Source organism: Gymnoscopelus braueri, assembly GCF_963280865.1.
Source record: "Gymnoscopelus braueri genome assembly, chromosome: 22".
NCBI lineage: Eukaryota > Metazoa > Chordata > Actinopteri > Myctophiformes > Myctophidae > Gymnoscopelus > Gymnoscopelus braueri.
In genome coordinates, this window is record NC_137624.1 from 12,024,784 (window position 1) to 12,168,962 (window position 144,179).

The following is a 144,179-nucleotide window of genomic DNA, read 5'->3' on the forward strand; positions in this document are numbered from 1 at the left end:
ACAAGTAAAATAACAACATGGGTACTGTAAATGGAACCTGTTAATACTCAGGATTTTACTGTGTAGTCCAGATTATTTTTCTCTTGGAGCATAGCCTACAAGAGCAATCCGTCACTTTGCTGTCACTAGCATGGATTCTGACATGCTGTGCCAAGCACAACAAGCAAAGCCAAATTGTATGACTATGGAAGGCTGTGTATTTTCCACTCATGTTACCATACAGCGGCTAGAAGCAAAAAGGTTATGGATCTCACTGCAGGGACTTTGAGGATTTAAACGATTCCCCTCAGAGAAGAATCTGTCTAATATGACAGTTTAATCCTCTCAGAGAGCCATTCACCATGATCAAAGAGAAGACTTAGAGCATTCAAAGTTTCCTCATGTTCCTTTAACGGTCTAATACCCTAATTCTTAGCGGAAAGCAAACCCCTGCAAGCTGATTATAGAGGCTTCTTCCCCGTTTACTCTGGAAAATTGCATTAATGCTATTGTTTAGATACACATATAAATATCCACTTGTATCCTGCTTAAATCCACTACATGGTTCCCTCACAAAGACCTGTTTGAGACCATAGATAAAAAAAATTAAAGGAAAAACACACACACACACACACACACACACACACACACACACACACACACACACACACACACACACACACACACACACACACACACACACACACACACACACACACACACACACACACACACACACACACACACACACACACACACACACACACACACACACACACACACAGGGTTCGAAAGATCTTCACCAATTAAGCCGTATATCACTCCATCTAGTACCAAAAACGACACAGCTTGTTCTGCATACTGGTGGATTTATTAAGCACTCTTATGGCTCAAACATCCAACGTCAAACTGTATAAATAAAGCATAAACAAAACACGCACATAAATAATGAAGCATAAAACAAACATTGTAACATAAACGTAATAAAGAAAATACAAAACACACCCAACCCCGCTGGCTGCATGTAAACTCAAGGGAATGAGCAAAAGCAGAGGTATGGATTTCCCCCTCCATACCCCCCAGCAAATCAAACCCTGCACACATCCTACGTACATTCTACAATAAAATGAGGAAACCTCTGTCAGTCTGTTTTCTGTCCTCATCCATTTTTCTCCTCAGTGGCTTGACCAATCGACCTGAACTTGAGCACAGGCATTGACCATTGGCATATGTAGAGAGTGACGAAGCCATATTTTTCACTTTTCCCAAATTTAAGCTGTTTATTAGCATTTTTGTCACAGGCTATGGGCTCTGTTGTCACGGTTGCGGTCCCGCAGGCTACAGGATATGTAGCCGCAGTCGTGGTCCCATAACCCAGCTGGATGGTGGGTGGACCTAGCTTCGGGACAAGAGTATACACAACGGCGAGAGAATGGCAGCAGGGAGAGCTGCATGGCTCAGTGCTACAGTTATAAAGGACTTTGATTTATACGCATGGCATGTAGCACACCCAGCAAGGCTGTTGCTGTAGTGTATATTACGTGTGTGTACAAAATAATGAGCAGAAGTGGTTGCAGTCCCATTACCTGGCTTTGGGGCTACAGTCTCCACACACAACGGCAGAGAGCTGGCTCAGCGGTGCAAAGTTGTAGGTGCGGTTGTGGTCCCAAAGTCTGCATATAGTTTGGGTGCGCACATCCCCGGATATGGACTAGTAGTGCAACATAAAGCAGAGATGATACTGTATGTGCTCTGGGCTTTTGGCTTGAACTTCTGGGGCACATAATGTCTGTAAAGCTTTCCTTTTAAAGGCCTTTGATTCCAAAGCACATGCAGTGTGTACTCAAAGTAAAGCCTTTTAACTGAAGCTCCACGGGCTGGTAGTAAAGAGGAGGCACCATGTTGTATTCTTGAATCATGGCTATAAGGATAATGTTTGATCGTCACTACAGGATAGGTGAAAATGTGATTTCTACTTTGTTGCCAACAATGAAAATAGATGAAAATAGTCTACAAGCTTGCAACACGGTGTGAGCTTGTAGAAACAAAGTATAAATCAGGCGTTACTCACACTGTGATCCTGTACCAAGAGAGAATGTGCCATCTTTGCCAAGAAGACTCTGACTGGAGGCTTATCAATACCATTGGGGAAATCATTGTTTCTCTCTCCCTTGCCACCATTATTATTCTTTTATTTGAGTTCGTAGACAAGTCAGTCCTGTACTGGTTGTGAGAGGCAAGAATAATTAGTTTATTCTTCAAAATGGTACGCAGTACGCACCTTGCATGGATGAGCTGTGGGCTGAAGGTGTGTGTGTGCGTGTGCGTGTGCGTGTGCGTGCGTGCGTGCGTGTCATCCTCCCTTCCACTGCTTCCTCCTACATGTCCTATTTCTAAGTGACTTGCTAACCTTCATCAAGATGTTCTGGCATCTCTTGTTTTTATGTAATTAAGGAATTTCTGGAGCTGGCATGACAATAATAATAATGCACTTTACATTCTTGCGAATCTCAAAATGCTACAGGGTTAAAAAGCAAGTCATAAAAACAGCATAGGCAACCAAACAATTACATGCATGCGACCCAACTAGGCTAGACTAAAGGGTCAAATTAAAACTAGGTAAAAAACAGGGCAAAGACAAAAAAGCAAAGGCCCAGGAAAAAAATAAGAAAACGCTTTGTTAAAAAGGTAGGTTTTTAGTCCATTTTTTAAAGCGTCAGTGGACTGTGGCTCTCAGGTGTTCAGGGAGGGCATAATATTCCACATGGGCTGTATAGCAGAAGGCTCAGTCTCCCATGGTGCGGAGCTGGAGCTGGCATGAACTAGAGTTGAACAGGGATGGCAATAGTACTGTACAAACCAGGAACATACTGTACCTATGTTCCCTCAGCCCTATGTTCCCTCAAGACTGACAATATCCTCAACCCTAACCCTACTAGCCCTAACTTAACAGGGCTGAGTGAGGGAACATAGAGCTTAGGGAATATAGGCATGACCCCATACTGTATAAAGCCAGAGTGTTAAGAGTGTAGAAATGTACACTTACACATTAGAATCCTGGGATTCTAATGTGTAGTACATTTCGGTGAGGTGTCCTCATGTCATCATGAGGACACCTCACCGAAATGTACTACCGCTCATGTTCCGTGTTTCATCATGTCAAAGGTGTTTTTTATTTCTCTTTTATTTTTCTTATGGTAGTCCATGATCTACTCTACACAGAACAATCCTCAGTGTTAATCTAGTGCACAAATGGAACCATATGGACCCGTGACTCACCCTGCCCTCCTAATACGCGAGGGGGCCGTGTTTTTCGATAACTTTTTTCATTTATTTTTAATATTTTCTTTGGAAAATGAAAAAAATGTAATACAATAAATAAAAAAAATAAAAAAATGAAAAATGTAATCGAAAAAACACGGCCCCCTCACGTATTAGTAGGGCAGGGTGAGTCAGCAGAACCAAGGACCGGTGTTTTTGATGAATCTAACAGGTTAAAAAAGGAGTTTGAAGTTATAATGGGTTTGTATAGGAAGGGGGCGTGTCTGATAAAATGATTATCAAATATCTAAATACTAAATCAAGCAACTTAAAAACGGTCTGGAAATATCCCTTTAAGTCGGGGGCTTGATCAACCCCGGCTGGGTCACCTGGGCGAGGGTGTATGTTGCGAGACCCGAAACACCTATCAACCCCAGGCTACAACACTGATGATACGTCCCAGGTGCATCCATGTGATGTTTTTCTTTATAGTCACAATATTTAAAATATAAATAACATAATTCAGAGCCAACTCAGGTCCAGTTTACTAAAAGGTTATATATTTATTAAAGTATATATTTATATTGTATGTATTTATGTATGCATTTACAGCATGACTCTGTATGTATGTATGTATGTATGTATGTATGTATGTATGTATGTATGTATGTATGTATGTATGTATGTATGTATGTATGTATGTATGTATGTACAGTATGTATGTAGATACAGTAGATCTACAGTTATATCTCTCTTATACCTCACTCTGCTTTCAGAGTCAGACTCATGAAACAAGATCTCCCTCTCCACATTGTATCTGCAGGGTTCTAGTTACAATTGACAAAGGTCATATTTTGTGTTTTCAATCAATCACTGCCACTCTAACATTCAGCAATGAACCTAATGAGTATAATGAGGTAAAAGCAAGACAAGATTAATACAAAGAAACCAATTATTCTTCTAAGGGATTCATTCATCAATCATCAGCCTGTGATTGTGTTTGTGGCAAGAATAATATGCCTGTTATGTACTGTAACACAAACTTTCCTCACTTATTACTTTCGGGGAGAAAGCAATTTAATGAATTTTGTAAATGTGTAAGTGTTTGTTGTCCTGAAGGCTTTTATTGACCTGTATGATCGTATATACCCCCTGCACACCACAAGCCTTTCTTTTTACAAAGTGATTTATTTGGACATACTTTTGCAACATGATTTTTACCTTTAAAATACTTATTTTCCAACCAATAATTGGAACTCACAATTTGGTGGAAAACAGGTAGGTGAAGTTTTGGTAGTTCAGACTGATTTTACGTAGCCTGGTGATTGTCAAGCACAGATAGAGGGAGCTCTTGACACAGGGTTATCAGGGTTACTTTTGCATTTCCTCATTGCAATAGAAGGATAGGGTTCATGTAAAAAATATTGTCAAAGTTCCTCTCCAATCCTGCTGTTAATGGCCTGTCTCCATACCAGTGATATTCATAACCCGAGCTCAAATGGTTCACACCATGACCACAGAGTGGTTCCAAAAATAATTAAAAGTGAATGCGCAGCTGATGAATTATCATCCATGTAGCTTTCAATGGCAAAATACAGACAATGATTAAGTACCATGACAATGATTAACTAAAGCAACCCATGCATAACGTCAGCCAGCCCCACTCCTTGTATCCACCACACTCATGCAAACACACCATGAACTTGGAACACCTAAAAAGCAGACTCTCAACTTGTCAGGTTTTGTCAGTGCATCCCTTGATATTTTTTTGCAGTCCTCCCCATTCATCCGTCTATCTGACGGGTGTCTCCTTTAAGTGTTTTCGTCACATCCCCTGTGATCTCTCTATCATATTAACCTATTCTTACTTCCTATCTCTCCTTCCGTCTACTTCCTGTCTATTTATAGGGTTGATACATTGATATCTTTCCTGATCTTTCCTCTGAGCCGCTGGCCCGTGTCTGTCGGCTGTAGTCTTCTCAGACCTCCTGTCAAAGCAATGATATTATATGCAGCTCCCTGTGACTTCTGCTTTGTATGACTGCATAGAATGTCAAGTTTAATGAGGTACCAGGTAGGAGTGTCTGTTATTGAATAGCTATTCCCAGTCTTGACTGTAGATGGGGATTTCCCATCCTGATACACTCATCTATCTTACTTAATTTGTTTCAAGTAGCAACAAACTACTTGAAGAAAGGCTTTTTGGTACTCAGAGAGGCACGTCTACATTTCTATGGTACCCCCCCCCCCCCCAAAGTGCTTTGAAATGTGTGATACATTCTCTCATTCACTCACTCATGTGTGCACACACCGATGGTGGAGGCCCCAAGGCACCAACCTGCTTATCGGAAGCAGGGGTTCAGTGTATTGCTCAAGGACACTTTGAAACAAAGCCAAGAAGAGCCAGGGATTGAACTGGGGACCTTCCGGCTCATATGGCCGGTCTGCAGTACCTCCTGAGCACTGAATCCTCACCCGTAAAACACTTTTGATTTTGTTGTAAAAATAAATTGTGCTGAAAGGGTCAAAACTCCTTATTGAAAAAAACTAAACAATCATTAATTGTTCTGCCTTCAATAGTTCTAATAACACTAAACAAAAATATTGACCAAATATTGGACCAATCTAGGGGACTAGGGGATTAAGAAATAAAATAACTAAATATCTATATATATCTATATATCTATATATCTATATATATATATATATATATATATATATATATATATATATATATATATATGTATATATATATACAACATGTTTCAGATTTTTGGAAAATAGCAGATCTACAGTGAGCTTGTAGATCGGCTATTTCCAAATAGCTGTGTGTGCGCTCATAATTATGGTCGCTTCTTTTGGGCTTCTTTTCATAGACCTGACCGCTTAGTTTCTCTTGCTAAATCTGGCAACACTTTAGCCGTGTAACCTCACTCCTCCTGCAGGTTTCAGAACAGCACATTCGACAGAATCTCAAAAAAACTTCTGTGGACAGAAAGCTGCCTTCTATACCATCAAATGAAAAAGAAGAAGATAAACGTATAGTGATTAAACACACCATATTTTTGATTGGAGAAAAAAAAACCTGTAGACAAATCATATAGTAATCACATAGATGATATGGCCTAAAAACTGCCTATTCAAAATCAACATCACACTTACTCGCTCGCATTTCCAACATGGCCGCCGGCATTCGCTAGGCATTTTTGGGGTTTGAGAAGGAATATCGCGGATTTCTGACCCTTCCTGGATGTCTAACTTGTCGTAGAGAGGTCGTCTCTGGAGGAAATATCTCCCTTTTCCGTCGGTACTTATTTTGTCACGCGAGTTTACTGTTGTCCCCCCCTAAAACACGTCGGGATGTATCGCCGTGGAGCGGGAAAGAGGGACCACAACAACAAACCGAAGGCGAAGAAGGACGTGAGCGACAGTGACAAATACGCCGACCTCTTGGTGTTCGGCTACGCCTGCAAGGTGTTCAGGGACAACGAAAAGGCTCTGTTCCACGAACACGGCAAACATCTCATCCCATGGATGGGGGACAAGAACATCATGATTGATAGGTCGGTTGAACCAAACTTAAAAAGGAATCGTTATCTTAACCCCATTAAGAGCCCCCTGACGAGGATTCTACAAATGTCTTCTGAATCCTAACAGTTTTCTGCAAAAAAAAACCTGTGTTTCTATGTCAGTTGGTTCTCAAACTTTTTCATGTCAAGGACGAACCCCCCCAAATTGATACATATCAGCTCACGGACCCACATTTGAAAAGATATGCCAGGGACCCCCAAAAGAGACACTCTTTAATGCTATTGCTGTGATTTCGAACCATTTTCATTTCAAGGAACCCAATTTGATATGTATTAGGCCATGGACCCCCATTTGATGGCATTTTGTATCTCTGGGACCCCAATATACACTGCAAAATCAATGTTAATGTAACTCTGAGAGTATACAAATGGAACCAAATGGACCCGTAAGGGTCCATTTGGTTCCATTTGTACTTCCTCGGAGTTACAGACCCATAAGAGTCCATTTCACTATCAATCATTTGACTGGGGACCCAATGGATCCCCCTCAAAGACCCCTGGGGGTCCCCGGACCCCACTTTGAGAATCACTGATCTAACCAAGTGTTGCCTTTTTGAAGGCATTGCAAATTCCATGCCGAGTTATAGTTTTGCAGAAGGAGAAACAATAGGCCTTGGAAATCATAGCCTATACGACGAATATCTGTACCATAGCCAACTAACATGTCCTTGGATGTCATGATGAACATGAATTACAAACAAAGCGTAGCTGATCTACTCTCAGACCATCATGCTAAGATGCACATTCCTGATAACTCCAGCCATGCTGGCTATGATGTAATGATCTGTGTCATTTCAGACTAGAAATGGGCAAATTAATTAGTTTTCCTTTTCTTCTGTTCCTTAATATCCTTAATATGCTGTCAATGTATTAGCCTTGAAAGGGGACTTGCATCTTGGCATGGCGTCTTGGAAGAATTTCCTCTGGAATCTTTAACCCTAACATTACAGCAGTGTGATGTACAGTTGGGAATGAGCTTGTTGATACAAAAGCAACGCCAATAAGACCAGAGCAAATTCTCTCTAAACCTTAAAGTCTCACTATGTAACTTATTTATTTAATGAATAAAATGTAAGTTTGTGGTGGTTGTATTTTGTCTCCCTTCTCTTCTATTGAGACATTTTTGATCGTGTCAAAGGTCATGTCACACCTAGACACAGGATCTAACACAAATTCCGACCTGATGGTTGAGATTCAATTCATCCCCTGAATAAGCAGGTCTGCTCTATTAGCTTATTGGTAAAAAAAAAACTCAGCACTTGTGCCGGAAACCGGGTTCAAATCCGGGGTAGAAGAGGAAAGTTACATAGTGCTGCTTTTAAGTCTTAATGCAGATAAGGTGGCTCAGTGTGAGAGTTGAATTGAAAGCATCTGCTATTAGCTCCCTGTAGGTACTGGGGCAGTGCCCTGTTGCCACATGAGCAATAGGAAAAAGCTGACTACTTGTTGGAAAAACACAATTCCTAATTCACTCTACTGGAGGGATTGGCTCCTTCAAAGCCAGTTTGCTGAGCCATCTGCATCTGCATTGACCTGACTCCTGTTTTGTTTGTGCAGCTTATGTATCTGTGACTGTCTCTATCACATAACCCAGTTCTTTCCCCAGCAAAGGTAGGCTAAGGGGTCCTGACAGACCCCGAATGCCAAACCCAGCACCCCAATTCTTTCTCTCCATGAAGAAAGTGGGACGGAAACGTGGCGTAGAGGAACGAACGCAGGAAAATGTCGTCCGTTTGGGTTCTTACGGATAGGTATTTATGTGCTCGGGTTTGTGTGAATGTAACTCTTTTTGCAGATGTAGAAGTAATGATGGGTGTTATGGGGGGCAATTGAACCCTGTAAGGTAAGAGGCGAGTTGCTTTCTTTTTTTGCTTTTTGTCGATATAGGGTTCTCAATTTGTTAGGAACTCGTGAGAAAAAGAATGAAACAGCACCAGTAAACAATCTAGGCAACTTAATCGCAGTATTTTTTATTAGGCCTGTTCAGGAAGTTGTTATGCTGCCAGTGTCTTTTTACTTGATGTCTACTTTCCCTCATGGCAGAAACATGACTGAGGTAGAAAGTTTTTTGATGTTTAAAAACATTTGGTTTTAGGTTTCTCCCTCAATGTGGTAAGTAGGTCCTTGTTGTGTAGAACACTCCGTCAGCTTCTAGTGTCTAATCCCTCTGTTCATCCAACAGATACGATGGCCGTGGTCACTTACATGACCTCTCAGATTATGACAGTGGGTCATGGAACACATCATACCAGCTGTCAGAAGAGGAGGCCAGGATTGAGGCACTTTGTGATGAGGAGAGATACCTGGCCATGCACGCTGACCTTCTGGATGAAGAGGCCAGACAAGGTTGGCAGGCTTTTATTCAGACACACTGAGTAGATCCTTAGTTAACCCATTAAGACCTGAAGCAGATTCTACAAATGTCTTCTAAATCCAGTAAAAAACATAAGTTTTTCTGAAAAACGTATGTTTCTATATCAGTGGTGCTCAAACTTTTTCATGTCAAGGACCCCCAAAATTATATTTATTTGGCCGTGGACCCCCATCTTGAAATATTTTGTTCCAGGGAACCCCAGAAGCAAAGATTTTAGTTAAAAATGTTATATAAAAATATAAAAATATATATATATTCAAAGATTTGCCCACATTTTCATGATTTTTCAAAAATAGCAGATCTACAAGCTTGTAGCGCAGCACTCGGTGCCGTGCTATGAGCTTGTATATCTGCTATTTTTTAATAGCCAAAGTGTAAAATAATGCTTTTTATCTCAAATAAAAAAAATGACACAGATTGGAATTTACTAAATGCCATTTGTATAACTTGATCTGTTTTTCTGAGTAGATTTTTCCATACAAAACTTCTGTCTCCAAGTATTAACATAACATCCATGCTTAGCTATTACATTTTTGAGGCAGCTAGTTGCTACTAAATTTACAAAAGTTATGCTAAATTGCTATAGTCACTTTGATCACATTCTGGGAATTGTATTGGCATTCAAATCAGAGAGTCTTGGTTACAGTGAAAAAGGTAATGATGATGGCGAGTATGGGTTACGTACTCACCAACTCCCACTGCCTTTGTTGCCTTCAAACCCGATGGGAAGCAGCCGCAAATCACAAAGAAGGAGCATACGCCCTCTAAAAGGCCTTAAGCTGCTTGTTTTTGGCAGAGTCAAGAGCATCCAAAAGTTGAGAAAAGTTGATTTTTTTTTGGATTAGACGTTTTTGTTCCTTTTCTCCCCAATTTAGTCACTATGCCAATTCCACCCATGTGTATAGTAGTCCCTGTCACTCACTGCCACCCCACTATTATTAGTCTGAGGAGGGTGTAGACAACCACAGTCTCCTCTGATACACTTGACATATGACAGTGAGGAAACTCCACGGTGGTGGGTCATTGTTGGAGAAATGAAATGTGCATCGTGGTAACTGCTTTTTGAACCTATCCACCACTCACTGCACCTGCAACATTTTGTTTGTGTGTGTAGTACATACTCTAAAGGCAGATAATCATATCTGCATGTACAGTGGCTGCAGAGCATGCCTCTATTTCATCTCTGAGCTGTTAGCATTTTTCATAGAACTGCACAGTAGAAATATACTGGTTATTTTCTCTCTACACAAGTCAAATCCTTAGTGTTTTCTGCATTGTTTAGAAGCGCTGCATTGGGTCCGTATTGTTTAGAGGCCCCATAATGTGTGATTACAATTTGGGGCTGATCAAATCAGGTCATGATTTGTAGCATTATTTTGCAAAACGGGCCCGGAGGAAACTTTGGATGTCAGTCATAGACAATTGGAATGGAATCAGAAAAATAGGACAGATCCATCTTGATCACATGACTGCAGAGATAATGTGTACCGATTTGCATGAGTTTTGGACAAAATCTTCCTATATTCAATGTTATACATGACATTATTTGCCTTGTTTATATTGCACAGAAGGTAATATACCGTTAATCCCGTAGCAGTGGAGCTGGTGGTGCAGGAATATTGGTGCATTGTATGTGGGAGTTTGTTTTCATCTCTTTGTGGGTTGGGTGGATGTAGTTGTGGTTGAGTCAAGTGAGGGGCTGTGAGTGGATTTATTTGTGAGCCATAATTCTATTGATGCCATATCTCCATGGGAGATATGTCTGAAATATAGATACAAATCTAAATATTGTGAAATCAATGTACACAACAGAAATCTGTCCACCACACTACAGAACATGCTCCGCCAGCACATTCTTACGCATCCTGAGAATTTTGTAATTGGCATTCATATCAGACATGGTTACAGTGAGAATTATGGTTCTGAGACTAAGTTGGAGCAAAAAAGGTAATAATGATGGAGAGTACGAGGTATGTACTCACACATAGCATTTCTTCCCAACCACCGCTGCCTTTGTTACCTTCAAACCCGATGGGAAGCAGCCGCAAATCACAAAGAAGGCATATACGCCCTCTGAAAAGCCTTGAGCTGCTTTTTCTTTTGGCAGAGTGGAACGCTTCCAAGAGTTGAGAAAAGTTAAACTTTACTTTTTATTTTTTACAGTTTTTGTTGTTCATTTTTTTCTCCCCACTTTAGTGGCAATGCCAATTCCCCCCCGTGTGTATAGTCCCTGTCACTGCCAACACCCACTGTTGGTCCGGGGAGGGTGTAGAAATGCACATTGTGCAAAACCACTTTTTGAACCTATCCACTCACTGCACCCGCAAAACCGTGTGTAGTTAGTAGTATATACCCTAAAGACCGTTAATCATATGTTGGTATGCATACTGGGTGCCGAGAAGATGAGGGTTCAGAGCTGATGCTTTGTTTCTGCCTCTATTTTATCTGTGAGCAATCTTTTCGTTGCTGCACAGTAGAAATACACTGGTTATTTTCTCTCTTTCACGTACCATGTTGATGCTGAGGGAATGATCAGAACAGATTCTCACCCTATCGGTATGCAATAGGAATGGCGCTGAGTCAGTAGAAGCAGGCAATTCGCATTGCCAATCACTCAGCTTCTGCCTGCTTGGGTGCGCCTCACAGGGCTTAAACCCACTTCTGACAGCACGACTGCCTTGTCAATGTTTTAACGGAAGTTACAAATGTAAATATGGTTCTGTGAATTCGTGGATGACTGTCAGAATCCGGGCTATAAATAGCCAGGCCCGGGACACATAGGTGGCCTACAGGTCACATGACTTATATTAAAACTCGACCTGCCTATTGTTTACTACTGCTTACTGGCAGAACAGAACTTGTTTTTAATGGCTTTTTCAATTATTTCATCATCATGCATGCGTTTCATCAACTATGTGAACTGATGTTGAACATGCAGACGCGTGAAGTTGGAACTCGCACTCTCATTTTGGTCACATTCTAAAGCCCTGCTCAGGCATTGATGTTCAGCCAAAGCAGACAAACGGCAACCCGTCAACTGACAGGAGAAATCGATAAAGAAAGGGGAAAAGTTTATGAAAGTACTCATTTGGTACTTGCCCGACCAGGCATAGTAGACACATCTAATTTGCCCATACTTCCTTTTACATGCCTAGGCCATCGGGCAGTCCTTATTGTGGGCCATATAAAGTGGCACAGTGGGAAATGAAGGTTCCCAGTTTGATGCCGAATGCCGCTAGGTGACTGCCCATTGCTCTTAATAATTAGGTTGGGTCAATTGCAGAGAACTAAAAGGCAATCCCGGATTGGGCCTTTAAGTACAATTGATGAGTGAGACCGTGTCTTGTGATTTGTATTGTGTAGTATCTCTCTCTCTCTCACACATACACACACACACACACACACACACACACACACACACACACACACACACACACACACTACATTCATCCTCCAACCTCACCTGGTTTGCCCTTGAATTTGGTAGCTTGACCCCATTCACTCAGGCTATTACCCATCTGTCCATTGGAGGGGACAGCAGGGAAACATTAGAAATATTAATGGAGCTTGGCAGAATTTTGCCCTTGCTTGAAAGAGTTTGTCATGAATTTCAATTGAAAAGGGGTTGTGTCTGAAGAAAAGTAGCCATTATGTTTTCTGTTCTCATATTTAGTGTCTGTCCAAAATATAGAATAGATCCAGAGTCATATGCAAAGAATGTATTGTATCATCTATATGATTATCATTCTAATTAATGTTAACTAACATTAATGAATGTCGTTATAGGTGAGAAGATGTTCAGGCTAGCTGTATTATTTGAATGATACTGAACTAAAGGTCTGTTGAATGAAATGATGAATAATGTTGAGGTTAATCATTTTTCTTTCAGAGGAGGAGTACAAGCGTCTGAGTGAAGCTCTAGCTGATGAAGGCACCTATAACGCAGTGGCCTTCAAATACAGTGCTGAATATTATGACCCAACCCAGCCCACTGAGGATGAGGACAGGGGGGATGGTGAGAGAACACACACACACACACACACACACACACACACACACACACACACACACACACACACACACACACACACACACACACACACACACACACACCCCCCATTGGTGAGAGAACACTCACTCACTCACTACAGAGTCATGTACCTGGCGAAGGCTGTATCAGGTCAAAACGTTGTGCAATAATACATTGACTTGTTTGGGAGCATTCAAAAGAGTGTGATGTGGGAATATATTTATTTATTTTCTTAAAAGTGTAGATTGTGACACCCTTGCTGACTTTTACAGCTCACAAAGCCAGGTCATAATAAAAAAGTGAAAAGAGAAGTCAAAGACATTAATAAAGCGTAAAACCAAGCAAAACATAATCTCTCGCCATGCCTTTCGGCCTGGCGGAGACATCTATAACCTAACACTGAGGGTTGGATTACAAAAGAACGAATGCCCTCCCTCCCTCCATGTTTCTGTCTGGGGCATGTGATGTGATGACAAGGGCAATGGGTAGGAAAGTGATATAATAAAGGACTGTCATTACCATCATTACGGTGCATCCAGTTTGACAGGCTGAATGGAGACAAATCTTTGGACCTGACTTTTGGAGAATCCTAGCCCACCCATTACTGATGTTGTGAGTGCTATTTTGTCAATAAGTGCAACATTTTCTTAGTGTTAAAATGTTGAGAATAATGGAGTATCATGACTGACAAACTTCTTTACTGAATAAATGTTCAGACAAATACAGGGTATTAGGATAAATTTGGTTTTGTTTTTGGTTTGTTTCTTATAATTATTTCAAAATCTGGAGTCGTAACTGCTCACGATTTGTATGTCAAATAATGGCCGATAGGGCTATACTTAGGATAGTGAACACATTGAAAAGAAGTCTGGCTGTCAAGAAGTGTACCCCTGTAGATCCCACACATAACTGAAACTTTCAATGTTCTGTGTAATTTGTTAAATGTGATTGTTAATTCCTTGTGTCAGTATGTTTTTATTACCAGTGATGTCAGGTTTTCACTGCCCCTCATTTGCCCTACGAATACTCCTCAAGGGTATTTTACCATGGTTGACAAGCAGTTGTGCGTTGACCTAACCACCATTGAACTCTGAATTTGGTCCATGGATTTCCTGTTTATACACACATACTAGGGGTGTGCCGATACACTAATTTCACGATATGATACACGATATTGGGCTCACGATATCGATACGATACGATATATGGCACTTTCTTATTATGAAAATATATGGGGAAAAAGCTTATGAAAAATATGGGGGGGAAAATAAGCAAATGCAAACAATGTCTGTTTTTGCATTATTATTGTTGCGCCCAAAAAACGCCATAACGGTACATCTCATCATGAAAACGTATCACGATATATCGCGGGACGATATATCGGCACACCCCTAACACATACACAGTATACTTGACTTTGTGTAGAATTTTGGAGTAACCTTGTTAACTGGCTGGGCACTGCCAAACTGGCATCAATATTCAATTAAGGAGGATGGTTGTGTTTAATGATGAGCCAGTGTAATGCTGGTGGCTGTTAAATAAGGAACGAAAAACATAATTGGTATAAATATTGGCTTATCAGCCTGAAAGAATACACCACCAAGCCAAGGCTTTACTACTCCAGCTGGCACCGGTAGAAAGCAGGGAACAATTCTGAATTCATATTAGAGAAAGTATGCTATATCACTAGTCTACTTTCACAATTATTGGTAGGCTATAGTCCTATGCAACAGAGTGTGCCTTAAAGGGGCATGAGCCCCAAAACCACTTTGTTTTTAGATGTTAACAGATATACATTTCTTTCTTGTGATGGGAAACAATACAAGACAATGTCTTTATAGATTTGTGCATCGCTAGTTATTTTGGGTTTATCTGTGGTTTTGCTGTTCCTGGGTGTGTTCGTGTGTTCGTGTGTGTGATGCCTGACGAAGGTCCAAGTGGCCGAAACGTTGCAATAAAAACCTCTTTATAAGTGAAGACAGTGTGCGGGAATCTCTCTTCCATATTCAGCTGGTCCTGGGTTTGAAAATAAATATTTGACGCAGCTCATTGTATATTTGCTCTCGTTTCATTTGCTCCGTCGTGATGTTGGCAGTTTTTATTCATATTAATGTTTTGTTTTTGCCCTTTGGGCACCGGCCGGACCACGCAAGTCGGGAACGATGCAAGTCGGTTATGCAATACCCGTTGTAACCATTGTCAGAGTACCCGTTGTACGTGTCTGTCTGTCCGTCTGTCTGTCTTTCCAGGGACATTTTAATATACGTAGGATTTGCCCAAAATAGGGACGCCAGTGTTAATATAACCCTACCAGCAATGACAATAAATGACCAGATGGGGGATATTAAAAGCAGAGAGATGGATTACACCCCCCATCCCCCCCAGCAAATCTAACCCTAGACGTGCGACGCGACTAGGAGTTGCACTGAAAAGACGAGCAGCCCTGGACCTGTCTCCTGGAGGGAGTCTGTCTGTTTCAGTTCAGATATTATACGGTTCATCAGATTTTATGATCTAAACACCATGTTAGGACAGCCTCATGCTGTCATGAATTATTCATTGACACTTGTCCTTATTCTTTTGGGACTTTGAGGAGTCTGTGGAGCTTTCAGACATCTGCTATCTCGCTATAAGTGAAGCATATGTACTGAATGGTGACCGTTTAGTCTTTCTTGATGGTAACATGTATTGATGGGCGTAACACTTGGACCGCTGGTCGTATGTAAATCACGGTAGGTCTTGCCCGGCATCTCCATCTCTTGCTCTGTAGGGTTTTCATTGCTCTAAATTATCCTATAATTTATCACAGACACCCGGGGTGCTGACAAAGCCACAGGACCAGGCCCATATATCAGAGTAGTCACTGCAACTGCCAAGACTGCATGTCCGTGTCCCATGTCCCCCCTTCTCCCAGACTAGCCAAGCCATTCTTCGCTCAGCCGGCCAGCATCGCGACTAGCCAGCATGTGCACACATTGTCAGCTGGAGAATTAACTGTGTATCTGCAGCTTTAAATTATACATGAGAATACTCATTGGCGGCAATGCTTTGTCACAGCCAGCGCTCGGGTAGCTACGGTATGCAGTCTAGGTGTCCCTGGGATAGATGATAAGTTTAGGTCTAATAGTGAGAAGTTCAATTCACCATGAGTACGTTCACTCACCTGACTGAGCTTCAGTATGGTTCAGCTGTAAAGAATACAAATGCAGAATCTATTTAGTCACTAGATGGATACTGTACATTTTTGTGATTGCAAGATCCTAGTGTTTCTAGTGTACACTAGATTTTAGTGTATACACATACGTATGTAGACCGTTTGAGTACATATTTTCAAAAATAGACAAACCACAAATAAACCACATCACAGAACCCCCCAAAAAGACCAAAATCTAAGAAAAAGTGAAATATCCTTTGATAGAAAATTCATAGGAAAAAATTCACTGTCAATCACTCCCAATATCAATAGATCAACAGTACAATATAGCAAGATAATTATAATAAAAAAATAAATAACACTGGAAAAATGAAATGCATCGAAAATAATTTTTTTATGTTTATTTAGACAGGACAGAGCATATTAATGAACAGTACATAATAATGTAATGTAAATACCGAAAATTTCGGACTATAAGCCGCGACTTTTTCCCCATTTTTCGACCCTGCGGCTTATATAACGGTGCGGCTTATCTATGGATTTTTACAGCCAACGGCCACTAGGGGACCTCCTAAATCTATGGATTTTACACCCGCGGCTTATAGTCCAGCGCGGCTTATATATGTACAAATCATTCAATTTAGCTGCTGCGGCTTATATTCAGGTGCGGCTTATAGTGTGAAAATTACGGTAGACCCGATTTAGCAGGGATGCAAATTTTCATCTGCAGTCCTCGCAAATAAAGTTTACAGTAAGTACAGGTAAATGGCAGGTACAGTACGATCAACCTCTTAAGACAGGTATGATATATTTAGCAACAGTGTCATAATGTTCAAGAAGCACAAATGTCTGTTTCACTTGTCTTTGTACATTGTGTGCAAGTAACGGTTTGATAAGTTGCTCCGGATTCTTACAGTTGTTTTGTTTTTGTTCTTTCTTTTTTTGAACATGTCCTCATTCAGGGCTCTGACATTTGTAGGGAAAACAAAACAATTTGTCAGTAGTTTCCTCTTCTGGTCTAAATGGAAAGCCTCGATGAAACGGGTCGTTTTCTTTTTCTCACTAGGAGCCTTATTCGATTGATGGATCTACAGAATGACCTGGGCACATGTCAGGCACCAGATTAAAGTAGCGTAATAAAACTGCATCCATTAAGCATAATGAGGTCGCAAAGGAAATGGCAGCTTTGCTCCATAGCTGGCATATTGTATGTACGATAAATGGGTGTACGTCTGTGTTCGTTTGCAGACTCCACCACAGTGATGCACTGAAATAAATGTTTCTCTTGTTCCGGTTGACCTTTCACATATACAGATGTTGGATGAAGGAAAGAAAGTGTACTGCATATATACAGTATATTATGTTGTGTGAACAACTAGGCTATGTTACAGGGTCTGACTCCTTTTGGAAAACTAAAAGTGAAACTTTTTGAATGCTGCTGGCTGTTTGGCCAGAGTAGCTTGTTTGTTTGTTTTTGTTATGAACAACTGCGGGGTGAATTTCACACTTTTGTTCTCTCCATTCCTTCCCTCCGCTATCACCAAATGCACACCAGATGAAGACGGAGCAGAGCAGGGGGACGGCGAGGAACCCTATGTGGCACCGCCAGGACTGGCCATCCCTCCTGACGTTGAACTGGTGAGTGTTAACATCCTATTGGTGTCTGGTTTTTATATATCTGCGTTTTCCACTTATGCTGCTGTGGAGGCCGAACTGGTTGCAAGACTCATGGTTAAAGTGCGCAACATAAAGCAGGGCTTCAGTGGGTGCTTCCAACAAATTAGGACAATCTCATAGAATTTGTTTATATAATTATGCTGGTATTTTCAATAATGAACAATTACCGGTGTATTTTTCCTTTGCCAATTCATAGAAAAAATCAAATACAAAGTACATAACGACAGTATGCAGGCTGAACATTAGGGATAGGCCATAGATACCACAGATTGTCTTTACTATCCTATACCAGGTAATACCACGGCTGTGGTCCACCACATCCATCCTCCAGAATAAGATTGCGACTACCTACCTACAGAATAAAAAATGAATACTTGAAATACATACAACTGTTTGTATTGTCTGTGTAATGTGTAGCTTTACCATTTAAAAACACTGAATGAGGTGATATACTGAAGGGTAATCTAAATGGCATTTAGAGGAATCTAGTGGTGTTACTACTACTGGTGCTGTTTCACCATTCATGTACTGTATGAGCCGACAGCTTCTAGATTTGATCTAAATGAAACGTGTGCTAACATAGAGATTGCATCTCTAGTAGTATCATCCATTTTTTTTACTGAAAGCATTTTAGCTGTCTAATCCAGTTTGATACATCTAGTTGTGTTTTTTTCTCTCAACGGAATCTAGTTGTATTTGCACAACACTTATTTTGTGGTAAATCTATATACGGATGCCCTCTGTGTAATGCAAAAATGACAAGATTGGAAAATGTGAATGTAATTGCTCCTGCAATATGTTTCTTTACTACAAAAAAATGGAAACTGCACCATGGTTAGAAATGAGAATATTAATTATTCATCAACAGCAGATGGCATATGCAAAGTAACAAGTATGTGATAAATATATATACATTTTCTGTAGGTTTTCTTGTCGCCCTGCAATTCTGCTTCCTAGATTTAAAAGTAATTGAAAATGTATCAAACCTGTCACAGGTTATTAAGGCCAGCAGTTTCAGCGAGCAGTCAGTTTGTGTGCAGTGGAGCCACAGGCCTTGTATCAGACAATCGTCCCTCTACTGTAGATGGAGATGATACCCCATGTCTTCCACTTTCATCTTCCTACTGTATGCATGAGAAGAAGCCATACTCATATACTATGCTGACTTTGAAAATACGGTATATATTACAGTTTTGTTGTAGGTTATCCCATCTCCATTCCATACCATATGAAATATTTATTATCTTTGTTATTTAATATGAAATACTCTCATAAATATGCATGCTACTCACCTTTGTTGTATAATGTCAGAATAATAATATTATCAATTTTAGTCTTGGAGCATTTTCTTTCAGCGATCACTCAGCCTAAATTAACATTGGTGCAATTAGCCAAATCTAGTTGGCTTGAATTGATGCCTCACACAGCTGCACTCTCTATGCAGGTAAATGAAGGAGGTGTAATAAATCACACACAAAGTATGACAATTATGCACCTATAATGTGATTTAGTGGATGTCTTACAATTACGGTTTTTATTTGGGATGTACATACAATGTTATATATATATATATATATACAGTACATATAAATATATATATATATATATATATATATATATATATATATATATATATATATATATATATATATATAGGAATAAATATTATTTATATTTATATATTCTATATATAAATAATATATATCATCTCTAAATTAGGCTTAAAGCCTGTCCTACAGTGCTTAAGATTTAAAAGGATTTGTAGGTTATGTTCATGCATTATATTATCTCTCCAGAATTCCCTTAAAAACATGCACATGGGTCTGTCTAGGGCTGGGTGTTACTGACACATTTGATCAATACCTTGATATCTACGATTCGACAATAATTTGGGCATGACTATCGGTGCTTTCAGAAGATATTTTTGTCTAGTGTCTCTGTTTTTCATCATTTTGTGACAAGCAGCAATAGTCATCCCCACAATATAGTCACAATATCAATATCGACTCTGTATTTGGTAAGATATAATTATATTAGATTTTGTCTACTGCGGATCACGAAGGTACTACTGTTGACTGGCAGCCATCATTAGGGCCCTGCCACAAGCAACAACACTACAAATAGAACTAAGCCAAGGTCAGTCTGAACAGACAAATCTAGAGCTGATTTTAAATGTATCAATAGTGTTCACAGATCTTAAGTCCAATGGGAAGAGATTCTATTTCAACCTGCCACCTAGCGTTGTGAGCACGGAGGAAGTCATTAAAACCCCATTCCCATCGGATAAAACTCCCATTAACATCAGTTTTTTGTCACGTAGTGGGAAAGGTTGCAATTGGCATTCATTCCTGGGACAAATGATTTTGCAGTCACAGGTATTTATTGCCACCCTATTAGACAACCTAATGTTCACCCCTTTTACGACACGAGAGAGCTTCTCCTGATAAAGGGGAAGAGGAAATAAGGAGGCCAAGGAATCTACACTTTCTACAGTGCATGTACAGTATTTCACTCGTATTTGCCCCAAAAATAGATATGTGTCAACTGGAAAAACTATTTACAAGCACGGTGTGCGAGATTATAGCGTGCTGTAATATTTATTTTCTAACCAAAGTAAAAGAGAATTTGTTGGAAGTAATTAAAATGTTTTTGTAATCAGAATCCTTTATTGTAAATCCCCCCAGCCCCATGCCTTTTCATCATAATTGCAAGCAATCCCAAAACAATTATTGCCATCAGTTTGGATAGTTGTAATATTGCTTCTGGATGTGGGGAGAGAGCGAGGAAGGAAGAAAGAGAGAGAGCGCTACTTTTAGGCACTCGAATGTGCTTGTTTTTTTTACTGTCTATGGAATGCACTAATTTCTGATGAATGAACCTCACGATTGATAAGATGCAGACATCCTTTTAGTTGTAATGGTAGATACAGTTCCTGTAGTGAGTTTTGTCCCCATATGATCTGCTGCATTCGTGCTGTTGAGCGTGACACACCAGGAAAAAAAAACAAAGTTTGGCATACTCTTCTACTGGCAATGGGAAAACAGTCAATCAGCTATTTTTAGAGGAATTTCCCATGAAAAAAAAACCTGCATACTTTATTCCTCGTCTTAACATAAATGATTGATTAGAAAATGTAAAACAGTTGTTAAAGCAAATATGGACCTAAGAAAGTATGTATTTGCCCTAGGCGTCCTATGTAAAGTAATAGGGGCTCAGCATGAAACACGTCCAAATGAAATCAACCATCTCCACCATAGAATAGAGTAGGACAGAATACTCCATGTGCCGAGAGGCATGAGAGAGAGAGAGCACACAGTTAAAACGCCCCAATTAACAATCACTCTGACAAGACACTCAGTGTAGACCAGGTCAGAAAAACAATACAGGTGACACTCTTTCAAATCAAACATCAAAATATGAGTAGGAAGTATTGCTCTCTTGCACCTGCAAATTATAACCAGTCCAAAACCAGCATCCATAAAGGTTATTATCTATTATTCATGATTTTTCATCTGGGTGAGAAATGTGTTATTTTGTCTAGTGTTGCTCCTCCCTCTCTAGGTACTTAATGTCAATGATTCATTGAAGGCACACAGCGGGAGCAATAATGAATAATGGATCATTTCTGGTTCTGCTGATTTCCATCCCAATCCCATGTGTTTTTTTTAAGTGATTTCAACACAGTGAACATTAGTCACCCACATGAGAGTGCTTTTCACACACAAGGAAATTACTTATGCCCTTATTGTGAGGTAGCTGTTCTTAAACGTATGTCCTTTGTATGAAGAAGCTATTCCTGAGCATCATTTTCCCATTGACACTCAGCAGCATACTGGCCTAGTCGGTGTGCTAATATAATAATCATAATAATATTTTCAGTGTTTTGTTGAACCACTGCAAAGCCATTGTAATTGATCTCTCTGTTTGTCTGTCTGTGTATGCAGTACAGTATGCATGTCACTCTTGTGTGCAAATGTGTTCACCTGAGGGTGCTGAAAAAGCCACAACAATGTGTAGCTGAACACAGACCGCCTTTGTTCAACTATGCACATCTGTAGGTAGCCTCCATTATAACTGGTACAGAGACGATCTTCTACAGACCTGTTTCCCTTATGTGGTTACATGTTGGTCCACTAGGAATAAATATTTTATCATAGGAAGCCAAGGTCAGAATACAGCTACATTTTATGAATATTAAAATGTGATATTAAACTGAGAAACCTTCATCTTTAGTCTACAATCTCAATCTTTAATCAGTGTGTATATCAGAGTGCATAGTGTTAATTAATACATGTGCATGTATCCTCCCTCCTTAAAACGTTTGCATTCTTGATAAACCCCAGAGGCATAGTAATATCAGGAGTATTAATTAAATTAATCCAGGCAGCTCAAACAAAGCTTTCCACATAGGTCCAGTCCTACACCAAGCTTACACAACTGACAAAATAGTCCTGTTGAGGTGCAATGTCCAGATGCTTTAAGATTATGCGTTGCCATGGTTCTATTTCCCCCTAAAACATGATCATTGGGTATTATTATATAAGGAGGGATATTTTTTTTTTAAGTGTACAGTAAGTGTTAAAATGTTATACCTGGTTGGCAGTGCACCTTAGCACCACCCACCTAACCCAGTCCCTCCGCCTCCTACTACATGCCCATGGCTCTGCCCAGTTGTTGACAAAAATGGTCTAGAACTGTGGTTGTCAAAGTAGGGTCCAGGGACCCCCAGGGGTCCTTGAGGAGGGTTCCCCAGCTCTGTTTCTCTGTGTGTGTAAGGATAATTCCTTTTAACAGGACGTTCATGAAAGTCCTTGCGGGCTTGTTTCCAATGAGGGCCTGTGAGCAATTAGGGGTTAAGAGTCTTGCTCAGGGACAAATTTCATTTCATCGACACATATGCTGGCGTGGCCTGGAATCGTACCTGGGGCTCACTAACCACTCAGCTATGGCCGCCCCTGATAAGCTAAATAAGTTTATAGCATAAATATCAGTGCAACCAGTTTAAACCTATATACTCTACATCTTTTATTTGAAAATAGCAGATCTTCAAGCTCAGAACGACATGTTGTATGGGGGTCCCTGGTACAAAATATTTTCAGGTGGGGGTCTGCGGACAAATACATATTAATTTGGGGTTCGTTCCTTGACATGAAAACGCTCTGACAGCTGGGTACCCACAGTCTTTACAGACCGTTTGATATGTCACTGGACACCTACAACCGCAATGAAGCATTTTACAACCTTTATGTATTAAATGAATGCAGTTTTGCTGACCTTTCCTATTCCCTTTCTCCTGATGTTATCCAAGCCAGGCTTCTACATAGGTTGTAACCCTTTTTCGCTCAAATGAGGTATATTACAGATTCAGTGTATTAATTATATTTTTAAAACCATTTTCTGCTTTCTATTTTTGTCTTTTCTCCAGCCTGCAACCACTAAGACCCATGCGATCATTGAGAGGACAGCCAATTTTGTGTCTCAGCAGGGGGCTCAGTTTGAGATAGTGTTAAAAGCCAAGCAGTCTGGCAACTCCCAGTTTGACTTCTTGAGCTTTGAACATTACCTAAATCCTTACTACAAGCACATCTTGAAGGCCATGAAGGAAGGTCGATACAACCCCGTCCCTGACAAGAAAGTGCAATCACAGGGTGAGTAGTATTACAAAACAGTCCCTGAATCAACATACAACATTTGATTGTAAATGTTTTGGCTCGTGTCTTTTAATTATTCTCTCCGCCAGGCCGAAAGGCATGGCGAAAGAGTATGTTTTGCCCCCTGTCCGTCCGTCCGTCCGTCCGTCCGTCCGTCCGTCCTTCCGTGTGTCCGTCCGTCCTTCTGTCTGCGAGCAGCTAATCTCCGCCACCGTTGGCCCGGTCGCTGTGAAACTGGGCACACACACTCCCTGGATGCCACAGCAAAACCTCTGGCCCACATTTTTCAGATCAGCCTGTCATAGCGCCACCATGAGGCTGACTTTTGCAAAACACATTTTTTGATATTACTCCTACGGATTTTCTCCAAAAAACACGCGAATCGGTACACAGTATCTCTATAGCCATGAGATCAACACGGATCTGTCCGATTTTCCATATTCCATCCTGATTGGCTAAGATTGGCTTCCAAAGTTTGCAGGATTGGTTCATTTTGAACAAAATGCCTCAAATCATGAACGCAGCATGCGCTTTCCGTGCAATTTTCCACGTACATTCCCACTTGGCCCAGGAAGAAATGTCACTTGAAAACTTTCAAATCAGCCTCATGGTGGCGCTATAACAGGCCGATTCACGTTTTTAGCTATAACTGCACCGATCTGCGTGCAACTTTGCATGCACACTCCTTAGAGGCCAAGGAAAAACCTTTGCCTTGCATTTTTCACATATGCCTTTTAGTGCGCCACCAGGAGGCTGAGTTTTGTAAAACAAATTTTTTGCTCTTAACACATCCACCGCCAGAGGTTAATCTCATAATGTACTCACCAGTGCCAAGGTGTTTTTTTTTTTGTTTTTTTTTTTCATGTCGCCATAGATCTTGTTAAAATCCTTAAGATTGAGCCGTGAACGGTCTGTTTACATCCGCGAGATCTCCCTGTATCTCCCAGTGAAGATCGCGTGTCAAACGGGGCATCCATGTTTGAGTTAGAGCGGATTACGTTAAACAGTGAAATGCGAGGAGAAAAAACTACAGGAAGAGAATTGAGTTTCAGTTTCGTCTGTAGAATGGGAGCGGGCGTGATCGTCAAAACCGGATCCCAAATAATTCTATTTCCTGTCATCAAACCGGAAACGGAAGTGGATCAAAAAATTTCCGAAAGTGCACCCGGACCGCGCATGCGCGAAAAGACCGCAGCCCGTAGGGCTACGGTCTCGGCGCTTAAAGGACGACTTCACCTCTTTTCAACCTATCTTCATATAATTGGTCCTCACTAATACTCATGATAAAATGGTTTTAAAAAAAACTACTTGGTCTGTGTCGCATAGGAGGGCTGTGGACAGTCCAGGAACCCGTCTACCAGTGACATCATCGTTAGGCATGATTTTTTTTTCCAACAAGATTTCACATTTTTTATTTAGATTTTTATTAACACGAGAACAATGGCTTCTTTTATTGCATTGCAACTTTCCAGGAATAGAAAGCCTGCAGTTTCTATTAGCTTGGATTCCCCATTGATGATGTCACTGGTAGACGGGACTCTGAACTGTCCACAGCCCTCCTCTGAGACACAGACCGAGTAGATTTTTTTTTTACCATTTATCATGAGTATTAGCGAGGACCTATTATATGAAGATAGGTTGAAAAGCGGTGAAGTCGTCCTTTAACAGTTGGATTTAACGGACCGTAGGACTACGTTCTTGGCGGTTAATGTGTTAAGGTCCTTACACACCGGGGCGATTTTTTTCATGCGAATAATACGTTTTTTAAAAAAAACTTATAAAGTCAATGCAAGCTTCCACACCAGTTTCGCGGAGCGAAAAAAGCGTCTTTTAATTATTCGGAACGAGTCCGAATTTTGCGTATATTCGCATATTCGCCGGTGTGTAACCGCCTTTACTCCTTCAGATTCTGTTCAAAAATCACGCAAATCGGTACACAGTATCTCTATAGTCATGTGATCAAGATGGATGTGTCCGATATTTCATATTCTATCCTACTTGGCTAACATTGGCTTCTAAAGTTTGCAGGATAGGTCCGTTTTGAACAAAATTCCTCAAATCATGAACGCAGTGTGCGATTTCCGTGAAATTTTGCACATACATTCCCACTAGGCCGAGGAAGAAATGCCACCCTTTTCACATTGGCCTGTTATAGCGCCACCAGCTGGTCTAATTTAGCAAACCACATTTTTGGAATAAAATGCCTCAAATCATGAATGCAGTGTCCGATTGCCGTGCAAGGCCTAAGAAGAAATGGCACCCTTTTCACATTGGCCTATTATAGCGCCACCAGGAGGCCATAATAACCTACCTGACCTGGCGGAGACTTGAGCACTTTTTCTAGTTTTCTTTTTCTAGTTTTCTATTAGTCTGTTTTAACTTTCTTTTCTAACTCACAAACAATGACATAAAGAACAAGCTGTGTATACAAGTCCCACTTGCCTCTAGAGTCCATGCTGCTACACCAAACTGGATCGTGGCACTAGAGGAAAGGCCACCAAAATAGTCAATCCTATCTGCTTAATAAATGACAAGATGGTATCTTGCGTGAAAAGTTTATACTTTGGCCTGAGTGTGGTGCTAAAGGAAAGATCATGGGATCGCTCAAATAGTTTGGTTCCTCTTCCAGGGTGCATTAATCCGCTCAATGAGTTTCATTTGATTTTGAGATATCATGCAAATTTTGGCCTGAATGTGTTGCTGTATGAAATGCCATGGGGACATCGAAATCAGTAGGGGTCAATCTCTGGGAAGCATGAAGGTGCACAACAAATCTATGGCAATCCAGCAAGTACTGTAATTTTCAAGATGACTTGTTTGGAAGCGAAGTGGTGAATGACAGACAGACCAACCAACCAACCAAACGACATAGCCATCCCACCCCTAGTGGCTAAAATGTTTATTTGTTAATGTTAGTGTTTTCTAATCACTGTTGAATGAACAGTCCTACAGAACAAAACCATATACTAAATCAGGGGTCTTCAACCTTTTCAGGCCAGGGACCCCCAAACTGATGGAGAGATGGAGCAGGGACCCCCTACCTCGTAGGGTAGGGGGGGCTACCACAATTATATTGTGTATAAAATTGAAGCTGTGATTGGCCAGTAGTCACTTTGATTGGCAGCTGTGCCTTGTTACTGTTTGTGTGAGACCTCTGCCACCATCTCGGCCAGTCAGGTGCGCAGAGAGAGAGAGAGCTTGTGTCACTGAAGGTGTGCATTTCTGGATGAAGGATAACAACTTCTGCCTCCATGTATCTGTTCGCTAAAATTTGGTGGATTCATGTTATGTTTAAAGACAAATTGACATTACAAAAAAAAGTGTTTTAAAACAAAAATATTGTTTAATCAAACAACAATTTCGCGGACCCCCTGGGACCCCCTGTTGAAAGACCTCTGTACTAAATTATGTCGTGGATCATTAACTTGACTGCTGATTGTTCACGGCTCCTTTCTTTCCTTCTTTACTGTCTCCCTGTAGAATCACAGTCTGACTCGGATGATGATGGTGACGGCAACTACCTTCATCCCAGCCTGTTTGCTCCGAAAAAGTGCTCTCGTCTGGAGGAGCTGATGAAGGTAAAGCAGCAGGATATGAACTTCTCTCAGAGGACATTTAATGTTATTACTTTCAGTAAGCCTGCTCTTCTACTGAGCACAGCCTGAAAATCCCTGACTTATATCCTGTCGACTGTGGTGAGAGCATTGTTATGAAATGGAGGCAGTGCAGTCTCCATCCTATTACTACAGTCTATTATTACTACATTCCATTTCTGCTTCCACCTGCCCTGTCAGAAAAGCCATTTATCTTTGCCAGAGCAGGAAGAAAAGAATCCTGGAGTCTTTGTAGAGAAATGTAATGCTGTACAACAACTATCTGCCATCTGTAGAGACTATTCATCCTGACCACACTAATTTTCTATTAAGAATTCATATTGCATCTTTTATTGGGTTTAAGCACTCTCTAAATGTATCTATGGATCTCTCTTCCATAATGTTTAAAGTAATTGCTTGCAGATCTGTGCTAAATGTTTGCATTTATGTGCATACAGTGATGCAGACTGATTTGACGTGTTTCTAATATTTTTCTTGATTTAACTACCCTGCTAATTGTGGTTAAATCACTTTTGGTACTGAGTGAGGTGGTAGGACTAAAACATGCCAGCTATGTAAAATTCTGTGTAATGAACCGATTTATTATGACTGTTAAATAAAAGCCAGGTATTTTTCAAATCTAAATATCAAGGGACCAACAACTTTCCCATAGCACTTTAAAGACATTACATTTCAACTTGTTTCATGCAATTCATTTTAGCCCAACTATTCTATTTGCACAAGTCAAAAGTCACTTTCAAAGCTAAATTGACCAGATTTTACTGTGTAGCAAAATGCGCTACAGTCCATATTTGGGTCAAACATTTGTACATTTATGTTATATAATGAAGGAAGAAAGGAGTAGTATACTGTATGCACATCCCCACAGTTTCTTTAAACATAAAAAAAAAAAAATCTAATAAAGGAAAAGGAAATGTCACGATGCACATGATAGGTTGCTCTCCTGTCTTTTCTTTATTATTTGAACCAAACAACGTTTCGCCCATGCAGGGCTTCATCAAGTCATTAAATAATGAAGGAAGAATGTCAAACTGTAAGTTCTTACCAAGTACCAACTACCATTTTTGTTTGTTGTAGCCTCTTCAAGTTATGGACCCAGACCATCCACTGGCTGCGCTTGTACGTAAAGCACAACAGGAAAGAAATGGTTCTCCTGTCATGGTACCCACGCCGGTGGAAGTGGCAGAGCCAATTGTAACACTATCCAGTGAGCCAGTACTATACACTGCTGACCGTGAGTACAGTTTTTCATTTTGAAAGCAGTCAGAGCAGCTGGGTAGTCTCAATACCTTAGGGATATTTATATAATGGCGTTGAAGTGGCCTTATTCATCTCTGTTTAGTTCTGGTCCGCTTCATTTTGTTCCTTCGTATTCCCTTTCAGATGAGATTGGCTAACTGGTGGTTGTTGCTACCAACCAAAGAACAACTTTGTTCTAGAAATAAAAGGTGACATCCTGTGTTCACCAACAGGCCTCAGGTTTATTTGTTTGGGCCATTTTATTCTGTAAGAATAATAACCTGCTTTGGTTCATTGTCCTTTTTGATGTTGATCAGTACATCCATCTGTTCACCAATTTGGTCTCAAACAACACATCTGAAAACCTACTGACTGGATTGGACCCCATGCCCTTTCCTCTAGTGTTACCAGTTATCTCAAAACTGCCATGAAACGTTTTTAAACCTAAAAACGAGTTAGCTTGTTGTCTAGAAATATATTTTGTTCTTATTGGAGAAGTATTCCATGGCTTCACCATTGAACACCTTTGAGATTTGTGAGGCTTTGTTCACACATCTGCACACACAGTAATTTACTATTGATTGCTAGATATTGGACAGGGAGCCACACCGCTATTAGACTTCATCATGTGAAATTATGGTAATTTATTCGATTTAATGTAAAAGCTTTTGCCGTTGTTTACAATGTGTTCATTCTTCAGTGATTATACAACATATGCTCCCCCCACACATACCTTTTTTTTTATCCCCTCAAAAATTCTAGCGTTCTAAGAATGGCAATGTCTGTCAGTTCAAACCACTTAGGTCTGGTTTAGTGTAGCTAGCAGGGCTTTTCGACATTAGTCTTGTTTTCCAAATAGCAACATTTTTGGGGGCTATCATCCTATCAATCCACCCATCTTTGTCCGCTTATCCGGAGTCGGGTCCTGATAGTCTTCCCTTTTCCTGGCCACATTTGCCAGCTCCATCTGGGGGATCCCAAGGCGTTCCCAGGACAGCATGGAGAGATAATCCCCCCCCCCACCCAAATCCTTGGTCTGCCCTGTGGTCTCTTCCCAGTGGTGCGTGCCTGGAAATCTATGCAGCGGCTCTACCACTGAGTCTCTCTGTATCAAGTTACTATATTTTCCTATACATCGCATCTTGCAAGAAAGAACAACTGACACTGAATCGAAATGCAATTCCTGGTTCAAGTTCAATGACATTGATACCAATTACAATGTGAAGTCTTGGAGGATGAAGTTGTTTGCTGTGATATGGAGGGCTGGGCATCTGGATGTCCTTTATTGATATTTTGAACAATTTGGGGCATATTTCTAAAAGGTCAACCTTGTCCTTTCTCTATTGTCTCCACTCTAAAATGAGAAAATGAGCATTGGTGAGAGCCTGAGCTGAGTTTGCTATTTTGCCTTAATTGGCAAAACCTGAAGAAGTCTTTCTTTTTACTTTGTTAGATGAAAGGGGGCGCTATATGCTGTTAAAATGGCCAGTGCTTGTCATTGTCAACAGCAGACACAGACATGGATTTTAGTGCAGTAGATTATACCAACAAGGTAATCGCTTTGCTCCTGAAGATCAGACTTTGATTGTTTTTTTTGGCAAAAGTTCCCTGTAAAACCCTGATTTATATGGATCAAAGACTCCCTAGGCAGACGGCTCAGTGGGATTACACAATATAAAAGTGTGCTTCTCTTCTTTTGAATAGGAATTACCAAGCATCAAGATGTTTCAATGTGACATGTAATGTAGTTCGTATTAGCTTTACAGGTCTTTATCAAGAAGACTTTCCCAAGGTCATGACAGTCATCTAAACGGGCCTAATCCCATTCCCTTACATCGTATTAATCTGTCTGCTCATAGTTTTCAGAAGCTGTGGCTACCCAATTAGAGTGCTTTCTCAATAACAGATGTATTTCTTTTGTAAGGAGATGGATGTTGTTTGACAAAGGTTCATGGCGCTTACTCCAGCCTTGCACTCCAAGTCGCTCTTTACTAAATAGTAAATTGGATAGTTGTATGTATTTTCTCTCTTCACTTACCTCATAATTGATATTGTTCTCAAGGTTGCTAGAACTGGCTCTGGTGATAACTGAATTACCATTCTAGCAGTATTTCAAGGCTTACGATGAGACTGGGGGGGTTCAATATAAATGGTAATACTGTTTTCTTTTGTGTGTGTGGCTTTCGTTGCAAGTTTACCTTGGCCCAATGCTACCAAGTAATATAAATCAACAGTGGTTGTTTAATTTTTTATTACCAAGTAGTAAACATTAGACAGTATGACACACTGCAAAGCTGATTTACTGCTCCAGAGTGCTGGCCAGTCTTTTGACTTATCCAATATGATAGATTTTATTTTAATGAGCAACATGGAGAGAGGAAGAAAAAGAGATTTGAAAAATATTCAACAATTTAAGAGAACACAATGCATACTCATTTCTCATACACATCTTTCTTCTATCTGTACAGAGCTCAAATTTCACACTGACATGAACGTACGGTACTTGATACTTGATAAATCAATTAAACATGTTGGTGTGGTTCTATGTACACTACAGTATATATTTCAAGGAAACAGGACCATCAAGATCAGGGGTGCAACTTTTAATCGAAGTAATCGATTTATTCGATTACAAAAAATAATTGATCAGTAATTTTATAAAATAATCTACTGTATATCACCGTGCATAACAGTTCCACTTGAGATACTGTAGTTGTAAACGTTGGATTGTGTCCAGTTGCAAAACTGGACATGAATCTCTATTGGTGAGTTGTGGCCGAAGATTACATTTTGACTTTGAACCAAACCTCAGTGGCGAACCATCCAATTAAGATGACGCAATACACATCATGTTTCAGACCAAATGCAATGTGCAATGACATTGCAACTTAATTTAATCTCTATTTGATAAATCTTGACTATTATATCAAGTATCAGCACTTTAGCAGCCTAAAAACAATAGACCCTCCAAAGCATTTATTTTAAAAAATCAAGGCAGGTTGATTTGATACACTGTCTTCAAATGCTTTTGCCTGAGGGAACCTCTCAAAAGAAGAGCGTCTTCCAGGAATTTGAAACATAGTTTTCATCCTCTGCTATAACTGTATTCTTCAAGGATACATTGCATGGGGTCTTTTGAGGACCTGAAGTTGGCTACCCTGCCGTCACGTCCTGTAAAAGATTCAATCACTAAATGGCTTTCTTTACCTTAATTGAATCTTCAGTAAAATAATTGACTCCATGATGGCTTTTTTTTTAAAGTAAAAAAAACAATAGTGGCTCAATTGAATTCAAGAGTACCTGGCTAGCATCTTCCTCTATAAGTTATTTATTCACTATGAGTCAAATCCACCCCCACTCAGTTTCTCAATGCTCTTCTGCGAAAGTAATGTGTCCATTTGTTTGATCTACCTCTGTTGAAACAATTGCACAAATTAACCCACCGTCATTCACCCCCTGTTGACCTGTGAGTGCTTATGTCTCCATTGCTGTGATTTATTTAAACCAGAGACATTTACAGAGGCTGTCCTCTGACCTCTGCTGGGCTGTCAAAGGGAAAGTGTTGCTACCATTACAATCTCCTGGAGAGTAGAGAGTAGAGAGTTATGTATGCAAAAAGTCAGCTGTTAATTTACCTGCTTTTCCCCACATGAGAAAAGCATCATCTTTTAAACTTTAACACTTTAATCTCCTTTTTGTTAACAGAAGAACATTGATGGGGTTACTTGGAAGTAGTTATATTACCTGCTCTTAGTTTAATTACTTCTGTGGGTTTACTGACCTCCCCTAGCATTAACAGATACTATAGGGACTGAGAGGGCCATAAGCCATATCATCCCTAGAGCTGATACAGCAGTAGCTGAGTCCAAGTTAAAGTTCTGAACTGAACTATGGATTGAACTCGGTTGCCACCATAGTTGTTGCATTGATCAAATACAGTTTTCTCATTGTTTTTGTGACTAAATAAGGCTACACAAACAAATGTGATAAAACATTTATCACCTCGTAACTGACCTTGGGCAACGCCAAATGCCCTGCTTATAATCTACGTATATATACACACGTTACTACTGTTCTACATACAGTACAGTAGTAACGTGTACATACTGCTGATTACCATCTACAGTGGTGGATAGAAAAGAGTGATAGTCTCACGAGACAGACTTTGGCTTACACAATTGGCTTACACATTTCTCAAATGCTTCCGCCTAACAGTCGCAGAAGCATTGAAAATTTGTAGAAAATAGGGGATTTCCTGACCCCCCTATTTTATTCGCCTGTGCAGTAACACGTAACTACTGCTGGAAACCAATTTAGTCAAGGCATATCTAACTAGCTGTTTAGCAGAATTGGAAATTAGAAGATGTTTTAGAGATATTTTAAAATGTATTTTCGTGAACTCTAATGACAAACGAATGACAGCTTACTGTCACAACTTTTGCGAGGCAGAGTTACAGACTCCCTGCAGCATTTGAAGATTGTAGACAGGTTGTTTGGCTTGAGAGAGAATATTGATAGCTGTTACAATATCTGTTTTTAGCTGATATGGTTCTTTCTGGCTTTCGAGAAACACAGCTTTCTGTGAAACACATTTATTGTTTTTGGCTGAGCCGCACAATGTGCTTTTTGATGTAAGAAGGAAAAGGTTGAGGTTAAACTGGATTCAGCTTTCACTGCAACAGCTCCTGCTTAATCCCTCTCCAAGAACACTCGACTCGACTCAACTGCAACAGCACATTAACCCATTAAGACCTGAGGCCGATTCTACAAATTCCTTCTAAGCCAGTAGTACTCAAACTTCTTCGTAATTCTAAATTATTCAACATTGTTCAGTCACTTTCAAGATTTTTCAAAAATGTAAAAAATAGAAGATGTACAAGTTTGCAGCGCGGTACGAAGTGACGCGCTGTGAGCTTGTGTATCTGCTATTTTTTTATAGCCAACGCTAAAATCTAAAATGACACGGATGCTTTTCCGGTTTTAATGGGTTAAGACGCAACAACAACCTCCTGTGTTAACTTTTCTTCGTTCCTCTCTGCCCTGCTATTCTCATTTTCTCCACTCTTCTATTTTTGGGTTATCATCTGGGCTTCATCTCAACTGTGGGCACTCACACAGTTGGGGAGGTTTTTGCCCAAATGCAGTAAAGTCATTGAAGGGAGCTACAGTGTATGAACTTTTCTTTTTCTTTGAACAGTGGAAAAGATTAACATCTGTCACTGAACCCTAATCTCTGTCTTGGCGCACAGAGGAGCAGAACGGGGAGCAAATGCATGTCAAGTTTGGAAATGACGGGTCTTTCTGCAGGCTCCCCACTTCAGTGGGTAGAGGAGATAGGAGGTGTCATTGCAGTCAACATGTGTTAATATGATATCCCACAGCCACAGTGACCTCAGTCTTAACCACTTAAACCCTATACGTCATTGACTGGAGTCCCCCTGGAGTCTGTGCTAGGAGGTCCTCTCCTTTTTCCCCTCTAGTCTACACCAAATATCTTTGCCGCAAATAGCCAATCTACAGTACATTAAGGTTCATGTGACTAATGCTAAAGTATTTGTATTTTGTGTAAAGTGGCCATTTAAATCATTGCAATCGCTGTAGAATAAAAGTGACCTAGACTTTCCTAGGAGTATTTGATCTTTAATGGAGACTCGCATTTAGTTTTTCTTACTTTGCTTTGAAAATGCAATGCATTTAGTGATCCACACTTGGTTAGTGTCCAAAAGGGTGTTCTATTTAAACATGAATACAAGTTATTCTTTACATGCTCAGAAGAAAGAGCGATAGAAACAGTATTTTCTTCCTTCCCTTTGTCTTGAATTCCAGTTGAATTCGTTTAGACAAGGGATAATTGACGGAGAGCCGGTCGTTGTTGAGAAATAAACCCCAACAGGATTATTAGATCCCGACGCGAAGCTGAGGGGTCTAATCATCCTGCTTATTACACGGCTACTTGATGAAGAAATTAATTGACCCAAAAGTAACAAAAGAAAGGATTTCATTGCTTACGTTAATGAAAGTAGTCCATTATTTTATGCCAGGTCACGGTGCGTCCAGTCAGTGCAACGTATCGCCTCGGAAAACAACAGGAAGTGTTGATCAAATAGAATAAATTTTCGGTTACTGCATTGTCTATTTATCTTTTTCTTTTCTTTTTTTCCCTCCTTATTACTAAATTACAATGTAGAATAACACACTGTCCTGAGAAAGTAAAGGAAACAATTACATTACATTTCATCGAATACATCTGTGTCTAGATATTCCCTGTAATGATTTCCTCTCTCATCGGTCAACAGCGAATGTGGCGGCGATGTACTACGGTTACTACATGCTTCCCGATGGGACGTACTGCTTAGCTCCGCCTCCCCCAGGGATCGACGCCAACTCCTACTACAACTCCATACCCGCTGGAGTGATGCCTCCTCCTACTTCATCTGTAGCCATGCCTCCTGCTGGCACCACCCCTCCACCTCATCCAGACCCTGTTGCTATGGCGGCAGCAGCAACATCCTCCTCCTCCTCCTCACAGGTCACTGTCTCAGCCTCCACTGCCATCGTACCAGAAACCAGGTAAATAATGGACGTCCTCATTAATGGAAATGGGTTCTTTTTTTCGTTTTTTTTTGTCTGGATAAGCCCTTTGTTTCTCTGTTTAGAAGTTATTTATAGAGGGCATCATTGTTATCATTATTTGCAGTAGTATTTACACATATATAAATCTATCGAATATCTAAGTCCATCATAAATTATGAATAATTGCAGTTTGTGTACTTGGTGCATTGGCTTTAATATGAGTGGTTTCCCTGTGCCAGGCAAGGGCAATCAACCTCCGACATGTGAATCCATTTTATTTCCTAATCTTTTCTGTGTGGGAATAGAGCCCGCCCTTTCCATTTGAAAGACGCGTCTCAGTATTAAGCGTTGATCTGTCTCCCCTGTAATCCTCCTAACTTTCTCTCAAAACAGTTCCAGGCCCCCAGGTCCTGTTGCTGTGCCAACAGCGGCAGCCATCATACCCCCACCGCCAGACATTCAGCCGGTCATAGATAAGCTGGCTGGATATGTGGCCAGAAATGGTGTCAAGTTTGAAACCAGCGTCCGTGCCAAGAATGACCCACGGTGCGTAGTGTGAACAATGAACATCAACAAACAGTTGGTTCAGATCTCCTTCTTATTGAGGAGCAGTGGTGGACAGTAACTAAGTAGCATTAAGTACTGTACTTTCTTGCAAGCTCATGACTTAAACTCAGAAATATTGTACTTTTCCCGCCACTACATTTCTAGGAAGGGACTCTTGGGACCCAAACTTACAAAAAATGTATGATGAATTAACAACTTGACTCATTGAGTGCCTGAATTATTTCTGGCTATTTCTGGCCAGTGCGATTATTATTATTTTTTTTCAAAGTAAAAAAAAAGTGCTTAGGAAGCGAGATACAGCCGTTCATTTATAAGTTAAACAAGGAGTGGATGGAGCTGCAAATCTTCAGATAATGATATCTTGGGTTCTGAAAAAAAACATAGCGGTAAAACACGCGAAACACGTGAATGGCACTCAATGAGTTAAGCACTATTTCAAATATAGTCAAAATAGCTGATCTACAAGTTCACAACGCTTTGCAATGCGGCATGTTGTCATGGAGATTGTTTTTGTCGCATTCCCAAGCCAATAATTTGATGACCGGCAGAGACTCGGAGTCAAAGAGTTTCATACCGAGTCTCCTATTGATGATGACCCGGTCATCAAAACATGGGTGATTTTTTTTGGGGGTGAACTACTCCTTTAAAGATTTCAAAATTGTGTTCAAATTGTTGTCAAATTTCAAAACAGCAATGCATTGATATTAAAAAGAAAATGTACTTTGTAATTTGTACTTTTGGATACTTGGATATTTATTTACTTGAGTATATACTTTATCCACCACTGTTGAGGAGTTACAGTAGACCAGAGTTCCTTTGCCATTTTCTGGCTAAACCTTCCTGTATGCCTTCGTTTTTCACTGCAGGTTTGACTTCCTGCAGTCCTGGAACCAGTACAACACCTATTATGAGTTTAAGAAGAACTACTTCATGCAGAAAGAAGGAATAAGCTTACCAGAGGTAGTGTGTGGGTGTGGGTGTGGGTGTGTGTGTGTGTGTGTGTGTGTGAGAGAGAGACGGGAGAGAGACAGCAAGAATGAGTACACAGTAACATTCTTCTCAGTGTCAATTTATCCATCTTGTAACTCAGATAGTGTACAAAATGTAAGGGTTCATTTGGTTACATTTGTACACTCTGAGTTAAACGAACACTCAGGATTTTACTGCGGAGAGAAACCCACTCCTTCCTTATCCAAAGCCTTTTCCTGTCCATTGGGTAGTTGGATGGCTCAGGCTAAGACCTTTTACAGATAAGAAGAAAAATATAACAGAAAATACATCACAGGATTAGAGTTGACACAATGGTGGCACTGGTGAATTCTTTACTCTGTCCGTGTGTCCATTAATCCTTCTGTTCCTCGCATCCGTCTGTTCCTTGCAGCTCCAGTAGTTCTGATGCTATATAAATAGTGTTTTTTTCTTGAGTGTTTTTTGCAAAGTGATCTGGTTATACAAGGTTCTACCATGTTCCTGTGTTGATATACTGTAATCGACCTGATATGGGCCTTACGTTAAAAATCTGATATTGACAAGGCATATAGAGAGATGTGCACACAGTACATGTATATATACCTTTAGCTCATTGATTCGTTCAATTATTATATTACATATAAAGTTCATGTCGTGGCAGGCAGGAGGGCGGTGTCTGTGGTCTCTGGCGGGCCTGAAAATATGGAAATATTCATAAGTCAATTGATTAAATTTATCCTGACTGATTAATATTCATGACACACACACACTAGGCTATAATTATTACAAGCTGACTGCAGAAAAAAATAGAAATATATGAAGACTGCATTTCCATAGTGGTGCTAATGGTGCCATGGTGCTAATTCATCTTGAGGGTGTTTTGAACATATCTTTGCGTTTCAATTATTGGTGTCTATCACCTGTTTCATTGGATTTATGTAATTAGGCAAGGTTGGTATCTAAAATGTATTTAACTTGAGAACTAACCTTAATAAATTGGAAACTTGATCTCTATTATAAAAGTGCCAAAGCATGGAATATGCTTTGGCACTTTGGTTAATTGGAAGTTAATAATTAGAAACTTGGTTTGAATGAAAGTTCTATTTTGTGTACTGTACAATATGCTGTATGCCTCAGCTTGAACCTACACTATTCCCTGTATAGATTTTGAATTGTGAGTGCTGCAGCTAACTAGTTTAGTAACTGAGTAATCTGTTTATTACTTGTTATTATTCAAAAAAAAAAATAGGTCATGGTCAATGTGACTTCATACTGGCCAGACCAATTGTGCACACACACACACACACACACACACACACCCCTACCTGTTCTCATGTGTCTCAGTCTCTGCTATAGATGACCAATATGTATATGTAAAAAAAATGTTTTCAAGAAGATTACATAGCAACCTCTCTCCTCTTGCTCTCTCTCTCGCACTCTCGCCCTGTGTCCGTCTTCTTTTTTCCCCTGTGCGAGACGCAAGTGGCAACAACGGATTTAAAACTCCATACATCTTTTGTGTAGGAATTTTGTTAAATAGATGCGTAGGCTATTGTAAATGCATGGTCTACTGACACTCTCATCTCATTGTGTGCTAAGCTAATAGAGAGAGAAGGAGATGGAGACGAACTGTAAGGAGGTGGTGTGTGTGTGTGTGAGTGTGGGTGTGTGTGCTTGTGCTTGTGTGTTGCAAGGAAAAAGAGGTGCAGTGAACTAGAGAAAGGGAATGGAATTATGTTATGAAGAGAGTTTTGCTAAATTTAGAAATCTTTATGACAACAAAAATTACACAGCTTAATTAGCATGTTCTTATTTGGAAAACAGCCTATGTTGCTCGCTCTGTAAAGGAAAATTACACAATTCCGATTTCAGCCGTGATAGTTTGTCCTTTGGCCTACTGTACCATACTGTAACTATTGTTGTAAATATTCCTTTGAATGACATGAACAGTCTGTAAAGAGTGAAGAGGGGAAATTAACTGGGTCGCTCTGGGATAGTTGGACAGGAGTCATGAACAGCAGAGTAGTTAATTAGCGTCAATCACCCTCTACTGTTTTCTTAAGTAGCCTACACAACAAGCTGCTGGTGCAGCAGCAGTACAAAGAGAGCGACTCGGAGACGACGGCTGTCGTACAGTGGATACAGAATTAATGGTTTTGGATTTTTGGAAACTTTTGTTCTCCAAATCATCCCGTGGGCCATATTGGATCCCTTTTCGCATCTGGCCCGCAGGTCCACACCTCTTAAATTCTGTTATACTTAGTTGACCGGGGTCCTCCAGGGCTCTATCCTTGGCCCCCTCCTTTATTCTTCATACACCATCTCTTTGAAAAACAATAGCCTATCTACAACGTTTTGTGTCTTTTGACCTTGTAGATCTGCTATTTTTGCGGAATGTTTGCCCCAGAGTACCGATGCTAGGGTTGGTATCAGTAGACTGAGATATCTGATCGTCTGGCTACACAATATTGTGTAGTGAGTCGCCTACTGCAGTGGTTCCCAAACTGGGGGTCGGGTGATTAACTTAATGTCCAAAATTGTGTTTTCACTCAACAGTAAACAAACCAACTTACAGACACACAGGGTATCTAGTTTTAAGACCTTTTTAATACCAAATTGGCCAAATTGACAAATGTTACGTAAGAAAGAGGGAAACATTGTGAAAATAGCCGATCTACAAGCTTTGTAGATCTACACGCCTCTACAGGCCTTGCAGTGCGAGGTGCTGTGAGCTTGTAGTTTGGCTATTTTCACAATATTTATCCGTGTAACCGAGTCAAACAAAATGTAATGCCTATAATGTTTGATGATTTATTTTTGAAAAGGATGTTTGTACCAACTGTTTGTGCCGAGACCTCTTCCACCATTGCCATTCCTCCGGTCCTCTTCCGACATCTTGGTCTACCCATGTCATGTGGGTGAAGTGTTTAGAAAACACAAAACTGTCAATTGCTCATCATTTTATTTACTTGTGGCTTTTTTCCAAATTGACTGGTTGCAAGTGGTGCAGCCAGTGGTTATGCAAGATGATGCTTGGCTACGCTCCATGTTTGATTTATAACTATTTCATTAGTTGCTGCCGGTGTACTAACTAATCTATTGAGACATGCCACTATAAAGCACAGCAACAGCATAGGAGAAACTACTTTACATGACACTAGGTAAGGATATGCAACATCTTTGAATTGAAGCAAGGTAATCGTCTTTTCGTCAGAGAGGGTGTGTCCACTTCGTCGCTGGAGAACCTTCGTCTAGAGAACCTTTTTTCTTATCAGCAACATTTCAGGTGGCTGACTTTTAATACCTCGTACAGTACCTCTCCCATCCTCGCTGTCCCCCATCATCAACCCCACTTGGCCAATTCTAAAGTTCGGGTGGGAATAGAGTGACCAGTGTCCTCGTAATCAACCTTAATATTAGTAGCTTTTTGTGCTTTGTCTATATATATATATATATTATTTTCTTTACTCTGAAAATATTTTCTTTAAGTACTTTACACTATGTCCCATGTTGAAAGTAGCCGAACACAGATCCCAAAGGCTGAAATGTAGAACTGCAAGAGAGAGAGAGAATGAGGGAAAATAAAGTAATAGGGTTGGGAGAGTTAAATTAGGATAAATGCACCTTTCTAAGCATGAAACGGAGCAATACTGGCCTATTAGCCATGTCTGTCTGTATGTTGTGCCAGGGGAGTGATTTCTCTATCAGGGGAGTGTGTCTATGGCTCCTTCTACCAGCCAGACGTTGTTCATCACCTGTCCTCTCTCTTACTCTCTATAGTCAAATCAGAACAATTTGCTAATCCAATCAGGGTTTATCAAACCCTTAATGAGGCTTCCAGCTTAGTGCACTGTTGCCTTCCGGGTCCCATTGGTTAAGATCAGTGTGATCTGTGTTGCTGGTGTTTCACAGCATCACATTGCCGGCGAATAGTGAATTATCCAGTATTTTTTTAATATTATAATTAATACATAAATACTGTATGCTAGTCAGAACCTCACGGCAGCTAATCTCTCAGCTCATTAACATAGCTAAAATGGTGGTTATAGAGACTTTTCCCAAAAGGAACTATATGTCCATTGGTATGAATTTCAAACACCACAGCCTGTTGCTGCATCCATCATGCAAAGGCTTTGCTCAGACTACAGGCAAATCCGATTCTCAAACAGTGCCGTCAGAAATGGACTTGAGCCCTATGAAGCACCCCCCTGCGAGACGCTGAGCCAGTGGCCGTGTTGAGCGGTGCGATGTCCGCTTCTGCTGGCTCAGCACCGTTTGAGTTGCATACCGAATCATAAATCATCACGTCCCTGTCAGCATGCGACAGGACGCTATTATTCTTTCTGTAGGAGGCGAGACGTAAGGGAGTGCTTGTTTTCGCCGGAGGCAACGGAGGTGCGCAGTCTGAAGCAGATTTGAGCCACGAGAGGCACCGCCGAGCCAGCTTAGGCGAGCGAGTCGCCGTGCCGAACGTTGAGAAGTCTGCTTCAGACAACTCAGTGGCGTCCGAGTTATGTCCCGATAGAGACAGAATTGTAACCCCCCCCCCCCCCCCTAGTTTTGGTTCCTCCGACATGTCTACACCACCTCGCTCGCAGTCCAAGTGAACACAGCCGAGCGCTCCCTACCTCCGTTTCAGCCAATCACAAGCCGTGTCTTGCATCTTGCATCCTACGAAAACAATACTCGCCGACAAACGGGTGATGCATGGTCAGATTTGGGCCCAACTCGTCACCTGTTTGAACCAACAGGTGTGATAATGCGTTGAGCGATCTCATATATATATATATCTATATCTATATCTATATCTATATATATATATATATATATATATATATATATAAAATATCTTGGCTGTCGGGCAGAAACCTTGTATCTTCATATTTCAACTTTGTATGTTTTTTTTGTTAATTAATGCCCTACTTCGTCATACTAGAGTGTCACACAAAAGTACTGAAAATAGCAGATCTATAAGCTCACAATGTTTTGATCGACTAGTTTCACCATTTTAATTAAAAAGAAATGATAATAAAATAGGAATGATTGATTTCCACTGAACACCGACGATATGTAAGAATACAATTCCTACTTACAGATAGTGTGAAACAGCAACTGAATTCTACCAGGACAAAGTGACGTCCCAGCACCAGTCACATACTGTATTTAGTAAAATTGCAGTGATCCCTGCTTCAGATCCCCATTCAATTCCACCACAGATATTTCACACATTTGCATGCTTATGGCCTTATCTTTTTTGAAGCACAGTTCGTTTTCGTACCAAGGCGCCTTCAGAATATGATCTGGTCATACCATTTAACGCAAATGGACCAGAGGTATTATAGGCAATTCACCTCGGGTACAGTATCTGATGGGTTCTTTGAATAGGCATTTTGAAATGCAGTGTGGGTTCAGGGAGAGGACAGAGGACAATTGTGGGATTGACTGTTGTTCTTGGGTAATGCCCAAATCCACCTTGGTGTGAGCATCATTAACATTATAGCTAATGTCCTCACATCTTGAGAACAGATTTAGGAAATGTAATACTGGTACTGAAACAAGAAGCGTCAACTCAACTTTTGCCCTTTAGAATTTCACTGCCATTTCTCCTAAGAGCACTGCAAGATATTTGCCCTGATTATGCTGTCGCCCGACGCCCACCTTTTTTGGCGTTCGCTGACAAATCCCCGATCTGACGCAAGATCGGGCTTCGCTCGCCGAGGTTCTGCGTGAAAAGTACTGCGAGAGGATCCGAGGGTGAGCCGATCGTTCGGCGATGCCTCCCGAGCGTTTCTAGATATCTAGCAGGTTTGATATTTGTGCCGTCCTGTCGCAGACTGGACATGACATACAGTATGAACGGCTCACAGACAGAAAGTATGTCTGTCTGGATCGATAGATGGATATCAATATATAGACCTTTATTCTGTGGGTAAATTCAGGTGTCATACATATTGGTAGATACATTAATATTGCTGTTAAATATAGTCTATATTAAAAACCAACACATCTCACTTGAATATGTTGATAAAACCGCGGTCGGAATCAGCAGCCATGCTGCGCAGCAGCGCAACTGGTGTTATTATGATTTATTTTTTTACACGTTTGTGTCTGTGTGGAGAGAGACGCAGAGAGACGCGTCCTGTCTCGCTCTCGCGTACATATCACGGGAACCTTGCACGCTTTCGTGAACAGACACGTTGGTGATGCGATAATGTAATTAGATTGGAATAAAAGCAATGTATAGGGTCTGGATCGCATCCTGGTCGTGTGAAATGCATAACGATCTGATGACTCCTGACGACTTAAAAATTCCCATATATTATTCTCAGCCCAGTCTGGGGACGTGAGTAAGACTCTTTTGGGATTGGGACACATGTCAAAAACAATTTTTACAAGTGCTGCTAGTGTCCATGCACAATACTGTTTGAGTGCTGTTAAACTGCTGCTGAATTTATTTGTTCTGTGTTTGCAAGCATGATACAAATTCACAGGGTGGAAAAAACATGGCCCCTCCTATTTCAGGCAAATAGTTTGCCCCATTCAAAGCAACCAAAGCACTTCAAAATTTTCAGCTGGTTCAGTTTGTGTAAAAAGGCTTCATGTAGCTGTCAGCAAAAGAGATAGAGACCGAATCAAATTTTCCACTGTTAGGCCATGTGTCCAATGGAGGCCTGTTGACAAAGTGCCAACTCCTATTTAGCGCCAGTTGCGGACTTAACGTCAAGTTGAGACATTAGTTTTAGCATCAGGCACCAAGTTGCTCCATAATGTTAGACACAAAGGCTGTTGATACTTATCTCTGGTCCCGCTTCACTCCTATTGTTTGGCGGGGCTCTGAAGTGACATTGATGTGTTCTGCATTCATAAATTTAATTTGAAAGCGTTTCAACTTCAGAGCAGGTCTGTGCTAGCGAGACGCTAAAAAAGAGGCCAGGTCCCTTTTTTGGGTTATAAGCAGTGAAAGTGCTACCTCATAGGAATGAGGAAATGAAGGACAAAACGGCACTAGCGCAGTTTTTTACAGGTCTCATGTGGACACAGCCCAAGAGCAATTTGTCATCTGATGAGTCAAATCCATTAGCTTGTCAGTGTGCAGAGGAGTGTGGCCCATTACAATGCAGCCCTTGCTAAACCAAGAGGGCGCTTAGCTTTTCCATCAAGAAGACTGCCGTCTGTTTGTGATTTGTGTTACTTATCCCATTCAATCCGGGGACGCATCTGTGTCATTTTAGATTCCTTTGGACTATTTTTTAAAAATCATGAAAATGTGTGCAAATATTAGATTCTTTTCTATTTTAAGCGGACATTTGTAACTCAAATCTTTGCTTCTGGAGGTCCCTGGAAGTAAATGTTTTACAAATGTTCGCTTAAAAAAATATATATTCAAAGATTTTCAAGATTTAAAAAAAATAGCAGATCTACTTAGCAGATCTACAAGCTCTGAGCTTGTATATCTGCGATTTTTGAATAGCCAAAGAAATCTGAAATGACAGATGCATTCCCGGATTGAAAGGGTTATAATAGGATGCAAATAATTCAGCTCTGCAGTCCGTACTATTATTTAGACGTTTATAGTTAATGAAGAAAGCCAGGTGAGGGCTTTAAAAATCTGTCAAAGGAGACTGCAGCAGGCAGGGTTTGGGCTGGCTGTGGACCAGTGTGTTTTTTTTTTGTTATGAGTCTCAAGGCAAAGAGCCAAGAAAATCCTAGTTCTACCACTGTATGAAAAAGCCATCAGGGAAAGGATGTCTGCATTATGATGCGAAAGCTGATGATTGAAGCCAAAATCTGTCCAGAAACTAATTTCACTTATCTTACATTGTTCAGCTCGATCAATGTTTATGAGCATTAACAACTCTCAGAACTGGAAACTAAAGGAGCCAAGATTCCAATCTGTCATAAAGAAACCTAAAGATGGTTCATTTGGAGTTAGTTGGAAACAGACTGTACATAATTTAAAAAAAAAAGATTTTTTTGTTTTGCAGTCAAAGTTCAAAGTAAATCTATATAAAATCACTCTGCTATTATATCACTGTCAGTAGAGCACAAATTATATCCATGATATGTCATCCAGGATTCCTGGTGGCTCAATCATGCAGTTGAATTGATTGATTCGCCCCAGTCTCCTTGGTTTGGGTCTTAAGGTCCTTACACACCGCAGCAATAAAGCGGCAAAAAAATAAACGGATTGAGGTCGATTTTTCACCATGAATAAAGGCATCAACATGTATGAGTCAACTATGTGAATATAATTTGATGCGAAATATTTGCCAGTATATTTTCATATTGTTTATTCGTCACGCTCCAGGTGTGTAAAGTCCTTTACTCTGGATCATCAGTGTTGTGTGGCTTCCCCTCTCCCTCTGCATGCTCTTTCTTGTCTCACTTGAAGCAGAAAATGCCTTCAAATTATCTTGAAAAAGAAAAAAACGAATTTAGTTTGGTAAGCGGTAATATAGGCGGTAATATAGGCCTACGTACAGTTAGCCTCGCGTCGCCAGACAATATCACTGCTAATCTGCCAAGGGCAATTTCTTTTTGCAATGGCAGATTTGTCTGGAACCAGGCTTACGTACAGTTATCAATGGTATGATAATTCTGAGTGCTGTTCAATTTGTTTACATTGAGGTGATGCAATTTGTGTACAGTATGGGTGTAGTGATACATGTTTTCATGTGGTTTTCAGTGGTTTCTTGAGTCACAGCTGCATCACTGGACGTTTGTCTATTTTGTCACGATTTGTATTAAAACATAATGAATTACATTACATTACTTTTAGGATGTTAGGGTGTCAGTCCTTTTAATGTGTTCAGTGAGAAATAAATAGCTTTGTGTTGTCTTGTTAATATCAACTAAAATAGACTATGAATAAATTATTATTCTTTCCTGTACAAAGTGCCTGAATAGAATTCGTTTTTCTCCTGGTCTGCCTGAAACCAACATTTGGTATGCATCGCCAATCTGTAATGTCTTCTTGTAACTTGGAAAATTAAACCTCCAATTTGAGAGCTATTATTTATTTATTTTTTAATCCTTTGCCAGACGGCATGTTAGCCAGATTCTTCTCATTTAGTGCAGCTTTACTTTTCTGGCAGTTATTCTTTGTTTCTTTTGCACTGAATGAGGCTGAACACATCGCATGACTTCGGTTGCATATTCCTTTATACACAAACAGAATCATGCACATACTAGATACTCCACATGTTAGAGCCCCCCCTCCGTCGCACACACAGATACACTTGTGTTACATTTGTATCACTAGACTTGTGATGACGGCAATTTTATAAATATTTGTAAACGAAAGATTCAATATAGGTGCACCGCTGTGTCACTAAGTATAAATCGAGCGTGATTCCAATGCCAGCCCCTACACCTAACTTCTAAATACCTAATCCTAACCCCAACCGTAATATTATCCTAATTGTAAACCGTACTTTAAAAATCATAGACCATTTAAATCTTAAAAACAGCAATTTCTCTTGTAAGGAACAGGAAAATTGTTCTCACAATGTCTGCTTCTCAAATTCGTATATATATACTTGGCCCTCATAAGTATAGTAATGCAAGTACACAGTATACACACACGCACTCACACACACACGGTTTTGTGGATAATTGAGTTCAGAGTTTGTAATTATTAGTGGAATGTTACTGTTTTATCTGACAGTAGGGTGATCAAGAGCAACCAGAATACACCAGTTGGGACTGAGGCACACAGCTCTGGCCTCAGGCCATCAGCTAAGCTCTTATAAATGCAATTAATTGGATGAATCAACGCAGAGAAATTTCACCCTAAAACACCCATCTAATGAAACTCTCTCATGGTGATGTCATTGTTGTATATTCCCCAGTCAGATTGGATTGAGAATTCTTTTTTTTTTTGGTCAAGCTTGTTAAGTGGAAACCATCATTTTGCATGAATTTGTTTGCCAGAGAATAGCATATAATGTATTCATCAGCTGCTTTTTGTTTGAGCCATAATACCATACGGTGCGAACGAATGCTACCTTTGGACTGCATTACTAATAATGCATTTATTACTGCATCTCACCTGCTCTCACCAGACCTCCACCCACGTTCTTTAATAATCTAATTGTCATAATTTACAAGAGTATATTAAAATATATTTGTGACGGCACATTCTTGCTTGCTTGCTCTCTCTCTCTCTCTCGCTCTCTCCCTCGCTCTCTCGCTCTCCCTCTCTCGCTCACGCACAGAAAATGCACACACACAGTACGTTCTCTCTTTCTGTCTCTCAGCACAAACACTAGTTTTATATAGACGCGCAGCAGCAGTAGGTTTTGCATATTTCACCACTAGCCTGCTGGTTTCTTCCCAGGGAGACCACACTGTAAATTCTTGAGTGTTAAGTGAACTCTTTAGTTCAACCTTGGATCTTACGGGTCCATTTGGCTCCATTTGTCTACTCTCAGTGTCAGAGTTAAAAATGCTGAGGACTTCACTGTGTATTTGACTATGCAGGCTGTGCCATGGCTATGTTTCAAGTTTCAAGCTTTTACATAAAAGCCTTCCCCTCTGTCTGCTCCCCCGCCCCCCCACACACACACACACACACACACACACACAGCAGGTGGTCTTTCCCCATTAACAACAAAAAGGCTGATTTACCCACAATTAGACCCATTGCGATGTTTGGGCTGGATTTTATGCAGTTGAGGCTGAAGGTTGGCTCTAATTATCCTATGATGTAAATGGGTGCCAAACTTGAGACTTCTGTGCAGGCAGGGCTTTTCAGGGCTTTTAAATGTTTTTATTTTGAACAATCTGGTTGAGGTCGGGTAGTTTTATCAAATTTAACTAGTTAAACCCTGTATAAGTTAACCAGTTAAACCCTGTATACTTCGTTGATCAGGGTCCCCTAGGGCTCTATAGTTGGTCCTCTGCTTTTTTGTCATGCGTTGTCTGTTGTGAGCTTGTAGATCAGCTATTTTCGACGAAGAGATTTGGCATAGAGGGAGAAAAGGCCAATTAGTATAGAAACCTTGGGCACACTGGTCAACAAAGAATATAGAGTCTAATTAAAGATATTCATTGTACAATCAACTTTAATGGGTCAGTAGCCAGTAGTCTCTTACATTTTCCAATGTATTACTTATCACTACTTTGTACCTTACTTTATTATAACTTGTTTTACCTTACATAAATTACACCGTGTATTACTGTATGTTGGACATTGACAGTCTGAGTCTGTCAAACCAACATTTCACTGCACATACATGTCTGAGAATGTGACCAAAAAAAATCTTTAAATCTATCTAGTGTATCAACCCCTCCCCATTTTGAGGCTACCTTTACAGTTCAGTTACAACTTATCTCTCCAATCTATTTACACCACCATGTCTATTGATTCTTTTCCTTCCACGATGATCAATTCATCATTTTATCTGTATAAGCCATCTATCCAGCTGCATGCCAGCCTCACTGTGAAGCCCCAATAGCTGCAAGGCAAAAGTCGCTGTTCTTGATTTGTGTGACTCAGCTTGATGCTACTGTGTTACCTGCTTGTATTGCATGCCATGCGTGCAAACCTTTATGTGCGCGCGCCTGTCCATGTCTCCTTTTGGAAGGAGGTTGGGTAGCCAAATGGGGAAGTACCCCCACAGCCAAATGAACAATAAGATGTTTTCTTTTTTCTTTTCTGAAAGGAAAACCTCATTATCCACATTTCCTTCTAGCATGTCTGTGTTACTACAGCACTAGAATCTCTGAAAGATCATAAGGACTATGCCCTTTTCTTCCTTCTACAATGAAAGAAATATATACTTTTATTACTTTTCAACAAAAGCCCTATGCAATAAATGCCAAATACATTATTAAAAAAACTGAAATAAATCCATCCCCTCTCCCTTCATCCACTAAGCCATCCACCCACTCACTCTTGACATATCCTTTGCAACCCCTGCAACCACCCACCTTACATTAAACAAATAGACATTGGATTGAAGTAGACATGAGATATTTTGCTGCACTTGTTCTGTCTGGAGTGGAGTACCACTGTTACTGTACGGTGTATCACTGTAGAGGATCTTCATTAGAATTGTTTTTACCTGAGTAGGCCAATTCTGAAGGTCAGCATTACGCTGCTCTTCATTTCATCATTGCTCATAACCTTTATAATACTTAAAGGGGAAGACCACCCATTTTCAATATTTAACTATGTCATTAATATAGCATAAAGGAGTTGTGTGGAAATAAGAAAATTTTTAAATGTTAAAAATTTTAAATGTTAAACCCAAATTGATTTTGGGTTTAACATTGCAAATTACACCATGATGAGTCATCACGGTGTAATTTGCAATGTTAAACCCAAAATCAATTTGGGTTTAACATTTAAAATTTTTAACATTTAAACATTTTCTTATTTCCACACAACTCCTTTATGCTATATTAATGACATAGTTAAATATTGAAAATGGGTGGTCTTCCCCTTTAAGGGAAGCCAAGGATAAGATTTAAGAAACATGTTTTTTTTTCCCACTTTTAACTGTGAGAGCACAAGGTTGGTATTCATTTCAGGCTTGTCCTTGGTCCACAGTAACCAATGAAAAACTGTTTTTGCTCTAGAACCAGAACAAGACAGTCTAACAATGGCGTGGCCACTCTGTCCAGTAGCTAGTGATATTTAGTTGGGTAAGAATTAAGTTACTAGGTGAACACTATTGTTTGTGTAGTTTGAGAATGAATATGCCGCTCTCTATAAAAAGAAAAGAAAAATGAATACAGTCATCATTTGAATAGTATTTAGCTGAGCAGGGCTTTTCCATTTTAAAATGCCATATGTTAGCCAAAAATTATTCTACTCAATCAGTTGTTTCCCAGCTGTTGTTAGACAGCCAGCTAGAAATCCCAGCACAGTTCTGGGATACAAGCAGCAGTATTTCTTGATAAGATATTGATAAACAGCAGTATTTCTTGATAAGATATTGATGTGTTTTTTTATTGTTTTTCCAAACAATACATTGATTAAATGTGTTGTGATTGCCTTTTGGGAACACCGTGCACTGGCTTTGGAAAGGGATCCCTGTGGGCTATGGGAACATAAGTTGCGTGGGTGACAGACAGATAAAAAAAGAGAACAATGTGCCCAATGTATATTTGTATATACATGAGGGGCTATATAATCAGTGCAGTATTGTGAAAAATAATATGGTGCTTCTCGGCTGTGTCTAACGTTTTTGCATAGTTCCTCCCTACATCACAGCCAGCCAGTTTGACAATGTGGTGTCCATGCCATCCAACGTTTCCCTTTGTGGCTTCACAATGAACCCATTTTTGCAGCTTCATTCACAAGCTACATGCCTAGTAACTTATTATTGATAGCTAAATATGAATAACTATATTGACGTGAGCATCCACACTGATGAACGTATGTCCTGTAAACAGTGGCTGTGTTGGAGCCCCATCATGGATATTGATAACATGTGATTGTTGTATGCTCCATTGCGCAGAGACATATAAAGAAAGCCAGAACTGCATGGGTTCATAAGTCGAATGCAAGAGGTCCTTGAACATATTCCAAACTCGTATTCATATTTTCTATTATTAATAAATACATTATTGAAATAAACATAACATATCTTACTCACTCACTCACTTTTCTCTTTAGTGTTAAAAGATTAAGAACAGTGGATACTTATATTATGCTTATTATTCATATGCAATTTAATGCAATTCAATGCAATTTAATCTGCCATGTTGAATGTTAGTGTTGTGTTGAATGTTATGCCCTGTAGATAGATGGATAGATAGATTTTTATGATAGTGTCCTGCACCACAAGATGCCCAGCCCGCACGGGCTTATAAGACACTCACACAATGTACATGCACCAAGATACACCACAAACAGAATACATAAACATTTTGATTGTCCAAGCTGTGGGTTACGGGTACATCGTCCTCCACCGCAACTGCCATGCTTTCTCTATGAATTTTCCTAAAACAAAAACCTCCTTATTGAACAGCCAACTTAACATATAACATTCAGACATCCAAAACAAATCTGGATTCTTATCCTGCATTTTTTCAAATAAAGAATTTTGTACATCATTGGACAGTGAAAAACTAAATGAACCTCATCCTCCACAACTCCCAGTAAATTCAACTCCCTGTAAATTCATATGGATTTTGATTGCAAGCAAAGTGTACTTGTGTATTTTCATCTGAATAATGCATTTTGTAAATGGCAGAAAAGTACTGTGCTGGACTAAACCAGGTACTATATGAGCTAAGGTGCCGCCACTTTCTGCATTTTCTCACTAGCCCTAATAGACAATTTGCCTGACCACACCTCATCTTAAGACCAATACCTTTGCTACTTTGCATGACAACTGCGTCTGTTGTAAAACAAGTAATGGCAATGCGCTGCGCTTTGCACCGGACTTAAAGGAGAGATCCGGACATTTTAAGTGTTATCTTTGATGTGTCGCTAATCACTCACCATCATTGAAATGGACGTTGAGTTATTCCAGAGAGTCCCGTGTCATGCAGTCTGGCGACCCCCTCCGTGGCATAATGGGAGCCCGTGTAAGAGTGAAATTCGTCTATTATAACCGATGCAAAGTAATTTTTTTCTCTACTAATGCTCATTGTGGAGTCTCATGATACTCAAACATGCACTGAAAGTCGCGCACGAGTTATCGTTCGTGCAGAACTAGACGACGCTGGTTGCTTACTACTTCCACAGAACCTGGCGTCTGTGGAAGAAGTAAGCAACCAGCATCATCTCGTTCTGCATGAACGATAGCTCGTTCGCGACATTCAGTGCACGTTTGAGTATCATGAGACTCCACAATGAGCAGTAGTAGAGAAAATACTAACTTTGCATCGGTTATAATAGACGATTTTCACTCTTACACGGGCTCCCATTATGCCAACGGAGGGGGTCGACAGACTGCAGGACACGGGACTCTCTGAAATAACTCAACGTCCCTTTCAATGATGGTGAGTGATTAGCGACACATCAAAGATAACACTTAAAATGGGCGGATCTCTCCTTTAAGTCTTGGGCCAAAGTCTTGTTTGGAATTGACATTCTGCCCTCTAGTGGTCAGAAATTGCTTATTGTGACTTAATCATTCCCTGGGGACAGGGTTCCGTGAAATACTGTCAAAACTGTTCAGGGCTGCATCACTCATGTGGGCATAGACTGCTTGGTATGGTGAGGTTACTACAGAGAGGTTCTGGTTATCTGGCCGTGGCAGATACAGGATTTTTAGCAGTATGTAAACCACTTATATGGCCAATGTGAAGATGTAACTGTTGATCTTTGGTGATAGAACACTTGCTTACCTTTTGCTCCCTGTGCAGTTTGCCAGTTGACCAAGCAAACTCTGTGCAATGTACTGTCAGTGATAAAGCATAATTAAATTGCTGTGGAAATGGGGCAGCTATATTTCATGGGTAATTCTCCATGCCACTTCTATTTCAGTGTGTGTGTGTGTGTGTGTGTGTGTGTGTGTGTGTGTGTGTGAGAGAGAAAGAAAATGTGTACACATCGGTGTGTGCATTTGTGTTTGTTGGAGGTCCTTGGTGTAGGAAATCTAACTGTAGCAGACATTCAGTGCAATGCCATCCCATGTTTCTACTTTGAACATTGAACACGTTAGAATTCCAACAGGATATAAGTGCACAATGATGTTACAACTATGACATGTATGATTCATTCATCTCTGACAGTATCATTAATGGGAAAGAAGGAAGGAGGGAGGGACAATCAGACATCTTAACCACTTAAACCCTAGTTGACCGGAGTCCTTAGAGGCCTCTATACAAGGTTATACTTGTATATATTATTGTTGTGCACTAAATGTCTTCATCAAAAATACAAGCTCACAACGCGTTATGTTGGCCAAGGGTTCCCAGACTTGTCAGGCCGCAACCCCCCCCCCCCCCCAAAATAATCATATTTGAACTGGGGACCCCCCCACCCCGACAAGCACTTGGAATTGTAGGCATTTACTTTAGTTTGACTCGGTTCCACAGATAAATATTGTGAAAATAGCCGAACTACAAGCGCCTCGCACTGCGAGGCGTTGTGAGCTTGTAGATGGGCTATTTTCATGTCAATGTTTGCCTCTTTCCTACGTAATATTTGACAATTTGGTATTAAAAGTAATTAAATTGTAACTTTAGAAATGTGCAAATAACCTGGCCTATACGCTTATACTGTATGTTAGTTTATTAACTGTTGCAATGTTGCACATAAACTAATCATCTGGGGACCCCACAAATTAATTTGGGGACCCCCAGTTTGGAAGCACTGGCGTTGGCGATGTGTTGTGACCTTGTAGATCGGCTATCTTCACAGAATGATCACCCCAGAATAGGGACTCAATGGTTCATGTGGTTACATGTACATGTTGCAGTGGCTACAGAAGTTTATTGGAGTAAATAAACGTGCAAGAAATTGCTTTTAGCACTATAATCCCTCGACAAAGCACCCTGTTGTTGTTTGACAAATGTTTTTGCCTTATTCCAACTTTCATTTTGTTGAATTGCCCTGGAAAAGACTAAGTCAATTATTAATTGTAAATGAATGTAGCAGTACAAGTCAAATGTGGGCCAGCGATATGCACAGAAAGCGTTTCTTGTGCCACTTTCACAATATTGTTGCACAGTTGATTGATTGATTTCATTTGGTGATATCACATAATAGCACTTTCCCGACACACAGTCATAGCATCACCGAGGATATAAACGCAATAAAGCCAGAGGTCCTCAAATTTGAAAATATACGTGTTATGTGATAGATTATGCTTTAGATATGCTTTCTATGTTGTAATAGGAAGATTATTAGATTAGATCTAAAACATAGCATTGTAGACCACTCAAGTAGAATACCTACCATCACAAGGGCATGACAATGCTGATGGACTGTATCATTAGCACCAAAATACACATTGAGAATAATATACTAATGTGTGTTGGAATACACTGTGCTAGAACTAAACTGTTTCCGTCACATCCTTGAATAGCAGTCTTAGTTAAATACTGTAATGTTTTTCACCTTCTTTTTCTGCTCACAGCTTTGACTTTGCTGTGTGAGCGTACAGTATGCGTGTTTTTGTATACACTATGTCTCTGTCAGGAGCCAAATAACCTGTCAGACATCAGACTACATTATGTTTCTTGTGAGTATTAATATTGAGTTCTCTTACCCAGGTCACAACTGCCAACTGGTAGCTGTGTGAAATCATGGGAGCAGCATTCCCAGTTGCACTTGTAGTAATTGTGTGTGTGTTGAACACAGAAGACATTATGTATTATTATGTATGCATAGCATATGGCCTGTCCCCCCAATGTGGATGTGGTCCGTTCTTGCCTGAAAGATGCATTCCGCAAGTCAATGAGACCTGCCTGCAGATGCAGAGAAAGAGAGTACAGGTGTGCGTGCGTGTGTGTCTCTGTGTCTGTTTACGCGCGTGTGCGCATCCATGTGTGCCCTGGCTAAACAGCCCTGGCCTACCATTGCATTTCTACCTCAATGAAAACACACAAGGTAGAAATGGATTCAAGTAGGCCTCCAGAGTGTCTAGAAACCAGCTTGTTCCCAAGCACTATATAGCTGTCTATTCTGAAAACCTAATGGTTCGCTAATTGATAATGTAGACGGTGACTGAAATCAGTTAATCTACAACATGTAATTTGGTTCTACTGTTACAGGCTCTGAGAGCTCCAGGCTAAATAATTTCTATTTGATTGCACATACATATTTTTATGTTACTATTTATCTGTCTGTCTGTCTCTTTTTTTCTCCATTCAGAGAGAGACACATGACGGTTCAGGCGATGCTGAGAAGGAACAGTCAGACACAGATGTGAAGGATCCCATGGTGATGAAAGGTATGCCTCTTGGTTTAGTGGTCCATAATCCAATGATTTGTTTGTTTGTTTTTCCTATGTTTTCTCTGATTTTTGTCCTATTTTCTGTCTTGTCTCTCTCCCTATGCCCATTTGTCTGCCTCATTCTGGCTCTCCAGCCTTTGCTCCGATCTGTTTTGCTATAAAGGCTAAAGAAAACGACATGTTGCCCCTGGAGAGGAACCGAGTTCGACTGGATGATGACTCGGATGAAGACAAGGTTTGGTTTATTTAATACTGATTTCCCCCATTGCCATTTGTTTATATGTGACATTCAGACCTGGTATTGGGCATTAAACTATAACATTAATTTAATTTAAACACTGCTACCTTTTGAAATAGTTCTGTTCAGTGGAGGTGTGTTTTGGTGCCCCACAAGTCTTCATTTTGCCTTTCCTGAAGAGAGATGTCCTTTTTAAAGTATCAATGAGTACCTTTAAATGTCCTAAAATGACTAACATTAAAGTTTTACATGAAGCTGTTAGGTGAGGAAGGACTAGAGGCTATCATTGGCGGGGCTCAGATGATTGACAAGGAGTCTTTTCCAATCCCGACACCAGAAGAGAAGAAACCCACCCTCACTAAGGAGGAGTTGGAAGCAAAACAAGGTAACACCACAGTTACAACTGTAAAATAATTATATATATATAATATTTTCTTATTATATTATTATTATTATCCCTATAACTATGGAATATGTTAGCCTTTATAGTTTTTCACAGCAAACCCTGGCTAGGCAAACAGTTTATCTAAGCAGAAAATACTATAGTAATAAATAAGCAGCAAGACAGCACTTGCAAAAGTAACTTCACTGGGTTAGATTAGTACCAGGTTGAAAACCACCCACCTCTCCTGAATCCTCCCGTACTGCTCGACAAATTAATTCATTGTAACAATCACAACTTAACCAACTGTCCGGCTAGAATTTTTTTTGGAAGATTTTAATCTTGACAGATGGTGTCCTCTTTATGATTAATCAATTATAGTCACTATTGTGAATTGACACCATAAAACAGCAGGGTTTGCACTGCAATGGACAGTCATTATTGGCAAATTTTCTCCACATGTGTAGGCTATGCATGTGGAAAGTATTCTTACCGGACAAAGGTGCCAATCATAGTACTTAGCTTGGTTTATCCCTATTTGGTTAGTGTAGTGTTAAACCCCTTTCCCACATGGAATCCATAACATTGCTGGATAAAAAAAGCTCTTTATGAAGAAGTTCTGAATGGTGTCTGATCCCACATTACATGACTAACGGATACAGTGCGTAATGCTTGCGCGAGAGATGTCTAAAGCAATACAATACTAGCCATTTGGGGATGATAAATTGGGACTTCTACCACTTGGAAATTTTCAACTGAGCGACTGTTAATGCACACATGTCCCTGTAACTGAGAACACAACATCAAATCGGAAACTTTAATTCACACTTATGCTGCGGATGAACCGAGTAAATGGTACTAGATCGAGAGTGGGTACATTTACAGAACAAAGTTTTACGGAAATCGACACAGGCTCTTGTTCCCCAAATTTTCACCAATATGGAACATTGCCAGTGGATTAACGGCTTTATGTGCAATTGGGAAAGGGGCTTCACTACTGCCATCTGTGTGTACAATGGTCAGACTGCTGTCTGTCTGTATGTATGTCTGTGATACAATAGCTCTTCCCCCTGTCCCACTGTCTCCATTTCTCCTCTCATCTCCTTAGATACCTACCCGACAGGCGTGTTCTATAATTAAAGAGACCTTTCAGTATCTAAGTACAGTCGCACGCGCGCACACACACACACACACACACACACACACACACACACACACACACACACACACACACACACACACACACACACACCCCTCTCTGGCATGGCCTTCCTTTACAGGAAGCCAGGAGTTGGGGGATCAGTGGGAGGGGAAAAGAGAGAGGACGGATAAATCCATTGGGCGCAAATTGTAAATCATCCCAGCAGGGTGTAACTTCCAGGAAGGACAAAGTGTTGTAGTACAGTACGGCAGTCATATTTCTCTCAGAGACATAATAGAGATACATGCTTTTATTCTCTCTCTGTCTATCTGTCTGTCTGTCTGTCTGTCTGTCTCTCTCTCACTGTCTGTCTGTCTCACGCGCACGAACACACACACACACATACACACACACACACACACACACACACACACACACACACACACACACACACACACACACACACACACACACACACACACACACACTCAACCCACTTGCTTCTTGGTGGTAGAGTGATAAATGTATTCATGGATACCAGGCAGTCGTTCATAATATTCAGCATGCATATAGGGTAGCACGCAAGACGGGGAAATAATGCACGTAGGAATTCATACATATGCAATTGTGATGCTGTTACGGTGCAACACTTTCCTCAGCCATGTGGTTGCAAAGCTCTAACTGCTACCGTTGATGTGGGAAAAAAAGATTTTTCAGCACAAGACGTGAAGAAGAGCCGCACGCACACACATACACATACACACTCGCATATATCTACTCTTTCTAAGTACCATACTGAATACCAGACTATAAAAGACAGACACAGTTCATTTCTTTAACCACATTAGCCCTGGCATTCTATTTTCTTGGTCCATAGGTTAGAATATGATTACGGTAATTTACATCTTTAAATTAATAGTCCATTAATTAAAAATTTGCACAAACGAGTTTTATCCAGTTTTTTTATTTGTATTTATATTAACATTGCTGAAGGTTCAGACATGTCTGCTGCAAGTCTTTGCATACGACAAACATTTAGCAATTCTAACACACATTTACAATCAGTACAGTATGTTTGACATTTGTCAACTGCCCAACAAGGGGTTCTTATTTGTCCCTCCAGTCTTAAAAATGTCCCCTGTTGTAAAATGTAAAATTTTCCACTGTTGTAAGATGTAAATCTTTTTTTAATATACTCTATTCATGCGGTCGATTGGCTCATTGAAAATGTATTATTTCTGTCATGTCCTTATAATTGTCAGTTATTCAGCTTTTCTCATTATGTCCACGTAATCGTCCGCTATAATTCTGCGTTTCACATCTTGTGAAACATCCTGTATCCGTCTGTAGCAATAGATTACATGATTTCTGCATGTTTTCGTGATCCATATTTTGTCTTTAGTTGGAATGAACGACTGAAAAGGAATGGTGCAGTGTGATCAAAAAGCAATGTGTGTTGTGTAAGTAACAGTACAAGTAACTGATCCTGTATAGTCACACAGATTAAGCAGATAGACATTACAAGCTCATCATTTGTACGGTAGTGTTTCCTTACGTCCAACAGAAGACACTAGTAGTGTAATGATGGCCCTCAGAGCAGACAGGCAGACACTGGGGTAGTCTAATGAATATGTGAATGAATTGGCTGTCCGTCAGCTGGCTGCGACTTGGTTAAGTTGCAGGGAATCAATGGCAGACAGAACAAGGCTAATCTGTATCGATGGACTGGAGAAGGATTGCACACATGCTCACTCACTGTGGTCACTTACTGTGGTCACTCACAGGTCAAATCGTGTGTGTGTGTGTGTGTGTGTGTGTGTGTCACAAGGTTATTAGAGTTAACTGAAACAAATGTGAGAAAAATCGATGAATGAAATCTATTCATTAAAATGAAAAGTAAAACTACAGTGTGAGTAATGTGTGTGAGAAAAACAAGCTACATTTAAAATATTGGCTTTAAAACTATTGAAAAAAGAAGGAAAAAAATTATTACAGTTGTATGTCTCTGCCAACCAGTTGTACTTTAGATCCATGTCTGTCCAGAGTCATATCATACAGTATATTGGGAAGACTTTGAAGGATTTTAATAAAAGGTGTTACAATAGGCGTATTTTTGGCCAAATAAGTTATCACTATATTGGCATGTATAAAAGTTTTGCGATGTCACAGTGATCCTGACCTTTGACCCCTGGTTACCAAATTATAATCGGTTCATCCTTTGGTCGAATGGAGGTTCTGTTCTTGAGATTCACGAGAATGGGATGGATTGATGGACAAACAAACGGACGTGCAGGTGGACAAACTGAAAACATAGTGCCTCTGGCTGCGGCTGTCGCTGACAGTTGCATGAAAATAAAATGAATAATATTAACTGATTCACTGCCAATCACGTAGATCTACGCAAACCTATTTAAAGCCGCCACGTGCCAATCGCGTAGATCTACGTGAAGTGATTTTTTTTTTTTTTTTTTTTTTTCAATTTGACCCAAAGACCAAGGAGATATGATTGTTCAAAGATCTAGACTCCTATCCACTTCCTTGTTAACTTAAAACTTTAAAATTCTGTATCTCGGCTCCTGAGTACTTTATTTTTTTCAATGAAAAACTCTGGCACTGGCTAAAAAAATATGAAAATACCTCTGGCACTTAATGGGTTAAAACAAAAGTAGCCAACAACTTACAAATGAAACTGAAAAAGAAAAAAGAAAATCATCCGCGCGTGTGCGCGCGTGTGTGTTTATGCATGTCTGAGTTGGAAACTTTGCATCTGATTAATTCAAATAATCACGCACCAGCATAGAAATAATATTTGTTCAGTATGTTGGTACATGCTTCTATAGCGTCATTCAGCTGTGGTGCTCCAGAGAAAATATGAAATAACAATATAAGATTCGACAGTTGATCTATTAAACTCTAAAGGCCTGATTATACTTAGCACATCGGTGTAGCCGCGAGAGTCTGTGGACAGCGTACGCGTTAATGAGCAAGACCAACAAGGCACAACCTCCTCTTGAAGATCTTGTGCCATGGCAAGAGGTCAAATATGATGGTCATCGGCCTCATAGTTTGCAAGATTAGCTGCAGACACACACAGCATACACACACACACACACACACACACAGGCGAAAGCATGATCTCCTGGCGAAGATAAGTAGATCTGACACATGGTACAATTTGGTGGTCAAAGCTCAATGCTGGCGATGAGCTGCATGGCTCATCTATGCACACCCCAAGATTGCACTTGTAATGTGTTTGTTGCCAGGTAATGGGTAAAGTAAGTCAGAACTGGCATTGTGCCATGAATTGTGGAGATGTGTGCCCCACTATGCCTTCATTGTTCATGACTCACTCAAACATGATTTGCTTCAGCAGGCAGCCTTATTTTTAACCCAGGAGAGAAAAAAGTGTGTGCGCGCACACACATATAGCACCAATAACTTTAATGACTTGTTTTCTCTCATGTGTTGTCTCATTGCTTGTTTTTGCACCCCCCCCCCCATCTCTGTCTGGCTTCCCCCTCTCTGTTTTGTTCTTCTTTCTTTTCTCTCCATCCTGCCTTTCTCTCTCCCCTTGTCGCCTCATTTATACTTGGTTGTGCGCCGTGTCGCACACTGGAAATAGAAGATCTACAAGCTCACAACGCATCGTGCTGCGGCACGTTGTGACCTTTTTTTTATTTTTGGTGCGTGACACCTGCACGCAATACAAATCACCCTTCACAATCTGCCTCTCTATAGTTCCATCTCAATCTACCTCATGACATTCCTCCTTTTATATTGTCCACTCCCCCACACCCTGTCCATCAGTGGTCCTTCCTCTACCTGTCGTCGCCCAATGTTCCATCATCTCCTCCTCTTCTGTCCTTGTCTTCCCTCCAATAAAAATAAAAAACCCTGAGAAAGTTAGAGCTCATCATAAACTCAACCGCGTAACACAGAACTTACTCGAACCTCTGAAGCAGAGCTGTTTCCCTCACACATACTGGTAACTGTCAAAATAATGGACACTCTTCCCTGCTTCTCGCCCAGCCAAGCAGAAAGTAGATGAACGTGTAGGTGTTGCTTTAAAAAAAAGAGAAAAAAAAGCAGAAGAAATAGTTGCAGAGGCTGTGTGGAGAAGACAGCCTTCCTCTTTTCCTAACCATGTTTTGCATTGTCTTCCCAGCCAAACAGAAGCTGGAGGATCGTCTCGCTGCCGCAGCAAGGGAGAAACTGGCCCAGGCCTCCAAGGAATCCAAGGAGAAACAGCTGCAGGCAGAGAGGAAGAGGAAGGCCGCTCTGTTCCTCCAGAACCTCCGCGGACCCCTCACTGGAGAGCCTGAAGCCAAGAGAGCAGAGGTAGACACCACATCACATGTGGAGTGGTTGGATGGTTGTGGGGGTTTATTTCCTTTTTGTTTTCATAATCATTACGCAGTGGCCATAAACAATAATTTTGTGGAAAAACAAGAATTTAACCACATGAGCTCTAGTGTTCCTATTCTGGGCATGTAATAAAATAGGCAAAAATACAGTAGCTGTGCTGCGACATGTTTGTAGATTGGCTATTTCCGGCGAAGATATTTGATGTACAGAGAAAAAAGGAGGGGAACAAGTATAGACTCCTGGGGGACCGCGGTCAACAAAGCTGCACTCAGTAGCTTTCATGTCCTACCCCGGATTCAAACCCGAATTCAAGTCTCCTGTGCGAGTGCTGAACCTTTTTCCACTGAGCTAATAGAGCCTGCCTGCTTGCTCATGGGAGATATTGAATTCTGACCTTCGGGCAGTAGCACTTCAACAGTCAACCAGTCATATCAAACCAGACACAGGATCTAAATGTAAATAGAAGAACAAGGAGACCAAATACAACCACAAGGAGACCAAATACAACCACCCCAATTGTATAAGTTATACTGTATTATTACACGGCTAGGTTGAATGCTTGATTCGGATTGGTCAATCACTGAATTCAGCTGTGTGTTATTTCTGGATAATGACCGATGAGCTCAATAACAGACCGCTGTCTAATCAAAGGCTCAGAGCACCTGCTGCGCTGTTTGATTTTGTGCCGTATCCAACACGGCAGCCATGTAAACAAAGGCACAATGTCATTTACAGCTAAACATTGCTCTCAAGAATGTTTTTGAAAACATTTCAAGCGAGAAATTGACAATGCAGTAACCAAAAATGTATTCTATTTGATCAACACATGCTGTTGTTCTCCAAGGCGACAGTGTTGCGCTGGATGGATGGCCGCACCTGGCATAAATTAATGAAATACTTTCATTACCGTAAGCAAGGAAATACTTTATTTTGTTGTTACTTTTCGGTCAATGTATTCATTTATTTATTAAGTAGCCATGTAATAAGCGGAATAATTGACGGCGAGGCGGTCATTGTTTAGACTTCAGGATTATTAAACCCCTTGGCTTCGCCTCAGGGTTTATTTCTCAACAATGACCGCCTTGCCGTCAATTATCCCTTGCATAATATATCACAGTAGAGACTACGCAACACCCATGCAAACCAACAATTTATTAGTAATATTAAAATTGGCTGGTGTTTGCATGGCAGTGTCCCATGGGGTATAATAACAAAGAAAATAAAAAATCCATAAAGTTAGTAGCCTTGTATATCTCTAATTTTATTTTATTTATTTGTATTTTTATTATTTGTGTTCCCCTGCTTGTGACAGACATGACATGACATGCTAAGTTACCTGTATAAAGGGGTGTCTGTTGATCCTCCTATAGCGTGTCGGCATGTTGTTGGTGCTTTTCCCTGAGTCTGCACGCCTCCATGCACACTTCTGCCTGAAGTGGGTGGGTGGATGTTTGGATGAGTTTCCTTGTCTTCCTGTGTCTTTGCCTGTGTGCTACTATGCATGATGCACCCCACAAGTGATTCCAGGAAATGGTAAACAACTTATTGTGGTCGCTGGTAGTCATGTATTTCTGCTGTCCATTGTATTGTCAGTTCAAATCAAATCAAAGTTTATTTATATAGCACATTTAACATGACCAGGTCAATCAAAGTGCTGTACAGGTAAAAAAAAAACAGAAAGCAAACAATGCAATATAAACAGACAATAGCATGCAATGAAATAAGCACAAACAAACTGCACTTAGTAAACCGGACCTGAGTTGCCTTTGTACTTGGTCCCTGATGCTTGGATTCAAGTGGTTAACTACTTAAGCCCTATTATACGTTGTTGCATATAACTTACGGAAATAGTGGATATACAAGCAAGCTCACAAGTCACAACGCGTCTCGTCATGACACGCTGTGAGCTTCCAAAAAATCTATTAAAAAAATAGACGTTTTGGAAAAAGCTTGATTTCTTCTTTTTTCTCTTTTCCTTTTTTTTTCTTTTTCGTGTGCCCGAATTAGGGATGCCAGGGTTCATGTGGTTAAACATTGTTTCCTTTCCCCCTCATTTAACGGTTTAAAGAAGTAGACTGCAGCTGATCTTTTGGGCAAAATTTGTCAATCAGTTAGTTGTCATTTTCTCCTGCTGTTATATCTGCCTTTTATCATTGCACTGCTACCGGAGCGACTGCTTGCAGTTAATTAGCTCAAATCATCCATCAGACAGTGAACACAGAGTTAGAGCTGTCACTTTTTTTCTTTCTTTCTTTTCAAAATTCTGAATTATTTCATTTTCTCTTTGACAGCTGATATCCGATGATGGAAAGTCTGAAATGATACTGGAATTTCTCTGTCACACTGATATACTCGGATTCCCTGTGTGTTTGTGTATGTGTGCTGTGTGAATGTGCAGAATGCAGATAGACCTATACAACAGACAGACGGCAAACGAACTTGATTCCTTTTCAGTTTCAGACCATGTGGGCGCTCACGTGGGGCAGTGGTAAACTACCAGTCTATGCTGTACAATTGGATATTTGACGATTGGATAAGTTTGGGGGAGGTAGCGACTCCTACGGGCTTGGGCGACACTTGTCAGTGGGTGTTGTTGAATGGGAATAGCAGGACAGGGTCACTACATCCTCCCGGTGGGGGCTCCTCACTGGCAGGTGAGCCAGTAGGGTACACTAGCAATGGCAAACCACAGACGTGTGGGCAGGGTTAATTGGCATAGTGACTGAATTGGAAGGATAAAAAAAGTGGTAAAATAATTGCCTGCTCTAGATTTAGAAATAAATAACTGCAACCATGCCGCTAATAAGCTGCTCTGTCGTTCTGACAGTCAGTGCAACATTTCCAAGTGCAAACCGAGAACTGGTCAAACCCTATCAGGGATTATGTTTGTTACCTCGTAAAAAAAAAATTTTCTTCACCGATCCTCTGCGTTTGAAGTTCTCTCGTGCACCTGCACCTGTGTGTACATGCGTGTGTGCTTGCATGCTTATGCATGTGTGAATGTCTGGCCGTATTGATAGTAGCTTTCCTGGTGAGTTTCCCGGCCATGCATTAGGAGATTAAGACATGAATGTCTGGTCCCCCGAGAAGCCCTCTTCATCTTCATCAGCCTACCGAGAGAAACGGACCTTAATTGGTGCTGCTGACACTAATGCACACTTCCTGGAGCTTCCCCCTTGTGTGTGTGTGTGTGTGTGTCACATTGCGATGCTCATAGGCTCTGTGATTAGAAAGCAATGCTTTGATGGAGTGTATACACAAACGCGTGCACACACACACACACACACACACGAGTGCGTGCGCGCCCACACACACACACGCATGAATGGCTGTATGCAGTTGTATACCGTCGCTGTTGGATGGAACTCTTGTATTTCCAAAACCGTTACTTTTCAGGAGATGGAAAAAATATGAACCTGCGTTCCAATCTGATCCAATGTAGTGACTATTTTAATTTTATCCTTGGTTAACTATTTTTGAAACCCACAGACAGACTTTAAAACATTGAACATTTTTCAAAAGTAGCGGAAATAGACAATCTGAAATCTTGTGAGCTTGTAGATGGCCTATTTTCTTGACTTTTGTGCAACAAAGTAATAATTCTTCGCACAATAAGAATTCAATTTACGAAAAAAACATTAAAAGTTGAAATATGGAGATACAATGTTTCTGCCCGACAGCAAGGTAACTGCGGATGTGTTGGGACCGCTGCATCTGTTACCTGGCTCTTAATGAGCCATGCTGACTGAATGGCACGCGGCATCTCTGTGCGTATTTGCATTAAACAAAAAAACCTTAAGTAAGTTCTATCCCTAAAGCCTGAAGTTTTATCCCCTAATGATTGCCTCTTCGCCTTACATAAAGTTACATAAAACTATTTTTCCTCCATCCTTATCTTGCAGCTAAGGGAACATCCTCGTATCATAACATCAGCATTTTCTATTGCGAGAAAGTAAAAATCTGTTATGCTTGAGATACTGCCACAAGCTTTCTCCAGGCAGTGCCACTGAATGGAGCTGAAAGGCTGTTTTACCCAAATAAGTCATGACTTGGTTTTGACAGACTGCCGACTGGACCCATGAGGCTTTGCATCATGAAACTGGTCCAAAACGGTATTTTAAAGATGCACTTTCTGTTTGATGACACATCGTTCATCTAGAGAACCAGCAAAGGCTATAAGTAAGCACCTGCCGTAGGCAAGGGACAGAGATGAGGTAGATTTTTGTAGAAAGGGCCATATATTGGACATGTAACTTTCTGTACATTTTGAAATCCATTTCATTCTCTTACAGTACATGTCTAAACATCACATCTGTTTCTGCATCAAATTTTGCGTGCTGGCGAAAGGTTACACACTTTGGCTCATTTTGGCCATCTTACTTAACATAGGCCAGCATAGTGTCTGCTACACGATACTATTCGATTGTAGCCCCGCATTTCTGACATTGCCAAAGCTTTGTCCAAGCCTAGGTCTCCATGGATCGCTCGTAAATGCCCATCCCTGGCCCTCTCGCACTTGAAGACATAAGCCCCCAAACCATTGTTTATGAGGAACAATTTTGTCTGGGATGGCCTTAAGACAAAATCATGTCTGCAGACAACTGAACACATTGTTTCTCCCTTCTTTCATATGTCATTCACTCGCGAGCACACATGTGCACACACACACACACATGCATGCACGCACGCACACACACACTCTCTTAGTCATGAGCCTCACATTATCGCTTAAAATGTTATACTTAATGTTTTAGTGGACTCAGTGCTTATGTCTTGTTGTATTGCTTCTAGGCCTGGATACTGCTCTGCTTCTCTCTTATCCCCAATAGGCTGAGAAAAGAGATTTACACAGGCGTCAGGGAAATAATGATGGCCTTTTACCGAACCCCATTCTACTGTAGGAGATGCATCTCTCGACATCCTCTCACTGCATTACATTCTCAGTGTAACTCCTCCTCACTCCCCTCCAAGGCATTCTATCTCCCTTCCTCTGACTTATTTTTCTCTCGTTTGCTTTGCAACGTTCAAGTGATTTTTTTTCTCCAAATCCATTCATCCATAAATCTTTCTCAGACATAGGCGGAGGATTGGCAGCATTTATCCTTCCTTTTAAGGATAGATTTCCCTAATTTCCTCCCAACGGAGTGGTTTTAGACTCATTTGAAGGTTCACTCAAGTAAACCATCATCTGAACAACACGCTGTCATCATCTACAATTTAACTATGATGTGGTGTTTATACTGATTGAGTGTACCGCATAGTTTGGTTTGATTATATTAAACTGATTATAGCTGTTTCCTACGGTTATTACCTACAACATCAAATGGTTGATGTTGACAATTAAGTCTTTCTCCCCACGGTAAAAGACAAACGCAAAGGCTATCTCCAGTAGCTTTCGTTTTCTGCAATTATGTCTCGTGTGATGGCCACCTACAAAGCTCTTGTCTCCTGTTGTGCTTGTTGACGGTTACAGTTGTCTCCTGCAGTGGCTGTCATACACAACAGCAGTCTTAAGTTGTTGTTTTTTAGTCCCATGTCTCCAATATTTACTGCTGCATACAATGGCAGTATTCTGTTGTTGTTGTTGTTGTCGCTGCCACTGCAACAAAACCTGGAGACAGCGATAAAGCCCGAACTTCTTGTCCTTGTCCTGCTGTAAATAAGGGATGTTTATTCTCCCTCATCAAAGCACATTATTCAGTGCCCAGAGACGGGCTTATTTTTACTGAAAAAGGTTTTACAACAGGGAGAGGCACTGCCTGTATATACAATGAAATGTATATAGGCAGAGCATAGGAGCAAAGAAATTCCGCTTGCAGAGCTTCGAATCTCCCATGACTTTTGCTAACAGTTGTAATAACTGTCGTTCCCAAAATACTACTTCACACCGAGACTTTTTGCTGCTGCAAATAGTTTTTTTTGTCCCACAGAACACACATTTTTATACAAGTTACATTTTATGTTATTCAAAGTTGGATGTGTTGGTGCTTACTCGCCCACGGTTCACCCACAGCCACTCAGCCATACCCTGCGGGTCTGTTTGTGTGCATTGTGTTAATGTTGATTCATTGCATGTCAGCGAATGTTTTAGTGCTAACAGGGAGGGGTCAGAAGGCTCGTCGCTCGTTCTCGTATCTCAGTTCATCCTCATAAAAGTGCAAGAGTTTGAATAAACACTATTGATGATATTCACATGGCTCTTATGTCATACTACTCAGGGGAAACTGCTTGCCAATTTGTCCAATGCTGGTAAAGCATCGGAGAGCTTCACCTTTGAACAAACACTATTGATGATATTCACATGGCTCTTATGTCATACTACTCATGGGAAACTGCATGACAATTCTTCCAATGCGGCTAAAGCATCGGAGAGCTGCACCAATAGGTCTGTGTAGGCTGCATTAATTTTTCAATATGCACTCAGTAGGGAAAGGTCCTATTGCACACCTACAGGGACAGGTGCGTACGAGCAGGGAACCAGTGCAACATGAATAAAAAAGGAAGTCCCGCCCACACTGTCTTCACTTATAGGAGTAGTTTATTAGGCTACAACGTTTAGGTCTAAACGATCGTCATCAGGTCCATCATCAATGTCCTGATGAAGGTTGTTTAGACCGAAACGTTGTAGCCTAATAAACTACTCCTGTAAGTGAAGACGGTGTGCGAGACTTCCTTTTTATTCAATACTAGAAGTTCGGGCCGCTACGCTACACGTCTAGCGTGACGCGTCGTCCACTTCGCATCGCAGATCCACCTTACAGCCACCTCACAGTGAGAGAGAGAGTGTTGTGTGAAAGTAGGGCAAAGTCGCTTATGATTTTCAGACATGGCAACGCTGTGGTGAAAAGTAAGGCAAATGCGCGTATAATCAGAGGACATGGCAACGCTGAGTGTCCTGTGCTCCCCTCTGTTTCGCGGGTTCCCTGGAGACCCTTGGGGATCCCTGGAGACCTACAGACACGGCGAAGGAAAACTGTAAAGCCACAGCCACGCATGCAAGAGGTTGCACATGAACTCTTCAGCCGCACTGAGGTGCTCCAACACAAACACTCTGACACTCCCCTAAATCCACTCCAGGGTTTGAAAATACCCACTTCACAAAGGGGTGACGTGCATCACCGTTCCAATGACCAAAACGCCACTTCGGGATTTCGCAAAGACCCACAAAAGTGCCGTGGGATAAAAAATCCCCAAAACAACGTTTACATTTTTATTTATTTATTTATTTTTTAAACTGCACATGAACTCTGCACATGAACTCTGCAGCCGCACTGAGGCACTCCAACACAAACACTCTGACGCTCCCCTAAATCCACTCCAGGGACTTCACAAACGGGTGACGTGCATCACCGTTCCAATGACCAAAACTCCACTTCGGGATTTCGCAAAGACCCACAAAAGCTGTGTGGGGGTGGGGGTGTGTGTGGAGCACAGCGTTGGCTCGCGGTCTTTCGGTTTCGCTCGGCGCTGGTCGGTGCTGACGCTAGGGAACAACATGGTCTACCCGTAATGTTGTGAGTTTGTGCTGGACGCAATTAATTATGCTCCGAGGAGGCAAATGTGTGGTGAGCAATGAAAAGTAGCCTACGCCACCCGTAAATTAATCGCGCGTGTTGTGGCTTGTTGTTAGTCACATGTGATATGTTGTTGTTGTGTTTAGTGCGAAAATGATGACGGTACTTCTCTCCAATGTATTAGAGGATGCACTCAACCACTGATTGGCTCTCATATTAAAATTCTTAAGTGCGGATACAAATAAATAGCCTTGATTAATATTTTGTCTTTGCCGTATAGTAATTTTGCACTGAAAGAATTGTTGATGTGAGTAAGTATTAATTGGCCTTAAGGCTAGTGAGTTAATGTGACACTATTGGCCCTATTTTGGCGACACAAGGCGCATAGCACACGGTGATAACTGCATCTTGGGTGTGTCCACGCCAATTTTGGTAGTTAGGCGGCACACAGTCTGGATGCGCAGTCCCAGTCACATATTATATCAAGCATAAGATAGCACATCTCCTCGCCATTTCTCTCTGTTTTGTGAAATTTTATGAATAACACACCCATGAGCGCTAAATAGGCGCAAGATTATTTGATATTTAGACAACGGGGGCGCAAGAGGTAAATATGAGACCTGCGCCATTTGTAGGATAGCGCTGCATTTCTCCGGACGGAAGATGGGGCCCGATGAGGTGATGCACATACATAAAGGATGATGGGTTAGATTCCAGGTGGGGATATCCAACCAGTACTGTATACTGTAGGACCCCTGAGGCACAGCCCCATCATTATCTATGTAATATGACAACAAGATCAAAGGAGCCTTTCCAGACGCAAGATGCAGTCCAGAGTCACGTTGGTAAAATTACCTCTGTGTGAATGTGGTCAATCAAGTAACGAGGCCCCAAATAATCGTGCAATTAGTTTCAAATCTAACATCAATACACTATTCCCTTTCATCCATGTCTCTTACAGATGTAATGTAATCTCTCTTGTAACAGTATGATGCAACAAACTACTGATAAAGGCTCCTCTTTTTGAAATCACAAATGGATGGACAAGGCAGGAGTCCTTTGTAGTGTAAATGAGGTTTGGTCAAGGACCTTTGATGTAAACCATGGCTCTCTACATGATGAATGCAGTGTGTCAGTTTCTTCTCATGTGGGACCAGTGACTGAGGGGGGGGGGCAAGAAGTTCACCTGTTTCGCCAGGTGGTAGTGGGCGGGGTCGTGTCACCAGTTATATCACTGTACTCCAGCAGTTTTTGAAGTTGCATAGAGTTTTATTTCAAATATTCACTCGATGTCTCGCCTATGGGAGAGCGCCCTCTGGCGTGATCACAGAAGCATTACCTTATAAACTCCAGACAAACCTTTGGCTGGATTCTGACCTCCCTCTGACTGGAGGGCCCGCCCTCCATCCTATATAAGTCAGGGGAGAGTCATTTTCCGTAATTCAGTTTTTCTTCTCGTTCGATCGAGGAAGCACCTTCTCAGTCCACCTTATGGAGTCGGCACGGCGAAAGTCTCATCAGGACAGGATAATATCTTGGACCGCGAGACGCTGCTGACGGTAGGTGTTGACTTTCTTTACAAAACCTGTGACAATATCGCACGGTTCTTCCTAGAGGAACTTAACATGTTCCCTAGTTTTTCTAGCTTAAATTGCTAACGTGTAGTATAGTCTGCTACTTCTCAGTCTAGTAGCCGTGAGCCAGGGGATGAGCCTAATAAGCTCTCCTCAGCCCCACGGGCTGCTAGCCACAGTTAGCCCCGAGCTAGCTAGGAGAAAAACAAACACGCCAGCATAGTCTGCTCGGCCCCCGTGTTTTGTTTTTCCCTCCTCCCTGTTCCGTTCTTCAAGCTTAAAACGCTTAACGTGAACATGGCCTCCGCAGCTCCGAAGAGCCGGACCGGGTCCAACAGAGCCCCGGTCCCGCAGAAAGAGTGCGAGACGCCACCGACTAGCATCATATACTACCAGCTAGCGTAGCGCGTCGTCACCGGGAGCTTAACAAGCTCCCACTAGCGACACTGCTTGCAGGCTATCATGCTAACACAGAGTAAACACGACATCTTAAGATCGTGTTTTTCTCCAGGGTGACTTTTTACCCACGAGCTAACACCGAGTAAACACACCAGCGTCGTCCGCTCTTAGTGTGCTTTCTCTGGGTCAGCGCTGCACGCCACCAACTAGCATCATAGGATACCAGCTAGTTTTTAGCATGTTGTCACCGGTGAGTTTAATAAACTCCCACTAACAACACGTTTGGCAGGCTACAGCAAACACGGCAGCATCTCTGCTTTACATCGTGGTTTTCTCCGAGGTGATTCTTAGCCAAGAGCTAAAACACTGAACAAACACACCAGTGTTTACACTCTTAGTGTGTTTTTTCTCTGGGACAGCCCTGCACGCCACCAACTAGCATAATACGCTACCAGCTAGCTTAGTGCGTTGCCATCGGTGAGCTTAACAAGCTCCCACTAGCAACACGTTACACACTGCGTGCTGACACAGAGTAAACACGACAGCATAACCTGCTTCACATCGTGTTTTCTCTCCGAGGTGGTTTTTAGCCATGAGCTAAACACCGGGCAAACACACCAGCGTCGTCCGCTCCTACTGTGTTCTTTCAGAGACAGCCCTGCACGCCACCAACTAGCATAATATGCTACCAGCTTGCTTAGCACGTTGCCATCGGTAAGCTTAGAGCTCCCACTAGCAACACGTTTTGCACACTGCGTGCTATCACCGAGTAAAACACGACAGCATCACTGCTCCACATCGTGTTTTTCTCTCTAAGGTGGCCTCTTAGCCACGAGCTAAAACCGAGCAAACACACCAGCGTCTTCCGCTCTTAGTGTTTTTCTTTGGGACAGCTCTGCAAGCCACCAGCTAGCATCATAAACTACCAGCTGGGCAGGCTACAGTTAGCTACACGCTAACACCGACATCGTGTTGTTTCTCTGGGACAATAAAAGCTTAGCAAGTTTTTCTCCCATACACGACTCCCCTGTTTTACAGACCTTGCCACAAACAGGCTCCACGCGTGTTGTGAACAATGACCGCTGCAGCCCAGCAACGAAGGGACCCCTGTCCCTCGAAAGAGTGCGGGGTCTGCGGGAATAGAATGTCGTGTCACGACGGACACAACTCATGTGTTATTTGCCTGGGACCGACCCACGCAGCCCGAGGGCCGTGTGAGGAAGGTCCGTTCCGCATAGCATGCGGACTGACTGAACCTAGGTTCGTCAGAAAACGGGCCATACATTTCCAAATGTTTGACCCGGCCATAGGAGTCCACGTCCACCGGGGCGGAGGGGGACGAACCCCCCCAAACCCCGCGAGGCGTCCCTTCTACACCAAGTTAGGAAGAGGACACGGACGAGGCCCAACTACTCCAGGGTACAGAATATGTCCCCTATAACCAGGTCATTGAGCAGGCGATTGGCCAGTAAAACGAGCCTCTCCCCACGACTCATACTCGACCTCGAGTTACCAGCGGCGTAGCCTATGGCCACAGCCGCAGCCAGTATGGGAGAACGGTTTAATGCCTACTCCCGTTGGCAACCAGCACTGGGACAACAGTTGACGTGTCCTGGGCTGAGCCCTACTCTTCCCGCTACCCGTGGAAGAAGGGGTTGCCACACACCTCACGTCAGAAGCCACGGCTCTGACACGAGAGCCCAACTCCATTGCGAAGCACGCGTCGCCTAAACGGCAGGCGCTCCTGCTTGCAACCTACAGGCCAGGGGGGGCACCCTAGCCAGCCAGAGGCAGGCCTCGGGCAGCTACTCTACAAGAGCGAAATAAAGAAAGGAGAGGGACATGGCTGGGACTATGTCAGGAGGAGACGGTGGACACCGCCTCCCCCTCTCTCTCTGGTGGTCCTAGAGTTCTGGTGACCGGGCGGGGCGGGGTGAACACGCTCCACCACCCGATGGAAGGGAGAATGACTTTACACACTATACATTATGTGGATAATGTTGTGTGAATGTAAACATGGGTTACGACTGTAACCCCGGTTCGCTGATACTATGACCAAGATGTCTCCTTATGGCAAGACATCGGAGTGGTTATTAGAAATTGAACCCTCTCTACCTGTTTCTCCAATAAAATTTCAAACCGTTACAGCCTGATTTTCAGGGGCACGGCAAAAAGAAATGAAACAGGACAAAACCAGAACATAAGGGACACGAGCTCGCTACCACAGAGGTCTCACGGACACTTCATGGTAGCGGGGTGAATGCTCGCCATGGGGAGAGGACGATTACGCCCTGTCCCCAAGGGAACGGCTCACGGTCGACTCTGTTCAACCACTATACAGCTGCACTCTATATCCAGGGGATATATACTACAGTTCGCCTCGAGACCTCCCCATGCTAGTGAAAGCTATTTTCTCTTAAGCAGGGGACTGGCGGGCGACTTTCTACAGGAAGACAATTCTCCCTGTTGGGAAAAAGAACTGTACAAGAAATACCCAGAGACCAAGCGAACAGCGGGCTCTACTCGTGCTATTTCCTGGTCAAAAAGAAGGGGGGGGGGCTGCGTCCGATACTGGACCTAAGAGCCCTCAATCAGTATCTAAAGGTGTTCAAATTCAGGATGTTATCAAATCCGTCTCTCCTCCACATGGTGCGCCAGAGAGACTGGTTCACATTGATAGACCTAAAAGACGCCTATTTTTATGCTCCTTTTACGCACCACACAGAAATCTCTGCGGTTAGGGTTCTGAGGTTGAAATTACGAATACACGGTGCTACCGTTTGTAACGTCCTCAGCCCCAGAGTATTCGTCGAATTCACGCAGGTTGCGATTGGCCCTCTGAGAAGAGAAGGCACTCGCATAGCGTCTTACATAGACGATGGGCTGCTACAAGCCGACTCAAGAATCGGCGGCAAGGCAGCATACTCAGAAAGTGGTGTCTCACCTACTGAAATCGGGTTTTCAGGGTCAACTGCGTGTTGGTGCCTGCACAGACGGCGAATTTCATAGGCAGGACTCTGAACTCGCTATCGTTCAGAGCCAGCCCGCCACCGAAAAGGATCAGTCCTTTTTGTCCTGCCTAGCACAATTTTACACGGGCCGGAGGGTCTCCTTCAAAATGTGCATGGAAATGTCAGGTATGATGGCCTTAGCCGTATCGCTAAGACGATTGGGCAGTTGCTGTCGTGTGTTGGTCACAGAGGAATGTGTAACAACGCTGTGTCGCTGGAGGAATCTGTGATTCCTCTCAGACGAATGGTCTCTGCACCCGGAGATACCAGGACAGATCTGGGATCGTTTGATCGCCCCCAGATGGATCTTTTTGCTTCACTGGAAGACACGGGATGTCCGTTGTTCTTCCCAGTGGAGGGTGCAGTGCCTCTGGGTCGAAATGCACTAGTGCACGAATGGCTCAGAACTCTTTTTATGCTTTCCTCCGCTGTCCCTGTTAGGTCCCACACTCGTGAGAGTGAGGGACCAGGGGCTGATGGTGATACTGGTTGCCCCAGAATGGGGTCACTGGGTGTCAGTCGAACCTCTCCTGTACGACCGCTTGTGGCTGCTTCCGTTACGCGGAAACATGCTAACGCTAGCAGGGGGTGAGATATTTTGTCCCTGACCAGAACATCTGACTCTCTGGGCTCAGCCCATGAGGGGATGAATCTGAGTACTGAGGGGTTACCCCAGAACGGTTTTGAGATAAGGTGCGAGAAGTCTCGCACTGTGCCGTTCTAAGCCCATGTCCATTAAGTCCTTTTCTACAGGATTTAATGGATAAGGGCAGAGCCTTTTCCACAATAAAAGTCTACTTGGCGGCTATCTCAGCCTGCCGTATTTGCTTGAAGCCGAGATGGTGGGTCAGCACCGCCTGATTTGTCGGTTCATGGAAGGGACCGGACGTCTCTTCCCGAGTCAAAGTCCCCGGTGTCACCCTGGGATTTGAGCCTGGTGTTGGACTCCTTATCTCGGTCACTTTTCGAGCCTCGGAGTCAAATTGACAGAACAACTGTCAGTCAAGACTGCGTTACTGATGGCTTCAGTGACTACTGGAGAGCTCAGTAATCTTCATGCACTGTCAGTACACGAGGAGTGTACACAGTCAAGGAAGGGGCTACAAGGGTGGTTGTCAGACCCAGACCTGGGTATGTGCCAAAGAACCCCTTGGTACCAAGTGTCCTTGTGACCTTGAATGCGTTTCACCCGCCTCTTTTCGCCTCATAGGAGGATGAAAGGTTACATTGCCTTTGTCCGGTTCGGGCTTTGGAAATGTGCATTGGCAGATCTAGGGCTTTGAGAAAGTCAGATCAGCTATTTGTGTCATGGGCTCCACGGATGGTGGGCAAGCCCATTGCATGACAGACACCTTCCCACTGGATTGTAGAGGCTATTCAGTTAGCCTATTCCAGTGGTGGGATGCTGCCCCAGTGGGACTGAGGGCACATTCTACAAGGGAAATAGCGACATCATGGGCCCTCTTCGGGGGGGTCTCCATTTGGGATGTCTGCAGTGTGGCATGTTGGGCTTAGGCCTTGACATTTGCCAGGTTCTACAGTTTGGACGTAACTGCAGCCCCTGTGGCGCATACGGTCCATAGTGTAGCCTCCAGACGGGGGTCAGGCCCCTAGGCTGGTTATTCTGGACTTCGAGATAACAATCAGGGAGTTTACTATATCTCCCATAGGCGAGACATCGAGTGAATATTTGAAATAAAACTATAGGTTACTGGACGTAACCCCGGTTTTATGATAATATGAGCGAGATGTCTCGAAAGACACCCTTCTTGTTTACGAACGAGAAGAAAAATGTTATCTTGAATTACGGAAAATGACTCTCCCCTGACTTATATAGGATGGAGGGCGGGCCCTCCAGTCAGAGGGAGGTCAGAATCCAGCCAAAGGTTTGTCTGGAGTTTATAAGGTAATGCTTCTGTGATCACGCCAGAGGGCGCTCTCCCATAGGCGAGACATCTCGCTCATATTATCATAAAACCGGGGTTACGTCCAGTAACCTATAGTTTTTATTTCTAGTTTGGATGAACTGTGTGTGCCTGAACAGCTAGGCAGCAATGGTAGGTCATATGTACCTTCTGTATTGTAGGTTGCTAGGTTAAATACAATGTCTGTAGAGGGGCGGCAGTGGCTCAGGGGTAGTGTGGCCGGTAGAGCGGCCGGATGGGAAGAGCAAGGTTCCCAGTTCGATCCCGGGCTCCCTCAGAGTTAGTGTCGAAGTGTCCTTGAGCAAGACGCTGAACCCCTAATTGCTCCCGATGAGCAGGTTGGTGCCTTGCATGCCTTCGGTGTGTGTGTGTGTGTGAATGGGTGAATGTAATGCACAATCTATGTAAAGCGCTTTCGATAAAAGCGATATATAAATGCACCATTTACCATTTAGATGAAGTTGCCGTTCCTTTATGTGTTTTATTTTAGGCTAACATTAAAGTTTAGTGCTTAGTTCAGTGCTTAATTAACTATTGTATTTAGGCTAACCACATGAACCCTCCTAGCATCCCTATACTGGTGTGAACATTTGGCAAAAATAGCCAATCTACAAGCTCACAATGCGGCCATTTAAGTTTCAAGTAGTTAAAGGTTTGGTAAATTTGGTGTTTGTGGATTTGGACAGGTATGAAATTGCATTAGAGTGCTATTGCTGTGTCTTTGCTCTATTATGCCTCTCGTACTTTCCAAAGTGGTGACCATTATATTGAAAAATGGAACATTATGTAAGCTGTCAGGAGTAAACAGCGTGTGCTGAATAAGCACTTATGTAGTTTGCCTACTTGTTAGTGCCCTTCATTCACTGTGTGCATGTTACTGTAACTTGTCACCAAGACCTATACAGATGACAACAGGGCCTGTGTATCGTTTTGAGGAGGCATCAGTATGGCGTCGTGTGCTCCCCAGAAGCTGTCTGGCAGGCACAAGACCACAGGCTTCCGGAGCAATGTCAGCAGACAGAAAAGAGGATTTAACTTTTCCTTTGTTTAAAATGACATGGTAAAAGTTCATCATATAGCCAGAGTCTCATGACCTGACCCGCTTTAGCAGTGAGCAGTACATTATGTCCAGGGAAGAACCACAAATTACCATGCATATATACAGTATATATGTAGATATAATTTTTCGGTAATTATTACAAAACAAAAACGTTTACGATTTTCAGCACAAATGTAAAGTATACTCTGACTCATTAAGCTAATCATGCAACACTATGGCCGTTTTATGACCCACAGTCTTGTTTTCAGTGTTATTGTACTGAAATGTTTTGTGTACTTGACTCTATCCAGTTTCTCTTACTCCTGGGCCTGTCTATTGTATTAGAAGGTAATCAGGTGATCTACTAGGCGCTCTAGGTGATCCAGATGGGGTTGGCTAGGTGCTCCAATCAGATGTGTAGCTAGGAATGCTTTAACAACTGTAAGCACCTGTGGTTGTCAGTAATGACTCACCACTCATTTTTGTTTTGTTGTCAGTCACTAGTCTTTAAAGACTTTGTACTTTATGTGTTATTGTTACATGACTTTGTGTTTATTCAGTGTTATCCGTGTCGCTGTTTGACTTTGTGTTCAGCTGTGATTTGACTGTTTTGTTGTTGCTCATTTTGGTAACCTTTATTCTGCCTAATTAGTTAATACATAATACATTTGTTTTCCATCACAAAATGATGTAGTGAGGGGAGGGAACAGGTTGAAGAGGCTCTGGAAAGGTGGAGGCATGCACTTGAGAGAAAAGAAATTGAAGTCGGCAAGAGTAAGATAGAATGTGTGCGTGAACAAGAGGGAAGACGGTGGATGCACGGAGTAGAGGTGGCAAAGGTGAAGGAGTTTAAATACCTGGGGTCAACTATCCAAAGTAACAGGGAGTGTGGCAGAGAGGTGAAGAACAGAGTGCAGGCAGGGTGGAACAGATAGAGGGATGTGTCGGGAGTGATTTGTTACAGAACGGTACCAGCAAGAGGGAGAGAGAAGATGTGTAAGATGCTAGTGAGACCAGCTATTCTGTACGGCTTGGAAACGGTGGCACTGGTGGCGAAAATACAGGAGGCGGAGCTGATGATGGCAGAAATGAGGATGCCACGATTCTCATTATGAGTGACAAGGAGGGACAAGATCAGAAATGACTACATTAGAGCAGGGGTCTTCAACATTTTTCAGGCCAAGGACCCCCTAGCTGAGAGAGAGATGAAGCAGGGACCCCCACGTTGTATTAAATTGTGTTGCAGATTAAACTTTTTCACTGATTTCATAGATAGTTTGACAGCACTGTCATCAATGTATGTTGGATTCATGTTAATGTGTAGTTTAACATGTTTAACCATGTAAACTCTCGAAACTATACTAAACCTCTTTGCCGATCTACACTAAACCTCTTTGCCGATCTACAAGCTCGTAGATCTTCTATTTTTGGCTAAAGTTCTCCTCAGAATAGGGATGCTAGGGTTCAATCCTATCACACAAAGATTCGGCGGCCCCCCTGTAGTAACTCTGAGGACCCCCTAGAGGTCTCGCACCCTCTGTTGAAGACCTCTGCATTAGAGGATCAGCCCAGGTTAGAAAGTTGGGGGGGGATAAAACAAGAGAGGCAGGGAACATTGGGAGAAGGATGCTGAAGATGGAGCTGCCAGGCAAGAGGAGGAGAGGAAGGCCAAAGAGAAGGTCTATGGATGCAGTGAGAAAGGACATGCAGGTGGCTGGAGTGACTGAGGAAGATGCAGAGAACGGAAGCAGATGAAAACGGATGATCCGCTGTGGCGACCCCTGATGGGAATCGTGCGTCAAATTTGTAACTTCATGTCGCTGCCTTACATTGAAAATGGCATGTAGCCTGTTGCTTTGTCACTGCTAGCGTGTACACAGCATTAGGGATGTAGTCTCTACAATGGTACTGCCCTAGTAAATTATGTACTGAATACTAGTCATTTAAACAATTAATTCTACGATCCCAATTGGCTATTTTTTATATTTTCAATATTTTGGAAATAGTATGGAAATGTTTTGTAAAGGTGCCAGGTTGAAAGTGGTTAAATGAGAGTTGACAGGGACAGCGACTGCAGGTCAATGGCTTTTGCTGAATGGGGACACATCTCCACTTTGCACAACATTTTGAGCTACTGCAGATAATAGGATAGCAGCATAACTTTTTGGACTTTGTGTAGACCATCAAGTATGTGCGTTAAGGATTCTTTTGATGTCTGATCTCAAACATTGATTTGTAAGCTCTACAAGCTGTGCTGTGGACTTTAAGCTGTGTAGTCTTAAGAACAAATGTAGGACACATTTTGGTACAATTTCATTGATCCATGTAGCAACTGAAATGTATCATTTTGTTGTCACCATGAGAGCCGGCCTCTTATACTCTTATACTATTATGTATTTTCCCAGTGTTGTACTTGACCCTTGAGTTTGTCTCCTATTGATCTACCAGCCTTTAGTATAGAAGAAAAGAACAAAATTGTTATGTGGTTATAGCAAAGATGGTAAAGAAACACAAACAATAATAATAATAATAGTTTGAATTTATATAGCGCCTTTCATGAACCCAAGGACGCTTTAATGAACAACCAACAAACGAAACAAACAACTATTTGCCATAAGCCTGAGAGAAAAGGTGTCTTTTCAAGGCACCCTTAAAAGAGTCCAGTGTTGGAGCATGGCGAATCTCCATTGGGAGAGAGTTCCACAGGATGGGGGCTGCCACACTGAAGGCTCTGTCCCCCAAGGTTTGCTTGGTTGTTTTGGGGACAGAGAGGAGGTCCAAGTCTGTGGACCGCAGGTTCCGTGACAGAGTAGCTTTATGGAGGAGGCCTGAGAAAGGTACTGTGGAGCCATGGCGTTTCGATCTCTAGGTGAAGATGCCTTCTGGTTGGGGATAGTGTAGTGGGAATAACATTTACAGACCAGGAAGCGGAATTCAGAATGATGTATTATTGATAGTCTTATCATTGAGATTTTCAAGAAGCTAAGGTCTTCCGATCATCTTGACGTGCAATTCAAAATAATAAAGTAGCTGTGATTTACCTAATTTATTTTAAACATTTATAAGTCTTTCAAAGTTTGTGCAGGTTGTTGTGACATTAGTAAGCTAGCCTAAACATGCACAGTTTCATTTTCCTATTGACAGACTTGTATATGGATCATCTTGTCTTTTTCTACCATGTTCGGTTTGTTTTTCTTTCTTCCTTTTCCCTCTACATTGTATGTCATGCTCTTTGCCAGAGATCAAAATGTTTTCTGGTTACAGTCTGTGTTCCTATCTCTTTCTGTTTTTAAGGCCCAGTTAAAGCTGAGATCTTACAATAAGCTTAGAAAGGAGGCTTGAGAGACTTGTTCAGCAGCATGTACGGCTTACAGTTAGAATGGCAAGAACTCGAACAGGCAGCATTCCTAAGCCTTCCTTTACTTGATTTCAAGGCCTTTGTCCATGCTTCCAGCCCTGCTGCAGCACTATCCCCAGCCAAGAGGAAGGAACCAGAAACACTGCGTTTCAGGGGAAAAAACTCCTTGAGGCACCAGCACTAAGTGATGGCTGATAAAGTGCCGTGGTTCCTCTCCTTCCCCCTCCTTCTCAAAGTGTTTTATTGTCTTTTTGAGAATAAGCTTTTACAATATGGATCAGAGGCTAATGAAAGCCAACCAGAGAGGAGAGGGAGAGCGCCAAAGAGAGCAGAGAAATGCACACGTCTGTTTTGTGCTAGTTTTATTACCTTCCCTGTTTTCCTCCCTCTCTCCCTATTCCTCTTGCGTTCAGGGAAACCAAATGGAATGAAGCTTGTAAATGATGTGAGGAATCGATAGAACTGTAGGAAAGGAGGTTATGGGAGGCTGTTTTTTGCACTAATTCACGACCTCAGCCACCACAGCCCTTTAATTAGTTTATTCATATCTAAATTCAGGCTGGGAGATTTAAGAGCACTCTCTCTGCCTGCTTGTCTGACCTATATGGAATAAAGGAAGGAAGGGGATTAGTTCTGTGCATAACTCTTTGCTTGGAACTTCAGCAAATCAAAACGGTGCACTCCAGTGAGAAGTGATATCTCCCGTGGGACAGATGTTGAGCTATAAAGGCAGCAAAATAACTTTGAACTGTTTTCACGTGTTTTGATTATCGTCACCTTTTAAAGGTTAACAATGGAACTTTCTGACTTTCCAGGAGCTAACTTTTAGCAGATCACTGTAAATGGGTTTTGCATAAAACAGTCCTCATACTTAATTCTTTCCGCCCGTTCTGCCTACTGAAGGGGGTTCTCTCGATACACTGATATTAGTAACCTATCCATTTTTATTGCGCTAGAGAAATTCCGTCAAGGGTAATATAACAAGAATAGCCAATTAACTTTAACATCGTTATGAACCAGGACTTGTTTCAACTCAGAGTGAGTTGTGTAGCTGTGGGAGAAACAGTTTTTCTTTTTTTTAATAGATTTTTCAGTCTTTGGTTTTGTTTTGATTAATTAATTCGCTACTGTATTGTCTGTGTGCATTTCAATTCATTGTGTGCATGCGTGCATGCATACGCACATGTATTTATTAGTATGCACGTGTGCGTACATGTTCATATACAGTATGCATGCATGTGGTGTTTGTGAGTTAGCATGTATTAGTTGGTGAATGTGTGTGTCGATGCATTTATTATGTATGTTGGACTGCGTGTGTGTGTGTGTGTTCTCCAGCTGTCGCTGTATTTACACTGATGAATAGAGCTGCAGATCGTTTTCAGCCTCAACCCTTCTCCTCCCCTCCACCTACTGTCTGCATTGATTTATTCAGAGAATCCATCTTAAGGATTGAGTCCATGCATATTGATGGCACTCAGTCTCATCTCCTGATTGACTTTTACGGTATACAGCCCAAGTCACATGCTGTGTTGTATCTTCCAGCACACACGGCGGGGCTCTACGATGAGCTGTCTGCCACACACTGTAAAATCCTTTTTGTTAATTTAACACTGTGCTGGAGATGTGAAATTGTGCTTTATCAAAGAGAGCTGCGGAGGTCCCGACTGCCCTCTTTTGTTTATTTGATCACCAGAACGTGAACCCAAACGGCTGCTGCCAACAGTTTTGGAGACTCGGGCGAATTATTTCAGTGCACAACACAAAAGAACGTTGGCTTTTTTTCTCCAGTTCAAATCTTCCCTGCTGTTCTCTGTAAAATTGAGGTCCTCGTGACTGTTCCCCCCCCCCTCATTTGTTTTCCATTGGACGTTCCTAAAACATAACGTATGCACACCCCTATAAACCCAAGTGTAACGTGCTTGGCACAGTGCAGACAATAAAATATAGGTGTGTGAGAGAGAGGGAGAGCGAGCGAGAGAGCATAATAAACAGAAAAGGCCCCCCCACACTGTCAAGTGTGAAGGGCTTTTCTGTTTATTCTTTTAATGTTGGCCTCTCGCACCTGCCTCTATCTTTGGTAAGCCTTGAGTCAACTTTTCTATATTGTCTATGAGACTACCCATGACTTGAGCCTGTACTCCGGTGCTGTTGATTTGTGTCGCTGCACAGCCAAATCCTTGGTGTGAATTTAAATGTGGGAGTGTCTTATCTTTGTGCTGTGTAGCTCCCCTCTCCTGTGGCGGGGCCCATGTGAGCAGTGCTGGCTGTCCAATTGATTAGACTGTGTGTCTGCCATGGTGTGTTTAACCCATTCAATCCGGGAACGCATCTGTGTCACATAAGATTTCTTTGGCTATTCAAAAATAGCAGATATACAAGCTCATAGCACAGCACCGAGTGCCGCGCTATGAGCTTGTAGATCTGCTATTTTTGTGCAAATCTTTGTCAAATATTTTTTCCCAGGGATTCCCCAGAAGCAAAGATTTGAGTTACAAATGTTTGCTTAAAAAATATATATATTCGAAGATTTGCACAAATGTTCACGATTTTTCAAAAATAGCAGATCTACAAGCTTGTAGATCTACAAACTCGGTGCCACGCTATGAGCTTGTATATCTGCTATTTTTGAATAGCCAAAGAAATCAAAAGTGACTTTTTCACTATGTTGGTGTGACACTGTTGTACAACGAAGGATAAAATAGGGCTTAACACTGACACTCTGACACAGCTCAATCCTCTAATGAATCTCTTTAGGGACAGCAAAAGTGTCATGTCGACCCATATTTGCCATATTTGTATGTAGGCACACAGAGATAACACATTGTTCCGGCCTACCAGTTTTCACTCTTTCTGTCTTGTCTTGCCATCATTTAAACAACTATGAGCTCTCGCCTTCTCTGCCTCATCTTCTTAGTCTTAAAGGGCTGAATAGATTATTTAATGGTAATATAATGTGTATTTAAAGTGGAATGTGGCTGTGTGAAGGAATTGTCTCAGGGTCTTTTGGTGCGGGATTGCACAATTTGCATATTTGAATTGATATTATTTAATTGGCTGCTCTTCTCAGTAAAAAAAAATACTAGACCAATAAGCAGTGGCGCAAACGCCTGTACTTCAAATCTAATTGGTCCGTCTCTATTTATCTACCTATTTATCTTCCACAGTGCTTTTGTATGCATGGATCTTAATTAGTTCCTATACATCTCTTTCTGTGAAGTGTAAATGATCTTCACATTATTTTGACGAACTTGGCATCTGTGTCCCTCGTGTATTCTGACGGTCCACGTGGTATAGAGAAGGCTATATACAGTAAGCTATAGATCACAATACTAGGCAAAGACTGTATACCGGGTTGAAAGGGGATTAAAATTATTGCTTGAACGAGCATGAGAGGTCTAAAGAGAAGACACTTCCACAGAGTGTAGGCGTGTAGGGTTCAACCGCATGGTTTTCATATTGTAAAAATGAAGTTTAGCCAAAGTCTTGTGTTTAATCCAGCGGATTCTCGTTCGTTCCCCACCAGCGTCAAGACAGGTTCAAAATACATCAGATTTCCTGTAGAAACTTCAAAATAAGACTCTATTTAATTCTATTTGAAACTTGTAATATGATTGATATGATAGGATGAAATCCACCAAGTAAAGTTTATTTTTCAAACTTTTTTGAGTTTTTTTTTCTAGAAGAAATTATTAATTGAAAAGAAAATAAAGTAATAATTGAAAATATGTTTGGGGACTGTTTTGGGACGGTGGTGAAACAGTTTATTTCTAGCCTTGATTGACCGCTTTGAAATAACTGATATAAAATCTTCAACTGGAGAAAATGTGTTAGTTTGACAGACAGCTGATGTCCCCTCTCCTGTATACTGTGTACCGACACTGGATCACCGACACTGGATCTTTCAGTGGTACCGGACCGTAGCGGCCCACTTTCACCCCTGATCATACATAAAATCTACGTTTGAATAAATTTTCTAAAAGTGCCCATACTCTATGTGGCAGGTCGCTCAAAACAAGAGCGATTACCAACAGAAGCATATTGGGGGTTTTTGCCAAATCTGTTGGAGGCGCTACCCACACGTTTAGCTGTGTTACTCATTCCACGATCCTTACAAGTTATACCTCGTTGTAAAGGTGACTAGTCAACGATAAAAATGATATAAAACACAATACCAATTGGTATTATTGAAGGGGAGAAATAATTGACCGAAGTTAAGTTTCCGAACTTTTTGTGTGCAGTTTATATTACTTTTAATGTAAAATATTGCATGCAGTAAAACTTAATTTAAAAACCACAGACGTCTCTCTCTCTCTCTCTCTCTCTCTCTCTCTGCGCCGGCCGTGATTGGTGCTGAGAAAAGAGGTCTCTTGCGAGATCAAATTCATGATTAATACTTAACTTCATCTTATTCTATAGCCTCATTTTTAACAAGCTTAGGTTATATAATAGTTTAGATACAAGCTTGGACTCGTCCAGCGAACGGACATCGCTCTGAGCAAAGTGCTGTGATGGAACCATCTTTACCTTGACATGAAACGGGAAATTATAATCAAATCAATCTACCCAGTCAGATGTTTAACTAATATAAAGGTACATAAAGAAATGTGAGGAGGAGGAAGTTTTACCGTGAGGAACAATCCAAACAGTTTTTACATCGTTTTTCAGTCAAGCCATCTGCCATCATTACCAAATGGATCACCCATTTCAGCTTGACCTATGTTATCATTTTGAATCATATATAGTGGTTAATGCTCTATCGCTCCATCTCACTATATCCCCTATGTCTCCTCTATACGTTCATTAATCTCTGTGTCCATAATGATCTCTCCACTTCTCTCTTGCTTGTCATTTTCTTACACCCACATTAAGTCAAACACCAAGGTCATCTGGGCTATTAGCCAACCATATGGATGGATATGGATGGAAGAGTTTAATCATGCAGAGTGACTATCAGATAGAGAGAGAGGAGAGAGGCAAGCCTCCTAGAATCAGGACTTGGTTAGCTTCATGCCTGTAGTAAAAGTTAAAAATGTTTCTTTTGAAATAGGATACATTTTACTGTATTCTATGGACCCCTGGGTCTCTTATCATCCCCATCCTTTGCCTTCCTGAAGGTAACAGAGCTAAATATAGGGCCATGTAGGAACATTTGTGATCCTGGTCGTGAGCCATTTTCAAAGTCACTTAAGTGTTATTGACATCTGGGCTGTTAATTCATTTTACCATGCGTGTTGTATAGTTCCTTGTGAGATGAATGACAGTTCATTAATTGAATACATGCTGCCACAGTGGAAAAGCTGTATTTTTCTCCAAACTCATACTTGTTTTTTCCTTAACTCTCATAGTGCTCACTGTGAGTCATCTCTGGTTCATGGCAGCATGTAACTGTCAAAATAAATGCCACGGTGATGTTAAAAGCCCTTTCACACGGATGCAGTAGTTACATTTCATTGGCCAAAAGACCTTCTGATAAATAAAATAAGTAATAGAAGAAGAAATACCAGGTCCTCAGCTTGGTTGTGCAGCTATGGAACTGAACTTTGTTAATGAGAGAGAACGCACACATCAGGTTCTGGAGTATCATGATGCTCCTTTTGGTAATGGTCTACCAAATCAGACCATGGTGTCATCTAAGCGGGTTTCAGACTCATGGTTTGACAGCTTTGTTCCAAAATCAGGGATTCATTTGTTATGTCGAATTGGTTTACACTGCAATGCTTCTAAGCAGAACAAACAAACGCCATGTGTGGGCAAACTGCTCCCTCATTGCTCAGAATCTTTATGTGGTAATTCTTGACTGATCCAGGGCAAAGCAAAACAGGAAGACAGTAAATATCCTCAGTGTTAATTTAAGCTTGACAGTGTGAAAATGTATCCAAATGAATCTCTGATGGTACATTTGTGGCAATTTTTAAACTTGGTTAAATTAACAGAGGCTTTTACTGTGCATGCCATCTAACATGCTGTTCTCTGGTATTTCTATCAGTCTGAAAATTCTTCCCATTCAGGGCAATATGAATCTAAAGCATGAAGCAAGTTTGAGCCTTGAAAACAGTGTCTTGCTGCATTTCATTTGGCGAAGGCTTGCTGTATTCAGACAGCTCTATAGAAGACAGTGATGACCTGTTAACCCACCTTTTCTTTAACTTACTGCACACTATATAGAAAACGTGTCAATTTGAGTTCTTTGGGTCAGCATTGCAGCATTCTGACTGCAAAGGAACCAATCAGTTGTCAGACTAGTATCACGGATACTGGACTAGCTTTTGTGAAAATTACCAAAGCAATAGTGCATTGCGAATATGCTTTTGGCACCCCTTTACACAGTATGTGTCTCTCTGACACACACAAATGGATCCATTGTCAAATGGATCCTTTTGATACTCATTATACACGTGACATTAAATTAACACTTTTATGGTACATGCCTTTTGACGTACTGTAATCACATTGCACACACTTCGTAACCACTTAAGCCTTATACTTAATCTCACAAGGAATGGTGAAAATTGCCGATCTACAAGCTCAAAACATGTCACTTTGTTGTGTTTTTGATCTGATATTTTGCATGTTTTCACCTATGACATGACCAAGATAGGGATGCCAAGTTGAACGTGTTTAGCATGAACACAACAAACTAAGAAACAGGATGCTGTGCTGTTCCCAGTGATACAGTACCCACAGTATTGGAGAGCTCCAGCCTCCTAATCTACTGTAGCAAGGCTATTATTGTTCCAGCCATTCCCCCTGATATTACAACAATGGTAGTGCAGAGTCACACAACACAACGATGCCCCCTTTATTGATTAGAACATGGCCTTCAGATGCAGTGCATTTACTTGAAAACCGATTGAGTCTGTCAAACTCAGTTAATTTATAGCATTAAAAAAATGTGCATCGGCCGTGCTTTGCAAGCCACCAATGAGGTGTTCCCTGCTGAATTTTCAGCACTTGGAAGTTGGCACAGAACGTGTTTGTGCGTCGGAGAGAGTGCGAGGCAGCATGCCGAATAATAACAGCATCTGTTTGCCCGTGTGTGCGTGCAGCAGCACTTGCTTGCATGGGTCTGTCCGCTGGTCTTGGGTGTATTATGTATATTCCAGGACCAGCAGGTGGTTAAGAGCCCAGATGGAAAACTATAATTGAGAGACTTATTCAGACACTGCAAGTATGAGAATTCGGAATCACTTAAGTCGACGAGAGCAGTCATTTCACATGAATTAGACCTGGTGACAGTGTTCCAGACACAAAACAAGACTTGTATAAAAACAAGATCATACAGCATTATAAGTTGACTTGGAGCAGCGAGGCCGCTCAATACATTTGTGTAATGACACTCTTCTTTGTGAATACACCCAATTACACACACACACACACACACACACACACACACACACACACACACACACACACACTACTGGACATGGACTGGACATGCCCGAAGTCAGTGCAAATTGGCAAATATGCCCATACAGTATATGGACTGGACATGCCCAAGGTCAGTGCGAATCGGAGTTGTTAGGCAACGATTAACATCAGCCAAATTAATTCAAAACTGTTAAATGTGACTATGCCACGGTCAGGTCACACCACACAAGGTCACCCAACGCAGTGTATTTGCGGAAAAAGAGCTGTGGGTGCTCTCAGCTCTACACCCCCCTCCTCCTCCCTCTCCCCTTCCTGACACCACGGATGGCTTTATGATTTACTATGTACTCTCCTTTCTCTCTCGCTCACTTTCTCCTCTTTTTGTCCTCTCCTTTCCTCTGTAAGTACTCCTCTCTAATGTTCTCTCTCCTCACCTCTCCCCTGAGTCTCCTGCTTCTGACCGCTGTGACTGATCTGTCACATCTGAGACTAGACTGCTTTGCAAGTCTAATCCCCACTTCCCGTCTCTTTCATCAATGATTTGTCCCGAGGCCAGATTACTAGCTATTGTTATGCACAAACTGGAAGGACTGCCTTGTATGGCAAATATACACTTTATAATCCCTCTGGCCTGACACTTCACATTGGGTCCTAGTGTCTGACGCCTTTCTCTGTCTTAATTCTGCTTCTTCTCTTTCAACTTCTAATTTCCTTCTCCTGTCTGTTCTGCTAGTTTTACTATTCTTCCATTCATCTTCCTTTTACTTTCCCCCTCTTTCATCATTCTCCATTCTCGTTTATATTTATCCCCACTCCACCTCTAAATCCAGCCCCTCCGACTTCCATGTTGTAACAAACTACTATCATGGGGAATTGGGAAGACAAAGCGCATGTTTCATGTCTTCGAATTGAACTGGGACAGCTTTATTCATTTTGGCTGTATGCGTTGTGTCCCTGTTAAGTCAAAGCTCCTGAGTGTTCCTCATTTCTCTCTCTGTCTCTCTCCTCTCTCTCCCCCTCCCTCTCTCCAGACACAAACCTTTATTCCCTTCATATTAAATATAGTATCTGCTGTTACTGTACATTTCCTCGCATTCTGTTCTAAGTAGACTTGCACAATGACTCCCAAGGTTATGACGCAACACAGTAAAATCCTCAGCTTTCATTTAATTCTGTGTTACGTCAAATTCAAACTAACACTGAGGATTTTACTGTGTACAATCCGTAACGAACCATGACACTTAAACCATGGCCCACTGACCGGAGTGACCGCCCATTGGCTTAGCTTACTGTGTCCTCTCTGCATAGGTCATCTACATCAATTCCAGCCCTGAAACAAGATATAAGACACTAATCCACCCTTACAGTAGCAGTGCATTGAGCAAACAGCACGGAGAGAGTGAGAGTTATCATCAAAACAGAAATCAGATACTCTTACGCATTAATGCAAATCCTTACAAATAATCACATCGTCGCACAAGCTGTGTGTGCCCTTCAGCAGGAATGGACCGGAGTTGCAAAACGCACAAGAGCAGACAGCCACCCCTCCTACCGCACAAACCCAACAGGATTTCATATAAGCCAAACCGACATGACAGCACACAAACAGCCAAGCAACATTAGGCAACAGACGCTTCAAAACCACAGAAACACTGCAGCGATAAACTGCTGCTCACAGCTTTACATTAAGTTTTATGCACATTTTACGGTAAATGTGCTTAACCACTAAAACCATAAAGTGTCACTATTCTGGGCATGTCATAATAGACGAACATTCTGAAAAAATATTAAAACTTTGGGAAAAATAGCAGATATCGCCTATATGATGTACTATTGTCTGGGGTCCCCCAGGGGTCTATACTTGGTCCCCTCCTTTTTTTCATGTACAGTCTACACCAAATAGCAAAATAGCAACATGTCGCCAAACACTAATTGAAGGACTACATATACACAGAGTAGGAGCGACTCATGGAAGCCAGCTCTGGCAAATATAACCCAGCAGCTTGGTTTGCTTTACTGAGCAGCAATAGCAAATCTACAAACTCCAAGGCACCGCCAAGCAAGAATTGAAGGACCACAGAGTAGGAGCAACTCATGGAAGCCTGCTCTGGCAAATATAACGGCTGAAAAAGGAAGCCAAGCTAGAGTGGTGTGAAAAGAAGACCTTCCACTCTCTTATCTTGGAGGCTCCCTGTGCCATGACAAGATTTAGAGTATGAGCATAGCAGCGAATGAAGAGGGCCTGTGGAATGGTTTATTTTACTTTTTTTTTACCCCGTTCAAAACCAGATACCATAACGTCCGTTCCATCTTAGCACCGAGCAACCACTTTGTCAACCCGTTAAGACCGGGAACGCATCTGTCATTTTTAGATTTCTTTGGCTATTCAAAAATAGCAGATATACAAGCTAATAGAGTGGCACTCTGTGATCTGCTATTTTTGGAAAATCATGAAAATGTGTGCAAATCGTATGTTATATATTTAACTCAAGTCTTTGCTTCTGGAGATTCTACAAATGTCTTCTAAATCCTAACAGTTTTTTTGAAAAAACATATGTTGCTATAATAATATACTGTAGTGGTTCTCAAACCTTTTCATGTCAAGGACCCCCATAATATGTAATTTGGCCCACGGACCCCCATCGCAAAATATTTTGTTCCAGGGACCTCCCCAGAAGCAAAGATTTGAGTTACAAATGTTCGCTTAAACAATATATATATATTTTCACTATTTTCCAAAAATAGCAGATCTACAAGCTGCCGTGCTATGAGTTTTTATATCTGCTATTTTTGAATAGCCAAAGAAATCGAAAAGGACACAGATGCGTTCCCGGTCGAGTAAGCAGGTCGTATTCTGCCACTAAATCCAGCAATTCCGGGTAATTCCCCTTGTTTGCCCCACCTGCGCCTTCATCATGGCTTTGGAAGGGCAACTCCTGTTTCCCCAAGAGCACCACACAGTTAATGAGACATTTCAAAATGTCCTCCTTCATCCTAACCTTCTCATTATAAGAAATGACATCCCAACATCATTGCTCATTCAGCTGGAACTCTATCCTACTGCCCACAAAGGTTTTAAGGTCAATAGTAGCTTTCAGATGACTTGAAGCATTTTGCCAGCGATGGTCTGACTTTGATAAACTTCTTAAATCAGAAAATCGATCTCTGGCCCAGGATCCACTTTCTGCACCAAAAAACAAACATTGGTCAATTTTATTTTCATTTCAAATTAGTCTCTCATTGAATTTCTATTACTCAGTCCTCTGTGACTTTCACAGAGGGCCTATAGCGGGACCACCAATCAAAGAGCTGCATAACATTTTCTTCTCAACAACTACAGAGTCAGCAAAAGTCTAGTTCTAGGATTAGCTTTTGAGTAGAATGTCATTTTAAAAGTATGCAAAGTTTGAATTGAATTAGCATTTGAGAGAGGGGCACGGTGGCGCAGTCGGTAGCGCTGTCGCCTCACAGCTAGAAGGTCCTGGGTTCGATTCCCGCCGGGGACGCTGTGGGCACTGGGGGCGTGTCTTCTCCTCCGCGTCATCAGCGCCCATACCCTAGGTGGGGTTGGCGAAAGGGCCTACTCTGTGTGGAGTTTGCATGTTCTCCCCGTGTCTCCTAGGGTAGTTAATACCCTCACAAAAACATGTAGTAATCCTGGTCACTATACCGCCTCCCCCATGACAGCCGGGGCGCCTGATGGAGGGGAAGGGAACTGGTTGGAATAACGTGTTCCTTCCACGCGCTACGTCCAACCAGGGAAACTCCCCCCTGTCAGGTGACAAGAAGGTCAGTTGGCTCTCATGCCTGAAGGAAGCATGAGCTCGGCCCTGGCCTCCCTACTGTGGGGTGACAGGTGTAATACTGGTGTAGGGCTGGTGTAGTGCCCAGGATCACTTAGGAAATTGGCACCGGGTGAAAAAAAAATGGGTTACAAAAATCGCGGGATAAAAAAAAAAAAAAGAAAAAAAAGAATTAGCATTTGAGTGGAATGTACCTAATAATACAAAGTTTGACCAGTGTTACTGTTTGCCTGGAATGTAATTATAAAAGCATTAATACATTAAATAGGAAAAGTGTTTGAGAGCATCTTGAGGAATTGAACTGAAGGAGAAGAAAACAAGGAAAGGGTTAGAATAATGTAATGGATAGAGCTGTGTACAGTTCCTGTTAAAACAAAAGGGAGTTTAACATGCAAGGGGGGTGGCGGGTACACCCACTGCAACACAGCTCATTCCTCATTCCTCCATTCCTTTCAAAGAAACAGAAGTTGCTAAAATAAGAAGAAAGAAAAAATGCCTTGTTAAGCCTGACCAGGATACATGCCAGTGTGGATTATGTGTTGGTTGAATTATGACTAATGTACAGAGCTACTGTATGTATGTACCATTGTATGTAACGCGGTGGTACTACCGTATCTGCTTGCACTTTATGAGTTTACACCATTGATCACTTTTGCATTGCATTACTAGCCATTAAGGTAAGCCTACTAGGAATGCACCCCCCAAACCCTAGAACTGATTTCACCACAGTGCAGCAACACATGGCAGCACACTAGAAATGCAACCGCTTTACCCCTAGAACTCATGTTAAAAGCTGTGCCTTATCTTCTTTGGCATCACCATAAGAAAAAGCCGTCTTCCGTTTTAATTTCTGCAAAAGCTACTCTGAGGTTGGTGTAAAAGCTGTCATGCACAGTGCGTCCACTTCACATCCAGTGGAGATGCTGCCTAGCCGTGGGAGTGTCTGGGCTCTACAGTGGTGTAAAGTAACTAAGTACATTTACTCAAGTACTGTACTTAAGTACAATTTTGAGGTAATTTTACTCGTTAATTTACTAATCAATTAATTAACAACACTTTGCAGCCCACAGTAGCCAGGAGTCAATTATTATTTTTCTGTGATGCCACAAGGCTACATTATGTTGCGTAACCTGCACCATATTTTAATTAGCAACTTCTAATTAAGTTTTTATGCTGTGTGTCCGGCTAATCTCGCAAACCGAGGACCGGTCAGCACAAAATGTCTTGTGCACGCTGCCAGTAGGTAGGTCAAGGGGGAAAAAATCTAAATATTTGTCACATATTGAACAAATGTGTTTTTGTGACAATTTTTCACATTTTGTGTATCTGTATTCTCAGATCCACTGTCCTACCCACACTGAGCAGGACAGTGTTAAACCACACTGTTGTTAGTGCTCTTCATGTTCTTTTTTTCCTTTCAGCTTTTTTCTTTTATGCTAGAAAGTGTGTGTGTGTGTATTCATCTTGGGTTCGGTCAGGAGGTAATTATGGCCTGAGGGTAGAGGAGGGGATCTGAGGAACCTTGACTTAGCATGACTCAATCTGCTCCTCTGCACACATGCACGCACACACACACACACACACACACACACACACCCACACACCCACACACCCACACACACACACACACACACACACACACAGAGAGAGAGAGCACTCAAGCATGAAAACATCACTTGTTTCTTATCTCCGTCATTTTGCGATGTCAACATTTCGTGGAGGAATACACAGAAGACATATGGTATTACTTTTTGCCACACTGTTATCGAGCTCCTCTACAACAGAACAATGGGATTTAGGTTGAAAATCAGGAAAGTTTCCCTTTAAACGTTTTCCTTCCCAGCATTGCCTCAAACCCTTACCGGTCCATTTCGTCACATGTATGCACTCTCTGAGTTACAAATGGCTAAATGAACAGTGAGGGTTATACTTGTGTATTGATCATCCAGTGATGCGCGGCGACATCGTGAAATTGAGAATATCTCCAAAGTCCTTGTTGTAAAGCAGAGGGAGTGTGATTGTGTACTGTCAGTCGATGCACTCATTGATTTTTACTCTGTCTCTGTGTCTGGTTAACCAGAGAGGACCAGGGGTTAAGATGAGCCTGTCATTATTAACGTAACCTCTACTGACCTTTACCCACTTTCTCTCTCTCTCTCTCTCCTCTCCATCTTTCTCCAGGTGCAAGAGGCCGTTCGCCATATCTCAGAGCCCCCTCCTCCCTTGGTGTACTCTGCACCATCGGCGTACCCCCAGGTGCAGAAACCCAGTGAGGAGAAGCCAGTGGCTCACAGGGGCAGGGAGCACCCCACCTCCTCTTCCTCGTCCGCCTCCAGAGGCGCAGACCGAGACAGGAACAAAGGCAGGGACAAAGACAAGAAGAAGAAGAAACACAAGAGAAGGTCGCGGTCGAGGTCAAAGACCAGACACACTCTCCCCAGTGCTTACAGGAGAGCCCGCAGGTCCAGGTAGGATACTAATGGATATTAAGTCCTTTTGACTGTTTAACCACTTGAACCCCAGCATGCCTATTCTGTGGGGCACAAATAGCAGATCTACAAGCTCACAAGCTTGTAGACCCGGTCAAAGTACAGTTGTAACTCAAGTCCAATTCTGGATTCAAGACTTTAGGGTTGGAGTGGTTACAGTCCACACCGGGAGCATGATGAATAAACTGGTGATGCCTCATTCATACAGGTTGATGCTTTTATTCGCGGAGAAAAATCTTAATAAATGATGTTTCATTGCTGCATAATATTCGCATTCTGTGCGGTACTTATGACATAAACAGCAGTTTAAATGAATGCAAATTAACAGATCATGTTATGAGATCATGGAAAACGTTATGATGAACTCTCCAGAAATGTTGAGAAAACTTTGTTGATCTGCTTTTTACTGCTCTTAGTGAATTGCAACATATTACTGAACAAATCTCAATCTATAGTATTTTGTGATTTGGAAGGCTTGAAGAATTTAACTTTAATTAAAAATAATTGTGTATGGAAACGACAACAACAACCTTTGTAGATCGTCTACTTTCCACGAAGACATTTATTATAGATGGGGTGAAAAAAGAGGGGACCAAGTATAGACCCCTGAGGGACCCCAGCCAACAAAGTATAGAGTTTAAGTGCTTAGGTATGTTAAGATTTCTCAGAGGTGAATCCGTCACTTGTAGTTTAGCTCTGTTCCATACTATAGCCCTATTCATTCTCTAACTTCTCCCCTTGGTAATCCAGACCAATTCTCATTATCAGTGGCTGGCGTTTTGGCGTCTGTAATTATGTCTGATTCATGGTGTCACATTGACAAGCCCTAATGTAATTTCTGCAAATGGGGGCGTTTGAGCTCCAGGTTTTAAATCACTTGCTGTACAGTATGTGAATTAAAGAGCAGAGGTTTAAGAGAGAGGAGGAAGGTCTGTGTCAGTTGCTGTTATGCTCTTCCTGAGAAGTCTCTCTCTCTCTCGAACACACACTCTCTCACACACACACACACACACACACACACACACACACACACACACACACACACACACACACACAGTTTTCTTTTCCATATTGTGTGTTAAAGGGAAGTGAAGAGCTCTTTATCTCTGTAGCTCAGAACGAGATTATGATACTGACAGACCAATAGATAGAAAGGGAGCAGGTGTGTGTGTGTGTGTGTGTGTGCGTGTGCGTGTGCGTGCGTGCGCTGGCGCTGGCCGATACGTACAGAATTAGATACCTCAATATTTAAAAAAAAGTTCAGTCAAGACATTTTGTGAAAATCTGCCTACCGCGACAAGCCCTGAGTGTATCTTTTGTGGTGTGTCGTGCATGTGTCTTCTATCTCTCCAATGTGACATGTCTGTACATTTGCCTCCAAGTAAATCTTTGCATGCAGAGGAAGTGGATTGAGTTCTGTCTCTTATTAAATCACGGAGGAGGTTGTCTGGCAGCGTTATTGCCCTTGACGGGCTGATGTCGATCGACTGAATCAGCTTCATAATGGCTTTACTAAAGCTCCAATGCTTCAGGGACAGAGCAAAATAGACGAGAGTAGTGAGAGAAACAGACTGCGATGTAGAGAGAGAGACAGGTGGAGGAGGGGCAGATGAGAGACTGAGACAGTTGAGGGCGTGAGAGAGATGGACAACGCGATGATAGAGTGAGACTGAGAAAGACAAAGTGATGGGAAAGTGTGAGAGATGGAGGGGTAGAGAGAGAAGCAAAGTGATGATGGGAGAGGTAGAGATGGATATAGATACCTTGATTGATTCCAGAAGGTGAAATTAAAATGTTCTTCCAGCATCAGTCAGGAAATAAAAAAACAGTAGTGCAACCAATGCGTTTGAATCAAATAAGTCAAATGAAAATCATACAAATAAAAGTAAGTTGCTAAGATGCTGTTTTTACGGCATGGCTCTACAGGAGTCTAGGTGTCCATAAGAGGGTCTGTCTGTCTGTCCGTCCATCTGTCTCTGGAGCTAATCTTGCAAACCACTAGACCAGGGGTCTTGAACATTTTCAGGCCAAGGACCCCCTAGCTGAGAGAGATGAAGCAGGGACCCCCCCCCCCCCCCCCTCCACTACATATTGTATAAAATGTTGCAGATTAAACTTTTTCATAGATTTCATAGATAGCTGGATTCATGTTAATGTGTATTTTCAGGCAGTTAACCTTTAAACCCTCAATATTTAGTCAACTTGACCATTGGCTCTGTACTTGGTCTGCTCTTTTTCCCTCTACCCCGACTCTCCGAAAACGCCTCGCAGTGAGCTTGTAGATTGGCTATTTTCGGCTAAAATGTTCCCCACCTCACAAAGATTTGGCGGACCCCCTGTAGTAACTCTGAGGATCCCCTAGGGGTCCCGGACCCCCTGTTGAAGACCTCTGCACTAGACCAATTAGCACCACATTTCTTGTGCATGCAGCCAGTAGGCCACAGAAGTACAGTTTGGATTAAATTAGCAGTTGTAGGTGTGAATTTAATCAAGTTTGAGCAACTACATGGCTTATTTCACTCCTAAATTGTTCACGAACCAGCTGACCGAGATGAGCCTGTACTTCTCCTGCCTGTCAGCTCCCCAGCCAGGCGCAGCTGCTGGCTTTGATCCGCTCTGAGCAGCGGAGCTCTTTCTGGACCACAACGTGCTTATTTACGAGGGTGTCACTCATACCTCGGATACCACTCATTTTATTGCATTTTGTGAATGTCCGCACTATGAACATGTGTTCACAGCTGCTGTGAATTCAGCGTGAGATAGATGGGGGTTTGGGGTTGAGAGAGTTGAAGTGATCGGAGAAGTGAGACAGGTGTGGGGTTTAAAGAGAGAAAAAGGGAAGCACATACTCTTAGCACTCTCTTATTCCTTGACTACTCACCCTTTTGTTTGTTCATTTGTTCACAAAATGTTCATGTGTCTTGTATGACAGTCACTTTTTCAAGACAGGGATGATGTAGGTCAGAGAAAGAGTGAGAAATGTATAATTGGGCACGGGGAGAGAGGTGAAAGACACCTCAGATGAAGACAAAAACGGAATGGAAGACAGGATAAAGAAGTATTAAAGACAGGCGGTAGACAGAGAGAGAGTAAAGGTTATAGAGTTGACTGCTCTGTATGCACCATTCGTCTCTCAGGTTAATGTGAACAGCATCGACCTCGGAGCCACGCTCTGACATTAGTGCTTTACTGCCTAGTCTTTAAAGAGGAAGGATGCCTTCCTCTTCTACCTCATGCTATTCCATTTAAATAAGACCTTTGTGTCCTGAATGAAAGGATGAGTTTCTACAAACCCATACTTGCCAGTGGGATTAAATTAATTCAGCTCTGCTGCTTATTTCAAAGAAAATTGGGCTACGATTTAAGATCGTCATTAGAGCCATGCATATTTAATATTAAATTCCTTCCAGGGAGATTTTCAGAAGAAGAAAAAAGCTTACAAATTGATAACCTGTTATTTGATTATGGTTAATTAAACCAGTCCCTGCAATGTTATGTGGATAGATCTTTAGATGATTTCTTTAACAAGACTACTTTAAATGGTACACATTGAAACCCTCCTAAACATCATTGAAACTAGACCAGATTTAATAATACATAGTCTAATAACAGCGTGGCCTCCCTGAACAATCCTTAGCTATGTTGTCAGTTAATGAAGCCAGTCAAGCCACACAAATCACAGTGTGGTGTTCAGTGGTGAAGCTGCACTATTCAGGCTGGCTGCTTGTGTGGTGGTGATGGTACTGTATATGCCACAGGTTTTCAAAGTGGGAGCTGTGGTCCCTATGAGGGGATTGGAAAGAGAGAAAAAAGTATATATATATATTATGGCTGTCACAATACTCGATACGTACCGAAAATGAATCGAAATTGACTTTCGATACAGTGTGTAGAAATTACAAGCTGTATCACGATTCTAGCACTATTACATTATGTTGCTCCCGCACATGCGGACGTCCAAGGGAAGCCCGAGACGCTGTTGTTTATCTGTGCATTCCGGCGTTTATCTGTGCAGGCGTCTCTCCGACGGGGAAAATGCAGCCACAGATGAGTTGAAAGAGAGAGAAACCGCTGGTAGTGATGCATTGAAGAGTCCAGTCTGCTTTACCTTTCATTTCCCCATCGGTAAAAAGATGCCAGCCAACAATCCCAAACTCCCACATAATTCGACCCGCAGGTCGCGCTCAAGAAATAATGAGCGCAGTCGGGGTGACATGGGAGCCTTTTCAGTGGTGGAGAACGCTGGATTTAGAGTCTAAATTTTAGACATTTAATCAGCATTCTAGAACCACGGTACAAAGTGCCAAGCAGATCGCATTTGAGCACAAGTGTGTTGCCTGTGTTTCCTGTATGAGAAAGTAAGGCAAGAGTTACTGAAGGGCTGAGCCATGTGGAATTGATTGCCTTTACTAGAACGGTGTGCTCCTCCTCAGAGTGCAGGTCTCCGCCAGGCCGGGTTGTATACCCAGGGCCTGCAAACTTTGGAAGGCAGTCGAAGCCCCTTTGAATGGGAAGAAATATGAACTTTTCAAAGAATGTTAAGTGTTAACTCATCTTCTTAAAGAAGAATCTGAAAATGCCAATGACAGTTGTTAGGGCATAAAACCCAACGCTCATATTATTAATATGTTAAACGTTTTATTATTCTAGATTCTCATTTGTTATTTATAATTGTTATTATTCAAATAAAAGTTATTTATTGAGAAACAAGTGTTTTTCTTTATAAATCAGTCAATAGCCTAATCATTTTAATTAAATAAAAATCGAATATCGAATCGTGACATTGAAGTCTAATTGAATCGTGGATTAGGGGCGAATCGTGACACCCATATATATATATATATATATATATATATATATATATATATATATATATATATATATAAATAGGGCTTAAGTGGTTAGTGGCTCCAACTCAATCTATATGGTAATGATGGTTGATGATGATTATTATTATTAGCAAGATAATGGTCACACATCTGGAAGCTGTGACCTTGCTAAACTATATTGTGTGCCATTTAACCTCAAGTGGCCTTCAGGGGAACAGCTTACCAAACAGGTGGTTGTCTTAAATGTTTTACTCTATTCATGTGATGATCATTGTCCTTTTGAACAGTCCTCTCATAATTGACATACTTATGCAATGACAGTTTTTTCCCCTCATGTAATATTACTAGAAGTTCGGGCCGCTGCACGGCCCGAGCGTCGTCCACTTCGTATCGCAGATCCACCTTACAGCCACCTCACAGTGTGAGAGAGAGTATTGTGTGAAAGTAGGGCAAAGTCGCTTCTGATTTTCAGACATGGCAACGCTGTGATGAAAAGTAAGGCAAATGCTTGTATAATCAGAGGACATGGCAACGCTGAGTGTCCTGTGCTCCCCTCTGTCCGTGGACCCCCTTGGAGTCTTGGGACACCCGCGAAACATTGTGGAGCCCTTCGGACCCCCGCGAAACATAGTGGACCCTTTGGGGGTCCCGCGAGACCCTTGGGGGTTCCCTGGAGACCCTTGGGGGTCCCTGGAGACCTACAGACACGGCGAAGGAAAACGCAAAACTGTAAAGCCACAGCCACGCATGCAAGAGGTTGCACATGAAAAAAAAATACATGGGGGACCCCCTGGGGGTCCGCGGACCCCCTGGGAGTGTTGGGACCCCCTTGAAACATCGCGGACCCTTTTGGACCCCCGCGAAACATCGCAGCCATGCATGCAAGAGGTTGCACATGAACTCTGCAGCCGCACTGAGGCACTCCAACACAAACACTCTGACACTCCCCTAAATCCACTCCAGGGTTTGAAAATACCCACTTCACAAACGGGTGACGTGCATCACCGTTCCAATGACCAAAACTCCACTTCGGGATTTCGCAAAGACCCACAAAAGCGTGTGTGTGTGTGTGTGTGTGTGTGTGAGAGAATGGAGCACAGCGTGCAGGGGGAAGCGCTGGGATGTACATGGCACGTGAATGACGGACATATTACCGTGAGTGTGGTGTGATAGAGACATGACCAAAGTGAAAGCAACGGCACGGGTTGAAGCGAAGTGGTCGTGTGTGTTGTTGTTGTGGGGAGATTTCAATGGCGGCTGCGTCGTGTTGGCTCGCGGTGTTTCGGTTTCGCTCTGCGGTGGTCGGTGCTGACGCTAGGGAACAACATGGTCTACCCGTAATGTTGTCATTTTGTGCTGGCCGCAATTAATTATGCTCCGAGGAGGCAAATGTGTGGTGAGCAATGAAAAGTAGCCTACGCCACCCGTAAATTAATCGCGCACGTTGTGGCTTGTGTTGTGGCTTGTGTTGTGGCTTGTGTTGTTAGTGCATGTGATATGTTGTTGTTGAGTTTAGTGCGAAACAATGACACAGGAAAATGATGACGGGACTTCTCTCCAATGTAATATAGGATGGTTTGTTATGTTAAATAAAGTATGTGTGTTTTCTTTGTTTTCAAAAGTAAATGGGCCACAGGCTATTTGGGGGTCCTTGGCACAGAAAAGTTTGTGAAGCCCTGGCGTATGCCACATTTGACCAAGTGATCTTTATAAATACTTCATAATTAAAAAAAAGTGCTTCACATGAACAGTGTTAGTGTGACTAATGCAATTCACTGAAATGTTTTTACATGAATAGATTTTCAACTACGATCCAACTTTAATGCTCTTCATGAGTTTAAAGCACAAGGACACTTTGTGAAGTGGGTTGAGCAGTTACTGTACCTTGTCATGATGTAACTAGTTCAATTGGCGAGATATCTTGCTCCATTGCTTTGATTAGAAATTGATAATCCAAAAATAGCCTCCTTGTTGTACAGTGAAACAGCTGAAAGTCACACTCTAAAAAATAAACCCATTATGGCATTATTTCAAAATACAAATGTCAACTTGATGTTGATTTAGCCATTTGTAGTAGGAAGATGATCTGGACTGGGTGTGGACGTTCGGATCTCGATCTTCCCATTGTAAAATCTGCAGGAAGTTGACGTTTCTATTTTAAAATAATGGTGTATTGGGTTTTGTGATGTTATATAGTGGTAGAATCTGCTTTTTTGTGGTTGTTTATGTCCTGAAAGAGAGACTTTGAGAGTTGTGTCACTGTACGATGTAAGTCGATGAGGAGGCTATTTTTGTCAACGATGCACTGGAGCAAGATATCTCGGCAGTTGGACAAGTTATCATGACAAGGTAACTACACAACCCAAACCTCTACCAAAGTGTCCTTGTGTTTTAACCTTTACTTAACGTAGTGGCATGAGCTGTTGGTCTACTTATGAGAGGACAGACAAACCCTGTTCAGACAAATAGTCATTCAGTACAGTGCCCCTCACAGAAAATGGATGTACTGTAAGCTAGCAGTAGCAAGATGTAGAAAAGATCTAACTGAAAGAAAATTAATTTGTAACACTGGCCAGTGTGTGTAAATTAAGTTTTCTCCCCTCAATGCACCACCATCATCATATTTTAGCACACAGCACTCAGAAAAACCATACAAAATGCCTCTTGAGTTTACATAATCTTTTAGAGCGAATGTCTGTCTTTTTCCCCCCTCACTTATCTCATTTGTTGTAACTTTTAAAAAGTGCTATACAAATGAAGTTTATTTGTTTTCTCCTGAATAAACTGCCTGCTTGCATTTCCCATGCCATGTCTAACCTGTGCCCTGTCTACAGTTATGGCTCCATATAAATTATCTTTTTGTGTCTTTTCCTATCTTGATCTCTCCCTCTCTCCCTCTCTCCCCTCCTGTCTGGACAGGTCACGGTCACGTTCTCCATCTAGGAAGGAAAGGGGAGCAGTGGCATCAGAGAGGAGGCATGAAGACAGAGACAGGGAGCGCCATCGTCCAGGCAGCAACACAGAGCAGCACAGAAGACGATCCAGGTAATCTAAGAACTCATCGCCGGGTAAACTTAGTTTACTCCTCCCAGTGGGGGTTCCTCACTGGCAGGTAAGCCAGTAGGATACAACAGCAGTGGCAGCACAGAAATGTGTGTGGAAGATTAATTGGTATAACGGCTAAATTGGAAGAAAGAAAACAGAAATTCACTTCCAGGCAGGCAGGAAATGTAACCACCACCCCCCAATATTGGTAACAATTAAACTTGACATGCAATGAGAGCTCAACAAGTCCTTTAAGTGTTGTGTTGATGTATTGCACACCCAAGGTACTTTTCATACTGTATAGAGTAGTACTGTATGAGTGAGCCTTGACAAACAATCTTAACATTACATTATCTTGAGGTTAAGATAAGTCTACTCTACATTACAGTTCTAGAATTAGTCAATTAGTTGGATGTTAACTTCATAGCTAACGTTTCCCAGCTAACTTGATCTTGACTCAGGTCAAGTTAAAGTGGTCCCCTCGCCCAAACATGTTCTGATTTAGTCAACAATCCAATGATTTAGCAAATGCTACAGTAGATGTGTGAATGTCATTTCTGATATTGTTCAAAACGACTAGTGTAAGCATTTTTCACATAGTCCTAAAAACAACTCAAACTAAATGTAAGCAATAGCTTAGCTAGTCTAATTTGCTGTAAATATCATGCAGCATTTTATGAGGAGACTGCATGTACGAGCAGCAGAGCAGAGACGAGAGAGAGACGGGTAGAGCTGCAGGGTGTGAGGTCTTACAATGGATTAATGAGTTTATGTTTTGATGTTAAGGGCTTCATAATGCATCAGTACATACATTGTTGCTGTCGGACGAAAGCACTGTTATACGACTACGTTTAAAATAGGCAGGTTTCTGCCCGTCAGCGATGATATATATTTTAGGAGCAGGAAGACAGCAGCGGAATGAAGACAGGAGAGAGAAACAGGTTCTCAGATGAGGTCTTACAATCGCTTAGTGATGATATGTTCCGTTCTGCTTCTAACACACATAGGTTGGAAGTGTGTGATGCAAATGCAAATTGGTTGTACCTAAAGGTGTCGCCTAGGGCTTTCACCAACTAGTCGACTAGTATAACCACTAGTCGACTTTGTTGGTACTAGTCGAATTGTAATTTGTTTTAATGCCATAGTAATGGCCCATCTTACTATTATTATTATCCTCCTGACTTTATTTTTTATCAAAAGTATGCCCAATAAAAGCCTATTATTGGGCAATGGGGATCCTTGGAGACGCTGCTGTGGTGCTGTGCCAGAAGCGCTTCCCTTAAAACGCCATAAAAATAAGGGCAGGAGGATAATAATAATAGTAATATAGTAGTAGGATGGAATTAAAACAATGCCCCCCCCCCCCTAAAAAAAACAAAAGTTTTTTTTTTTAAATGTAAATTTCGACTAGTCGACTACTACTTGGTCTAATGAGTCGACTAATAAAAATCATTAGTTGTGAATGCCCTACTGTCGCCCCACCAAACTGACGTCAGCGGCGGTAAGTGTCGGAAAGCGTCTGTGGCCGAAAATCTATTGTCGAATAGGCGCTGTGTGGTCGAAAGTTGTTGGGAGGCGTGAAAGCCGACCCGACCTTTTTAGAGCTCTCTGGTTGGCTGCTTAGCCTTGCTAGGAGGGGTAGCGGGGACGCTTACTCTAATGCAATACAGCACATATCCATGGTATAAATTGCTACAGTATGTGTGCTCAGACGCAAAGCGTGGGACGCGTGCGCGCAGGTCTGTGCCTGGTCTCTTTCAAACACATCTTTCTCTGAAACAAAACTATAAGCATATATGCTGTATCTTTAACTTACCAATATCATAAGCACTTACTCCTGCCTTTCTTTAAGACAAAAAATATCTGTAAAATCACTGAAGCGACCGGTGGTATTCTATAGCTTTCACTTTTCTTTTTTGTTTTACTTTGCAAACCCGAGAGCTCATTCTCCAACTATTTCATGGGACAATGGATATACAGGGAGAAAAGATTAGCCATTTTATCAACTACTCAAACAGAAATGACAGGCTGTTGTGGCATTTTTTCCTAATCATTCTAGCTATTTATTACATTATATTGATCATTAGTTAAACCAAAATTATAAAGCTGTGTGCGGCGCACTGCGCTGTTGCTTGCTGCATGCACGCAGTGTTTATTGTTTTAATTAACATTAAATACCAAAGATACTGTATGATGCACCAAAATAGTCTAAATACAGATAACCTTGTGCCCATGTCCTACTGTGAGCACCCTGCAGTACAGTAGTTATCTTTATCATTTCTCAAATGATTTAAGCATGCACAAGTTCATGTGTTTGTTGTTGAAAGCACATCAAGCCATAGGCTATTTTAGCACTATAGTAGCCATCTGTCGGTGCGGTGTGGAGAGAGGTGCATTCAGCAACTTTTTTTCACGTCTTTCAACCGACTCATCTCTCGACATAGTAATCTGCAGTTGTCTGTTTGGTGTGGGGACACTTTTAAACAAGGAAACAATACACACACACACACACACACACACATACACACACAGGAAATGTATGTTCAGTCTCTATGACAAACCCCTATGAAACATGTATGCAACGTGGTTGAGTTCAGTACTGATGCACTTGTTGTGGAATTACTACGGTATGTTTAAGGTTGTTCTCTGATTAAATTATAGCGATGTATTGTTAATGCGTTCATGCAGAAGCGAGGTCATGATGGCCACAATAAAGAATCAGACTATTACAACACAACAGCTGTATCAGTATGCTATATTTATGTCACGCAGCTGCACAGTGGAGTACTGCACGTCACTATTATGTAAAACTTTTACCGCCGGAGCAGATTCAGTACTTGCTCGGAGGACAGGCACATTGTGAGTGTAACCGTGTATAAGAATAAAAATCCGCACACCAGTATTGCTGCTCCCAAATGCAATTTTACTTCGTAAAGGCTCTTCCTCAGACCAGGAAGGGAGGAAGAGCTTGGTGGATCGAAATGTTACGAAGTAAAATTGCATTGGGGAGCAGCAATACTGGTGTGCGGATTTTTATTCTTATGCACTGTAAAAAAAGATCCAGTTAAAGATCCAATGAATTTTTATTTGGCATTCAACTGAATCAAATGAAGGTATACACTCAGCCTAGATAGGATTTTATTTAGACAGATGCTAGTCTTCTACCTGCTGTCCTAGTTCAATTGTAGTAACTATGTTATTTTCTTGTCACATTTTACTTGCCATGTTCATGCCATTTACTCTGATCTTGTGCTTACTCTGGATAAGAGTGTCTGCTAAATGCCTAAATTGTAATTGTGTATATATGTACCATAATAATTATAGTTTATTTTATACATTTATAACTCATGTTATACTGGCTTTTAGAAGTGATCACATTATCTGATCATATTATTTGAAATGTTACTCTTATAGTTTGTGGTGTGGCACTGACTGTACACTGTAAATTGTTGTTTTCTCTCAGGTCTCCACATAAGAAGCAGAGCTCCTTGTTGTCCTCTGGGCAGCTACAGCCCGCGGGTTCCCCACTCTCCCCCTCCTCGTCACCTGCCAGAGCTCTGTCTGCTAGCCCCGCCTCCAGTCTGGGCTCCAGGTAACCAGACAGAACACAATGTTGATCCATTTGCACTGTAAGCCACAAACACCTGTTCACGCAGATGACCTGTTCATTGACTCCTGCTGCAGTGTCATTGAGAAAGATTGTTGCAACTATGAGGCTGAAGCATGGCACTCCCAGAATAGAGGGCATGGGGAGCCTGCTATAGACCGTTCCAACACAGCTCCCCTGAACCTTTGTTGTGAACATCTGAGATGCATTAAACAAGGTGAACATTTGCATACGTTTGCAAGCGTTGTAGGAAAAACGCGCTTGTTTCAGTTGGAAACTGGCACACTTGGCTGATATAACCCCCCAGCAAAGTGATACATGAATCCTGTATCGCCATGCCATGATATATTATACCATGACATATTCATGCAAGTCATGCACACAAACATATAGATTTACCAACTCACACAAAGATGCACATGCATAATATATAACACCTTCAGACATATTGAGCAATAAAGTCCCACGAAATGCCAAAGCTCCACATTTGTCATCTGTTTGTAACCGCCTGGATTCAAACCCAGGTCTCCTCATTGGAAATTAAACCTCTACCACTCCTCCAAAGGGAAATCCTTCCCTAGCTACTCTGTTACATTAAACCCCCTATATATATTAGGTTTCAGGCAGGGCTTCGCATCCTAATCCTATGTACTGTATGTGGACACAACAAGGCACGATTATTATTGTATTAGCCTCTTTAGATGTGCACTAAGTCAAGTCCATTTGGATGAGCAGGGACAAACCTCTCTATTTAAATTATGCTTTTACACACAATCCACATGCATCCATAAATTGGACTGACAGACTTATGCTCTCTCTATCGCTGTTGTCCCTGCCTCTCTCGTCTCCTCTCCCATCCTCGCTTCCCTTTTCTTCTCTTAATAATGTACAGTCATAGCTGACCATGACTAACGCTTTCATTTTATTTTTCTCCCTCCATGCCTCGATCTTTCGACTGTGTCTCGACTTTCTTCAGGGGTGGATCTCAGGAGAAAGACAAGCCTGTGTCCTCAACCATAGTGTCCTCTGTGCAGACCAAAATCACTCAGGTATTCCTCATTTATATCTGCACTCAGCAGCCCTCTACCCATTATCTTAGCTACAGCCTCCCCAATAAAACGCTGTTGAATAGGTGAACTGTGTTTGACCCATTGAATAGAAGAAGCTGTTACTATATACATCTTTGGACTTTGTCCATTTGATTAAGTCTAGCTGTGGCCTAGAACTGTCTTTCAGATTGAAGAGTTAGCTATGCTTTTATAATTTCTTCTTTTTTTATAGCCTATAGTCTTCTTAAACACTGTAAAAAGTTGAAAGAACAATGTTAGCATCTTAAATATGCTACTATTCAAAATGTCACATTGTACTAGATTGTAGTATTCAGCTCAGAGCATTTTATATTTCTATATCATATTTGGTCACAGTGTACGACATTGTATTGTCCAGCACAGAGATTTTGTTCTTTGATCAGTGTTTTACATGGGGGCTCCTGAGACTTCCCTACCTGGTCTAGTGCTAGTCGAATTGACGGTTGCAAATATGGACATTACTGTATATCCTATTTAAAATCAGCATGTATTGTACCCCAGTGGAGCTTAGCTTTATGTGCAGTTGATCTGCATGCTGTAGACCAGCTAATCTCTGACCTAAGGTCACTTGCTGCCTCCAGTCAGTAGAATATTTGTGGGTAGCTTAAATGGTACATGTATTATCACTCATCTGCGTTTCTTCGCTGTGCGTGCATTTGTGTGTCCAAGCACACAAACAAGTGTATGTGGTGGTCATGTGCTTATTTATGCTTTGGGCAGCTTTATTCTGCTGTTGGCTGTCTACAGGTGACAGCCAAGTGGTGATGGTTAAATAAAAATTGCTTTCATCTCAGAGAGAGGGAGAGAGCTAGAGCCATAACTATTAGTAGAAAATGAGAGAGCCAGACCAACAGAAACTAAAGGGATTAATTTTAGAGGAATAGAGTGAGAGGAAAAGATGGAGAGGGCAGAGAGTAATTTAAAACTCACAATTTAACATTAGTCCAACTCTATACGCCTGGAACATAAATGTAAATATGCTTTTATCAAACCTTTTGGGGCCTTGCTTTCATATTTAAACCACTGTTTTGAATAACAGACCACTTGGATGAGAATGTGAAACCTTTGGCCCACGTCCAATCTCACCACTCTTCAGAGTGAAGTCTGGTCATTTTCGTAGCTTTAATTATTTAAGCAATGGAACACAAGAGGGAATGTGTTTTGCTGCGAATCACGGCCGTGATTGCAGATCATGAGAGCCAGATGCTGTCACCCTTTCTCTCATGTAGCAACCTTTTGACAGTTCACAGAATGGCTGCGTAATTGTGAGGCTGGCAGTCAGCATCCCTCTGCCATGTTTTCAACCAAATCCCTCCCCATCAGAATCATCTGTATTGTCACATCACACAGGTTTACAGGTGTAAAACAGTGGGTGAAATTCGTTTTTGTGCAAGCTCCATCGGTTTTGATTGTTTTCAGAAAGAGAAAGAAGAGGGGGGGGGGGGGGGGGCAAAAGAAGGGGAAAAAAATCACACCCAGTGTGAAGTGGGCGGTGTGGTCAAAGTGGTCATCACAGTGATGGAAGTTCACTTAAAGAAAAGTAATATTGTGGACCAACCATTGTACACCCCTAACTTTAAAAAAAACATATGTTTTTTTTTTTTTTTAAACCATATATGTGTTTTTTTTAAGTGCATAGTCCTATTTATAGGGCTATGCACATGTGTCATGTGTTTCACTAGCCAATCACAGTCCTGAATAGAGTCAGCGGTGGCCAATCACGGTGCAGGGTTAGGGGGGTACAATGGTGGCCAATCACAGCGCAGGGTTGGGGGGGTACAATGGGTAGGGGGGGTACAATGGTGGCCAATCACAGTGCAGCGAATGTCGATGTCCAAACCTCACTTATAGGGGCGGTTTCACCGCCCAAAAAGAAGGAATCAAAAAGAGACAACAAGGTATCTACATATTTACACATGGCATATCCATCCAAACATTATGTACATGAGGTTTAGAAATAAGGTACAAAACCAGTGCATCCAATGTACTGTAGTTATAGTTGTAGTTATTTGTATCCAATGTAGCTAATTTAACACGCATATGCGAGTATACTGTACTTACAGTAAACTGTATAATATGGCCTTTCCTTCAGTGTTTTGGACATCACAGGTTTAACTTAACCAATTTTACTCCTACTAACTTTTGTTCCATTTCTAGACCCTTTGAAGGTGCCTAGAGACTAGCATCTCCAATATATGAAGGCTTACATAACCAGCTTCATTAAATTAGCTGTATTTTAGTTTTTTGTTTGTTTTAGTGTCGTAACTTTTTGAAGAGTGTGGTGTTACTGCAAGTGCAAGTTCTTCTGATAAGGTGGCCCATATTTCAAATGTGTGGCAGTGAAACAGCGAGTCTTAGTAAAGACTAATATACTGTTGAACCCATGGGAAGTTGTGCGTCTGTCTCACACACCTGCAACGATGATGGATGAACATTTCAAAGCTACGTATGCACAACAGACGTCTACCCGAGACAGACAAGTTGACCTAACCAATTTAGGAGTACCAATCTCTTCTCTCCTCCTTTCATGTCAGCAGCAGTCTAGCTCTAGCACAGTGAACCCCCAACAAAAAAGACTGACATTATCTGTGATGAGAACCAGATGAGGTATGAGACAAGTCAACTAGCAAAGGCTCAGGGCGACAGACAGAAATACTTGGTGGAACTGAGACCAGTCCTGATGCAAAGCTACGTTTAAAGGGAGTTGGAGTGGACACTGCAGCTAGTCCAAGGAAATTAATGAAAGAGTACGCCGTAAGCTGTTTAGATCAGTGTTGATTTTGACAGCAAATTTAGATGTTTGAATAAAATTCCATTTAGTTTTAGTCATTGAATTTGTTTAGTTTTAGTCTAGTTTTAGTCTAGTCTAGTTTTAGTCGACTAAATCTACAGTTGATGTAGTCGACTAAAATGTATTTTGGCAGGCCTTGATGGTGTCGTAATGGCTGATTTTACACTTGGTTGCATGCTGAAAATAGCCGATCTACAAGCTCACAACGCGTCGCAGCGCGAGCTTGTAGATCTGCTATTTTCAGGGCGCAACACCCGAGCACAACCAAGCATACAATGACTTGTCTTTTAGTTCTACTGGATCTCTTCTCCACTAGTAACAGGCAGCATAAGTATAATATTAAAGCTTTTGTCCTTATTGAAACATAATGCCTTCAATATCATGTGATCGCTATGTTGCACTCATTGTAATGATACAATTCCTCCAAGGCTTGCAAACTGTCTCGTCTACGGGCCATTGTGACACACAGTTATTAGCTACTTGGCTAGCCATACTGGTTATGTGTCGTGTTCATACGTGTCTCTGAGTGTGTGCTTGTAAAAAGAGTAAAGGGTGGCGCTAGAGGAAAGATCTCTGGGTCAATGTTATTGTAGTGTGGAGAATAGTTCATGCTAGTTTTTCATTCAGACATGCAGTGTTTAACAACTTGAAGGATGTTACCAAATCAGGAAGAACCATGTTGTACTTGCTCACCCCATTACAATATATCTCTGTTCACTCAATAATGTAAGCCGCCATGGAAACCAAACTGTCGTTTGAAATTCAATAAAAAATGTGAATATGCCTCATAGGCACAATCCATTTTCTCCTTTAGAAACACTTCATTGAGTCTCGCTAATAATGTTGCTGCCACACTGTTGTCGCTATTTGCTCTTCCCAGACGGGAAATAACTTACCTCCCACATTACCATCATTCTGCCCCGATTCTACCTCACACTCCATGTATGGCTTCATACCGGCCACCTCATAATCAATGATTCACCCAATTTTCATTCCACCCACCCCTTGCAGTACAGGTGCCAAATGGACCCTTTATCACCCATCTATCTCTGAATTACTCCAGTCTGCTTCCTCTCCACCCTTTGCTCAATTGTACCTCTACTCTTCGCCTTCTCTCTCCTACCCTTGTGTTTCTCTCTCTCTCTCTTCAAACTAGGGCTGCAACTACCAATTATTTCGGTAGCACTTGCTATGCATCCTATGTGTATAACGCATCATGAACATTATATTTCAATTAATCAAATAATCAAGAGGTATGTACAGTATATACTGAACACTGTATATAGTGACATTTCTTTATTTCTTTCAAAATTGATTATTTAATAAAAATAGATTTCAGTTAATCGATGACTTTAACTGTTGTATCCCTATTTCATACTCTGAGATAGAGCTGGTCAAGTCAGCTTACCCATCTTTCCCTTGACTTTTATTCTCCTCATCATCTCTACCTGTACCTCACTCTCGATGCTTCATTTATGTTCCGTCGTATGACGGTCGGTGTTCATCAACACGTCGCATCGTCACATGTTGTTAGCTAGAAGTTGTTTTTGGCGACAAGCAACACTGTTGTGCGATGGAGGATAAACTGAGCGTTACTTTCTCTGATGTCTTTCGTGTCTCACTGATGGACGTCTTCAGGCTTCTTTTTAGAAATCTCTCGGGATTTTTCATGCAGCTGCTTTTCACATCTACCTCTCCCGTTTCATTTTGTTCATCTGAAAACAGTTGAAGAAAACAGAGCAGCCATGTGCATGTCAGAGACATGTCAGTGACAATGCCTGATTATACTTAATGTGCCGGTGACACACACCCAAAATAGCCAATCTACAAGCTCACAACGATCGGCTATTTTCGGTGTGAGACAGACCAGTTCTTTGCTGTATTTTCAACTCGGTTGATGTGTCTTAAGTCAAACCAAGAGAGCAAGATGATGAGGCATTGTTATTGGCATTATCTTTATCATTAGTTGGTCCCAGGGCATAACCCACTGCTGGATTCCACATTTCCAGTGGGGGAAAGTAACTAAGTACATTTACTTAAGTACTGTACTTAAGTAAAATGTTGAGGTATTTGTACTGTACTTGAGTATTTCCAATACTTTTACTTCTATTCCACTACATCTCGGATCCAAATATTGTTCTTTTACTCCACTACATTTATTTGAAAACCTTTAGTTACTAGTTACTTTGTAGATTTTGAGAGAACCTACATTAATCACTTCAGCCCTGTAAACATTTCGGCCATTTGAAAATAGACGATCTACAACCCGCGATGCTACGCATTGTAAGCTTGTAGATCTGCTATTTTCTTCATAATGAGTACTTTTACTTTTGGTACTTTAAGTACAGTTAGATGCCAATACTTTTGTACTTTTACTCAAGTAAATTTTTTATTCCGGACTTTTACTTGTAACAGAGCATTTCTACATTGCAGTATTGATACTTTTACTTAAGTTCTGTAAAGCAATTGAGTACTTTTCCCACCACTGCACATTTCAAATCTCCACTTGAAAGGGAGACGATGTGGGGGAAGATGAGAGAACACAAAGCCCAAAACAGACAGGCTGATTTCACCATGCTAATGTACAGCAGCCGTGGGGAGCAAAATGATTACAGGGCTTCTAAACTGATAGATGCTTTATCATGGTTTTCTGTTTCTCATCGTCGGGACGGATACAGGATAAGTGGGCACTAGGGACATCTGGGCACCTCGACGTGAAATTGGCTATTTTCTCCAAAATGTAAAAAAATTATAATTGAAAAATGGTCTTAAGTAGTGTATAGTATACATGATGTGAACGTGCACGGTACATCATTATCAGACTTTATTTAATCCTTCAACTTGTTTATGCCCCAAAATGACTGGATATACAGGTTTTGTAGCATTTGGAGAAATATTAGACTTGAATTGTTGAATGTTTAAGCATGTTCTAATCATGTATACTTTTTTTTATATACTGAAGACATTCAAATAATGAATTTTGGACAAAATAGGCAATTTTACATCGAGGTGCCCAGCTGTCCCAAGTGCCCACCTATCCTGTTACCATCGGGACCACCAGGGGTCCAAATGGACCCTTATGGGTCTGTAACTTCTGAGAGTGTACAAATGAAACCAAATGGACAGAGAAGGGTCCATTTTATCGGGTCCCAGAGATACAAATCATAGTTGGGGCTGGGAGCCGGATTCAGCATTGAGGAACCGGAATCGGTTCCATCACATTTGGAACCATTTCCGGAACCAGTTTATCACACTGTCAGAGCTGGTATGTGGTCTTCACGTCTGCTATACAATTACAATACCAGTGGTTGTCAATTTTATTTTATTTTAAGGACCACCGTAACTCTGAAAGTGTACAAATGGAACCAAAATGTGGTTAATGGACCCGTAAGTGTCTCTCTCAGACTTACAGATCTGTAAGGGTCCATTTGGAACCCCCTATAGGAATCGTTAAAGGGACCCGTTAAGGAATTGGACCATTGAACTCATCAGTGCCATTGACGTGTTTTTCCGCAATGGCGCAACGTGCCAATTTTTTTCGTTCAGAACCAAGATATCGTGATCCGAAGATTTGCTGCTCCATTCACTTCTTGGTTAACTTATGCCTTAAAAAGGCTGTATCTCGGGTCCTGTGTACTTTTTTTTACTATGTATTTTTGGCCGAGACATGCTATTTTCAAAGGCGTATTAAATTGAACGGGGAGCAATGACATTTTTTTTTCCGCGGAAGCACAGTGAAAACCCTCTGATCAGCAACCATCAGGGGATCGATCATACTGGAGATAAATATTCTGTGATTACTTGAAAATTGAAAAATCGCTGTACGCAATTATTTTTTTATTTAATTGGCACTGAATGAGTTAAGAGGGAACAAAAATTGTTAAAATCCTAAAGGATCCCAACCCTAATCCTAATGCATCTCCAACTGGGGGTCCTTGAAATGAAATAAATTGAGAATCACTGCTCTAATAGACTAACCTAGTGGTTCTCAAACTTTTTCATGTCAAGGACCCCCAAAATGATATGTATTTGTTAAAGTCGTTAAAATGATTTGTGACGCTATATTAACTCATTTTGCTGGGGACCCCCTGGTACCCCCCCAAGGACCCCTGGGGGTCCCCGGACTCCACTTTCAGAACCAATGGACTAACCAACCACAATCTCTTCCGTCACCTCCCCGTTTCTGTTCATCTGATCATGTCCCTTTTGTCTCTCCTTCTCTCCTCCAAACAGGATCTGATGGCTAAAGTGCGGGCCATGCTCGCCACCTCCAAGACCTTCCAGTCCCCCACATCTTGAAGAGAACGTGGCTTATCACCCAAACCAGGCAGAGAGGGGTCCGTGGCTTTTCCCCTCTTCTCCGCCTCACCATGGTGACAAAGTCAAGCCCCCTGTCCTTCAGCCAATCAGCATGTGGCATTCTCCCCCTCCTGGAGCTGTAGTTGGCCTGGATGTTTTTTGAGCTTTCATCTCCCTGTTTGTCTTAGTGTTGTGTCATCTTCCTTTGATCCATTAGCATGTGAGTCAGATTTGTTATGGATTGTACCTCCAGCATTGTAAGCGTGGAATCGAGGAGCTCTTGATAGTATCTGACTTTGTACCTGACAGAAAAGCTCTGTGTCACCAGGGTGAACGGGATGCAGTGTGATGTATATCACTATTGTCTTTTTGGCACAGGCAATTTCAAAGCATGGAAGTGATTCATAGACGTGTCTTGCATCGTGTCTGAAAAGAAAGATTTTAATTTCCTCCAAATTGTTGACGGAGACATTATTCGCTGCATAGCATAATTGTGCCGATGCCAGAGGGGTTATATTCCATCCTTCTGTGAAGGATTGCGTTGTTTTGTTCATTTTATTTCTCTCCTCCCCAATCCATCCCTCTGTTATTCACTCTCTTCATTCTCTCCTGCTCTCTCCCATCTGTCTCTTTCCCCTCCACCTGGCCAGCTCACTTTAAAATCCATTTTCTTTCTCACTGTCGTCTCTCAGCTCCAACGTGTGGCCTTCTATTTTTTTGTGTCAAGGTTCTACAGAATTCAAAGCAGAGCTGCTTTCTAATGCAAAATGTCAATAAATTTTGAAATAGAATTTCGACTTTTTTTTTCTTCTTGAAAGTTTGGGATTATAAAATGTCAATGATCCACACAACAAACAATTGAACACAATTAATGTCATGACCACTTTCCTGCTCTACTCTAAATATTGTCAATTATGTGTATTGTCAGTGAGTAACGCATCTCATCAACTGGACTGAATACAGTATGTGACTGAATGTTTTAATCATGAAGTACAAGGTCAATACATTATAATATCCCAGTAGAAATTATGTTTGCAAGGCCAGTACTGTAAATGGCGCATCTAATATGCAACAGTGGAAAGATAAAACATGTTAACCTTCACAATTAAATTACACTGTTGTGTCAAGGCCAACAACAGATAAGCTGCCATTTGTAACAGCCAATTCAACCAGTGTCATTATACTTGCATCGTGGGTTGCACCTGTGGCATTCATAATGGATAATGTTTTGTTTTGGAGAAAAGCCTGTTGACATTAATGCGAGAGTGATGTACTACTACAAAAGGAATGCGAGCACTTGTCACAAACAACAGTCTTTTAGCGGGTGCACGGTTCAAAAACAATTCAACTAAACCAAAAGTTCACCAACACTCCCAAGTGCTTTTAGGATATTTTATTGTCGGTGCTTTTGCTTTATGGATGCTGCGGCTGTTAATCAGTCCTGTGACATTTGTACACTGCTGAAGGGCCTGTATGCGAAAAAAAATAATTATAAAATAAACTTGAATGAAGATATTTTATTATCTGGCACGGACGTCTGTTGTTGTGCTGCCTGTGCCAAATAATAAACTGTATTTTTGTAAATGAGTGCTGGTGGTCTTTTGGTTTAGAGATGTAGTACTCGCATACTGTAATGCTCAAGCCTAATTCGTCTTCATTGCGTGCCGGTGTATCACGTCGTATTGTGAATTGTAGATCCGTAATTTTCTGTGCACGCCGCCATCGTACAACAGTATAAACTAGAAAAAGTGCTCCTCGGAGCACAGGTCTCCGCCAGGTCAGGCAGGTTATTTTGGCCTCCTGGTGGCACTATAAGAGGCCCATGTGAAACATTTGGGGCAAAGGTTCTGAATTGGCATCCAGGGAGTGTGTGTGCACAGTTTCGCTGCAATCAAGCCAACGGTGTCGGAGATTAGCTGTTCACAGACGGACACACACACACACGGACGGACGGACGGACGGACAGGGTGCAAAACATACTCTCTCGCCATGCCTTTCGGCCTGGCGGAGACAATGAAGCATTTCTTGTATGCTCATGCGCAGACCTTGGAGCAGGCTTGTGTGAATCAGGGCATATGGGTACAAGCTACTGAAATCATTAGTAAGATATTAGTCTAGGTCAGGGTAGGAATTTCATGGAGGTCATGAAGGCCATTGCCAATGAGCCCTATCAGTTTGGTCGTATGCCCTTCAAATGATTTGCTCTTGATGCCCAACCCACAATGCCCCAGCTGATTAAACAGTTTTCTCCTGTCTATAGTTTTCGTTTTTTAATTCTTGGGCAGCACCAAGAGAAATGATATAGCACTGTGTTTTTGTCTATAAACAAACTATATTCTTGGGGATTGTCTACTCTAGATTGTTGGTCAGGGGTGCCCATACAAAACCCCATACAGTAGCACCCATTGAAGCACTTATTGTGAAGCCCTGTAAAGAGCTCTGTATCCCAGTAGGAAATAAGGATGTGGCCTTTACAAGGCACTGCTGTGTCTCTGTTCGGCCCGTATGTAACACTCCCCGGCACTTTCTCATCTAAAATCTTCTGTTTCGCTTTACTTATGCAGGAAAACTTCTGCATGGCTAAGAAAAGTTCTAAGGAGGTAACATTGTTGTAAGCCGACAGTATTCCATATGGTGGCCTCTTTCTTCTTTTTGCACTTGTTTATGGCAAATACTGATTGTGCTTTTCAGTAGACAGATATGGAATGTTGCTTCTTAATCCCTCTGAAATGGCTTAAACTGAAACTTTATCGAATCCACACAGGTCTTTTCAGTAGACAGATGCTCCTTTCAGTGTTTGTGTACAGTATGTTTACTGGCAACACATTCTCAGTGGGCTAATTGCTACGATAAAAACATTTTCCGCTCAGCATTTGTCAGTGAAAATTGAAGGGAGCTTTAGAATGAAGTCTTATTTGGATGTGCGATTGTACGCACACTACACAGTCATCAAATTAAAGGCTCCATAATTGGTTATGAGCTGACAAAGACACCAAATCTTTGGTGCTCATTATTCCCATCTTGCCTCAGTACTGTATGACACTTGGGTCTAGAATCCAGCAGCTCCGCTGGCCAATCCTATGTATCTGAAGAGACTTTCATTTGATCATTATTCCCCTTTTCTGTTCCTCAGTACAGCTGCACCGGCTTTGATAAGACAGGAGTGATGTCTTGTACAGCATTTTTACTGGGTAATTGTCCAGTGCTGCTGAGGAATGGATAAGTACCAAACAGAATGCAGCAGGAATTATTTCTCTGAAGAATGAGTCTGCATCCCTTTTCCCCAAAGAAGAAGTTCTTTTATGCCTTCTAAGCATGTACAGGAAAGAGTTTGTGCAACACTCAGCTGCTTTGGCTAATATTCCAGATGCCGGGGGGAGAGGTTGCCCTTGCAGAGGGTCTGACACAGTACACTGGTGTTTGCTTCCGCTTCGGACAGTAAGCACTCCATTATCTCGCTCAGTTACCCATTTGACGTGTTCAACATCATTGTTCGCTGATGACACGCTGTTGATTATGTCGTAATTGTGACTATAGCTCAGGGGCTATAGCCTCCTAAGCGTCAACGGTCTGAGAAAAATGTGCACGAACCCAAGCCGAGTTAATTGCCTAATGGTGTCAAAGCGGCAGTAGCAAGAAAGTTGGTTTTAATAAGGCTCTGCCTGAGGAGAATAGCACACAACTATACGTAAGCCTCACAGTACTCACATTTCTTACTTATAAGTAAAAGTATCAATACTCCATTGTAGAAATACTCTGTTACAGGTAAAAGTCCAGAATTCAGTCCAGTAAAAGTACTAAAATGTTTGAAAATAGCAGATCTACAAGCTCACAACACGATGCGATGCGTTGTGATCTTGTAGATCGGCTATTTTCAAATAGCCTATGTATAAAATAGGGCTAAAGTGGTTAATGTATGTTTTATAATATATTAATTTATATCTGCAAAGTAACTAGTAACTAACATTTTCAAATAATTTCAGTGGAGTAAAGGTACAATATTTGCCTCTGAGATGTAGTGGAATAGAAGTAAAAGTACTGAAAATGGGAAATACTCCAGTAAAGTAAAAAGTACTTAAAAATTGTACTTAAGTACAGTACTTGAGTAAATGCACTGCACCACACTGTGCTGAGATGGCCTGTTATTCTGATTATTTTTAGACAGATTTTTTCACTGCTAGTATATTGCAGAGTGGATATATGAGAATGGGACAAAAGTTGAGCTGCAGTTGAACTCTTTGTAAGCATACTAGCCTACTTAACCCACCACATAGCACCCTCCCTGCCCTATGGCTCTTCTTAAAGGGAGTCTTCGTGCCCCATCTCGAGATTAAATAACTCATTTGAATAACCTGTCTTGCCCGCTCATAACCCTTTCAATGGTGCCTGTAATAACCACAACGCCCCAACCACACGTTAAATCACACTTTTATATGTAATCAAATGGGGCTCATAACATCTGCGCTGATTGATACCAGACCAAATGGCTTCCTGGCACTTACAGTTTCATTGACTCCTACTGGCAGAGTGTGTGTGTGTGTGTGTGTGTGTGTGTGTGTGTGTGTGTGTGTGTGTGTGTGTGTGTGTGTGTGTGTGTGTGTGTGTGTGTGTGTGCCTTTGTACTTTTACCCAGTGATAAATCACTTCCCTTGAACAATGCCAAATACCTTACTCTTTTTGGGACACTTTTTTCCCCCCGACACTTTTATTACAATTAATTAGTTATGGCAAGTATAATACTGTACATATGTATGTGTGTGCACTGTGTGTGCATATGTTCTGGGAAGTGTAATGTGACTCAGGAAGGTAATGAAACAGGGGGAGTGATCTGTTTATTTTATGAGGCGTCTTAAGAGATGCCAGGCAAAATGCAAATAGGGGAGGTTTGCGGTAACAAACAACAATATGAAGAGTTTCTTTCTGAAATGCATACCGGTATTACATGTTTTGTTCTTCTTTTTTTCCCTTTTTTATATTTTTTGTCAACATTTTAATCTCTAGGGAGAAATTGACCATAAGTAGGTTTCAAAATGGACCATTACTAAAGGTAAATCTACATTCTAACATCCAATCTAATCTTTAACCATTTAAACCCTACATACTTCGTTGACCAGGGTCCCCATGGGTTTGGAGTTTTTTTCCCTCTACACCCTGTTTTTCCGAAAATAGCCGATCTACAAGCTCACACCACGTTGTGAGATTGTAGATCTTGTGTTATATGTGCTATTTTTTACTGAATGCTCACCTCGCCGAATATTCGCCTATTATGACATGCCCAGGATATGGACACAAGGGCTGTTATGTGGCTATCACACAGACGTGTGCAAGACAACGCACTAAAATCTTCATCCTTAAACTCGGAGAGTGTACGTATGAAACCAAGTTGACCCCTAAGTATCCGGTGGGTTCCTTTTGTGCACTGAAAACTCACAGCACTTTGGTCAGAGGCAGTGGTGCCAATGACGCAAAGAGAGGTCTGGGTCTCTCTCTTTCGCTCTCCCTCTCTCTCTCTGCATTTGGAATTTCCTTTCCGCTTATTATTTAGTTATAATTTAGAGAACATTTACATTTATAATCCTTCCGTCTGCCTCCAGACTGTGTTTACCAGTAGCCAGACTGGGAACTCCCCTGGTCTAAACTCTGCCTCATTTTCCACAGTTCTTAATTAGACCACTTTGTCTGTGTCTGTTACCAACATGCCCTGTCCTCACTCTATGCTGCTGTACTAGCTGATTTTTCAAAGCTCACTCCCACGTGTCATGAACAGAGGAGAAAATGTGATTCACATCCCCTGGCGCACCAAGATAATGTGATTACTATGTTAATCTACTGATCGTATTCCTATAGCCATACCTCAGCACTGCTAGATGTGCCCTGGATATCCTTCAGAGACAGATGGAGTTGAAAGGTCACTTTGACACTTAAGTTGTGTTGCTGAGCCGTATACGGTCAATGTTTTCTAATCAACAATGTCTTCGTAATCGACTTTTTTCAGTTAAATAAACTGTGATGAGTCAATTTACAAGTGACTTGAAAGAGGTTAGTAAATTAATGAGAGCTTTGTTTTGATGTTCCTTTGGGCTTTTGAAAATAATTTGACCATAAAGCTCATGTTTTTGGTTTGCTTTTTATTCAGTAAAACATGTACAGTATGACAATGTCATTAGCAAATTCATACAGCGTGTCATTGCCAAAGTCACACAGTATGAGAATGTAATGGCCAAAGTCATGCAGTACGGATTAGTTCCCTACTGTATGATTTAAATGCATGACATAAGTGCCCCGCCTGGATTTGTCAAGGTTTATGCCAAAGTAGTGCTGGGAACCTGCTGTGCAAAACCTGTGACTGTATTTGAACAGTTAATCTTTATTTGTACGCTGTCACACATCTCTTTAAAAGTGTCGCTTGACAAAGATTATGAAAAATACAGTATGCTTTTTTTCATTAGTTATTAGCCTTAACAATGTGTGGTCTGCTTGACTCAGTTCCAAGAGATTTACCCAACCAAAATGACCAATATTTTCTCAACATAGCTGTTCGACACGTTTTATTGGGCTTTTAAACATGTTTTTATCTTTTGGGTTTTTTATTTCTTTATGTAATTGGTTCAATCTTTATTGTGTTTTAAACCTTTGTTATTGTGTCTTTGTCTGTGTTTATTTTGGCTATTTTCTGTGAAGCACATAGTTAACTGTTCTTTTTACCCCCGCCAGACCAGAGCTTATGTTTTGTGTCTGTCTGTCTGTCTGTCTGTCTCTGTGATGCGGGCAAGGAAGGACCTCCACTGCAATTTGGTGCCGCTATAACAGGCCGCTTCACGTTTTGGCCTATAACTCTTGAACCGTAGGTCATACAGTAAAATAATTCCACAATCTTCCATTCTGATTGGATGCATATTCCAAAATGTGTGGGAGAGGCCCATTTTTCAAGAAATGCCACAAATCATAATGAACGCAGCGTGCGATTGGTGTGAAACTTTGCACGCACAATCCCAGTACTAGACCAAGGAAGAACCATCTCCATTTTTCTGATCCGCCTCATGGTGGAGCTATAACGGATCGCTTATGGCCTATACTGTAACTCTTGAACCATAGGTCGTCCAAAAAACTAACAAACAGATGTGTCATGTTCCATTCCCATTGGCTATGATTGACTTCCAAAGTTTGTGAGCGGGCCCGTTTTGCAAAAAATGCCATGAACTGAACCGATCTGCCCCGATTTCTTATCACACATTGAGGGCCATCTAACCAATGCAGAGCCAAAAGCAATTTCACTTCCACCCGATAGGGAGCACCACAAATTCTACATATCACTGTTTGTTGCAAAAACATGATTTGCATGATAGTGATGGGGATAAGCATGTTATGCAAACTCTGGTATGTAACTATCACCCAATGGTCATAGCTGTAAACTGGACATTGTTAGGTGCAACTTTACTTTGCCATACTTTGTATAATTATGTTTTCTAAGATATGTATGTGAGCTAAGGTTGGTACTTAATGATGATGAATTGGAAACTTATATCAAAAGTTGTTGCGGCTTGCCAGCCATGCAGAACCTCTACACCCAGTGGAGTACAGTGACGATACAGAGGATCATCAGGGAACCCAGTCACCCAATGGACTGTTCACTCTGTTACCATCTGGCAAACAGTACCAGAGTATTTGGTCTCGATCCAGCGGGCTCAGGGACAGTTCCATCCCAGCCCAGCAGGCCATAAGAGTCTGTAAATCAAAACAGTGACATTAAACTGTGCAGACTGTGACTTCCTTATCCCCATACATCATCACCCATACTGGCACACTGCGTACATCCACGGTGTATTGAGTATGCACTCACTAGTTCTAGGCTATTTATTTATAGCGACACACAGTAGCCTATGTACAGTATATAGACTGTATAGATTGTACAGCACAATCTACAGTTGCAAAGTTGCTCTTGTATTTTATTTTACTGCAGTACTATTCTTGCTACAGGTTAGGTTTTTTTCTATTTTTCTTTTGACTGTTTAAATATAGTAATTTCACTGCCTGCAGTGTTGTGACAGCTGTAATTGCAAGTGCATGTTGTGACAATAGAAACGGTGAAACTTGGCAAAATGAACATTTGCTCCAATGGTGAATGATATTCCATGTATTTTACCTTATGAACTTGTTTTAATTTGATTAATTCAGTTCGGACACGCGTTGCCGCTGGTTGAGCTACGCAGTATGCCTAGATGCCCACAGGTGTCTGGAATCCTTGTTTAAGGGATGAGAGACAGGCAGTGACCAAACTAGAGGTTACGAATGTAACCCCGGTTTTAGTAGGTTCGGAGTTTACTACTCACTATGGGATATCAGCGCCCTCAGGCGATGAGACAGAGCAACACACACGCTCCCGGCGCCAATACTGATTGGCTAAGGGTATGTCACGAGTCCGGAAGGACCCGGGAGTATAAAGCTCCCCCGTGACGTAGGCTCTTCCTCTTAACATTCTCCTCTCTGCATGCCAAATGCGCACAGAAAGGGGTGTCTGGTGAGTAGTAAACTCCGAACCTACTAAAACCGGGGTTACATTCGTAACCTCTAGTTTTACCACGGTTCTCCGTTTACTACTCACTATGGGATTCATAAACCCCCCTTGAGGTAATGAGCCACACAACCCCGACAACCCCGCACGCCCCTCAGCCCCAGGTCACGTCCCCCAGGACGTGACCTAAGAACCCCAGGCCATAGGTCCACGACCTCATGACCCCTGGGCGCCCCCCCAGCCCACCGGGCTGGGGTGCGGGATAGATAATAAGAGTAGGCCCTGACAGACTCTAGAGTCTGCCTTATTCTCTAACAGGCAGACACAGTCCGCCTCATAAACTGAGGAGCAGGGCCCTCATTCCCCAAGACACAGCCCTGCTGGTCCCAAGGAAACCTAAAGAGGAAGTTGAAGATAAGGAGAAAGCCCCAAGCCTACTCCCTATCCTCCACTGACCTGGAGGCAGCAGCCACACCCAGGACAGCGTGCGCCACTGATGACGCCGCCACGTCCAGACTGTAAAAGGCCGCAAAAGTCGATGGTGACGACCAATTTGCAGCCGCACAAATCTCCTGGATCGAAGCTCCCTTGTAGAGAGCCCAGGACGTAGCCATGCCTCTAGTAGAGTGGGCCCTCAGACCCCCCGGGACTGGGACACCACTGCTCACATAAGCCAGCTTAATGGCATCTCGGATCCATCTAGAAAGCGTCGCTTTGGTGACCGCCTTCCTCTGAACCCCCACGCCAAAAGAGACAAAGAGTTGTGTCGATGAGCGATTGGCCGCCGTCCTCTGGCAATAGAGCTTCAAAGCTCTCACCGGGCAGAGGCAATGTAACCGCCTGTCCTCCGCCGAAGCGAAGGGAGGTGGATGAAAAGCGACCAATTCAACCGGATCCGGGGCCACCACCCCGGTCTTTGTAACGAACGCCAGGTTTGGTTTAAGCAAAACCCTCCTGTCGTTGTTCAGAAAACTCATGCACTCCGGGCTCACCGAGAGCGCATGCAAGTCACTGACCCGTTTAGCCGTAGACAGGGCCACCAAAAGGACCGTTTTGAGACTAATGACCTTCAGATCCATAGACTCAAAAGGCTCGAACGGGTGACGGCACAGTGCATCCAGCACCACCGTCAAATCCCAGACTGGGAACAGTGGCCTGTTGACTGGTCTAGCTCTTCTGGCGCCGTTCATAAACCGGCGCACGAAGTTATGCTGACCCACCGTCTTGCCATCGTCGAAACCTAGGTGGCAAGCCGAAATGGCAGCCAAATACACTTTCACTGTCGAGAAGGATAAACCTTGACTTAGCCTTCCCTGTAGAAAGGTAAGAATGCTGCCCACCGGGGCCTGGACAGCCACCACCACTGGTGACTGCTCCAGACACCAAGATGCGAACATATTCCATCTGACCTCGTAAGCTTCCCTTGTGGACATAGCCCTCGCACCCTGGATGGTAGCCACCACGTCAGGGGGGAGGCCACATGAAGTCAAATTCGCCCTCTCACGGGCCAAACCCATAGGTCTAGGTCCTGAGGGCGCTCGTGGAACAGCTCGTTCCCCCCTGCCTCACCAGGTCTGCCCTGGGAGGGAGGGCCAGAGGCGCATCGTAAAGGAGCGGAGCTATCTCCGACCTCCACGTGCCCCATGCTGGAGCCACCAGCAACACCGACAACCCCTGGAGCCTGACCCTCTCCAAGGTGGGGAGGATCAACTCCATTGGCGGGAAGGCATAAAGCAGTTCGCTCGGCCAACTGTGTGCCAAGGCGTCCACGCCCATGGAACGGTCCCCCTTCTTCACTGAGAAGAACCGAAAACACTTCGCGTTCTCTTCGGAGGCAAACAAATCGACCTGGGGGCGACCGAATCTGTGCCAGATATCCTTCGCCACTATCGGGTGGAGTGACCATTCCCCGTACCGGAGACCGCCCCTGGACAGCAAGTCCGCTCCGTGGTTCAGGAGGCCCGGTACATGAGACGCCCGTATGGACGCGAGCCGTGACTCGCACCAAAGCGTCATCTCGCGTGCTAGACCATCCAACACCAGGGAGGTCAAGCCTCCCTGCTTGTTGATAAAACACATGGTTGTCGTATTGTCCGTTCTGACCGCGACATGACAACCCAAGATCTGTGCCTCGAAATGTTTCAGAGCGAGGAAAACCGCCAGCAGTTCCAGGTAGTTGATGTGAGCCGACTGCAGTGTCGGATCCCACATTCCCCTGGTCCACCTGCCCTCGTGGACGGCACCCCACCCAGCCAAACTGGCGTCCGTGGTGATGACCTTCCACGAAATCACAGCTCCTATACTGACCCCCTGGGACAGAAAGGCTGCTTGTGACCATGGTCTGAGTGCCTCCACACACCATGGAGACACCATCACAAGCCGACGACCTGAGGTGGGTGGGATCCGAAGGGCCCTCAGCCACCTCTGAGCGGGTCTCATGTAGAGCCTGCCCAAGCGGATTAAGTGAATGGCTGAGGCCATGAGACCTACTGCTTGCATGCATTGTTTGTAAGTAACTTCCCGCCCCGGGCGGAAAGATCTCACACAAGCTAAAACGCTGTCTATCCTCTCCTTGGATAGACGTGCCCTGAGCGTGTTCGAGTCCAGCGAGATCCCCAAGAAGGTGGCCCGCTGGGACGGAACCAAAACGCTCTTCTTGACGTTGATTGTGAAACCCAGTGACGTCAGATGGGAGATGGCCATGGCCGTGTGCCGCGCCACCTCCTCCTCCGAGCCTGCGGCTATCAACCAGTCGTCGATGTAGGTCGACAGACGGATTCCCCGGCTCCGTAGTGGAGCAATGGCCGCGTTGGTACACTTCACAAACACCCGTGGGCTCAACGACATACCAAAAGGGAGAACCATGTACTCGTACACTTCCCCTTCGAAGCCGAAGCGCAGGAACTTCCTGTGCGGGGGGTAAATTGGAATGTGGAAGTAAGCATCTTTCAAATCGATGCTCGTCCACCAGTCGCCCTGACGCACCGTGCGTAATAACTTCACGGTCGTTAGCATTTGAAAATGAAAAACCCGCAGGAACCTGTTGAGTCCCTTCAGATTCAATATGGGTCTTACGCCCCCCCCTTTCTTTTTCACCAGAAAATATTCCGAATAGAACCCCAGACGGTTCTGATCCGGAGATAATTTCTCTATCGCGCCCTTGTCCAGAAGGGAGGCTACTTCCTCTCTCAAGGTCTTGGCCGCTTGGCCCGACGCTCGGGTGTACAATACCTTGTCTGTCATGGGCGGCTTCCTGGCAAACTGCAGTCTGTAACCCTTGCGAACGGTGCGCAGCACCCAAGGGCACGGCTTGCAAAGTTTCCATTGATCCAAGCATTGAGCGAGAGGATTGTCGCTGGATGCTGCCGTCGCTAGTTCCACTGGTCGTGAAACCGTTACCATGGGAACCGGAGACGCTAAAACTCTGTTCAGCGGAGCTACAGCTGTGGAGCTCGCTAGAGACAAAGGAGGTCGCGTCGATCCTGACGTTCTGCGTGTAGAGATCACGTGACCTAGTGCGGAAGTGTTCCGCACTATTCTCACGTTGTCTACAAGGTCCGCCGCCATCTTGTCTAGGGCCCTTGGCCTGACTAAAGGAAGCGACGGAGCCACCTCTACTGAAAGAGGCACTCTGTCGCCCTCCAGAGGTTGGCGTGACTCGGTGCACGGCAGACTGTAAATATTGGGGTGACCCTCGACCCGCGCCGCCATTTTGCAAACCTTCCTTCCCACAGTGGGCCTCTGGCGCCCTCTGCTGGATGGATGGTAGAAATGGAAATTTTGGCGTGACCCTTGTACATTGGCGTTTGGAATTAGCAATGGGTTTAATACCTTTGTCTTGTTCATAGCATGCACAAAATTCATCCCAGCAGCGCTTGGACAGTCTCCAAAGGGACTGTCCAAGCGCTGTGGGCTTATGGGTGGAGGGCATTGATATGGAGGGGCCCCCCCAAGGGGGGTCCCTCCGCATCGCCGCTCTGAGACGGGTGAAATGATGAGAGGTTTTGTAAATTTCAGAACATTTATTGGAACCACATTTTGCACACAAACACCCTGGCAAACAACATTCTGACAACACAATACGGCAGAGGCCTGGCTCTGTAACATTGTCACTTTTTGTCTTTTGTTTTTCAAGTCCGTCGGGGCCATGAAAAGGCAACGTCTCTTTCCCGAGGTGACCAGGGGGGCTACTCCCCCCCCACTCCGTCCGTGTGGATGTGGGGGGGGCAGCCGAACAACCGGTAACACCGGGGGGCAAATGTCAAACATGCTGCCCGCGACCACGTCCTCTCCCGCCGCGTCGTGTGGGTCGGGGGGAAGAAGGAGGGGGGGAACGGGGGTCTTTGCGACGGACGTCGCCGGCTCCCAGCGACATGGGCCCTTCCATTCTGGATGGACGGGCCGAGGAGTTGCGGGAGCTGCCGCTGGCGCTGGGTTGGCGAGATGAGGAGAGTCTCCCCCGTATGGCAGACCTCTCCTGGCGGGGTCTGCCTGGGTGGGGAGGCTTCGGGGCCAAAAGACCCGCCGCTGCCTCTTTCCGGGCCCTCGCCGACTCCGTGGAGTCCTTTAAGTACTTCTCTGCACCGCAGAAGAGATTACTTGCTTTGAGTGGAAGGGCCAGCAGCTTCTTCTTCGCGTCTATTTTCTGCGCGTCTCTTGTGAAGGTGGCGAGGTCGAGCCACCGCACCCTCTCTATGGTCGCGCAGTCGTCCAACACCCGGCCGGTCCAGTTGATGGCGTGCTGGGTGCAGGAAATGGTGAGCTGGTTAAGGCGATGCAGCTCCTTAGCGTCATCGCCCCATTTCGTCTTCAGCTCCGCTAGTCGCACGGCAGAGGAGCCCTGGAGGATGGTAACGGCGTTGAGGGTCTTTGCGACCTGTCCAGCCGCGGCGTAGGTCTTCTTCAACGCCGCGGAGGATTTCCTCATTTCCTCGTTATAAAAGGACGGTGTGGCGCCCCCAAGCACCACCGTACCTGGTTGCATGTCCTCCAGTCCTTCCGCCAACACAGGGTCCATCGGAGGGACTTCGATCAGCCCCAGTTCCCTGGCGGAGATCAGGTCGATGGGGAAAGCTAGCTTTTGTGGGTCTTGGTGATCCCCCCAGGAGCTCACCAAGGCCGTCTGGAACCCCATCGCTTCAGGGAGCTTCTTGGACTCCACCACCCGTGTTGGTGGAGCCTCCAAGCCCTGGAAGCCTGCTGCGAGAGCGGTGGCGTTGCGGCTCTCTACGGGCTGCACCAACCCGCACCTGGCGATAGCCCGTTTGAATACCGCTGTTACTGGTTCGGTGACCTCTTCGACGACCACTTCGACGGTGTCGGGGTTTCCGCCATCCCCCTCGGCGCTCGCCATGGACACCTCCTGGACCTCCTGGTATGACGCGAGGTCCAACTCGTCCTCCAGCTCCTCGAAGGCCAGCTCCTCCTCGCTATCGGCCAACGAGGCAGCCCAGTCGTAGCGTCGGTGGGGGGAGGTGGAGGCGCTGCTGGTTAGCTGCGGCGGCGACATGTGTACAGCGGCAGCGACGGAAGGCGGCGTCTCCGCCGCTGGCCGCTTTTCCTTCGGCGTCGGCACCGGTGGGGGTCCCATGAGTGTCCTCTCGGGCGGCACTCCTGGGGTCCCTGTGCTGGTGGTGACGGACGCCATGCCTGGATCGCTCCTGGCCCAGCCGACCAGGGTCTCTACCCTGGCAAGCCGGGCGTCGAGCTGCTGGCTGGTGAAGGACGAGCACGCTGGGCACTCGTCCCTCTCGCCCTGGCGTACCTTGGCGTCAACGGCATGGGCGACCCCACAGCAGTAAATGCAGACACTGTGGGGGTCGTCTGCGGCGACGAGGAGGTCGCACCTCGGTCGTCCGCAGGTCCTCGGTGGTTCCATCCTGGTCTGGAACACAGCGGCCTAAACTTTGGCTAGTAGCACCTTAGCCTAGCTGCTACTAGTAGCCTAGTCGCTAAATGAATGAAAAACGCTAACCGGCGTTTTCAAATGCCAGACAAAGGAAGAAACTGAGAGGATAGACAAATAAAATAATAAAATAAGTTCCGGGAGAGAACTTATAGCAAGGTTTTCCCGTGGGGAGATACTCCGTATTCCCGCGGTGGGTTAGGTTGAAATTTTCTTGCTTTTTGTGTGTGAATATCTGCGCATTCGCTTGCAGAGTGGAGAAAAGAGGAAGAGCCTACGTCACGGGGGAGCTTTATACTCCCGGGTCCTTCCGGACTCGTGACATACCCTTAGCCAATCAGTATTGGCGCCGGGAGCGTGTGTGTTGCTCTGTCTCATCGCCTGAGGGCGCTGATATCCCATAGTGAGTAGTAAACGGAGAACCGTGGTAAAACCTTTGTTGTCGTGAATTACAAACGCTGTGGAATTCAAACGTTGGCTTGGAGCGTGCGTCTCAACTACTACTAACAAAATGGTAATGGCCCCTGACCTCTACAGGTCAACCTGTGAAGAAAGTGGGAAAAGAGTTATTTTTTTAAACAAACAAAAAACTAAATGTTGCCTGAAAGTGTTCCATACCTCCATCGAGACAATTCTTACTATTTTTCTCCCTAATTTTGGTTGTGATTCCTACAAACAGGTTATATTCCTTGATCCATGGTGGGGATACACTGAGTTGCAAGGTCCTGAGTGACATGTATCATCATAAACATGATCATGTCACAACATGGTGTAAAAAAAAAACGAATCCAGCAACAAAACTGTATTTGCCCTCCTTGCTTTGGCATTGGAGAGATGCATACTACAGGCATTATTGATGAGCCTCAGACCAAAGGAGTGGATGAGCTATGCCACTCTTATGGGCGCTGATGACCTCCTTGCCCAAGCAGCAGATTTCAAAGGAGCCCTGGCCAGTCTCTGAGAGGTGTTCCCGGCCATTTAGGCAGGCCTTCGTCTCACCAGTCATTACAGTGTATGACAGACAATAGTTTTGAGAATGGCAAATTATTTACTCTATTTGCAGTAAAAAATCCCCCTTGATGTTGAATGGATACTGATATGAAACGTCAACTCATCTTGGAAGATACTTGCCAGCACTGCCAGTGCTATTTCCAGAAAATGAAGTTATACCTCTGGCATTTTAATGTTTTGAATGTGTGTGCGTGCGTGCACTCACTGCACATTACAGTTTTACCCAATGTCTCATTTTAATTCACAACATATTGGTCCTTGATTGATGCTAGTTTCCATAAGAAATAATACACAGATAGACACACAGAACAATAAACAGGCAGACAGACAGACAGAAATAGAAAATAACACAGGCATTTATTGGACTCAAACACAGCATTGTGACAGTAATCTGGTTCTCATCACAAAACACTAACCCCCTATAATAACTTCCTGCAATGTTTCGAAAATGATCTGTACCCGTGTGTGCGCACGCACACGCACGCACACACACACACACACACACACACACACACACACACACACACACACACACACACACACTACAAACTAGGGACATTGACATCTGTATGACACAGCTATAGTGGTTGGAGGTGGTCTCATTACTCTTCTTTTCCATTGAGAAATGTAGACACTGGTGTCGGGTAGGACACTGACTGGTTAACAACGTCAGTAGAGTTATTTGAAGAATACAGCGCACTGGATTGGACACTAGATTTATTATACCATCTTTATTGTAGTTAGAACATCATTGCAATTACCTCTCTCCATATGTTGACAACAGACATAGAACTTAAGAATGGTAGCCTTAACCCTAATGCCTAACTTTATTGTCTTTTCTCTTCTCTTCTCTTCTCTTCTCTTCTCTTCTCTTCTCTTCTCTTCTCTTCTCTTCTCTTCTCTTCTCTTCTCTTCTCTTCTCTTCTCTTCTCTTCTCTTTCTCTTCTCTTCTTGTTACAAAACTGCATTTGGCTTTGTGCAATGGTCCTCCATAACCCTAACAGATACATGCTATGTTATTGTTCACACAAGTCCTTGACAGTGACTGTAAAAGCCAATTTCCTCACCTGATTTCAGATAGGACCCTGATTAATACCTTGTAACTGCGCCATGCCGAGTAAGACCTCGTTTCACCTGGTGATGAATGCCATTATGTTGGATTGTGATATTGTCATGGGGAGGGAGAGAGACAGAGAGGGAAGACATATTGTAGAGAGAAGGGTGAGGTGGAAGGCAGAGAGAGAGATCTAATTTCACCTCATGCTGAACAGCATTGTGCCATGACCATGATTTGTACCTTTTATCATAGAGATAGATAGATATGGACAGAGCGAGAGTGAGGCACTGTACAGCAGGCAGAGAAAGCCTTTTAACAGGGCGGACAAAAGGAAAAGCACCCTGTCGTTATGGGGAGAAAGAGAGAGGTAGAAATAGAGGAGTAGTTTAGGAGGAATGGGAAAATAAATGTGCATTCCTTCCTCAGGTTTATTCCAAATGCCATCTTTGTTTCTTCATGTTTCTGACAGGGCGCTGAAGGTCACGTCACTGCAGCTCTATAGAACAGAGCCTTCAGACTACTATAGAGGTGTAATGGTGTCCATATGACCAAAATAGCATCGCTTTAATTTAGATAAGGCCTTGGGGTTTCCTATATTGGCAGGACACAACATTCTTTGAGTCTGACAGCATTATCCCCACCATCCTCACACAAATAGACTTACAAAGGCATTTTGAAGTAATATATTAGTTGAGTTTTCTCATCTTACTACTTTCTTCTGATGTTATTCCTTAGGGTAGGTGATAGATATATATATATATATATATATATATATATTTTTTTTAAGGTTAAAGTACTATATTCTGATTGTAATCGTTGCTACAGAGTGTTTGTTCGGTCACAGGGTCTCTCCAGCTCTTTAGTAAACAGAATATAGTACATTTTCAGGTAGGTGACAACATTTAAACCAATCAGGAGAGAGGACAGAAAATGCATTTTCTGTTTAATAAAGTGCTGGAGAGACATGGAGACTCATTTTACTGAACAAACACTCTATAGCAATGAGTACTATCAGAATATAGAGCTATTTAACACAGATTTTAACCAAAGTAAATCACTTACCCTACCTTAACTCTTTTTCCTTTGTTATTTCTACATTGTCGAACAGCCAAATCCAAAGAATCTGGTCTTGTGTACCAGTGTTATGAACTGTAACAAATAAAATCCTGAATCTAAAGCAATTTCTATCACACTCAGAGTAGCAGCACTCCAATATCACCTCTCACGTGATCATGCTTAATTAGCATCAGTCCCTCCCATTTACAAAGTCTATGAATTTCTTAACATTAATTACCAGCTCTCTGGCTTTCTCATGCTTCTGCTCTCTTTATCTGTTTTACAGTTTCACCATGTACTATCCCAACCCCCTTTCTCTGTTCAGTTTAGTTCTCCCTAACCCTCTTGTTCCATTCTCAGTTGACTGACTTTATGAACATTTCCCATAAGAGTTAACATAACATAAAGCGAGTGACAGAGAAAAGACAGATAGTGTGAGAGAAGAGAGAGATTGTTTGAAGAAGTAATCCTCTCGGTTTAATTGGCAATTTGTGTGATTTGGATGGCTGCAGCATTTGCTTGGGCACTGAACCTTTACATTCAAGGTCTATGCTGCATGTGATGCTACTATGTATATCATTTGTTTGTACTTGTATGTCCTCTATTGCCATAGTGCATGCTGCTCGAATGCCAGGGGATCCTCTGGGGCTGAGCGGACAGCAGCAGATCGAGGTAGATGTCCCATCTCCTGGCATCTGCTACTGTGTTGTTCAGTCTGTTCTCACAGACAAACCAGGCCTGCCTCTCTCTGAACTCTAGTGTCGAGCAGCACAGGCTCAGTCTGCATCCTCTCTGGATCCCAACTCTGGAACATTGACAGAGCTTTCAATACAATGTCCCCTGAATGACGTGTCAGAGAGAATACAGACAAGCCCAGTGGCGTTATTGAGTGGCTGTCATGGCCCTAGTCTGCCTGCCTGGACTGGAGAGGTTGCATTGTCTCGCTCTCTATCTTGAGTGTGGAACTGATTCTGACTGATTCTCAAGGGCCGTATGCGTGTATGTCGGCAGTCAAACGTAACAGGATTTGGGGTTTTGTGAGTTGACAGAGGGAGGAGGAGCGAGATGCCGACCACGATAAAGAGATTTTAAGTTTAAGTCATTAAGGCCCGAGGTTCCGATTCTACCGATTCTTCAGAGTCTTCTAAATCCTAACAGTTTTCTGAAAAACCTATGTTGCTATATCAGTGGTTCTCAAACTTTTTCATGTCAAGGATCCCCAAAATGATGATGTATTTGGCCGCGGACCCCCGTCTGAAAATATGTCGTTCCAGGGACCCCGAGAAGCAAAGATTTGAGTTTAAAAAGTGTGTTTTAAATATATGTATATTCAAAGATTTGCACAAATGTTCAAGATTTTTCAAAAATAGCAGATCATCAGAATCAGAATAGCCAAAGTATAAAATAATGGTTTATGTGGTTACACAGATGCGTTTCCGGTTAATGGGTTAAAAGATGAAGCAGTCGCACACTCATAGTAGCCTCGATGCAGTGCAGCAAACAAAGTCTTCCTCTGGGTATGAAGAAAGGTTGGTCTCTGTTTAATAAATCCACATTGCATCGAGGCTACAAGTGTGCGACTGCTTCATCTTTTAATAGTGTGTTTCCAAGACCTGAGGACAAACGGGTCAGCCTGGTGCTCCATTGGTCCAAAAATAAATCACATGGACATGCTCTGTGTATTATATACGTTGCATATTTGTTCATATTCTATTACTTGGCCATATTGAGTTGTCATACGGATTTGTTTTTGGCATACGTTTCAACAGTGGTGGAAAAAGTAGGCTACTCAATTTGTTTACGTAAGTAAAAGTATCAATACTGCAATGTAAAAATACTGTGTTACAAGTAAAAGTCCGGAATTCAAAATGTACTTGAGTAAAAGTACAAAAGTATTGGCATCAAAATGTATTTAAAGTATCAAAAGTAAAAGTATTCATTATGCAGAATGTCCCTTTTGAAATTTTCAAATGTATACAAATCTTTTGAAAATAGCGGATCTGCAAGCTCACAATGTGACGCATTGTGAGCTTGTAGATCTGCTATTTTCTAATGGCCGAAATGTATATAGGGCTGAAGTGGGTAATGTATGTTTTGTAATAATAATCAAAATCTACAAAGTAACTAGTAACTAAAGTTTTCAAATAATTGTAGTGGAGTAAAGTACAATATTTGCCTCTGAGATGTAGTTGAGTTGAAGTAAAAGTACTGAAAATTGGAAGTACTCCTGTAAAGTAAAAGTACCTCAAAATTGTTCTTAAGTACAGTACTTGAGAAAATGTACTTAGTTACTTTACACCACTGCATTTCACAACTGGTATTACTGTAAATAATGTTTTTCTTTTTCCTTTTTCTCATGCTCATCAAAATGCTACACCCCACCCCAGGCTTGCAGAGGCTAAGATCGCCTATAGCCTGTTATCTTTGGATTCACTGCAACAGCAATACCTCCACTCAATGAAGCATTCAATCTACAGTATGCATGCCATGCACCCACCTGTTGGCATGCATTTTTATGCTTTTACTCTCCTCTCTCCTCTCTGCCCCCCCATGCTGAATGGCTGTGTTTAGAGGTGGTTTGCTGAGGTAATGCCGGTTCTGTGAAGGAAAACATCCAGTCAGCAGGAATTCTGTGCCTTCCCTGACCATTTACAGCCATTGGAGCCACATCTAATATTTACTGACACCGGCGGAGAGGAGAGGAGACGAAGGGATTTGCACTTAAAGAGCGGTGCCTGACCTGTCACGGCACCGAGACACAAGCCAAGCCATACTAAAATACATTATAGAGCAGCTCAGCTGGGGAATCTAATTTAAGGAGAGGAAAGGATGGGTGAAGGGGGGAGGAGGGGCGGATCTAATTCATCTGTGGAGAGTTCAATTCAACACACTCATCTACTGGGAGTGGAAAGCCCCTAGGTATGGATACAGCCACCGTTCGATTTGTAAAAAAAGAGAATAATTTTCTTCACCACTCGAGACCTATATACTTTGTACGACAAATAACAAGAATAGCTGATTTACAGTGTCACGTGTCGCGATGCATGATTGGAAGAAAAAAAAATGTTTTTGACAATTTTGCCGAAAATACGGATGCGAGGGGGTTTAAAGACGGGGTGCCGTGATTTTCAGTGATTCCCCCCCCCCTAAAACATGTATTATGGTTATACTAGGAGGAAGCTTTTTTTCAAAAAAGTGTACAGAAAGTGTTAAAATTATGTTTTTATGTGGACACGCCTCCAGTTCATTAAGTATACCTGGTTCTCACCTTAGCACCTCCTCCACCACCTTAGCACCACCCACCTGTCCTAGTCCCTCCTCCTCCTCATGCCCACACCTGTTGTGTTATGATAATGAGGGGGAGGGTATATTTTTACTGTGTCATTAAAGTGCTGTTTTTCTATTGGCACGTTTGACCCTCAAGGTTTCAGCCTCCAGGAAGAAACTCAAAATAGTCAGAGAAGACATAAAACACCATAAAAACACCACCAGGGGGCTTAATGAAGTTCTATCAACCTCATAGACACATGAAAAACAGAAAAAGTGCAAAACCATGGCACCACCTCTTTAAGGTGGTTATCATACATTTGTTTTTATAAATGATCTAAATTGTGATTATCAAAGTAATATAAAACACATCAGACAGTCTATCCCAAAATGAAATGCATGTAAGTAAGGATAAAACATATAACCATAGTAAGGGGGGGAGGGTATCAAAAGTAGAGGCATGGACCCCCCCCCTGCAATTTAAACCCTGGTTAAACCAGTAAGAAAGTGAATGGTGAAAGGCCAACAGGTCAGGGTTCGCTGTTGATCTACCTACGTCATGTGCCTGTCAACGCCCCAATCTCTCAGAGAGCTTCAGTTTGACAACCACCCTTATACTTAGTATACAGCCAGGTTTCCATATTTTATCCATTTCCCTGGGGCCGCGTTATCCCACAGGAAACGGAGGAAAGCAGCGGTGACCCCCAACCGCTCTGATATTACATCCCATGGTTTTTGACATTCAACAAATAATCAGTGGGGGCCACGACCTGTCTGGCTCTGATTCTGAATGACAGGCATGATCAGACCTGCAGGGTTTCCCCTCGGAGACAGCAGGCTGCTCTTGATCTGGCCGTTGACAACGCAGAGCTGTCTAAGTCTATAAAAGCATAACCTCAACCACCAAATACAGACACCAGCAGCAATGAGTAAAAGTATCAATACCACAATGTAAATACAAGTAAAAGTCTGGTATTCAGAATTTACTTTAGTGAAAGTACAAAAGTATTGGCATCAAAATATACTTAAAGTACCAAATGTGAAAGTACTCATTATGCAGAATGTCCCATTTCAAGTTTTCAAAATCTTTTGAAAATAGCTGATCTACAAGCTCACAACGCGTCCCATCGCGATGGGACGCGTTGTGAGCTTGTTGATCGGCTATTTTCAAATAGCCCAAATATATAGAGCTTAAGTGGTTCGTGTATGTTCAGTAATAAAAATACATTTCAAATAATTGTAGTGGAGTAAAAGTACCCAATTCTTTCCTCAGAGATGTAGTGGAGTAGAAGAAAAAGTATTGAAAATTGTAAATACTCCACTAAAATAAAGAATACCTCAAAATTGTACTGAAGTACAGTACTTGAGTAAATGTACTTAGTTACTTTACACCACTGGTTAAATCTAAATGTATTCGTAACGCAGAGAGCTAAATGAACACTGAATATTTTACTGTGTAATAACCGTACTGTGACACTGAGCTGCCCCAGGTCATCTGGGGAGAGGAAACGAGTCAATTGCGTGTTTTTAGTTTAGTTTTACAGATTGATCGACTGACCCATTTCCCATTTTTGATCGATTTAATGATGGTACCGTAGCCTATTATAGACGATGAAAGTCAGAGATCCACATGGAAGCCACGCCGTTATTTTACCCCATCTTGTTAATCTTCCAGAAATGTGCCTTGGAAACAAATGGGTTGAGAACCACTGCTGTGGAGCGACTACCGCTTGAACATGTCCATGAAAACGAGATGAGCTGACTAGTTTATAGACATTATGAGACATTAGAGAATAGCAAATGGCCCATATTGTTTATAGCTGGCCTTCGTAAAAGTTCATGAGGCATAGGCATGCTTCATGACCATGTAAAATTATTTTGCAATTGTATTATGCAGCCACTGGTTTCATACAGTGACTGATTCTACGAGACAGGCGTATTGTAGTTTTCATTTTCAAATGTTTCACTTAAAACATATTTTTTTCCAAGATGGCAGACAGTGCTAGCCACTTTCTTTGCAATTTAAAACCATACAACACAAGTAAATGACTTTGTGACCACCATGGTTATACAGTAAGTTAGAAATGTGCGCTCCTCTGATTGCAGATCTCTGCCAGGGTGGGTTGCCTACCCAGGGCTGTGTCAGTCGTGGGGTGTGCAGCTGTCAGGACACATGACAGACAGAGCAACTATTTGCATTTGTGGCGCCCCCTATGGGTAGAAGTGAAAAGGATTTTGGAGGTGTGCTCTATAGAGGCCCCCCAGCATGTACAGTAATACCAATTTGGGGAATTGATCGGTATTACATGCTCCGTTTTGTGTAAACAATAGGCCCCGCCCTCAAAGTTGTGAAGGCAATTATGGAAAAACTTTATATAAATGATCAAAACCCTGTTTGATGGTCATTGGCACATGACACAAGATAATTTGTGCCTGAAAAATCATGTTCTGGTAACAAACAGTGAGATTTGTAGAATTTGCTGAATTGCTTTTGGCTCACAATTACGCAAGCAATGCTAAAAGGATAACACAAAAAAGCCTTGATGGCTTGTTTCCATTGTGGCCCTACTTAAAGGTAAGAGGCCCCAGTGTGTGATTCAAATTTGGGGCAGATTGGGTGCTGCGTTCAAGATTTCTGGCAGTTTTTGCAATCTTTGGAAGCCAATCGTAGCAAATCTGACTCTGATACATCTTGATCACATGACTGTAGAGAGAATGTGCACTGATTTGATTTGAGTGAGTTTGATTGGAAATGTGTGTTACTTTCTTATCTGACACACAGACACACGGACGGACAGGGGCGAAAACATGATGATATCCCTCTCCTTGGCACTTCAGGTAGACCTATTGTTTGTCTGAGTGGTTGAGGTTCTGGCTTCCTAAGCAAGCCTTAATATGATGAGGTTGTCACCAAAATAGGCATGTCTGCTGTCCAAGAGTCAGTAATTCACAATGTGAAACATTAAACGAATGCTATAAAAACGAGAATTATGGGTTATATAATTCACCCAAGCTCTCTGACCATGATTAGCAAGTCCCAACACTATGCTTTGGTCTGTACTTTGGTAAATGAGTGTTTGGCGCGAGTGACACCGCGTCAACGCAATATATAGAGAGGATGGCACCGTTCATGTTAGTAATGCATTAGCGCTGCCATAATGTAATTGGACCTTCTCATGAGGTCAGCTGGAGGCACGCTGAGTTGTATACAATATTCATTTATGCTAATCAGAGCAGAGATTATGCAAATATTTTCATTGCCTTTTATAGAATGCTTTTTGCGCGAAGCACAGGGTCAGCGAAGGGCTGCCACTAAGGCCAGGTCCACTAAGTGGAAAGCAGCCACTCTGTCCCCGCAGTCACAAGCAAGACCCATGAAACACATGCACAGTCAAATCCTCACACTTTTTTTTTACATTTTACATTGCGCTACTTAGTCATTGGCCCCACACTGTAAACTGAGTGTTAATTTAACCACTTTATCCCTGATGTCCCAATTTTGGCCATGTCATAGGTGATACAAGAAAAAAATAAAGAACATAATTTTAAACTTTTTTGAAAATAGGGGTTCTACAAGTTCACAACTTTCAAGCTTGTAGACTAGCTATTTTTAAAATATGTTTTATGTTTTTGTAGTCAAGTGGTGAGTGGTGTACCAGTATGAATGTAACCAAATGGACCATTTGGTTACATTTGTACAAGAATTACAACAACAACACTTTACGGTGCACAAGGCAATAGTTATGTGCAATGGCCCATTGTTCTTCTTTCTTTGTCTTGAACCCCTTTCCAACATCCTTGTTTTGCCAGCTGCAGCCTGTGCAGTCGATTTCAACTCCCAGACAAACAAAGACCTAAAAAAGACCAGCACACCACTCATAAAACCCGATGCTCCAGCTATAGCATGAATTTAAAGCTTACGGTCTTTCTTTATTCAGACCACCACAGCTCTACAGGCTGTGTTGTGGGCCGTAAAGCATGTTGCGTAATCCATTATAAATGTATCAAAATAGGGCACTGAAAATGTCAGATCACACCGAGCGAGATCATCAAAAGCAGCAGCCTGGCTCTCAGAAGTTGCGTCATAAAGTTTTGACAGAAACGAAGCCATTTCATGTGGAACAAAGCCAAGAATACTTAAAAATACGGCTCTTGGATTTTGTTTCTTCCTTTTCCATTTCGTGTTGTAAAGGTCACACCCTCTTTTTTATAGTGCGCTGTAAAATCCTTAGTGTTAATGTAACTCTGGGTCCATTTGGTTCCATTTGTACACTCTTCAGAGTTAAATGAACACTGAGGATTTGACTGTGGGCCCAGTTATATAAAACTACATTATTGGCCGGGTGGATAATTAGTGGAGAGCAGGAGGGATAAAGGCACATGTTATGTTGGCTTGTGCGCTCTCTTTGAGATGGATCCAAACATTCATGTGGCCAGTGTGGTGGGGGACAATATTAGACTGGACTGAATTTGTCTTCAAAATGTGTGTGTGTGCACGTGCGTGTGCTTGCGATTGTGGCCTGTGTGTGTGTGTGTGTGTGTGTGTGTGTGTGTGAGGGCGTATGTATTGTACCTGCATGCACACATACCACACATGTTTAAAAATCAATAACAAGATGAGAGAAAGCTGAGAAACCGCTAAAACACACACACCTCCCAGACCTATTAGGCTGGTGCTGGATCAAAAGTTGAACAGCTGAAAAGACCTTCCAAGGTCTGAGGAAGAGTCTGGCGGCTCAAAATGTACCATTATACCATTGAATAATTGCATATGGGAGCATTATACTGGTGTGCAGACTTTTATTCTTTTAAAAATCAATAACAGCCATTTATAACACTGTGAGAACTGGCATAAAAATGTGAAGTCATCCATAGCGATGACGTTAGAAGTCCAAGTCATTCTATGGCAATCTTGGATGAATAATTGCCCCTAGTTTCATGCTCAGTATTCTTTAGGCACATTATTTCTTTCTTTCCTTTGAAGGAGAGATTCAGTAAAAGTAACCAGGGCTTAAATTCTGGTGACCTGTCACACTTCAGTATGCCCAATTAACCACCTAAACCCCTATATACTTATACTAGGGTCTCCTCCTTTTTTCCTCCTACACCAGATTTCTTAGCCAAAAATATCTACAAGCTCTCAACATGACACATTGTGAGCTTGTACATTTGTTATTTTTGCCGAATGTTCGCCCCAAAGTAGGGATTCAGGGTTCATGTGGTTAACATACTCCCTGCTGTCCCTTGTGGCTTGTTTGTCCCTTAATGCTAACTGACGTCCTCTAGACCAGTGTTTCCCAAACAGTGGGTCGGGATCCATTTGTGGGTCGCAGATGCATTTTTATGTGTCGTGAGTAAAAAATGTTGTTGTCGTTTATATATATATATATATATTTTTTTTTTTCAAATTCAAGCATTCTTTCAATTTTAAGAAGTAATGAAAATAGCAGATCTACAAGCTGAAAACGCATCACGATGCGATGAATGTTGAGCTTGTAGATCGGTTATTTTCACTAGTTTTGGGTACCAGGGAGACATAAAAATTCTCTTTTGGGTCTCGAGCTAAAACGTTTGGGAACCACTGCTTTAGACAGAGAAATGTACTCACTTCAGCATGGGGATTTCTACACATCACATAGGCTATTTTACCCTGAAACTAGATATTCCTACTCCATGCTGAAATTACATGGACCACATTCGGACCAAATGTGGCCTATTTATTTAATCCCCAGCAGGCCACTACTGACCACTGTGTTATTATTCAGTAATGAGGATGAATTTCTGGCACCCTAGACGTGATGGACTGCTCTTCATTGTTGTCAGCTATATCTCCCTCAGGTTGCTAGACCTCAAGTCATACATGCAATAGAAGTTTACAGCTAATGTAAGCGCTGGATACCATAACATGACAAATGATAAAATAACATAACATAAACTGATCCCTGGAGGGGATTCAGGGCATATACAGTAATAGGGACATACATTCCTGGCAGAGCTAAATGAGAAATCAATATCTGCTATTGTGATTACATTTGAGGACAAATCGATGTGATGGTTTAAAAAAAATCAAGTAGATGAGGATATCTGTAATTAATTGCAACATTTCCAAGAGAGGCTCATGGAGACGTCTGGGAAATGGACGGACGGTTCCCGGTTTGATCCGTAGCAAGACGCCAAACACCTAACTGCTTCCGATAAGCAGGTAAGTGTCTTGCATGGTTTCCTCCACTGTTGTTGTGTGAATGTGTGTGTGAATGTAACACATTTTGTAAAGCACTTAGCTTATAGGTGCTATAGAAATGTAGACCATTTACCCCAAAATATAGTGAGTAGTTCTGTACATCTGGCGTACTTTCTGATACATTTCCTCTGGCCTGTGTTTGCCTGCAGATCGAAAGTTATAATTATGTTTAACCCATTTCCATTCTAAGTGGAAATGTAATCAAAAGGAAATGAACACATCAGAAGGCTTTGCATGAATCAGACGTAAATCAGTGAGTTGAATGGGGAATTAACATAAAGAGATTGGATTCTTTCTTTTTTTCACTTGTTGCCACATACAATAAATGAATGTACAGTACATTCATTTAACTGGTATTTGTGGACATACATATTTACAACTTAGCTTACAGGGTTAGTCATGTCCCATTTATAGACATTATTTGACTTTCTTTCACGACATCTTTCACTGTATCTGTAATTATGCAGCCAAATGTGTCCCGATATTTAACCACTTTGAACTTGTTGTACCTAATTTCAGCATGTCCTTATAGGCAAAAAGTTTTCAAACATTTTCACAAGTTTTCAAACATTTCCAAAAATAGCTGATCTACATACAAGCTCACAATTTGTCGCATTGTGACATGTTGTGAGTTTATAGATGGGCTATTTTTATGTATCTTGTACACTTTAAATAGGCTAGTGTTTTGTATCTATTTAAAAAGTGTGCTTATTTATTAGTTTGCTTATAAGTTAAATGTCCTCAAATAGAAACTTGATTTTTTTGATTAAAACCTTTTTTAAGCATTTTTCAAATTGATTTGAAAATGTGGAACTTTTTGACAAAATATCAGTCAAAACATCAGACACTTCAAAATCGAGATTGGCATCGGACCCAATACATGGTGCAAGTAAACAGAGACTTATGTACAGTACAGCAGACATTAGTCAGCACACATCAATCTACAAATACATTTCATACATTTAAGCGTAGTTTTTCTGTGTACATCTGAGCAATGGCATACAGTGTAATTGCAGCTGCAGTGGGAAATGCAGCGAGTGACCAACCGATATTGCATATCTCCAGTGTACCATGAGATCCACTGAATTGGATGACATCCATGAAATAATGATGAGCACTTGTAAACCTACAGTCCTGGTGTCTGGAAATGTGCCACGTGTCAAGTCTGAGGCATATACAGGTGAAGAATGTGCAAAATTGGCTCTAGAAGTGTGGGGGAAAAAATCTCTCTAATTTCAGCTCATCTTTAAGACTTGTATTTTGGGGTATGGTGTCACATCTGATGGAGTGACGGCACACTGTGGGTGTGTTTCTCGCCCTCTGTTGTGATATTTATAATCTTCACCAATAAAAACAACACATGAACCAACTGGCAAGTAATGTAGATCTCGTACACCAGAAGGAGCTTGTGGATGATTGGCTTGTTCCACTCCATATAGCCTTGTGGATGTGAATCCCATAGCCGGGAGGGACGGTGATTGATTGATTGATTGAATACTTTATTAACACGTTTGTTAACAGTACAGGTAGTACAGCCACAGGTTATATTAAAAGGATAAAACACAAAGTCCCAGGGGGCTTGTTTCCATCGTGGTCCATTGTACATCATAAGGTATATTTACGGAGATTTTGGTGGGTCTGAGGTAATTAATTCACATAAATTACATAGCAAGAAATACACGAATAGTCTCCACAGTATATGGGCATGTTACGTTTGTGACGTGCCCACCATCCACCCAACGTGTTTGTGACATGTGTTTCATGTGTTTTTAAACTTAATTTGAAACTTTGTTCATTAATTTTTTTGCACAGCGATGTAGGCATGTTACACCCACCTCTCCATTATGTTACGATTGACATGTGTTTGTGACGCCCACCTCTCCATATGGCTATGTTACGTTTGAGACGCCCACCTTCCATGTGTGCATCCACCGTCCATATCCACCCACAAGGCAATTTTAATATAGGATTAATTTCTATTGACTATATTTGAAAGAATATAGGCAGAAGTTGCATTTTCACCTTTAGTGAAGGAGAGATACAGGATAGATGGAGACTTATTTAGCATACAGTACCTTTCAGTAGAAGCAGGAGGAAGCTTACTGCAACAAGAACCCATCTTCTTCAGTGCCACTATTTGTCTTTTGAACTCATGGTTGTCTTCAGTTTAGATAGATAAGTCAGACAGTCTTTGGATTGTCCTTGTAATTTTGCAAAGATGAATGAAGATGAATCACCTCATCCACTATAGCAGCTATCTATCTCTCCTATCTGAGGCTAGCATGCATACAGCATCCCAATGACATCCCCTTGGAGAGAAGAACAGCCAAATCCTCCGCTCTGATCTTATTGATGTCCAAGCTGAGCTCTAATTGAGGAGGTAGTAGCCTCAGAGTGTGACTCCCTCCTGTATTTCTCGGCTCAACCACTTAAGCCCTATATACAGTGCTTCGTTGTACGCCGAATAGCGAAAATAACCATTCTGTGTAAAGTTTCCAAGGATTCTGTGTAGAGGGGAAAAAGGAGCGGACCTTTTCGCTACCTTTGTAAATATATAATCTTCATAACAAATAATAATAAAACATTTGAAAATTTGTTTTACATGTTCGCCTATTGTCTCCCAAACAAGACCAGGAGACCTGGTTCTGCCAGACCCAGACTTCACATGACGTGTCAGCCTGTGTCTATGCCCATGTATGGACGAAAGGGGGACAGACTTTTATGGCTGGGGCCTAAGGACAAAGTCACCAAAACCATTTTTTTGCCCATGTATGGAGAAAACAGGTACAAAACATGCCCATGTATGGACGAAAGGGGGACAGACTTTTATGGCTGGGGCCTAAGGACAAAGTGACCAAAACCTGTTTTTTGCCCATGTATGGAGAAAACAGGTACAAATGCCCATGTATGGACGAAAGGGGGACAGACTTTTATGGCTGGGGCCTAAGGACAAAGTGACCATGCCCATGTATGGAGAAAACAGGTACAAAGCCTCATGTAAGCCAGACCCCCTGGATCCGGCAAATAGGGATGCCACTGTTAGTATGGTTCATTTATACTTTGTCAAAAATAACGTATTTTGAACTGAAAAGGGTTGATGTGATCATGTAACTAGAGCATAGATTAATGCAGCTCCCTCGAGATGTGTGTCATTTACTCCACAGTGACTCACACCCTTGCAGTAAACTTTTAAAAGTAATTCTAAATGTATTGTAATTTTAAATTAATGACCTCAATCGCCCCGAGTGAAACGTGTATAAATGTGTGTATGAAAGGGATCAAGACATTTTGAAAATGAAGTAAGACAGCCGGTGAGGTGCTGGGCCGCCATGCTCAGGTTCACCTGTGTTTACCTCCGTTAAACAGAAACACATGCTGCTTTTAGTCACTCCCCCACTGACACTGACACCGTTGCACATGAATAGGTTAGCAAATCACATTGCTGGGATGCAGCCATAAGTGTTTCCTAGAGGGCTGAGGAGGTTTGCTGTGTTGTTTGCTGATGGTGCAGCGATGCCAGATGACATTCATGGTCATTTGATTAGCTACAGTATGATAATAATCACTGTCACAATCCAGTGGTTCTTTAACCACATTAACCCCGGCGGTCCTCTTTTTGGCAGTGGTGGGAAAAGTACTCACATTTTGTACTTAAAGGTAGGGTAAGTGATATTTTTTGGTTAGGAGGGAGAGCCGCACGTCCCCTTACGGGTCCATTTGGATCCATTTGTGTACTCTCAGAGTTAAATGAAAACTCAGGATTTCACTTTGTAACCTCAACACTCGTCTGAGCAGTAAGGAGTATTGCCATGTATTCGCGGTTGTCGTGAAGCTAAGTGAGGACACAAGGTTTTGAAGCAGCGTGGGTGTGGGCTTGGTGATCAGAGGGCCTGTAGTGAGTGACTCACTGATGTGCTGCCTCAGTATACATCTAAAGCCAGGGATATACTGTAAGATCATGTTCTCCCATGAAAAGCCTGGAGGGTAAACAGCTTTCAAAGGAATGCAGAGAACGGATCCTGTCAACAGGAAAGCACACATCATATGAAGAGCGTGGTCTGTGTACTGTAGGTCGAGGATGTCGTCAGAGCTTATGGCTTATGGCATCACAGGCAATCATTAATACATTGTGAAGTTCCGGCCTGATGCTCAGTAGCTCTGAATAATACGAGGACTCATTGTGTACTCCTGACTACCAAGATAAACATGTAGACACATGTGTAGAGCAGTAAGAATGTACAGAATGTCCTCTCAAAGGATAGGAAAAACAGACAAATGTGACTTACAGTATATGGGGACATTTTTCTGGTTCACTTGAGAGTA

General features: G+C 42.2%; 1 protein-coding gene across 2 annotated transcripts; it reads left to right on the forward strand.

Moving 5' to 3' along the window:
* The first annotated feature begins 6,426 nt into the window (after positions 1-6,426).
* sfswap (splicing factor SWAP) lies at positions 6,427-113,602 on the forward strand. Of its 2 annotated transcripts, none has more exons than XM_080419965.1 (19): positions 6,427-6,803; positions 9,013-9,176; positions 13,094-13,219; positions 17,944-18,026; positions 23,491-23,713; positions 27,197-27,294; positions 28,408-28,564; positions 34,866-35,139; positions 35,536-35,688; positions 36,576-36,669; positions 54,461-54,539; positions 54,677-54,777; positions 55,036-55,165; positions 60,469-60,641; positions 92,841-93,127; positions 100,897-101,022; positions 104,486-104,614; positions 105,606-105,678; positions 112,742-113,602. In XM_080419965.1, the coding sequence occupies exons 1-19, from the start codon at positions 6,601-6,603 to the stop codon at positions 112,805-112,807; spliced, it is 2,739 nt and encodes a 912-aa protein (XP_080276091.1). In that variant the 5' UTR covers positions 6,427-6,600; the 3' UTR covers positions 112,808-113,602. The 2 variants fall into 2 exon arrangements, with proteins under 2 accessions (XP_080276091.1, XP_080276092.1); XM_080419966.1 differs by having other exon boundaries at positions 6,660-8,581.
* The last annotated feature ends 30,577 nt before the right edge of the window (positions 113,603-144,179 follow it).

Coding starts and splice junctions, on each gene's coding strand:
- sfswap (XM_080419965.1), top strand. CDS start 6,601: ATGTATCGCCGTGGAGCGGGAAAGAGGGACCACAACAACAAACCGAAG. Junction 9,177..13,093: donor GGATGAAGAGGCCAGACAAG/GTTGGCAGGCTT, acceptor TTTTTCTTTCAG/AGGAGGAGTACAAGCGTCTG. Junction 13,220..17,943: donor GGATGAGGACAGGGGGGATG/GTGAGAGAACAC, acceptor AATGCACACCAG/ATGAAGACGGAGCAGAGCAG.